Source organism: Netta rufina (genome assembly GCF_964035555.1).
Source record: "Netta rufina genome assembly, chromosome: 2".
Classification (NCBI taxonomy): domain Eukaryota; kingdom Metazoa; phylum Chordata; class Aves; order Anseriformes; family Anatidae; genus Netta; species Netta rufina.
Window position 1 is genome coordinate 122948515 of NC_140124.1, and position 144179 is coordinate 123092693.

General features: G+C 47.1%; 3 protein-coding genes across 4 annotated transcripts; 2 read left to right on the plus strand and 1 right to left on the minus strand.

Moving 5' to 3' along the window:
- Positions 1-6533: 6533 nt before the first annotated feature.
- Positions 6534-52698, plus strand: DNAJC5B (DnaJ heat shock protein family (Hsp40) member C5 beta; the record flags this gene model as incomplete). The annotated part of the gene is made up of 4 exons (XM_084281456.1): positions 6534-6640; positions 42298-42511; positions 46137-46311; positions 52604-52698. The coding sequence occupies 4 exons, from the start codon at positions 6534-6536 to the stop codon at positions 52696-52698; spliced, it is 591 nt and encodes a 196-aa protein (XP_084137582.1).
- A 19755-nt stretch (positions 52699-72453) lies between these two features.
- Positions 72454-113433, plus strand: TRIM55 (tripartite motif containing 55). Of its 2 annotated transcripts, none has more exons than XM_084282274.1 (10): positions 72454-72756; positions 73436-73608; positions 81828-81993; positions 83514-83609; positions 87537-87770; positions 88753-88775; positions 88869-88993; positions 91090-91316; positions 93415-93702; positions 111601-113433. In XM_084282274.1, the coding sequence occupies exons 1-10, from the start codon at positions 72568-72570 to the stop codon at positions 111718-111720; spliced, it is 1641 nt and encodes a 546-aa protein (XP_084138400.1). In that variant the 5' UTR covers positions 72454-72567; the 3' UTR covers positions 111721-113433. The 2 variants fall into 2 exon arrangements, with proteins under 2 accessions (XP_084138400.1, XP_084138401.1); XM_084282275.1 differs by lacking the exon at positions 111601-113433 and adding an exon at positions 95930-98596.
- A 79-nt stretch (positions 113434-113512) lies between these two features.
- Positions 113513-114582, minus strand: CRH (corticotropin releasing hormone). The gene is made up of 2 exons (XM_084282276.1): positions 114473-114582; positions 113513-114074 (listed from the first exon to the last, which is right to left on the minus strand). The coding sequence occupies exon 2, from the start codon at positions 114062-114064 to the stop codon at positions 113528-113530; it is 537 nt and encodes a 178-aa protein (XP_084138402.1). The 5' UTR covers positions 114065-114074; positions 114473-114582; the 3' UTR covers positions 113513-113527.
- Positions 114583-144179: the final 29597 nt, after the last annotated feature.

Consider the following 144179-nt stretch of genomic DNA (forward strand, 5'->3'; position numbering starts at 1 on the left):
CTTGGAGGAGTTGTAGACTTGGATGAGGGTGAAAAGGCATTGCAGAGAGATCTGGACAGATTGGAGAGCTGGGCGGTCACCAACCGCATGAAGATTAACAAGAGCAAGTGCCGGGTCCTGCACCTGGGATGGGGAAACCCTGGCTGTACATACAGACTGGGCGATGAGACGCTGGAGAGCAGCCCTGCAGAGAGGGCTTTTGGGGGTTGTGGTTGACAGCAAGTTGAATATGAGCCAGCAGTGTGCTATGGCAGCCAGGAGGGCCAACCATATCCTGAGGTGCATCAAGCACGGCATTGCTAGTTGGTCGAGGGAAGTGATTGTGCCGCTCTACTCTGCACTGGTGCGGCCTCACCTCGAGTACTGTGTGCAGTTCTGGGCACCACAGTACAAGAAGGACATTAAACTGTTGGAGAGTGTCCAGAGGAGGGCGATGAAGATGGTGAAGGGCCTAGAGGGGAAGTCGTATGAGGAGTAGCTGAGGTCACTGGACCTGTTCAGCCTGGAAAAGAGAAGGCTGAGGGGGCACCTCATTGTGGCCTACAACTTCCTCACGAGGGGGAGTGGAGAGGCAGGTGACCTATTCTCTGTAAACACCAGTGATAGGACCCATAAGAATGGTGTCAAGTGGAGGCAGGGGAGGGTCGGGTTGGACATCAGGAAGAGGTTCTTCACTGAGGGGGTGGTTGCACACTGGAACAGGCTCCCCAGGGACGTAGTCACTGCACCAAGCCTGCCTGAATTTAAGAAGCAATTGGACTGTGCACTTAGTCACATGATCTAAACTTTTGGGTAGACCGCTGTGATGCCAGGAGTTGGAATCAATGATCCTTATGGGTCCCTTCCAACTCGGTATATTCTATGATTATATGACATTCGAGACATTACCAAACAGTGACATAAAACAGGACATGGAACGTAATAAAATACAACCTGAATTCACAGAATCATTTAGGAAGGGACCTCTAGAGGCCATCTGGTCCAACTCCCTTTCTCAAGTGGCCACCCAGAGCTGGCTGCCCAGGACCGTGTCCAGGTCGCTTTTGAAGGTCTCCAGTGAGGAACACTCCCCAACCTCTCTGGGCAATTTGTGCCAGTGTTCTGTCACCCTCACAGTAAAGAAGTGCTTCCTGATGTTCAGAGGGAACCTCCTGTGTTCCAGTTTGTGCCTGTTGCTTCTTGTCCTGGCACTGGGCACAGCCTGGTAAAGAACCTGGCTCCAACCCCTTTGTACCCACCCCATCTCACCCCCCCTTCATGTATGTATAGACATTGATGATCTCCCCACTGAGCCTTCTCTCTAGGCTGAAGGCTCCCATCTCTCTCAACCTTTTCAGATAGGAGAGGTGCACCAGTCCCTTTGTAATCTTTGTGGCCCTTTGCTGGACTTTTTCCAGGAGCTCCATATGTTTCTTGTACTGGGGAGCCCAGAACTGGACACAGTACTCCAGGTGTGGCCTCACCAGTGCTGAAGTACAGGGGAAGGATCACTTCCCTTCACCTGCTGACTTTACTAAAGCAAGTCATCAAGTTAATTTATTTCACTCCCCAAATTCCTCTAAAATCAGAGATTTTCTTTCCCTGTCTCTGTTAGAAGAAAGAGTCAGAAGCTGTAGGTTCTTCATGGAGATTAGGAGTGGCCTATCTGACCACTTATATCTACTACGTGCTTTGATGTCAATATTATCAACACCAGATTCAGCAAACTGACAAAACAGTTCAGGTTTTAAAAATTGCCTTTCCTTGTCTTGGAAGCTAAAAATTCACACCATTGTTGAGCAATGGTGCCAGTCCTTTCATGCATGTATGTGTACCTACCAGTCTTTCAGCTCCAGGCTCTTAGCTTCTGAACTTGCTGTGAGCCAGGAAAAGGAGGGAGCAGTGGGTGGAAGGACTGGAGTGACTCAGAGTTCTTCAACCCCTAGCTCTGTGCAGCTGTAGGCTTCTGAAGCAACCCTGGACCTCCTGCTCAGTCTGGGCCATGTTTCAAATTTTTTATAGGCTGATATGCAGCTTTGCATTTCCAGACGTGTTATGATTTGTCTGTTTTGAAATGCATGCAGCATATAAATGAAATGAAAAATGTAAGTAAGACTTACTTAGATACAGGTCTTTTGGGACAAGGACTGTCTCAGTTTTTCATTGCCTGCCATAGTGGTGTCATGGTAGGCTATTAGATAACCAGGTGTTATGATACAAAAAGTAATAACGAATGAGAGAAGTGAATAGGTATTAAATGTTATGTTTTATTCTTCTAAATTATATAGCTGATCTGAAGAAAGAGTTACAGCAATTCATTAGAGTTTGAATTTTTTTAAAAAGGTTTAGAATGCATGTAGGATATGTACCTATGATCCACAAGGGGAAAAAAAATAGATTTGCAGATATAGTTTTCAATTCCTTCAAACAAAACAAGAATGCTTATGAGAAAAATGGCACAGGTTACAAAGCAATATTAACACACCAGAGGGAGCTGTATTCACGCAGAATAGCACATGAGAAAAGACTGCAGAATGGTGCTGGTTTCTTTTGATAATAGGATATATATAGGTACGGAGAATCTGGATAACCTCAAAGTGATTTTATTTTCTTCCTTTTATAATTTTTCCTTTCAATTTTGTCTTACCATTATAAAGTCTTTTTGTTCTGTTTTGTTTTGGAATAATGATTGTTATTTCAAAGTTTGAGATCAAGTATGATGATTGTAATCTTGTATTGTGTTCTTTCAACACAATAGGATTAGCTGTACCTACCCTGTTTTTAATGTCCTAGAAAATATATGCTATTTTTATTTCTCATAACCATGAAAAACATATTTCAGATTGAAATGTGCCTTTCTTTTTCCTTGTCCAAAGCTGAAATTTGAGGAATAGACACTCTTAGCAATTGAGAATGGGGCTTCGTGGTACAGCTAAGAACAAAAGAAACGTTAAAATCTCATGCTTCACATTAAAAATCATACTTTTTTTGATCAACTGTTTCATTGTTGCTTCTCTGTTCAAAAATAGTCTTTTCATATGTTCATAATTAATTATGCTTGTTTTTCAAAAATCTATTGATTGATAGTTTAAGTCTTCCAGTAGAATCCAAGCACAAACTCACTAACTGAATCTTGCCAAAGCAGACTTTACTGGGCTATAGGGCTCCATGAATCCACTTTCAGAATTTTAGTCTATACAAAATTGTACTGGGTGTCTGTGGAAAGGTTTTGGTAGTGGGTGGCTGCAGGGAGGCCCCTCTGGGAGCAGAACTCTGCAATGGACCTGCCACAGGACACAGCCCATTAGCCAAGATGGTAGCACATGTGGGAAAACATATTTAAGAAAGAAGAAAATGCTGCAAGGCAGGGAGGACTGAGGAAAAAAAAAATGTGAAAAACATCCCTGCAACCACCAAGTTCAGAGAAGGAGGTGGAGGTGGTACTATATACCTGCAGGTCAGGTATTGCAGGTATTGCCCTGCAGCCTATGGTGGACACCACAGTGGTATTTACAATGCCCAGGTAGGCATCCAGACGGGCCTTAAATATCTTCAGAGAAGCAGACTCCACAACCTCAACTCTGCTTTAGTATAAAATATTGCAAGAACTCAGGTGACCTGAAGGGTCTTCAGTTAATTTTGTTCTGAAAGAGACTACATAATAAACTGAATAAACTAGTTTCAGAAGTGAAATTTAGGGCAAAACTGTTGTATTGTTAAACAAATTTAATATATTTGCATCAGGAAAAAAAAAAAAAAAAAAAGACAAATTCAAGACCACATCAAGAGTAAAGAGAACAGCTAAATAAATATATGGGCATGTTATATTTTTGGTCTCAGATATATCAGCCTGTAGGTTCATGAATGTTTTATTTATTCTTTCATAGTCTTCCTGAGAGAGAACCAATTGGATACTGAGCAAACAAACAAAAAGAGTAATCAGACTCCACTGACCTGTTTAACCCTGCGTGTGAAGGATGAAAAGCAGCAGCCGTTTTAAGTGGAACAGGGCTTCTGGTGGCACTTCTTTCTCTTTGGATTGCATTGGCATAAAGATATCAAAATAGTGAATTGATAATGTTGTGATTTTCCACATGCCATACTGTTCCGTCACTTTTGGAAGCAGGTATGTTACTTGAATCACCTTGCCTTATTTTTCAGCACAAATCCAAATGAATTATGGGTGCGGTAGAAAAAAAGTCATGTTATTAGGATCCCTGCGTAAGACAGTTAGTCCTGGATGGTATAAGATTTGCATAGAAAAAGTTGAAGTTAGCTGGGCTTCCATCCTCTTAGGATGTGGAATTATCAGAATTTTAATATATCTTATTTTCATTCAAGGAAATAAACAAGGTGCTCCTGTCTGTGTTCTACTGGAACAAAAATACATAGCTTGAAAATAGGATTCTAAAATAATTTTAGTCATCAGAAATGTAGTACTAAAATTGTAACTGCTTTATCTTCCTTAATTCAGAGACCATATTTTTTTCTAGAAAAGTGTCATCTCCTTCTTCTTTTAGTATTTTATAGGACTGCTTTAAATAAGTAAGCAATAACTTTGAGTAACTAGACCTTCAAGGGGATTAATCACAAAAAGACTGAGTAGGCTAGTGAGTTTAAATTTCCGTAGCTGACTGGTTATTAAAATTACTTTATGAGAAAGTAAAAATTACATGACTTTTTTGTTCTTTGGAATAAAATTCATCATAACTTTGACTTTGTTTTATGCTTTGGGGTTGCCATGTAGCTAATCATCATTATGTAAGGGAATTTTAAAATAATCCTGTATAGCTGTGGCTTCACATGGTTACCTAGCATTATCTTGTGCATTATCAGGCTTAATGTGCCTTGTACAGTTCCAGTGTGATCAGGATAGATCTCAAGATTATGTTAAATATATTTTGGGCATGCCTTTATTAAAAATTGTACCTATAAGCTTGAGCATAATTTCATTCTCAATCATGAATTTAAAAACAAAAGTTCAGTCCATTATTTGATAGTTTGTGTATGACACTTAAAAGTAGAAAATATTTTTTTCTTCAGCTGATCTTGAGTTTCTAAATTGTGTGTTAGCTTATAAGAAAAAGAAAACATCGAAGTAAATATGAATAAATTTAAGTTGCTCAGTAAATCGCTTACTCGTTACCTGAATTACTCAGTTTATTATATGTCTGTGTGCACTTACGTGGTATTTGATTTCCTTTTCAGTACTGAACATAGCTAAAGAGCTTAAAAGTGTTACACGGCTGTTTCTGAACCAAAATGTGGCCTAGTAAATAATATATAAATAACATCAAGATAGTGTTTCTAGCTCAGCAGTGAGAAGGGTGAAAGAGCAGAGTGGGTAGTCTTACCTCATAAAGCAGGTTCTTAGAAATTATTCTTATGACTGGGGTTACAACTTATTTTTAGGCTTTTTCTGTAATCACTTGTCAACATTTAGAGAAAGGTGCAACATTCAAATAAATTAAGAGGTTGTGGTGAGAGTTTTTTTGTAGCAAGTCTGCCATCAAAGAGCTGCACCTTTCTCTTTATGAATTTTAGGTATCTATACTGGGTGTTTTAGATTACAGTGTATATGAGTTTCTTCATGTCATTACCTAGCATTATCAAGGTTTGCTTTAAAATGTTTGGGACTTCAAATTTAGAAGTATGAACTATGAACAATGAGTAGGTAGTAGAGCCATTCAGTTGTGAATAGCTTGTTTTCTTTACCTCTGAGATACATGAAGGAATGAATGATAGATCTAAGGGAACTAAATCTTTAACCTGTGTTTAGCCTTTACTTACATTATAAAGTAACGTCACAATGGTAAATATATCAGCAGCTCATGAACTGTCTGAATTATTGTACTATAAACCACACTCCAAATGCTGATGGATATAAGTATTTTCTATACATAAGATTACAATAAATAATACACCATACTCTGTAAAACAGAGGTCATTCTCCCACTTGCCTAGATCCAGATTAATTCCATCTATCTTTAGGCACATGATTTGGGATTGCAGCCATCCTAAGCACCCTGCAGGAGTAATAGGGAGAAAGTGCTTGGTAAATTGTCCTCCAAGCATGTATCTCTGTCTGTTGACTGTACAGGGAGCCTTGCTTGACTAAGCTTCAAATTTAATCACTCAAATTAGGCACCTATAATTGGTTAGACTGAATCTGACTTTAAGAAAAATAAATACAAATAAAATTAGGTGGAAATACTACATGCAGACATTAGTGCTGTGGAAAATTTAGCCACTGAATTCAGTGTGAAAAATACCAAATCTTTATTATGAGCAGTGATATATATAGTGCAAGAGCTTCTCTTCTTGTTTTTGTTGTTGTTGTTGTTGTTGTTTTTGCTTTTCCACTTTTTAACACCCCTTTAAAATCTCTTAAGGAATGGAGAGCAATTTAAAGGAGATTTTATTTTGGTTTTACTTTCATGTAAATCATGCAAGTAATTTTAACCTCTACTAAGAAATATTATCCATATATACATGTAGCCTGTACTATTTTAAATTCTGTTCTACATTAGCAGCTTTGGTAATGCACTGCTAACATGGCTGAACAAAGGCAACGTGCTTTGTCAACATCAGGGGAAGCATTATATGGAATCCTGGCCCTACAGAAGGGAGCAACACATGACGAGATTAAGAAGTCCTACAGGTATGTAAGATGTGATTTGCAATGTGTCTAAATCACAGGCAACTTTTTAAAAATCTTATCACAATAGATAGTTACAGATCCATAGTGTTGTGCAAAGACACTGTATGAATTCTCCACAGAGCTTGTGCTGTATACAGCAGCCAGCATGTATGGTTCAAGAAGCAACCCTCTGTAGAACATACAAAACTATGACACTGAAGGTGTTTGCTAACATTGCTATATTCACCACCTTGCAGTGGCAAAACATATTTATTCTTAAGATTGCTCCTTATTTCTTTTTGCTTATTTTACTCTCTTTCTGATTTTTTTCTTCACAATTCTTTAACAATTTTCTTCATAAATTCTTTCTGATTTTTCTTGTGTTTCCTTGTAGTTGGTTGGTTGGTTGGTTGGTGTTGTGGTTTTTTGTTTTTTTTTGGTTTTTGGTGTTTAATTTAGCTTCTGCCTTTGTGAGATTCAGTGCTCTGCCATCCTTCAAAATACTAAAATAGTCAGAAGTTGATATATTGATATTATGTCATCATTAAGTTGAACCTGAAGTTACCAACCAGTTAAATCAATGGTGAACAGAGGAGTTTGCATCTGAGTCATTGTCTCAAACTGCAAAACCAGAAATTATCCCCATAGAAAAAATGCTTAAAAAAAAAGTTAACATACTTACTCCTCAGTATTGTATTTTTATACAAGTGTTTACCACAGATGAGTTTAATTTAGTGAAGCAACACAAAATATTCTGACAGTAGGTACTTAATACCAGCATAACTATTTACTTTTTTTTTCCTGTTGCCACAACTCTTAGCAAAAATTGTTTATGGGCCTGGCATCCACACAATAGTAAAACCTTTTGAGTAAGGAATTTGTTATTACAATTTCTTTTTGGTCTGTGAGACTGAAAAGATTCAGATATGATTCTGATGATTGTGTGAATCCATTAATTTAATCCCACAAATAATTAATCTAAAATATTTTAATTCAGCCAAACAAGAGGTCAGAGTGTTATGATAAAGAATGCAGACCACACTTGCAAAGTGCAGTCTTAGAATACTGCATCCAGTTTCTGTGTTAACATCTTTTACTGATATTAAAAATTATAGCCTATGCACAAAGGGGATGATTCAAGGATAAGAGTGAGAGACAGGACTTCAATTAGTTTGTCTTATCATAAAATAAATAAAAACAGATTATTTGATTACAATGTGGAATGTCCTTTAAATGGAATAATGTTAGGTGCGAGAGGGGTCTTCGGTTTATGAAGAGAGGCATAACCAAAACCAGTGGATGGACTCTAAAATCAATTCAAGCTTAAAATAAGGTAGTTGGTTCTAATGGTGAGTGTAATAAACAGTTGAAACATACTGGCAAAGGAATTGGCAGATTCTCTTTTGAAAAAGAAGGTAGGAAGACTTTAAACAAGTTTTACTCAAACACAACTTATCAACATTATAACATGCAACAAGACCTAGAAGTAAGGCTAGAAGACTTTATTGGTCTTTTTGCTCTTAAATCTGTACTGCTGCTATTAAAAAGAGAAAGAACATTAAATGTCATGAGTGAAATAGGTGTTCTTGACAGCAAAACATGCCAGGCATGTATTTACAGGTTTAATAGTATAGTAAAACTTTTATTACAGCATCATTATGGACACTGTTGGTTGCCCTGTATTAGCACTTTCTCTTCAACACACCTTGCTATCAAATGTAAAAATATATTTGAACTGAAAGAAATGTTAGGAAATAAATCTATTCATATACTGTTTGGCTTGATTTTTGTTGGGACTCTGTGTTTTTGAACAAATTGCATCTCTCCCTCTTTCTGATCCCAAAAGGCATATGATCAGTGGAGGCAGTAGCAGTAATGAACGGTCAAACTATTAACACAACAGAAACAAAACTATTGATATTGCACAGTTCTGTCTTGCATAACTACAGCACTAGAGGATAAATTTACTACAGTATCACATTCACTCATGACTTGCACCTTCTGTGTCCCTGTAGTATAGCCTGGCTGCGGAAACCATCTTCTGTATCAAAACTCATGTTTTCTTGTTGCTTTTACATTTAAGTTTCTGGAAAGGAAGCTTTCTTTAGTCCCCAAAGGAGAGAGTTGTCATGGAAGAATGTAAAATGAAATTAACTTTATTTAATGCTGAACATGAATACAGATGATTTACACAACAATCTATGGTAAAACTGACAGTGGTGCTTTATCCATCTTTATTAGTAATTATAGTAAAAAAAAGACTGCTTCTAACTAAAGTGGAAATGTCAAAGGGATTCACTTTTAATGGAATAGCTGTAAATATTTGCAAGATAAAATGATGAGTCAGTCTCATAGATTTGCTTTAATTATCATTTAATTTATGCTAATCCACAAATCTGCTGCTGAACGGGTAATCTTTAGTACAAGGTATAAAACCAGCAATACCTGATTCTGAGTTCCATGCCATTATTAATTAAGTCAGTATTAATCATACTACCACAGCCCAGGGCAAAATTTACTTTTTAATAAACATGACAGAGGTACCTCTCTGTGTTTTTATTTGGAGTTTGGCACAATCAAATTTTCAAGGAGATAGAGCTAACAGGCTTTTAATCAGCAGAATTTCAAAGGAGATCTGTTTACCTTCAATTCCCTACAAAAATACTCCTTAGAACAATTTTTGCCATAATAACTTAAACTGCATATTGACTTCTGCTTTCCAGACTGACAGTGAAGTAGCATGCAGAGAGAGAGCATATTTCCTGTCTTCCTCAGGAGTTTGAAAACACACATTTTGGATAGACAAAAATTATAAGTACCTCACAAATTTTCCTTCAATGAATGGAGACAATACCTGTATGAGACTACACATTAGAAACAGAATTTTGTTAAAATGATAAAAACCTACAGAACGTAATCTTTAAGGGGGATATCTACATACTAACTTCCAAAGTAAGAAAAATTCTAAATAAAGTAAACAAACTGATCTCTTATACTGACTCTCCTCCCAAAAAAATACATCTCATTGAAACCATCATAGTACAGGGTATATAAAGAAAAATGCAAAACATCTAAAAATATTTAAATAAATATATAAAAAATGCCTTCCTGGCATATCAACCCATGAATGCTGAGGCCTGTACTACTCCTCATTAAATTACGTATAATATAGTATTATTAAACAATCACCCAAAAGACAGAAGATAACAAAAACATCTAAACTCCAGGTTCTAACTGATCAATTCATTAAGGACCACAATCCTGGTAGTAGCCTTTTACTCACCTGGCTGTATTTTCTCAACCACATACTGAACAAAGAGACCAAATTCAAGGTCACACACAAATAGATGAATAAAATTTCATTCAAGGCTACAAATTACGTTCCCTTCAGTGAAAAACCGTGCTGCCCTGCATCTACTATTCAGCGTGCAGCACTTGCTCAACGTCTTCCTCGCACACTGAGGCCTACACGAGGTCGTGCTTCTCTTGATGCCGTCGATCGCGGGCCCATTAGTGGCGCAGGAGAATCCCTTCCCTCCTGCTCCAGCCCGTGCTGCCCTTGGCCTGCAGGCTGACTGACTGGATGCCGTCCTCGTCCGTCCGCAGCAGCCCAGACGCTGCGCAGGTTCTCCAGAGCCCCCCAGTACGGACGACACGCGTCCCCACTGCCGCAGGCCTGATGAGCAGGCAAGGGGACGGAAAAGCATTGGAGAATGCGGGCATCGATCCCGCTGCCTCTCACATGCTAAGCGAGCGCTCTACCACTTGAGCTAATTCCCCAGCCCACGGCCGGCCCCTGAGCAGCCGCCTGCTCGCAGTCAGCCAGCCCGTGGCCTGGACAAGAGCCAAAAGGGCACTCCTTCGAGCCGGAGTTGAACCAGCGACCTAAGGATGGCCGTGCATGGGAGCCTACAGTCCTCCGCTCTACCAGCTGAGCTATCGAAGGAATCACAGACACCTGCCCGGCAACACGCCCTTCACACGCCCCTCACACACCTCTCCCGCCTCCACAACTAAGCAGCACCACTCTGCTACAACTCCTCCTCCATACACACTACCCTACAACACCAACACACCTCTACGCACGCCTCAGGCGCTTGCCTCACTACAGGCACGGACACAGAAACACAGAAACACACAAACCCTTTCCTTGCCCTCTCCTCACACACACACACAAACACAATGCTACCGCCTCAAAACACTCGCCGGAACCTTCTGCCCTCCTCTCACTTCACCTCCCATCAACACGCTCACAAAACAACACCCATCACCCATCTGCTCACTAACCTCCGCCACACTTCCGCAACACCCCAAACAACCCCTCACGGCTTCGCCTTGCGCACAAGGGCAACACACACTCTGTCCTCAGCATGCGCAGAGTGCAACCGCTACCTCCAACAGCTCCCACCTTCGGCCGGTAATACCGCCTGTGGCAGGGCTTTAGCACCTCCGCCTCACGACCACTCACGCAGGCGGACCGCACAGAGCCCCTGCCCACCCTCACCCGCTGTCTGACTCTCCTCAGTGCAAAAGCCACTTTCCCACATTCACGCTGGGACACCCCTCCTGCTTCAACAGGGCTTCCTTCTTCCGCGCTCTTCTGCTAATGGCCGGACAAAAAGGACGAGCCCTACTGCATCGACAACGACCCAAGAAGCGACGCCGAGAAAGGGGGCTGCTTTCCTCCCCACAAAGCCCACTCTTCTCCAGGCACTGGATAGGACCCCGTTCATCGAAGCGTCCTTGGCGAGCACGTGTTCCCAAGTCACGCAGTCCCGACGGTGGCCTTCTTCTCAGCCTGCAGCACTTGCTCAGCGTCTTCCTCGCACACTGAGGCCTACACGAGGTCGTGCTTCTCTTGATGCCGTCGATCGCGTGCCCATTAGTGGCGCAGGAGAATCCCTTCCCTCCTGCTCCAGCCCGTGCTGCCCTTGGCCTGCAGGCTGACTGACTGGATGCCGTCCTCGTCCGTCCGCAGCAGCCCAGACGCTGCGCAGGTTCTCCAGAGCCCCCCAGTACGGACGACACGCGTCCCCACTGCCGCAGGCCTGATGAGCAGGCAAGGGGACGGAAAAGCATTGGAGAATGCGGGCATCGATCCCGCTGCCTCTCACATGCTAAGCGAGCGCTCTACCACTTGAGCTAATTCCCCAGCCCACGGCCGGCCCCTGAGCAGCCGCCTGCTCGCAGTCAGCCAGCCCGTGGCCTGGACAAGAGCCAAAAGGGCACTCCTTCGAGCCGGAGTTGAACCAGCGACCTAAGGATGGCCGTGCATGGGAGCCTACAGTCCTCCGCTCTACCAGCTGAGCTATCGAAGGAATCACAGACACCTGCCCGGCAACACGCCCTTCACACGCCCCTCACACACCTCTCCCGCCTCCACAACTAAGCAGCACCACTCTGCTACAACTCCTCCTCCATACACACTACCCTACAACACCAACACACCTCTACGCACGCCTCAGGCGCTTGCCTCACTACAGGCACGGACACAGAAACACAGAAACACACAAACCCTTTCCTTGCCCTCTCCTCACACACACACACAAACACAATGCTACCGCCTCAAAACACTCGCCGGAACCTTCTGCCCTCCTCTCACTTCACCTCCCATCAACACGCTCACAAAACAACACCCATCACCCATCTGCTCACTAACCTCCGCCACACTTCCGCAACACCCCAAACAACCCCTCACGGCTTCGCCTTGCGCACAAGGGCAACACACACTCTGTCCTCAGCATGCGCAGAGTGCAACCGCTACCTCCAACAGCTCCCACCTTCGGCCGGTAATACCGCCTGTGGCAGGGCTTTAGCACCTCCGCCTCACGACCACTCACGCAGGCGGACCGCACAGAGCCCCTGCCCACCCTCACCCGCTGTCTGACTCTCCTCAGTGCAAAAGCCACTTTCCCACATTCACGCTGGGACACCCCTCCTGCTTCAACAGGGCTTCCTTCTTCCGCGCTCTTCTGCTAATGGCCGGACAAAAAGGACGAGCCCTACTGCATCGACAACGACCCAAGAAGCGACGCCGAGAAAGGGGGCTGCTTTCCTCCCCACAAAGCCCACTCTTCTCCAGGCACTGGATAGGACCCCGTTCATCGAAGCGTCCTTGGCGAGCACGTGTTCCCAAGTCACGCAGTCCCGACGGTGGCCTTCTTCTCAGCCTGCAGCACTTGCTCAGCGTCTTCCTCGCACACTGAGGCCTACACGAGGTCGTGCTTCTCTTGATGCCGTCGATCGCGTGCCCATTAGTGGCGCAGGAGAATCCCTTCCCTCCTGCTCCAGCCCGTGCTGCCCTTGGCCTGCAGGCTGACTGACTGGATGCCGTCCTCGTCCGTCCGCAGCAGCCCAGACGCTGCGCAGGTTCTCCAGAGCCCCCCAGTACGGACGACACGCGTCCCCACTGCCGCAGGCCTGATGAGCAGGCAAGGGGACGGAAAAGCATTGGAGAATGCGGGCATCGATCCCGCTGCCTCTCACATGCTAAGCGAGCGCTCTACCACTTGAGCTAATTCCCCAGCCCACGGCCGGCCCCTGAGCAGCCGCCTGCTCGCAGTCAGCCAGCCCGTGGCCTGGACAAGAGCCAAAAGGGCACTCCTTCGAGCCGGAGTTGAACCAGCGACCTAAGGATGGCCGTGCATGGGAGCCTACAGTCCTCCGCTCTACCAGCTGAGCTATCGAAGGAATCACAGACACCTGCCCGGCAACACGCCCTTCACACGCCCCTCACACACCTCTCCCGCCTCCACAACTAAGCAGCACCACTCTGCTACAACTCCTCCTCCATACACACTACCCTACAACACCAACACACCTCTACGCACGCCTCAGGCGCTTGCCTCACTACAGGCACGGACACAGAAACACAGAAACACACAAACCCTTTCCTTGCCCTCTCCTCACACACACACACAAACACAATGCTACCGCCTCAAAACACTCGCCGGAACCTTCTGCCCTCCTCTCACTTCACCTCCCATCAACACGCTCACAAAACAACACCCATCACCCATCTGCTCACTAACCTCCGCCACACTTCCGCAACACCCCAAACAACCCCTCACGGCTTCGCCTTGCGCACAAGGGCAACACACACTCTGTCCTCAGCATGCGCAGAGTGCAACCGCTACCTCCAACAGCTCCCACCTTCGGCCGGTAATACCGCCTGTGGCAGGGCTTTAGCACCTCCGCCTCACGACCACTCACGCAGGCGGACCGCACAGAGCCCCTGCCCACCCTCACCCGCTGTCTGACTCTCCTCAGTGCAAAAGCCACTTTCCCACATTCACGCTGGGACACCCCTCCTGCTTCAACAGGGCTTCCTTCTTCCGCGCTCTTCTGCTAATGGCCGGACAAAAAGGACGAGCCCTACTGCATCGACAACGACCCAAGAAGCGACGCCGAGAAAGGGGGCTGCTTTCCTCCCCACAAAGCCCACTCTTCTCCAGGCACTGGATAGGCCCCCGTTCATCGAAGCGTCCTTGGCGAGCACGTGTTCCCAAGTCACGCAGTCCCGACGGTGGCCTTCTTCTCAGCCTGCAGCACTTGCTCAACGTCTTCCTCGCACACTGAGGCCTACACGAGGTCGTGCTTCTCTTGATGCCGTCGATCGCGTGCCCATTAGTGGCGCAGGAGAATCCCTTCCCTCCTGCTCCAGCCCGTGCTGCCCTTGGCCTGCAGGCTGACTGACTGGATGCCGTCCTCGTCCGTCCGCAGCAGCCCAGACGCTGCGCAGGTTCTCCAGAGCCCCCCAGTACGGACGACACGCGTCCCCACTGCCGCAGGCCTGATGAGCAGGCAAGGGGACGGAAAAGCATTGGAGAATGCGGGCATCGATCCCGCTGCCTCTCACATGCTAAGCGAGCGCTCTACCACTTGAGCTAATTCCCCAGCCCACGGCCGGCCCCTGAGCAGCCGCCTGCTCGCAGTCAGCCAGCCCGTGGCCTGGACAAGAGCCAAAAGGGCACTCCTTCGAGCCGGAGTTGAACCAGCGACCTAAGGATGGCCGTGCATGGGAGCCTACAGTCCTCCGCTCTACCAGCTGAGCTATCGAAGGAATCACAGACACCTGCCCGGCAACACGCCCTTCACACGCCCCTCACACACCTCTCCCGCCTCCACAACTAAGCAGCACCACTCTGCTACAACTCCTCCTCCATACACACTACCCTACAACACCAACACACCTCTACGCACGCCTCAGGCGCTTGCCTCACTACAGGCACGGACACAGAAACACAGAAACACACAAACCCTTTCCTTGCCCTCTCCTCACACACACACACAAACACAATGCTACCGCCTCAAAACACTCGCCGGAACCTTCTGCCCTCCTCTCACTTCACCTCCCATCAACACGCTCACAAAACAACACCCATCACCCATCTGCTCACTAACCTCCGCCACACTTCCGCAACACCCCAAACAACCCCTCACGGCTTCGCCTTGCGCACAAGGGCAACACACACTCTGTCCTCAGCATGCGCAGAGTGCAACCGCTACCTCCAACAGCTCCCACCTTCGGCCGGTAATACCGCCTGTGGCAGGGCTTTAGCACCTCCGCCTCACGACCACTCACGCAGGCGGACCGCACAGAGCCCCTGCCCACCCTCACCCGCTGTCTGACTCTCCTCAGTGCAAAAGCCACTTTCCCACATTCACGCTGGGACACCCCTCCTGCTTCAACAGGGCTTCCTTCTTCCGCGCTCTTCTGCTAATGGCCGGACAAAAAGGACGAGCCCTACTGCATCGACAACGACCCAAGAAGCGACGCCGAGAAAGGGGGCTGCTTTCCTCCCCACAAAGCCCACTCTTCTCCAGGCACTGGATAGGCCCCCGTTCATCGAAGCGTCCTTGGCGAGCACGTGTTCCCAAGTCACGCAGTCCCGACGGTGGCCTTCTTCTCAGCCTGCAGCACTTGCTCAGCGTCTTCCTCGCACACTGAGGCCTACACGAGGTCGTGCTTCTCTTGATGCCGTCGATCGCGTGCCCATTAGTGGCGCAGGAGAATCCCTTCCCTCCTGCTCCAGCCCGTGCTGCCCTTGGCCTGCAGGCTGACTGACTGGATGCCGTCCTCGTCCGTCCGCAGCAGCCCAGACGCTGCGCAGGTTCTCCAGAGCCCCCCAGTACGGACGACACGCGTCCCCACTGCCGCAGGCCTGATGAGCAGGCAAGGGGACGGAAAAGCATTGGAGAATGCGGGCATCGATCCCGCTGCCTCTCACATGCTAAGCGAGCGCTCTACCACTTGAGCTAATTCCCCAGCCCACGGCCGGCCCCTGAGCAGCCGCCTGCTCGCAGTCAGCCAGCCCGTGGCCTGGACAAGAGCCAAAAGGGCACTCCTTCGAGCCGGAGTTGAACCAGCGACCTAAGGATGGCCGTGCATGGGAGCCTACAGTCCTCCGCTCTACCAGCTGAGCTATCGAAGGAATCACAGACACCTGCCCGGCAACACGCCCTTCACACGCCCCTCACACACCTCTCCCGCCTCCACAACTAAGCAGCACCACTCTGCTACAACTCCTCCTCCATACACACTACCCTACAACACCAACACACCTCTACGCACGCTTCAGGCGCTTGCCTCACTACAGGCACGGACACAGAAACACAGAAACACACAAACCCTTTCCTTGCCCTCTCCTCACACACACACACAAACACAATGCTACCGCCTCAAAACACTCGCCGGAACCTTCTGCCCTCCTCTCACTTCACCTCCCATCAACACGCTCACAAAACAACACCCATCACCCATCTGCTCACTAACCTCCGCCACACTTCCGCAACACCCCAAACAACCCCTCACGGCTTCGCCTTGCGCACAAGGGCAACACACACTCTGTCCTCAGCATGCGCAGAGTGCAACCGCTACCTCCAACAGCTCCCACCTTCGGCCGGTAATACCGCCTGTGGCAGGGCTTTAGCACCTCCGCCTCACGACCACTCACGCAGGCGGACCGCACAGAGCCCCTGCCCACCCTCACCCGCTGTCTGACTCTCCTCAGTGCAAAAGCCACTTTCCCACATTCACGCTGGGACACCCCTCCTGCTTCAACAGGGCTTCCTTCTTCCGCGCTCTTCTGCTAATGGCCGGACAAAAAGGACGAGCCCTACTGCATCGACAACGACCCAAGAAGCGACGCCGAGAAAGGGGGCTGCTTTCCTCCCCACAAAGCCCACTCTTCTCCAGGCACTGGATAGGCCCCCGTTCATCGAAGCGTCCTTGGCGAGCACGTGTTCCCAAGTCACGCAGTCCCGACGGTGGCCTTCTTCTCACCCTGCAGCACTTGCTCAACGTCTTCCTCGCACACTGAGGCCTACACGAGGTCGTGCTTCTCTTGATGCCGTCGATCGCGTGCCCATTAGTGGCGCAGGAGAATCCCTTCCCTCCTGCTCCAGCCCGTGCTGCCCTTGGCCTGCAGGCTGACTGACTGGATGCCGTCCTCGTCCGTCCGCAGCAGCCCAGACGCTGCGCAGGTTCTCCAGAGCCCCCCAGTACGGACGACACGCGTCCCCACTGCCGCAGGCCTGATGAGCAGGCAAGGGGACGGAAAAGCATTGGAGAATGCGGGCATCGATCCCGCTGCCTCTCACATGCTAAGCGAGCGCTCTACCACTTGAGCTAATTCCCCAGCCCACGGCCGGCCCCTGAGCAGCCGCCTGCTCGCAGTCAGCCAGCCCGTGGCCTGGACAAGAGCCAAAAGGGCACTCCTTCGAGCCGGAGTTGAACCAGCGACCTAAGGATGGCCGTGCATGGGAGCCTACAGTCCTCCGCTCTACCAGCTGAGCTATCGAAGGAATCACAGACACCTGCCCGGCAACACGCCCTTCACACGCCCCTCACACACCTCTCCCGCCTCCACAACTAAGCAGCACCACTCTGCTACAACTCCTCCTCCATACACACTACCCTACAACACCAACACACCTCTACGCACGCCTCAGGCGCTTGCCTCACTACAGGCACGGACACAGAAACACAGAAACACACAAACCCTTTCCTTGCCCTCTCCTCACACACACACACAAACACAATGCTACCGCCTCAAAACACTCGCCGGAACCTTCTGCCCTCCTCTCACTTCACCTCCCATCAACACGCTCACAAAACAACACCCATCACCCATCTGCTCACTAACCTCCGCCACACTTCCGCAACACCCCAAACAACCCCTCACGGCTTCGCCTTGCGCACAAGGGCAACACACACTCTGTCCTCAGCATGCGCAGAGTGCAACCGCTACCTCCAACAGCTCCCACCTTCGGCCGGTAATACCGCCTGTGGCAGGGCTTTAGCACCTCCGCCTCACGACCACTCACGCAGGCGGACCGCACAGAGCCCCTGCCCACCCTCACCCGCTGTCTGACTCTCCTCAGTGCAAAAGCCACTTTCCCACATTCACGCTGGGACACCCCTCCTGCTTCAACAGGGCTTCCTTCTTCCGCGCTCTTCTGCTAATGGCCGGACAAAAAGGACGAGCCCTACTGCATCGACAACGACCCAAGAAGCGACGCCGAGAAAGGGGGCTGCTTTCCTCCCCACAAAGCCCACTCTTCTCCAGGCACTGGATAGGCCCCCGTTCATCGAAGCGTCCTTGGCGAGCACGTGTTCCCAAGTCACGCAGTCCCGACGGTGGCCTTCTTCTCACCCTGCAGCACTTGCTCAACGTCTTCCTCGCACACTGAGGCCTACACGAGGTCGTGCTTCTCTTGATGCCGTCGATCGCGTGCCCATTAGTGGCGCAGGAGAATCCCTTCCCTCCTGCTCCAGCCCGTGCTGCCCTTGGCCTGCAGGCTGACTGACTGGATGCCGTCCTCGTCCGTCCGCAGCAGCCCAGACGCTGCGCAGGTTCTCCAGAGCCCCCCAGTACGGACGACACGCGTCCCCACTGCCGCAGGCCTGATGAGCAGGCAAGGGGACGGAAAAGCATTGGAGAATGCGGGCATCGATCCCGCTGCCTCTCACATGCTAAGCGAGCGCTCTACCACTTGAGCTAATTCCCCAGCCCACGGCCGGCCCCTGAGCAGCCGCCTGCTCGCAGTCAGCCAGCCCGTGGCCTGGACAAGAGCCAAAAGGGCACTCCTTCGAGCCGGAGTTGAACCAGCGACCTAAGGATGGCCGTGCATGGGAGCCTACAGTCCTCCGCTCTACCAGCTGAGCTATCGAAGGAATCACAGACACCTGCCCGGCAACACGCCCTTCACACGCCCCTCACACACCTCTCCCGCCTCCACAACTAAGCAGCACCACTCTGCTACAACTCCTCCTCCATACACACTACCCTACAACACCAACACACCTCTACGCACGCCTCAGGCGCTTGCCTCACTACAGGCATGGACACAGAAACACAGAAACACACAAACCCTTTCCTTGCCCTCTCCTCACACACACACACAAACACAATGCTACCGCCTCAAAACACTCGCCGGAACCTTCTGCCCTCCTCTCACTTCACCTCCCATCAACACGCTCACAAAACAACACCCATCACCCATCTGCTCACTAACCTCCGCCACACTTCCGCAACACCCCAAACAACCCCTCACGGCTTCGCCTTGCGCACAAGGGCAACACACACTCTGTCCTCAGCATGCGCAGAGTGCAACCGCTACCTCCAACAGCTCCCACCTTCGGCCGGTAATACCGCCTGTGGCAGGGCTTTAGCACCTCCGCCTCACGACCACTCACGCAGGCGGACCGCACAGAGCCCCTGCCCACCCTCACCCGCTGTCTGACTCTCCTCAGTGCAAAAGCCACTTTCCCACATTCACGCTGGGACACCCCTCCTGCTTCAACAGGGCTTCCTTCTTCCGCGCTCTTCTGCTAATGGCCGGACAAAAAGGACGAGCCCTACTGCATCGACAACGACCCAAGAAGCGACGCCGAGAAAGGGGGCTGCTTTCCTCCCCACAAAGCCCACTCTTCTCCAGGCACTGGATAGGCCCCCGTTCATCGAAGCGTCCTTGGCGAGCACGTGTTCCCAAGTCACGCAGTCCCGACGGTGGCCTTCTTCTCAGCCTGCAGCACTTGCTCAGCGTCTTCCTCGCACACTGAGGCCTACACGAGGTCGTGCTTCTCTTGATGCCGTCGATCGCGTGCCCATTAGTGGCGCAGGAGAATCCCTTCCCTCCTGCTCCAGCCCGTGCTGCCCTTGGCCTGCAGGCTGACTGACTGGATGCCGTCCTCGTCCGTCCGCAGCAGCCCAGACGCTGCGCAGGTTCTCCAGAGCCCCCCAGTACGGACGACACGCGTCCCCACTGCCGCAGGCCTGATGAGCAGGCAAGGGGACGGAAAAGCATTGGAGAATGCGGGCATCGATCCCGCTGCCTCTCACATGCTAAGCGAGCGCTCTACCACTTGAGCTAATTCCCCAGCCCACGGCCGGCCCCTGAGCAGCCGCCTGCTCGCAGTCAGCCAGCCCGTGGCCTGGACAAGAGCCAAAAGGGCACTCCTTCGAGCCGGAGTTGAACCAGCGACCTAAGGATGGCCGTGCATGGGAGCCTACAGTCCTCCGCTCTACCAGCTGAGCTATCGAAGGAATCACAGACACCTGCCCGGCAACACGCCCTTCACACGCCCCTCACACACCTCTCCCGCCTCCACAACTAAGCAGCACCACTCTGCTACAACTCCTCCTCCATACACACTACCCTACAACACCAACACACCTCTACGCACGCCTCAGGCGCTTGCCTCACTACAGGCACGGACACAGAAACACAGAAACACACAAACCCTTTCCTTGCCCTCTCCTCACACACACACACAAACACAATGCTACCGCCTCAAAACACTCGCCGGAACCTTCTGCCCTCCTCTCACTTCACCTCCCATCAACACGCTCACAAAACAACACCCATCACCCATCTGCTCACTAACCTCCGCCACACTTCCGCAACACCCCAAACAACCCCTCACGGCTTCGCCTTGCGCACAAGGGCAACACACACTCTGTCCTCAGCATGCGCAGAGTGCAACCGCTACCTCCAACAGCTCCCACCTTCGGCCGGTAATACCGCCTGTGGCAGGGCTTTAGCACCTCCGCCTCACGACCACTCACGCAGGCGGACCGCACAGAGCCCCTGCCCACCCTCACCCGCTGTCTGACTCTCCTCAGTGCAAAAGCCACTTTCCCACATTCACGCTGGGACACCCCTCCTGCTTCAACAGGGCTTCCTTCTTCCGCGCTCTTCTGCTAATGGCCGGACAAAAAGGACGAGCCCTACTGCATCGACAACGACCCAAGAAGCGACGCCGAGAAAGGGGGCTGCTTTCCTCCCCACAAAGCCCACTCTTCTCCAGGCACTGGATAGGCCCCCGTTCATCGAAGCGTCCTCGGCGAGCACGTGTTCCCAAGTCACGCAGTCCCGACGGTGGCCTTCTTCTCAGCCTGCAGCACTTGCTCAACGTCTTCCTCGCACACTGAGGCCTACACGAGGTCGTGCTTCTCTTGATGCCGTCGATCGCGTGCCCATTAGTGGCGCAGGAGAATCCCTTCCCTCCTGCTCCAGCCCGTGCTGCCCTTGGCCTGCAGGCTGACTGACTGGATGCCGTCCTCGTCCGTCCGCAGCAGCCCAGACGCTGCGCAGGTTCTCCAGAGCCCCCCAGTACGGACAACACGCGTCCCCACTGCCGCAGGCCTGATGAGCAGGCAAGGGGACGGAAAAGCATTGGAGAATGCGGGCATCGATCCCGCTGCCTCTCACATGCTAAGCGAGCGCTCTACCACTTGAGCTAATTCCCCAGCCCACGGCCGGCCCCTGAGCAGCCGCCTGCTCGCAGTCAGCCAGCCCGTGGCCTGGACAAGAGCCAAAAGGGCACTCCTTCGAGCCGGAGTTGAACCAGCGACCTAAGGATGGCCGTGCATGGGAGCCTACAGTCCTCCGCTCTACCAGCTGAGCTATCGAAGGAATCACAGACACCTGCCCGGCAACACGCCCTTCACACGCCCCTCACACACCTCTCCCGCCTCCACAACTAAGCAGCACCACTCTGCTACAACTCCTCCTCCATACACACTACCCTACAACACCAACACACCTCTACGCACGCCTCAGGCGCTTGCCTCACTACAGGCACGGACACAGAAACACAGAAACACACAAACCCTTTCCTTGCCCTCTCCTCACACACACACACAAACACAATGCTACCGCCTCAAAACACTCGCCGGAACCTTCTGCCCTCCTCTCACTTCACCTCCCATCAACACGCTCACAAAACAACACCCATCACCCATCTGCTCACTAACCTCCGCCACACTTCCGCAACACCCCAAACAACCCCTCACGGCTTCGCCTTGCGCACAAGGGCAACACACACTCTGTCCTCAGCATGCGCAGAGTGCAACCGCTACCTCCAACAGCTCCCACCTTCGGCCGGTAATACCGCCTGTGGCAGGGCTTTAGCACCTCCGCCTCACGACCACTCACGCAGGCGGACCGCACAGAGCCCCTGCCCACCCTCACCCGCTGTCTGACTCTCCTCAGTGCAAAAGCCACTTTCCCACATTCACGCTGGGACACCCCTCCTGCTTCAACAGGGCTTCCTTCTTCCGCGCTCTTCTGCTAATGGCCGGACAAAAAGGACGAGCCCTACTGCATCGACAACGACCCAAGAAGCGACGCCGAGAAAGGGGGCTGCTTTCCTCCCCACAAAGCCCACTCTTCTCCAGGCACTGGATAGGCCCCCGTTCATCGAAGCGTCCTCGGCGAGCACGTGTTCCCAAGTCACGCAGTCCCGACGGTGGCCTTCTTCTCAGCCTGCAGCACTTGCTCAACGTCTTCCTCGCACACTGAGGCCTACACGAGGTCGTGCTTCTCTTGATGCCGTCGATCGCGTGCCCATTAGTGGCGCAGGAGAATCCCTTCCCTCCTGCTCCAGCCCGTGCTGCCCTTGGCCTGCAGGCTGACTGACTGGATGCCGTCCTCGTCCGTCCGCAGCAGCCCAGACGCTGCGCAGGTTCTCCAGAGCCCCCCAGTACGGACGACACGCGTCCCCACTGCCGCAGGCCTGATGAGCAGGCAAGGGGACGGAAAAGCATTGGAGAATGCGGGCATCGATCCCGCTGCCTCTCACATGCTAAGCGAGCGCTCTACCACTTGAGCTAATTCCCCAGCCCACGGCCGGCCCCTGAGCAGCCGCCTGCTCGCAGTCAGCCAGCCCGTGGCCTGGACAAGAGCCAAAAGGGCACTCCTTCGAGCCGGAGTTGAACCAGCGACCTAAGGATGGCCGTGCATGGGAGCCTACAGTCCTCCGCTCTACCAGCTGAGCTATCGAAGGAATCACAGACACCTGCCCGGCAACACGCCCTTCACACGCCCCTCACACACCTCTCCCGCCTCCACAACTAAGCAGCACCACTCTGCTACAACTCCTCCTCCATACACACTACCCTACAACACCAACACACCTCTACGCACGCCTCAGGCGCTTGCCTCACTACAGGCACGGACACAGAAACACAGAAACACACAAACCCTTTCCTTGCCCTCTCCTCACACACACACACAAACACAATGCTACCGCCTCAAAACACTCGCCGGAACCTTCTGCCCTCCTCTCACTTCACCTCCCATCAACACGCTCACAAAACAACACCCATCACCCATCTGCTCACTAACCTCCGCCACACTTCCGCAACACCCCAAACAACCCCTCACGGCTTCGCCTTGCGCACAAGGGCAACACACACTCTGTCCTCAGCATGCGCAGAGTGCAACCGCTACCTCCAACAGCTCCCACCTTCGGCCGGTAATACCGCCTGTGGCAGGGCTTTAGCACCTCCGCCTCACGACCACTCACGCAGGCGGACCGCACAGAGCCCCTGCCCACCCTCACCCGCTGTCTGACTCTCCTCAGTGCAAAAGCCACTTTCCCACATTCACGCTGGGACACCCCTCCTGCTTCAACAGGGCTTCCTTCTTCCGCGCTCTTCTGCTAATGGCCGGACAAAAAGGACGAGCCCTACTGCATCGACAACGACCCAAGAAGCGACGCCGAGAAAGGGGGCTGCTTTCCTCCCCACAAAGCCCACTCTTCTCCAGGCACTGGATAGGCCCCCGTTCATCGAAGCGTCCTCGGCGAGCACGTGTTCCCAAGTCACGCAGTCCCGACGGTGGCCTTCTTCTCAGCCTGCAGCACTTGCTCAACGTCTTCCTCGCACACTGAGGCCTACACGAGGTCGTGCTTCTCTTGATGCCGTCGATCGCGTGCCCATTAGTGGCGCAGGAGAATCCCTTCCCTCCTGCTCCAGCCCGTGCTGCCCTTGGCCTGCAGGCTGACTGACTGGATGCCGTCCTCGTCCGTCCGCAGCAGCCCAGACGCTGCGCAGGTTCTCCAGAGCCCCCCAGTACGGACGACACGCGTCCCCACTGCCGCAGGCCTGATGAGCAGGCAAGGGGACGGAAAAGCATTGGAGAATGCGGGCATCGATCCCGCTGCCTCTCACATGCTAAGCGAGCGCTCTACCACTTGAGCTAATTCCCCAGCCCACGGCCGGCCCCTGAGCAGCCGCCTGCTCGCAGTCAGCCAGCCCGTGGCCTGGACAAGAGCCAAAAGGGCACTCCTTCGAGCCGGAGTTGAACCAGCGACCTAAGGATGGCCGTGCATGGGAGCCTACAGTCCTCCGCTCTACCAGCTGAGCTATCGAAGGAATCACAGACACCTGCCCGGCAACACGCCCTTCACACGCCCCTCACACACCTCTCCCGCCTCCACAACTAAGCAGCACCACTCTGCTACAACTCCTCCTCCATACACACTACCCTACAACACCAACACACCTCTACGCACGCCTCAGGCGCTTGCCTCACTACAGGCACGGACACAGAAACACAGAAACACACAAACCCTTTCCTTGCCCTCTCCTCACACACACACACAAACACAATGCTACCGCCTCAAAACACTCGCCGGAACCTTCTGCCCTCCTCTCACTTCACCTCCCATCAACACGCTCACAAAACAACACCCATCACCCATCTGCTCACTAACCTCCGCCACACTTCCGCAACACCCCAAACAACCCCTCACGGCTTCGCCTTGCGCACAAGGGCAACACACACTCTGTCCTCAGCATGCGCAGAGTGCAACCGCTACCTCCAACAGCTCCCACCTTCGGCCGGTAATACCGCCTGTGGCAGGGCTTTAGCACCTCCGCCTCACGACCACTCACGCAGGCGGACCGCACAGAGCCCCTGCCCACCCTCACCCGCTGTCTGACTCTCCTCAGTGCAAAAGCCACTTTCCCACATTCACGCTGGGACACCCCTCCTGCTTCAACAGGGCTTCCTTCTTCCGCGCTCTTCTGCTAATGGCCGGACAAAAAGGACGAGCCCTACTGCATCGACAACGACCCAAGAAGCGACGCCGAGAAAGGGGGCTGCTTTCCTCCCCACAAAGCCCACTCTTCTCCAGGCACTGGATAGGCCCCCGTTCATCGAAGCGTCCTCGGCGAGCACGTGTTCCCAAGTCACGCAGTCCCGACGGTGGCCTTCTTCTCAGCCTGCAGCACTTGCTCAACGTCTTCCTCGCACACTGAGGCCTACACGAGGTCGTGCTTCTCTTGATGCCGTCGATCGCGTGCCCATTAGTGGCGCAGGAGAATCCCTTCCCTCCTGCTCCAGCCCGTGCTGCCCTTGGCCTGCAGGCTGACTGACTGGATGCCGTCCTCGTCCGTCCGCAGCAGCCCAGACGCTGCGCAGGTTCTCCAGAGCCCCCCAGTACGGACGACACGCGTCCCCACTGCCGCAGGCCTGATGAGCAGGCAAGGGGACGGAAAAGCATTGGAGAATGCGGGCATCGATCCCGCTGCCTCTCACATGCTAAGCGAGCGCTCTACCACTTGAGCTAATTCCCCAGCCCACGGCCGGCCCCTGAGCAGCCGCCTGCTCGCAGTCAGCCAGCCCGTGGCCTGGACAAGAGCCAAAAGGGCACTCCTTCGAGCCGGAGTTGAACCAGCGACCTAAGGATGGCCGTGCATGGGAGCCTACAGTCCTCCGCTCTACCAGCTGAGCTATCGAAGGAATCACAGACACCTGCCCGGCAACACGCCCTTCACACGCCCCTCACACACCTCTCCCGCCTCCACAACTAAGCAGCACCACTCTGCTACAACTCCTCCTCCATACACACTACCCTACAACACCAACACACCTCTACGCACGCCTCAGGCGCTTGCCTCACTACAGGCACGGACACAGAAACACAGAAACACACAAACCCTTTCCTTGCCCTCTCCTCACACACACACACAAACACAATGCTACCGCCTCAAAACACTCGCCGGAACCTTCTGCCCTCCTCTCACTTCACCTCCCATCAACACGCTCACAAAACAACACCCATCACCCATCTGCTCACTAACCTCCGCCACACTTCCACAACACCCCAAACAACCCCTCACGGCTTCGCCTTGCGCACAAGGGCAACACACACTCTGTCCTCAGCATGCGCAGAGTGCAACCGCTACCTCCAACAGCTCCCACCTTCGGCCGGTAATACCGCCTGTGGCAGGGCTTTAGCACCTCCGCCTCACGACCACTCACGCAGGCGGACCGCACAGAGCCCCTGCCCACCCTCACCCGCTGTCTGACTCTCCTCAGTGCAAAAGCCACTTTCCCACATTCACGCTGGGACACCCCTCCTGCTTCAACAGGGCTTCCTTCTTCCGCGCTCTTCTGCTAATGGCCGGACAAAAAGGACGAGCCCTACTGCATCGACAACGACCCAAGAAGCGACGCCGAGAAAGGGGGCTGCTTTCCTCCCCACAAAGCCCACTCTTCTCCAGGCACTGGATAGGCCCCCGTTCATCGAAGCGTCCTCGGCGAGCACGTGTTCCCAAGTCACGCAGTCCCGACGGTGGCCTTCTTCTCAGCCTGCAGCACTTGCTCAACGTCTTCCTCGCACACTGAGGCCTACACGAGGTCGTGCTTCTCTTGATGCCGTCGATCGCGTGCCCATTAGTGGCGCAGGAGAATCCCTTCCCTCCTGCTCCAGCCCGTGCTGCCCTTGGCCTGCAGGCTGACTGACTGGATGCCGTCCTCGTCCGTCCGCAGCAGCCCAGACGCTGCGCAGGTTCTCCAGAGCCCCCCAGTACGGACGACACGCGTCCCCACTGCCGCAGGCCTGATGAGCAGGCAAGGGGACGGAAAAGCATTGGAGAATGCGGGCATCGATCCCGCTGCCTCTCACATGCTAAGCGAGCGCTCTACCACTTGAGCTAATTCCCCAGCCCACGGCCGGCCCCTGAGCAGCCGCCTGCTCGCAGTCAGCCAGCCCGTGGCCTGGACAAGAGCCAAAAGGGCACTCCTTCGAGCCGGAGTTGAACCAGCGACCTAAGGATGGCCGTGCATGGGAGCCTACAGTCCTCCGCTCTACCAGCTGAGCTATCGAAGGAATCACAGACACCTGCCCGGCAACACGCCCTTCACACGCCCCTCACACACCTCTCCCGCCTCCACAACTAAGCAGCACCACTCTGCTACAACTCCTCCTCCATACACACTACCCTACAACACCAACACACCTCTACGCACGCCTCAGGCGCTTGCCTCACTACAGGCACGGACACAGAAACACAGAAACACACAAACCCTTTCCTTGCCCTCTCCTCACACACACACACAAACACAATGCTACCGCCTCAAAACACTCGCCGGAACCTTCTGCCCTCCTCTCACTTCACCTCCCATCAACACGCTCACAAAACAACACCCATCACCCATCTGCTCACTAACCTCCGCCACACTTCCGCAACACCCCAAACAACCCCTCACGGCTTCGCCTTGCGCACAAGGGCAACACACACTCTGTCCTCAGCATGCGCAGAGTGCAACCGCTACCTCCAACAGCTCCCACCTTCGGCCGGTAATACCGCCTGTGGCAGGGCTTTAGCACCTCCGCCTCACGACCACTCACGCAGGCGGACCGCACAGAGCCCCTGCCCACCCTCACCCGCTGTCTGACTCTCCTCAGTGCAAAAGCCACTTTCCCACATTCACGCTGGGACACCCCTCCTGCTTCAACAGGGCTTCCTTCTTCCGCGCTCTTCTGCTAATGGCCGGACAAAAAGGACGAGCCCTACTGCATCGACAACGACCCAAGAAGCGACGCCGAGAAAGGGGGCTGCTTTCCTCCCCACAAAGCCCACTCTTCTCCAGGCACTGGATAGGCCCCCGTTCATCGAAGCGTCCTCGGCGAGCACGTGTTCCCAAGTCACGCAGTCCCGACGGTGGCCTTCTTCTCAGCCTGCAGCACTTGCTCAACGTCTTCCTCGCACACTGAGGCCTACACGAGGTCGTGCTTCTCTTGATGCCGTCGATCGCGTGCCCATTAGTGGCGCAGGAGAATCCCTTCCCTCCTGCTCCAGCCCGTGCTGCCCTTGGCCTGCAGGCTGACTGACTGGATGCCGTCCTCGTCCGTCCGCAGCAGCCCAGACGCTGCGCAGGTTCTCCAGAGCCCCCCAGTACGGACGACACGCGTCCCCACTGCCGCAGGCCTGATGAGCAGGCAAGGGGACGGAAAAGCATTGGAGAATGCGGGCATCGATCCCGCTGCCTCTCACATGCTAAGCGAGCGCTCTACCACTTGAGCTAATTCCCCAGCCCACGGCCGGCCCCTGAGCAGCCGCCTGCTCGCAGTCAGCCAGCCCGTGGCCTGGACAAGAGCCAAAAGGGCACTCCTTCGAGCCGGAGTTGAACCAGCGACCTAAGGATGGCCGTGCATGGGAGCCTACAGTCCTCCGCTCTACCAGCTGAGCTATCGAAGGAATCACAGACACCTGCCCGGCAACACGCCCTTCACACGCCCCTCACACACCTCTCCCGCCTCCACAACTAAGCAGCACCACTCTGCTACAACTCCTCCTCCATACACACTACCCTACAACACCAACACACCTCTACGCACGCCTCAGGCGCTTGCCTCACTACAGGCACGGACACAGAAACACAGAAACACACAAACCCTTTCCTTGCCCTCTCCTCACACACACACACAAACACAATGCTACCGCCTCAAAACACTCGCCGGAACCTTCTGCCCTCCTCTCACTTCACCTCCCATCAACACGCTCACAAAACAACACCCATCACCCATCTGCTCACTAACCTCCGCCACACTTCCGCAACACCCCAAACAACCCCTCACGGCTTCGCCTTGCGCACAAGGGCAACACACACTCTGTCCTCAGCATGCGCAGAGTGCAACCGCTACCTCCAACAGCTCCCACCTTCGGCCGGTAATACCGCCTGTGGCAGGGCTTTAGCACCTCCGCCTCACGACCACTCACGCAGGCGGACCGCACAGAGCCCCTGCCCACCCTCACCCGCTGTCTGACTCTCCTCAGTGCAAAAGCCACTTTCCCACATTCACGCTGGGACACCCCTCCTGCTTCAACAGGGCTTCCTTCTTCCGCGCTCTTCTGCTAATGGCCGGACAAAAAGGACGAGCCCTACTGCATCGACAACGACCCAAGAAGCGACGCCGAGAAAGGGGGCTGCTTTCCTCCCCACAAAGCCCACTCTTCTCCAGGCACTGGATAGGCCCCCGTTCATCGAAGCGTCCTCGGCGAGCACGTGTTCCCAAGTCACGCAGTCCCGACGGTGGCCTTCTTCTCAGCCTGCAGCACTTGCTCAACGTCTTCCTCGCACACTGAGGCCTACACGAGGTCGTGCTTCTCTTGATGCCGTCGATCGCGTGCCCATTAGTGGCGCAGGAGAATCCCTTCCCTCCTGCTCCAGCCCGTGCTGCCCTTGGCCTGCAGGCTGACTGACTGGATGCCGTCCTCGTCCGTCCGCAGCAGCCCAGACGCTGCGCAGGTTCTCCAGAGCCCCCCAGTACGGACGACACGCGTCCCCACTGCCGCAGGCCTGATGAGCAGGCAAGGGGACGGAAAAGCATTGGAGAATGCGGGCATCGATCCCGCTGCCTCTCACATGCTAAGCGAGCGCTCTACCACTTGAGCTAATTCCCCAGCCCACGGCCGGCCCCTGAGCAGCCGCCTGCTCGCAGTCAGCCAGCCCGTGGCCTGGACAAGAGCCAAAAGGGCACTCCTTCGAGCCGGAGTTGAACCAGCGACCTAAGGATGGCCGTGCATGGGAGCCTACAGTCCTCCGCTCTACCAGCTGAGCTATCGAAGGAATCACAGACACCTGCCCGGCAACACGCCCTTCACACGCCCCTCACACACCTCTCCCGCCTCCACAACTAAGCAGCACCACTCTGCTACAACTCCTCCTCCATACACACTACCCTACAACACCAACACACCTCTACGCACGCCTCAGGCGCTTGCCTCACTACAGGCACGGACACAGAAACACAGAAACACACAAACCCTTTCCTTGCCCTCTCCTCACACACACACACAAACACAATGCTACCGCCTCAAAACACTCGCCGGAACCTTCTGCCCTCCTCTCACTTCACCTCCCATCAACACGCTCACAAAACAACACCCATCACCCATCTGCTCACTAACCTCCGCCACACTTCCGCAACACCCCAAACAACCCCTCACGGCTTCGCCTTGCGCACAAGGGCAACACACACTCTGTCCTCAGCATGCGCAGAGTGCAACCGCTACCTCCAACAGCTCCCACCTTCGGCCGGTAATACCGCCTGTGGCAGGGCTTTAGCACCTCCGCCTCACGACCACTCACGCAGGCGGACCGCACAGAGCCCCTGCCCACCCTCACCCGCTGTCTGACTCTCCTCAGTGCAAAAGCCACTTTCCCACATTCACGCTGGGACACCCCTCCTGCTTCAACAGGGCTTCCTTCTTCCGCGCTCTTCTGCTAATGGCCGGACAAAAAGGACGAGCCCTACTGCATCGACAACGACCCAAGAAGCGACGCCGAGAAAGGGGGCTGCTTTCCTCCCCACAAAGCCCACTCTTCTCCAGGCACTGGATAGGCCCCCGTTCATCGAAGCGTCCTCGGCGAGCACGTGTTCCCAAGTCACGCAGTCCCGACGGTGGCCTTCTTCTCAGCCTGCAGCACTTGCTCAACGTCTTCCTCGCACACTGAGGCCTACACGAGGTCGTGCTTCTCTTGATGCCGTCGATCGCGTGCCCATTAGTGGCGCAGGAGAATCCCTTCCCTCCTGCTCCAGCCCGTGCTGCCCTTGGCCTGCAGGCTGACTGACTGGATGCCGTCCTCGTCCGTCCGCAGCAGCCCAGACGCTGCGCAGGTTCTCCAGAGCCCCCCAGTACGGACGACACGCGTCCCCACTGCCGCAGGCCTGATGAGCAGGCAAGGGGACGGAAAAGCATTGGAGAATGCGGGCATCGATCCCGCTGCCTCTCACATGCTAAGCGAGCGCTCTACCACTTGAGCTAATTCCCCAGCCCACGGCCGGCCCCTGAGCAGCCGCCTGCTCGCAGTCAGCCAGCCCGTGGCCTGGACAAGAGCCAAAAGGGCACTCCTTCGAGCCGGAGTTGAACCAGCGACCTAAGGATGGCCGTGCATGGGAGCCTACAGTCCTCCGCTCTACCAGCTGAGCTATCGAAGGAATCACAGACACCTGCCCGGCAACACGCCCTTCACACGCCCCTCACACACCTCTCCCGCCTCCACAACTAAGCAGCACCACTCTGCTACAACTCCTCCTCCATACACACTACCCTACAACACCAACACACCTCTACGCACGCCTCAGGCGCTTGCCTCACTACAGGCACGGACACAGAAACACAGAAACACACAAACCCTTTCCTTGCCCTCTCCTCACACACACACACAAACACAATGCTACCGCCTCAAAACACTCGCCGGAACCTTCTGCCCTCCTCTCACTTCACCTCCCATCAACACGCTCACAAAACAACACCCATCACCCATCTGCTCACTAACCTCCGCCACACTTCCGCAACACCCCAAACAACCCCTCACGGCTTCGCCTTGCGCACAAGGGCAACACACACTCTGTCCTCAGCATGCGCAGAGTGCAACCGCTACCTCCAACAGCTCCCACCTTCGGCCGGTAATACCGCCTGTGGCAGGGCTTTAGCACCTCCGCCTCACGACCACTCACGCAGGCGGACCGCACAGAGCCCCTGCCCACCCTCACCCGCTGTCTGACTCTCCTCAGTGCAAAAGCCACTTTCCCACATTCACGCTGGGACACCCCTCCTGCTTCAACAGGGCTTCCTTCTTCCGCGCTCTTCTGCTAATGGCCGGACAAAAAGGACGAGCCCTACTGCATCGACAACGACCCAAGAAGCGACGCCGAGAAAGGGGGCTGCTTTCCTCCCCACAAAGCCCACTCTTCTCCAGGCACTGGATAGGCCCCCGTTCATCGAAGCGTCCTCGGCGAGCACGTGTTCCCAAGTCACGCAGTCCCGACGGTGGCCTTCTTCTCAGCCTGCAGCACTTGCTCAACGTCTTCCTCGCACACTGAGGCCTACACGAGGTCGTGCTTCTCTTGATGCCGTCGATCGCGTGCCCATTAGTGGCGCAGGAGAATCCCTTCCCTCCTGCTCCAGCCCGTGCTGCCCTTGGCCTGCAGGCTGACTGACTGGATGCCGTCCTCGTCCGTCCGCAGCAGCCCAGACGCTGCGCAGGTTCTCCAGAGCCCCCCAGTACGGACGACACGCGTCCCCACTGCCGCAGGCCTGATGAGCAGGCAAGGGGACGGAAAAGCATTGGAGAATGCGGGCATCGATCCCGCTGCCTCTCACATGCTAAGCGAGCGCTCTACCACTTGAGCTAATTCCCCAGCCCACGGCCGGCCCCTGAGCAGCCGCCTGCTCGCAGTCAGCCAGCCCGTGGCCTGGACAAGAGCCAAAAGGGCACTCCTTCGAGCCGGAGTTGAACCAGCGACCTAAGGATGGCCGTGCATGGGAGCCTACAGTCCTCCGCTCTACCAGCTGAGCTATCGAAGGAATCACAGACACCTGCCCGGCAACACGCCCTTCACACGCCCCTCACACACCTCTCCCGCCTCCACAACTAAGCAGCACCACTCTGCTACAACTCCTCCTCCATACACACTACCCTACAACACCAACACACCTCTACGCACGCCTCAGGCGCTTGCCTCACTACAGGCACGGACACAGAAACACAGAAACACACAAACCCTTTCCTTGCCCTCTCCTCACACACACACACAAACACAATGCTACCGCCTCAAAACACTCGCCGGAACCTTCTGCCCTCCTCTCACTTCACCTCCCATCAACACGCTCACAAAACAACACCCATCACCCATCTGCTCACTAACCTCCGCCACACTTCCGCAACACCCCAAACAACCCCTCACGGCTTCGCCTTGCGCACAAGGGCAACACACACTCTGTCCTCAGCATGCGCAGAGTGCAACCGCTACCTCCAACAGCTCCCACCTTCGGCCGGTAATACCGCCTGTGGCAGGGCTTTAGCACCTCCGCCTCACGACCACTCACGCAGGCGGACCGCACAGAGCCCCTGCCCACCCTCACCCGCTGTCTGACTCTCCTCAGTGCAAAAGCCACTTTCCCACATTCACGCTGGGACACCCCTCCTGCTTCAACAGGGCTTCCTTCTTCCGCGCTCTTCTGCTAATGGCCGGACAAAAAGGACGAGCCCTACTGCATCGACAACGACCCAAGAAGCGACGCCGAGAAAGGGGGCTGCTTTCCTCCCCACAAAGCCCACTCTTCTCCAGGCACTGGATAGGCCCCCGTTCATCGAAGCGTCCTTGGCGAGCACGTGTTCCCAAGTCACGCAGTCCCGACGGTGGCCTTCTTCTCAGCCTGCAGCACTTGCTCAACGTCTTCCTCGCACACTGAGGCCTACACGAGGTCGTGCTTCTCTTGATGCCGTCGATCGCGTGCCCATTAGTGGCGCAGGAGAATCCCTTCCCTCCTGCTCCAGCCCGTGCTGCCCTTGGCCTGCAGGCTGACTGACTGGATGCCGTCCTCGTCCGTCCGCAGCAGCCCAGACGCTGCGCAGGTTCTCCAGAGCCCCCCAGTACGGACGACACGTGTCCCCACTGCCGCAGGCCTGATGAGCAGGCAAGGGGACGGAAAAGCATTGGAGAATGCGGGCATCGATCCCGCTGCCTCTCACATGCTAAGCGAGCGCTCTACCACTTGAGCTAATTCCCCAGCCCACGGCCGGCCCCTGAGCAGCCGCCTGCTCACAGTCAGCCAGCCCGTGGCCTGGACAAGAGCCAAAAGGGCACTCCTTCGAGCCGGAGTTGAACCAGCGACCTAAGGATGGCCGTGCATGGGAGCCTACAGTCCTCCGCTCTACCAGCTGAGCTATCGAAGGAATCACAGACACCTGCCCGGCAACACGCCCTTCACACGCCCCTCACACACCTCTCCCGCCTCCACAACTAAGCAGCACCACTCTGCTACAACTCCTCCTCCATACACACTACCCTACAACACCAACACACCTCTACGCACGCCTCAGGCACTTGCCTCACTACAGGCACGGACACAGAAACACAGAAACACACAAACCCTTTCCTTGCCCTCTCCTCACACACACACACAAACACAATGCTACCGCCTCAAAACACTCGCCGGAACCTTCTGCCCTCCTCTCACTTCACCTCCCATCAACACGCTCACAAAACAACACCCATCACCCATCTGCTCACTAACCTCCGCCACACTTCCGCAACACCCCAAACAACCCCTCACGGCTTCGCCTTGCGCACAAGGGCAACACACACTCTGTCCTCAGCATGCGCAGAGTGCAACCGCTACCTCCAACAGCTCCCACCTTCGGCCGGTAATACCGCCTGTGGCAGGGCTTTAGCACCTCCGCCTCACGACCACTCACGCAGGCGGACCGCACAGAGCCCCTGCCCACCCTCACCCGCTGTCTGACTCTCCTCAGTGCAAAAGCCACTTTCCCACATTCACGCTGGGACACCCCTCCTGCTTCAACAGGGCTTCCTTCTTCCGCGCTCTTCTGCTAATGGCCGGACAAAAAGGACGAGCCCTACTGCATCGACAACGACCCAAGAAGCGACGCCGAGAAAGGGGGCTGCTTTCCTCCCCACAAAGCCCACTCTTCTCCAGGCACTGGATAGGCCCCCGTTCATCGAAGCGTCCTCGGCGAGCACGTGTTCCCAAGTCACACAGTCCCGACGGTGGCCTTCTTCTCAGCCTGCAGCACTTGCTCAACGTCTTCCTCGCACACTGAGGCCTACACGAGGTCGTGCTTCTCTTGATGCCGTCGATCGCGTGCCCATTAGTGGCGCAGGAGAATCCCTTCCCTCCTGCTCCAGCCCGTGCTGCCCTTGGCCTGCAGGCTGACTGACTGGATGCCGTCCTCGTCCGTCCGCAGCAGCCCAGACGCTGCGCAGGTTCTCCAGAGCCCCCCAGTACGGACGACACGCGTCCCCACTGCCGCAGGCCTGATGAGCAGGCAAGGGGACGGAAAAGCATTGGAGAATGCGGGCATCGATCCCGCTGCCTCTCACATGCTAAGCGAGCGCTCTACCACTTGAGCTAATTCCCCAGCCCACGGCCGGCCCCTGAGCAGCCGCCTGCTCGCAGTCAGCCAGCCCGTGGCCTGGACAAGAGCCAAAAGGGCACTCCTTCGAGCCGGAGTTGAACCAGCGACCTAAGGATGGCCGTGCATGGGAGCCTACAGTCCTCCGCTCTACCAGCTGAGCTATCGAAGGAATCACAGACACCTGCCCGGCAACACGCCCTTCACACGCCCCTCACACACCTCTCCCGCCTCCACAACTAAGCAGCACCACTCTGCTACAACTCCTCCTCCATACACACTACCCTACAACACCAACACACCTCTACGCACGCCTCAGGCGCTTGCCTCACTACAGGCACGGACACAGAAACACAGAAACACACAAACCCTTTCCTTGCCCTCTCCTCACACACACACACAAACACAATGCTACCGCCTCAAAACACTCGCCGGAACCTTCTGCCCTCCTCTCACTTCACCTCCCATCAACACGCTCACAAAACAACACCCATCACCCATCTGCTCACTAACCTCCGCCACACTTCCGCAACACCCCAAACAACCCCTCACGGCTTCGCCTTGCGCACAAGGGCAACACACACTCTGTCCTCAGCATGCGCAGAGTGCAACCGCTACCTCCAACAGCTCCCACCTTCGGCCGGTAATACCGCCTGTGGCAGGGCTTTAGCACCTCCGCCTCACGACCACTCACGCAGGCGGACCGCACAGAGCCCCTGCCCACCCTCACCCGCTGTCTGACTCTCCTCAGTGCAAAAGCCACTTTCCCACATTCACGCTGGGACACCCCTCCTGCTTCAACAGGGCTTCCTTCTTCCGCGCTCTTCTGCTAATGGCCGGACAAAAAGGACGAGCCCTACTGCATCGACAACGACCCAAGAAGCGACGCCGAGAAAGGGGGCTGCTTTCCTCCCCACAAAGCCCACTCTTCTCCAGGCACTGGATAGGCCCCCGTTCATCGAAGCGTCCTCGGCGAGCACGTGTTCCCAAGTCACACAGTCCCGACGGTGGCCTTCTTCTCAGCCTGCAGCACTTGCTCAACGTCTTCCTCGCACACTGAGGCCTACACGAGGTCGTGCTTCTCTTGATGCCGTCGATCGCGTGCCCATTAGTGGCGCAGGAGAATCCCTTCCCTCCTGCTCCAGCCCGTGCTGCCCTTGGCCTGCAGGCTGACTGACTGGATGCCGTCCTCGTCCGTCCGCAGCAGCCCAGACGCTGCGCAGGTTCTCCAGAGCCCCCCAGTACGGACGACACGCGTCCCCACTGCCGCAGGCCTGATGAGCAGGCAAGGGGACGGAAAAGCATTGGAGAATGCGGGCATCGATCCCGCTGCCTCTCACATGCTAAGCGAGCGCTCTACCACTTGAGCTAATTCCCCAGCCCACGGCCGGCCCCTGAGCAGCCGCCTGCTCGCAGTCAGCCAGCCCGTGGCCTGGACAAGAGCCAAAAGGGCACTCCTTCGAGCCGGAGTTGAACCAGCGACCTAAGGATGGCCGTGCATGGGAGCCTACAGTCCTCCGCTCTACCAGCTGAGCTATCGAAGGAATCACAGACACCTGCCCGGCAACACGCCCTTCACACGCCCCTCACACACCTCTCCCGCCTCCACAACTAAGCAGCACCACTCTGCTACAACTCCTCCTCCATACACACTACCCTACAACACCAACACACCTCTACGCACGCCTCAGGCGCTTGCCTCACTACAGGCACGGACACAGAAACACAGAAACACACAAACCCTTTCCTTGCCCTCTCCTCACACACACACACAAACACAATGCTACCGCCTCAAAACACTCGCCGGAACCTTCTGCCCTCCTCTCACTTCACCTCCCATCAACACGCTCACAAAACAACACCCATCACCCATCTGCTCACTAACCTCCGCCACACTTCCGCAACACCCCAAACAACCCCTCACGGCTTCGCCTTGCGCACAAGGGCAACACACACTCTGTCCTCAGCATGCGCAGAGTGCAACCGCTACCTCCAACAGCTCCCACCTTCGGCCGGTAATACCGCCTGTGGCAGGGCTTTAGCACCTCCGCCTCACGACCACTCACGCAGGCGGACCGCACAGAGCCCCTGCCCACCCTCACCCGCTGTCTGACTCTCCTCAGTGCAAAAGCCACTTTCCCACATTCACGCTGGGACACCCCTCCTGCTTCAACAGGGCTTCCTTCTTCCGCGCTCTTCTGCTAATGGCCGGACAAAAAGGACGAGCCCTACTGCATCGACAACGACCCAAGAAGCGACGCCGAGAAAGGGGGCTGCTTTCCTCCCCACAAAGCCCACTCTTCTCCAGGCACTGGATAGGCCCCCGTTCATCGAAGCGTCCTTGGCGAGCACGTGTTCCCAAGTCACGCAGTCCCGACGGTGGCCTTCTTCTCAGCCTGCAGCACTTGCTCAGCGTCTTCCTCGCACACTGAGGCCTACACGAGGTCGTGCTTCTCTTGATGCCGTCGATCGCGTGCCCATTAGTGGCGCAGGAGAATCCCTTCCCTCCTGCTCCAGCCCGTGCTGCCCTTGGCCTGCAGGCTGACTGACTGGATGCCGTCCTCGTCCGTCCGCAGCAGCCCAGACGCTGCGCAGGTTCTCCAGAGCCCCCCAGTACGGACGACACGCGTCCCCACTGCCGCAGGCCTGATGAGCAGGCAAGGGGACGGAAAAGCATTGGAGAATGCGGGCATCGATCCCGCTGCCTCTCACATGCTAAGCGAGCGCTCTACCACTTGAGCTAATTCCCCAGCCCACGGCCGGCCCCTGAGCAGCCGCCTGCTCGCAGTCAGCCAGCCCGTGGCCTGGACAAGAGCCAAAAGGGCACTCCTTCGAGCCGGAGTTGAACCAGCGACCTAAGGATGGCCGTGCATGGGAGCCTACAGTCCTCCGCTCTACCAGCTGAGCTATCGAAGGAATCACAGACACTTCCTGGGAAATACACCCTTTTGATATCTCTCAAACTCTTATGCTTCTTACTGAGCAGAGTATCCGCTCTCCTCAAAAACTCCTCTACTGTACAAACTCTTTTCCAATACCAGTGATGTTGAACAAATCATCAAACACCATCCTAAGCCACTCTCCCACCCTCTTTCGTGATGGACAATCTACCTAACAAGTGTATTGTTCATACCTCGTCATTTTTTTCACTGAATTTATTTTAGCTTTCTAAGCATTTATCTGTCTGTTATCTTAGTCTACTTTGATTTTTTTTAAAGACATGCCCTTTATAGTAAGATCATTGTGCAGCTTTTCTATGTCCTGCCTTCTTCTGCAATGGATAATCTTTAAAACTCATTGTCTTGCCCTTTCTGCTTTGTGTGAGTTGTTTTGGAGCATGTTTTCTACCTTGTAATTCCATTTCCACTTGCCTCTTTGTCATGAATCTGGGCCTGGCCCTTTTTACTCAAGTAGCCTACCTCAGATATTCTGCATGCACACCACCACCGAGCTGTCTTTGTAGATCTGTGTCTGAATCTTGTCCCGTTCTCACTCTTGACCATGAGCAGCACTCTTACCTCAGTCTCCCCATTCTGACCTCACAATTGCTGTGCAGGTGTGGATGTTTGAAAGGTGGCAAAGGTGTCACGGTATCTGCGCAAGAGCCAAAAAGGTACTTCTTCACAATGGAGTTGAACAAACAAGTGAAGGATAACCATGCAAGAGTACCTATAATCTCCTCCTTTACCAGCTGTGTATTGATGGAGTGGCTGGAGTATGAGTTACACCACTCCATTTTCAATTGCACTGTTTTTACACCCACTTTCCTGCCTCCAATATGCACTCTCTCCACCCAGATATACCTCCAGCAGACTGTGTGTAGCACAATCTGAGCCTGATCTCAGCTCGCACTCTAAGCCTACCACTAACAGAAGTGCCGAGGGTGTTCTTCCAAATTCCTTTCCCTGAATGCCCCAGTCTTCTTGTGGAATAGTTGCATCTTTCCTTTTTCTCATTTTCTTTTTCTCACTTATCTCTCCCAAAAGTGTCACATTGTTTTCTGCTATCAAGGGCTGCAGTGGTCAGTGGAGAAGAAGATACCATTCATCATGAGAAAAATCTGAATTGACTTAAAGTTTTGTGTTTGGTATAAGAAGGAGGCCAGAATTCATTTTACTCTTTTGTGGTTGTTGTTGTTGTTGTTTTGTTTTGTTTTGTTTTGTTTTGGCTTTCTTCCCTTTTGTATTCAAAATGAACAACTATTACTACCTACCTAGACATTTCACTTCCAAGAGACTCATGGGGAAACTTCTGTATAGCTGACACCTTCTCTTATTTCACAGAATCATAGAATGGTTTGTGGGAGCAAAAGGGGGAGAGTCACATAACTTGACCTGCTAGATACACTTCTTTTGATGCAGCCCAGGATACAGTTGTCTTTCTGGGTTGCAAATTGGCTCACATTAAGCTTTTAATCCACTGGTACATTCGATGTCCTTCTCCTCAAGGCTGTGCTTTACCCACTCATTGCCCAGCCTGTGTTCTTCTTTGGGATTGCCCCAACCCAGTTGTTGGACCTTACACTTGGCCTTGTTGAACTGCCTGTTGATCACACAGGACCCCCTCTCATGCCTGTCAAAGTCCCTTTGGATGGCAACGCTTCCATCCAGCATGTCTGCTGCACCATTCGTCTTGGTGTCATCTGCAAACTTGCTGAGGATGCATTCAATCCCACTGTCCCTGCCACCAACAAGGATGTTAAATAGTTAAATAAGATCCCTGACAAACACCACTCATCATTGATCTCCACCTTTGAGTTCTTTAAAAGACGTTTAAATTTAGAGCTTAGTGATATGGTTTAGTGGAGGACTTGTTAGTGTTAGGTCAGAGGTTGGGCTAGGTGATCTTGGAGGTCTCTTCTAACCTAGATGATTCTGTGATTCTGTGAATATTAAGCCATTGACTGCAAGTCTTTGAGTGAAACCATCCAGCCAATTCCTTACCCACTGAGTGGTCTGTCTATCAAATCCATGTCTTTCCAACTTGGAGACAAGGATGGCATGCAGGACAATGTCATATTCTTTGCATAAGTCCAGGTATATGATGTTACTTTCTCTTATCTTATCCACCATTGCTGTAACCCTATCACAGAAGGCTGTCATGTCATGTTCTTTTCCTTATTTTTGTTCTTGTCCTTACTTTTACTGTTTCTTGGGCTGAACCTAATGGAGTCCTTTCTCTCACTCATATGAATCACACTGGCAGTATATAGATCTCTGACCCACTACTAAATCATCACCAATTAGTATACATGTATGACTTCTTGTGCAGGGAGTAGTTAGCATGATATTTTTATTGAGTTTTCCCAATACTAAGCTAAAGTAAGTATGTAACTAATATAACTAATATTTTTTCACCTCTTTGAAATGACATTGCATTCAAATTCTTATGAGATTTTTGGGAAAGTGAAGAGGGCAGAAGAGGTCTTTGGGGCTGTTAGTTGTGGGAAAAGGAAGAAGGGCCAGAGATTGATTGTCTGATGCCTCCAGCCAAGCATGAGTTTTGAAAGAAATGCCTCTCCCATTTTTCATTCTAATTGCTAGGTTTTGTTTTCAGCTAAGAAAAGGAATAGATTGTATAAGCTACTTAAATACTTGGTTGGCACATTATGTCATTAGTCATGCAAGAATTAGCTTGTTTTTCCAGTTCTTCTATTTCATCTTTTATTATATTTAAGGTACCATATGCACAATATACTAGCTATGACTGAACATGAAGCTACTGATGCTATTAGAGACATTTTTAAGGAGTCAGCTATGATCTATGAGAAGATGATTTGAGTTCAGTGTATAGAACTAAAGATATTGTTGTCAGAGGCTATTCTCAGGCTCATATCAGTCTTTATACTGGCAGAATGTCTCCAGGACTGGAACCGTCATCAAGAGCAAAGCACTTACATTTTGCTGGGAGGATAACCAGTGCTGGGACTTCAGTAGAAAGTCAATCAGTATCCCACTCAGAGGATAAATTTGTTAGAGCAAGTGTGGGCACGCTGCCTTCACACCACAATTAATTTATTTGTTTACTTACTTATTTTGGCATAATGGTCATGACTAGCTCCTGAAACACTCTGAGAGAACATTTAAAAATACAACATAGCTTGACTTAGGTGAGGATGACAGAATTGAATACTCTATTAAATCACTTTTGATGCCACTAGAGGTCAGCACTAGTCATTAAATAAATGTCCTTGGAAAATTTTATTGCCACTTCTACAAAGGGAGTGGAGATTTTCGAAAAGATACACTTACGTCTATGCTTGCTTTGCAGGTACATGTGAGCTCACACTGCTCCAACGTGGTTGGAAGCAAACCCTTTATTCCCCAAGTCTGATTCCCCAGTGCCGTCTGTGAGCCAACAGTCCCACATGGTTGTTTTCCAGCTGTATCTGTACTCTAATTCTGTAGCAAAGAGCACAGTCAGAGAAAAGAGACAGTACCAAGACCTGTCCTGGCAAAGGCTTTCCACCGGCATAAACAGCTCAAAACGGCCATCAGCTTCCACTACCTTAGGGACAGGCATTAAGTGTGGCAGTGATGAAGTAGACTCAGACAGGCATTGGAAATTGGGGCTAACTCATTATGCTTTTCCATCTTGTGCTTCAGAAATACGCTTCCTTTCTCTTGCAAGTCCTAAATTTGTTTTTCATCATCACTGTCTGAGCTTCTGCAAACACAGACACTGTTTACTATATTTTAATATAGCTACTATTGATAGACAAGCAAGGGCTGAATTTCCTTTGCAATAAAGACCATTTTGATGGGATAAACATGTTTTTAAACAACCTTTACAAAATCTTTATCTTTGCTGAAACCTGCTAAATGATGCAAATCAGCTGCCAAACATAATGCAACAAATGCTTGTGATTTATTACCAGGCTAAAATCTGTGCTTCCAGCATGTATCGCTTTCTCCCTTAATTTGATAGCTGATGAGGTATCAAGGCACAATGTTCATGCCTAGTGTAACCAGCACATATCTTTCACAAAAACTTTCATTTTCACTTACTTTGTGTCACCTTCCTTTCACTGAATGTTCTGTGTGTGTTAGAACTGGAAATAAGAAGTTCCAGGCTGAATGTACTGTTCAGAATAATTATGCCTCTGCTAGAGTATTTTGTAATGTTTTATATGTGTCCATATACACACGTTATATGCACACACTACCCATGTTTATTTTCCTTTTTTTTTTTTTTTTTTTATGTTGAAGAAAATTGGCTCTGAAATATCATCCTGACAAGAACCCTGACAATCCAGAGGCTGCAGAAAAATTTAAAGAGATAAATAATGCTCATGCAACGCTGACTGATCTGTCCAAGCGAAACATTTATGACAAGTATGGATCCTTAGGGCTCTATGTGGCAGAGCAGTTTGGTGAGGAAAATGTTAACACATACTTCATGCTCTCAAGCTGGTGGGCAAAGGTAAGCTGTCATTTTCTGTTGAAAAGCAGGCATCATAATGCACAAAGATACTTATATACACCGGGAACCCCCTGAAAAACATGGTTGTCATACAGGCTTAACAAAGAGTAGGATCAGGACGTAAAACACTACTAAAAGCTTAATTAAACAATAAAGTATCTGGGAAAATCAACAGTGGCAGATGTAGCATCAGCTCAGAAGAGGGCTAATATAGAATGTTTTCTTTTTCTTTCTAACTTGGTAAATAAAGCACATGTTTTGTAACACTTCCAGACATTAATTAGATTTGAATCTGGTGCTCCAGGTTAATTTTGACTTTCTTTTCAGTAGTGACTAAATAAAAGTGACTCATTGTTCAAAAATGAGAAGTCCCACTTATGTGACAACCAGTTAATAAGTTATTACAGTACAAATTTAGCCGTGTTCTTTGCTATATATAGCACACAGCATAAGTAAGCAATAATAATGCATAACACTGTGGGATTATGGTGTCATATACGTGCCCTGTCAGTTCTTGGTGAGGGGGTGAGGGAAGGGAAGTGGAAGAAAAGGTGAGAACTGGGGAGTGGGGGAAGAGATCAGGAAAGGAAGAGAATGATGCATCAAAAACTGGCATATTGCTCAAGGAAAAACACCTCATGGAGTGCTCTTGTGATAAAAGAGTTGTGTTCATGTGCTTGCTTATGTCACTGTTATCCTCTGATGTTTCTATATGTCAAATTCTGGTGTTTCAGCAGATATTGAAATGTTACAGAAATGTAACAAACCAACAGAACTGCAAATATGCAAAACCAATGCTCTCCCCACCTGTTTCCAACAATAAAAAGCAGGAAAGAAAGGTCTCTGCTGGAACAAGTGGGAAATGGGTTGTACGGCGTGAAACAAACCTGCTGTGACAGCTTTGATCTCAGAACGATGGAACGTGCATTCTTGCATTTGTGACAGATCAGGGCAGTGCTTTACTGCCCTCACAGCCCCCTCACTGCAGATTTGTGGGTTTAGGAAGCCACATTTTGTAGGCTGAATCAGTATGAGATGGAAGCTGCTCAAATGCCAAACTGCAAATGAAACTAATGAACAAAAAGCACCAGTGTTGAAATTACACCTGCACAGTTGGGGTGGCATCCTCAGAAGCAGCCTGGAGGCTGTCTGCCTGCGGCTGGGCTCCTGGCCACAGCTGCTTTCTGTTCCTGCTGGGTCCATCCCTGTTCTCTTTGCTGTCCTTTCACCCTCTTCTTCGGCCTCTTTGTCACGGCTCAGGTGCCTGGAAGCATTCCCTTAGAGCTGAGAGAGCAACCGTACTGGCTCCTCTAACAGTCTTGATAATTAAAGTTTTCATCACATTTAGCTTTTATTTCCTCTTCTGCTTGCTGATTGTTAATGGAGACTTTATGAAGTATAAAATCCTCTGTGGTCAGAAAATCAGGAACGGAAATAACTGCTGTGGCTTTGACTCATAAGGAGAGCAGCGGAGAGTACAGAGAGAAGCTAGTATAAGTCCCTAACACAGAAAGGAGGAACGTGTGGATTGTTTCAAGAGAGATGCATCCTGGAGGTGAGAAGAGAGGTGCTGAATGTCCCAGCAAAATTAATCACTGCTTCCTGAGTTTTAAGAATTCTGTGCACAATAGCCAGGAAAAATCCAAAATATGCAAATAGTCAGCACCTGAGGATTGTCACAGGTGGTCTCTCTCTATCTCTCCCCTAATCCCACACCTTGCCACCTCCAAAGCACAAGCAGGTCACCAATTGTTTTTTTCAAGCTGGGGTCACTAATCCTCTTTTTTTCTCACGCACAAATGCCAGGTCAGCTTCAGATTTTTATATTATCCATCATAATACTATTTAAGTCTGACTGCGGATGATCTTAGGACCCCTAATTTTCTCCACTCTGGTCTGCAGAATATAGGGACCACAGCTTTTGCTTGTTATCTTCTTCTTCAGCTACCAAAATTCCTGGTAAATCCTCTTCCCTAACACACTCATCCTCAGAAAATCTGACAATCATGAGGAGGTGTATCATTAGAAGTAAAGAAAGACAAATGAAAGCAGAAATGCAAAGTGAAAATTACTTTTTTGGAACTGCCAGACTTCTTAGCAGGCATATTAAACTTGGAACATGTTAACATGGGTAGTGGGTACTTGAACTGCATATCCACTGGCAGACATAGGAGTTGTTCATTCATCTATTATTGCAAAAAGCAATTCTCCCTCTCCCATGAAGACAGCTTAATGATCACATCAGTGTTCTTCTGATTCCTGATTTATCAACTGCAATATTTTAAATACAAGAATCGTGAATCATTAATTTATCATTAATACATTCACGTATATATTTCACTTGATAAACTTTTATACTTCTTTTCCTTCTATCCATTGTGCTGTTTTTTCCCCCATTATGGCATAAACGATAAACAGACGGATAACTTATTTTAGAGGTTCTGAGATTTCTAACAGTTTCAGATGTCAGTTGGAAGGAAAACATTTTAAAAAGAAATGTCTGAGTCCTCCTTGTCTTTTAAAAAAGCATCCTGTTCACTCTTGATATATCTGTGGGTAGAATAGATTATCATTGGCCTCGAGCCTGCGAACACATAAACGGTAAATATTACACATGTAAATATCATATTACCTTCAAAGCCCGTGCTAACATTGCCTGAGACATGCATACATAACTGAGTGTTATTTACATAGCTTCATTGTCAAATTTGACAATATCCTGGCATTTATGCTTCCTTTCTTCTTCACCAGCATGTTTACTTATGAACCTAAGAAGTAACTGCAAGAGCACATAAGTGAAACTGCATTTAGTAAAGGGCAGCCTGGATACCTGTAATACTAGAGCCTGGCTCTGCTGAAGCCTCTGCACTTGGTGTGACAGGGACAGGAGCAAGCAGGGGCAATGCTGGTGGGAGCTTCTTGATGCCTAACTCCCCAGACATAGAAACCACAGCCCAAGGAGTCTAACCTAGGAGTTGTCACCTCTCTGCTTCTGCACAGGCTAAAGAAGAGAAGGAGACACCTCCAAAGGGCAATGCAAATTCTCCTGGGGCTGATTCACCCTCTGGAAGGTCTTTTAGCTTCCCATCACCTATGTGGGGAGCCCACAGAGGAGACTGCAGGCCTAATTTAGCTACCTTAGTTCAGTGCCTGAAGTTGTGTGGATGCATCTGAGTCTTCGCTTCTTTTTCTCTTGGCTTTGTTATTGACAAGAACCTGCCAGTAAATAAGTGTTTGGGAAAAAAAAAAAAAAGTTCTCGGGCAAATGAGTCATTTTTAAGATGGAAATGAGTCATTTTAAGGTGGGTGGGGTTTTGCATACTGCCTGGAGGTTTTTTCTGAGGGCCGTCAGCTGAAGACAGGCGTTCAGGAGCTGGGCATGCGGGGGCCTGTTGGTTGGTGGCTTCTTTGTGGCTGTGGTCCCGAGCGTCAAGCAGGAGCTGGTGGGTGAGGAGGACCCTGGAAGGTCTGGTCCTGATTTAGGCACTCGTCTGGCGGTCGGACTCCTCTGCAAACCACGCATGTGGGAGCCCGAGTCCCTTTGAAGAGCCTCTTTGAAGAGGCTGCTGTGGGTTTCGGGAAGGTCACTGCTCACGAGGTTTTCCTCTTGCTCTCTTCAACCCAGGGCTTGTTTGCAGTCTGCGGCCTCCTGACGGGCTGCTACCTCTGCTGCTGCCTCTGCTGCTGTTTCAACTGCTGCTGTGGAAAGTGCAAACCTAAAGCACCTGAAGGGGAAGAGTATGAGTTCTGTGTGTCTCCAGAAGATTTGGAAGAGCAAATTAAGAACGACATGGAAAGAGGTGTGTATTATAGGGGCTCACTGGGGAGCAAAGCTGTTCAAAGCAGCCCCTGGAGCCTGTAGGCCAGATGTTGTGCTCGCGGTGCTGAGGCTGATTCCAGACGGCCATGGAGATGTGCCAATTCTCTCCAGCTAACACCGTGACCTAGTGAACTTCCCAAGTAGCATGATAATGAAAAATTGAACTTACGGAACTAATAACTAAATATCTCCTCCATCTCTTTATTAGACACAAACACCAGAAGTCTCAGGGCTCATCTGAAGAGAAGATGCTCGCCTTCTAGCCCCCATACCCCTGTTGCTTCATATCCCAGATCATGTACATGCACAGCTGGCTCCAGCTGGACTGGAGCTTGCCACAACTCACCTACCTGAAAAAGTACATTCAGTTTTTACTCGGGTAAAATTAATCACTTTTTGTAATGGGCTGGCCATGCCCATTAAAGAAAGGCTTTAAGAAAAGATGTAGAGCTTCCAGCTGTAGGGTTGCGCAGTAACCTAAGACATTCAGAGTGGGAGCTGCCCCTCTCCCTTCCACCTGCAAGCTGCTCCCTCTCTACTGCACTGGACACAGCAATTGTGCTGCCTCACCAGGAACCAAACCTTGGATAGGACTCAGATGGAAAGTTATTTCCCCAAAAGAGCAAGCAGTTCCCTGCCAGTTTAACTCCCTGGTGTGCCTCACAGCAGGACAGGGCAAGTGCTAATCCAGCTCAAGGAAGGGATCACAGGCTGGGAACAGCAGGACCCCTTCACAGCAGGTTGCCCTCTTGGCTTGGCTTATTATACTTAAACTAGCAGTGCCAAACTGCAAATGTCACATTCCTGTACCAGGAAGAGTTTTCTCCCCTCTTTACACACAAATAAACCCTTTCATAAATATGCAACAAAACACCTGTAGCAGCTGAAACAAATGCTATTCATATAACTGATATGCCAATGAGTGTTGTTTTTAAATTGTTTTTGCCTAGAAGCATATCAAGGTAAACACAGTCAGCTTAGAAATCGATCATAGTTGGTCAGTCAGTGCAAAGGTAACAAAAAAAAAAATGTTAGTGAAAGCTTTATAGCCACAGTGCATTATTTGAAATAAATGTAATATACAGTAAGACATTAAGCACCCAAAAAGTGCAAATATAAAATGGGTTTTGATGCTTATGGGTCTAATACACCAAAGTCAGAAATACAAAGGTGTAACTTGGAAAAATGTTTAATGTAGCATTTTCCTGCCTCTTTTTGTAATTTGGCAGGCATTTTGCTGTCTCTCAAAATCCAGGACAAATTTCTGAAGAGGAAGGAAAAAAAAGGTTCTCCCTCCTTCCAGCACTAGTGGTGCTTCTTGACATGAGTTCAGTAACGTTAGGCCATCTTCCCATCCCTTTACTCCCACCAAGTCTCACCTAGATAGCCTATAGATAAATAAACAAATAAATAAATTGCATGTTCAGCAAAGTACCACTATGTTTTAGGTACTCTGAAGACAATATTGAGTGATCGGGTAGGGCTTGAAGAAAACTAGCTATTTCTACCTTTCCTAGCCTTCTCTTCCATCTTGCTACAATTCCTTGCCAATCAAAACCAGCTTGCTTAAGCAGAGTAGAACTCTCTACATCTTAAAATCAAATGAAAATAATGATAATAATAATAAAATATAAAAGTAAAAACTTCATGACAGAAGATGGAGGGAGCATCTTTTCTGCAACTGAGAGGAAAATAGGCACTTCATTTAGAGAAAAGAATGGTAACCAGCTCAAACTGCAGTTACTTTCCCTCTTCTCCTCACCAGATTTTAGGGATACTGGTCAAAAAGAACCAGATGACCTAGAATAGAAAAGATTGGGCTTTTCCACCAGACATTTTCAAATGTTGGGCCAGAGAAATGAATACTCATGCCTTCCTTTGTGTAAATAATAGAAATGCTCTTGTAGGTAATTCAGAAACACACTGTAATCAGTCCTGCAGCAGACTACGTTTTGGAAGAGAAAATCATATCAGGATCCAAATTCTTTGCATGCCCTCTGCCCACAGACTGAGCATTCTAGCTGGTAATTAATTTCTTTGCTTCCTGCTGTCCCAAGTTTATATATTGTTGCTAGCCAGAACTTCTTTTACTGAGGTCAAAATGTAGATTCCCAAACTAAGGCCACACTTTTATTTACCCAAATATTTTATAATCAGCCCTTGCTTTTCTGAGGAATGCAACGGTGATAAAACATCACAGTCCCTGACGCTAAAAATCTCTGAGAGCAAGTCTCCACCAGTTCTTGCTGCGCTCCCTGGGAGCTGCTTGCAGCCAGTCATACTGTGCAGAAAAGGCAGCATGCATGTTGTGGGAGCAGGGACTTTCCTTTCTTGAAAGGGCACAACAGTAGTCATTTTTGAAATCCCTCACATTTCTCCTTAACAAAATTCAAGGTACTACATAGTTTGATTCCCCGATTTAACATACCATAAAACAAATTTATTAGTAAATAAAGATACATGAGGCCAAAAATTCTGTGATTCATTCTTTAAAATGGAAAAAGCAATGCGAGTTGTCACTTAAATCAACACAATTGTTTCAAAACCCTCAATTCTGAAAAAAAAAATCATATTCCTCTAGAAAAAAAGTTTTATTCAAATAAATATTTGACTAGTTCAAGTGCTTGGCTAGCTGAGTGTCTGCTGTGGGAGACTTGTTTTACAGCTTTTACTTGCATGGGTAGTTGTCGTGGTTCCGCTCGAGTGGGCAGCCGAGCTCCACCACAGCCGCTCTCTCACTCCCCCTCCTCAAAGAGGAATGGGGAGAAAATATGTGAAAAGGGCTCAAGGATTGAGATAAGGACGAGAAAATCACGCAGTAATTATTGTAATGGGCAAAACAGACTCGGCATAAGGAGATAGTAAGATTTATTGCCTATTACTAACAAGCGAGAGAAGTGAGAAAACGAAGGAAAAAAAACAAACCAAAAGCACCTTCCCCCCCATCCACCCTCTTCCACCTCCTCCCCCCGAGCGGCGCAGGGGAACGGGGGAATGGGGGTTATGGGCAGTCTACAGCACTTCTTCTCTGCCGCTCCTTCTCGGTCACTCTCGTCCCCTGTGCTGTGGGGTCCCACCCACGGGATGCAGTCCTTGATGAACTGATCCGGCGTGGGCTTCCCACAGGCAGCAGCTCTTCCAGAACTGCTCCAGATATGGGTCCGTACCAGGGGGTCCATCCCTCAGGAGAAAACTGCTCCAACCTGGCTCCCCTACGGGCAGCAGCTCCTGCCAGGTCACCTGCTCCTGCGTGGTCTCCTCTCCACGGGCTACAGGTCCGGCCCGGAATCTGCTCCGGCAGGGGTCTTCCACAGGCGGCAGCCTCCGTCGGTGCAGGGCCACCTGCTCCACCGTGGTCTCCTCCACGGGCTGCAGCATGGAACCCTGCTCCACCGTGGTACTCCATGGGCTGCAGGGGGACATCCTGCTTCACCATGGTCCTCACCACAGGCCACAGGGGACTTCTGCTCCGGCGCCTGGAGCACCTCTCCCCCTCCTTCTACACTGACCTTGGTGCAAGGCTGTTCTTTCACTCCACTGACTCTCCCGGCTGCTGTGTGGCGCAGCGTTTTTTCCCTGTCTTAAATATGCTCTCACAGAGGCGCAAAACAACATCGCTTATTGGCTCGGATCTGGAAAACAATGGGGCCCTTCCCAAACATGGGGCAGCTTCTAGATCTTTCTCACAGAAACCACCCCTATGGCTCCCTGCTACCAAAACCTTGCCACGTAAACCCACTACAGTAGTATCACCAACAAGAACTAAGATTAGGGATTCATAGGATCTGTTCTGTGCTTAGGTTACAGTGATTTCTTCACATGACTATTGATTTGAATCACAGGAGGACTCTGGCTGTCACACAATGCACAAAAGAAGATCAATTTCCAAAATAAATCTTGTATTCGGATGATTACATTTTAAATGTGACATTTTTTAGCATTTCAGGAAAAAAAAAAAAAAAAGTGACATTATAAATGCATAAAGTCCGGTAACCTGTCATATCACTCCATAATGCCACAGATGACCTGAGAAAATGCACTAACAGAGAGAAGCATCACACACCTCTCTGCAGCACAGTCATGCAGTCATTCATTGTTTTCACTTGCACACAGTGCAGGCTGACAGATTTTGCTTTCGTTGAGGTCTATGGGAAACCTTCCATTGACTTCTGTGGTCCCAGGTGAGATGATGTTTGAGTTTGGATTGCCCTCAATGACGCACTCAAACAGTTTGTCTGGTTTGCTCTCCTCTCCTGTTTGGTTATCCTCACAAGAACAAAGCAAAGCATTTCTAGACCAACTTTCATTTTACAGAAAATGAAATATGGGAGAAAAAGAAAGAAGAAAAAAAAAAAAGAGAGAGAAAAAAAGAATAAGAGAAAGAGAAAAAGAATAAGAGAAAACAAAAATAAACAAACCAAAAAAGTAAAAGAAAAAAGAACCAGAATAACAAAGTACTTTCCTAACTCTGAAGCAGTAAATTTTTAGCACTTCATTGTCTCCTCCACACTCCATATGATATCGATGTAGGCGAACAGAGAGCAGGAGCTATCTATAGAAAGCAGTTTAAGCTGTGAATCCTGCCGCACCTCCATGCTGCAGCTCTCCATTAACAGTCTATATTTGTACAGTTTATTATACCAGAGGTCCCTGCTTTGATAAAAAGCATCGTACACCTCGGAAGGGCGCAGGCAGCAAAGGACCTGGGGAAGGTGTCAGCTCAGCGCTGTGCACAGACCAGCCGGGAGGAAGGTGACAGATTTTCAGTGGGTCCTCTTGTTGCACATCTGGGCACCACGGCAAAATTAGCTGCTAGGCTCTGCCCTCCACAAACGAGCTTCCAAAAAATGAACAACTTGGAGGCAGCAGAGGGTGGGAGGGAATGCTGCTCAGAGATCTGGAAAACACACAGCAACTTAAAAATGGATTGAAACTGCCAAAATAATGCGAAACCACACCAAGCTGAAGGCATTAATTACTCATATACTTTTAGAAGTTATGAAACATGTCTGTCTTTGACCTTGCGTCTAAATTAGGAATTGCCCATACAGAGAAGCTGCTCAGCATTTATCATCCTTGCCTTTCACCTTGACAGAGTCGAAGCGGTTCTGCCCCCACCGAGGGGAAGCCGTATGGCACGCAGTTAGATTCCTGCTCTGGGTTAAGTTACTCCTATACGTTACATCTTCTGCCCGTGATTCATCCCATCAACTGGCATGTAAACAGGAGGAAATGTCAGCTGTGTTGTTTTTTTTTCCTAAACATTCTGTCATTTGGGAAAAAAAAAAAAAAAAATGCAATTTGTATTCAATTACTCTGAAAACTGTGTTATTTTCAAGATGGATAGTTGAAAGATTTTTGTATGAAAGCACCTTCACCGAGACTGCTGAACCTTTAAAATTCACTTTCTTGGACTTGAGTGCCCTCCTCCCCCCAAAAAAATGGTGGGTTGGAAGGAGGCCCGGGAGAAGGGCAGCCAAGCCCTGTTCATTATCAGAGCGAACACAATAGCCAGCGGGGAGCTCCGTAAGGACTCAACTTTTCTCCGCTCGACAACAAATGTATTTTTTTACAGATATATTGGGAAACCAAGTGCACAACTGAATGGAATGAGAAAGAACGAAGCAGTGAGCAGTTATATAGTGACTGTATGGGGTTTGGGCACTTCCAAGCTCGTCAAAACAATGGTCCTCAAAACTCCATTGAAAATAAATTACATAGGGCTTCGGAATGCAATTTGGCATTTTTATACAGCTTGCTGGCTTTCAGGATGTCTGTGCTTTCTTCACTGTCAGAGATTTTACCGCTCACACATTGCTTTCCTTTTAACTCTCTTCTTTCTTTCCTGCTAACTTTGCCTTCTCCAAGACTCATTTCTGGCCCACTCGAACGCTGCCAAGGTCAGTGCTTGCTGAGTCACAGCAGCGCTCGTTGTGTGCCCGTGTTTGCAGGAGCAAGCACTTGCGACTGGAGCAGGCAGGCACCGCTGCCCTGCAATCCCCACGGGGCACCAGGTAAAGCTATTGTCCAGTTCAATTACAATAGCAATAGTCACCCTGAAATCTGTCCTTACTCACGGACGAGGTGTAAGAGCATTTGTAGACTTGGCGTGAACATCGCTGCCTCTTCAGCAGGCACACAGCTGTCTCCGAAACCGAGATCAAGGCGCAAGCCAGGGCAGCAGATGACACGCGGTGGTGCCAGCGAGAAGCCTGGCTTTGGCAGCAAGGGAAGGATTCTTAAAGGTATTTTTGTCTCCCTCCCCGATTTAGATGGAGAGACTCCTATTGTGCTTCAGCCCACAAACGCAACCGAGAAGACGCAGCTCATCGGGGACAGCCACCGGAGCTACCGCACGGACTCCTAGAGCGGGCAACGAGGGTGCCTCCCGGGGGGTGTCACGGCAAGGAGGAACACGTGGAAAGCCCTGCAGCCTGTATTCGTAGCTGTCTCTAAGCTAATCAAGAGTAACCTGAGAGTAATTTCCTGTTGAGGCGGAATCTCCCTTTAGGTCACTTCAACTGGGTTCACATCTGCACTCTGCAAGGAGATGCCTACAGCCAGTACAGAGCTCTCGCTGCTTCAAGCTGCCCTGCTTGGCGTGGGCTTTCCTCTGCAATACTCTCTTTGGTGCAATTGCTCTTCTCCCCTGTCTTCAGCTGGGGTTTCACCTCCCAGACGTGGTCCTAAACACACTGGACACACCAGCTCCTTTTCTCCATGCCCCAGGGAAGATTTCCCTCAAAAAGGTCTGTGGCAAGGCAGCTGGGGCTGTCCTTCCCAAGGAGGAAAGCAGCTAGCACCTTGCTGGTGCCCAGCCCCAGAAATTGTGAATCTCAGTCATGGGAAGGTGCTCCGGGGTCATTGTGGTGGTGGCCCCCGTTCCTCCATGGACGGGTTTGCCGTCCATGCCGGGCAGCCCCGACTTTTCCATCTGCAGCCGCAGTGTGCTGGGAGTTGATCCCCAGCCAACAGCTTTCTGCCAGCTCTCTTACTCCCTGGTGCCCCTGGCCGCTGTCCCCACCACCCTGCTGGCACGGGGACAGCATCCATCACTCCCAAACAGCTTCGCGGGGCAGCAAGGACTTGGCAGGGCAGGGAGGCAGCAGAGCAGTGAGCATCCTCCCCATGGTCCTCGTCCTCAGGTGAGCCTGGGTCCTCCCCTCGGTCCCGGGCTTTAAGAGCACATTGCATGGCTTTAAATAAAGAGGTAGGGATGTGAAACATGCTGATAGTTATACCCTCAAACACACAAAATGCTCAGTTTTGAGCAAAACCACAGTGCTTATGTATTTCTGAAAAGCGAACCAGGTGTACCGCTGCACAAATCGGTGGAGTTATGTGTGGGCACAGCTAAAGCAAGCATAAAGAAATTAGGCCCCGAATTTGTAAGAGACAAAGAAGTAACTCTGGGATCTTAAACTTAGCACTTGTCTCGTTTGACAGAGTAGTTTAAGCCTTAGACAGATGAATTTCACTTTATTGATCATGTTACATCAATCACTGTCAGTTCTGTACACTTGCTATTTTTGTTCCTCTAATCACAGTGCTGCAGTCCAAAGGGGGAAGTAATGTACCACTGAATTACAGAGACCGGTGAACATATAGCTAGTCAAAAGTCTTATTCTCTTCTTTAAAATTGGATTCTGTGGTTGTGAAACATTATTGTCTTCCTTCCATTCTCACCTTTCACTTCAAATGTCATTTAGTGGCAGCTAAATATATGGGAAAAGAGTGTGTTTCATAGCACCAGCTATCACTCCAAAGTCAAGAAACACTACTTTTAACATTTCGTTAAATTTCCCACAACACATGGATATTTTAAAAGCCATTTATTCTAGTTCAGATTATCTACCTGCTCTCCAAGTGCAGGCACTGGGGACAGCTAATGCTCATGTTGTCCTCAGAAACAGTCCTGGGTTTTGCTGTAGAGAGGAGGGGAAGTCCCAGCACAACCAGGGTTGTTATCCCCTCTTAACTGTGGGCTGCAGATAAGGTCCCCATGCTGCAGATAATTGGAGGGGTCACTCATATGTGCACAAATCCAGATCACTGCCCTACCTGCCCAGACAGCAGCAGGGGGATGAGCAGATCAGGCCTGAAACTTGGGAGAGAGTTAAATCCTAGATCAGTAAAACCATTTTGGTAATTTTATTCACATGCAACACCTTCGATGTTCCTCAGGACCCCAGTGTATGAGCCAGGTTTACTGAAATCAAGGAAATGATTTCCAAAGGCTGGAGATGTACCATAAGTCATGTGGTTCTTATTCACTCTTTCTAAATGAGAGATTTTTCTTGGGAAAGATTCATGACTCGATCTTGCGGGGTGATGCAAATAAGGACAAGCTGCCACACGCTTGTAAAGCCCTTTTACTGGCATGGGGATCTCTACAGAGAAACCACCATGTATTATCTCAGTCAGCCAAAAACCCCAAAACAAACCAATGACCAAGCCTTTTAGTGGGTTCTCCAGGATTTATGGCTTAAAAATCTGTGTGTCTGAACCCACGGTTTGATTCCAAAGAGGCACCTTGGTTTTCAGGGTACCTCTCATTTGCCTCTCTCGCCATCATCAGCATCAGCTGATTTGAGAAAGGATGAATAAGGACTGCAGGACTTAGCTCTTCCATGGGATTTTACTGTTTGTTTTGCTTTTCCAAAATGTTGCTAAAGTGAACACAGCTGTGCTTATATGACCTGTTTTTATGTAAGGTTCAGTCACACACCCATTAATCTCCTCATAAGGTACAGTTGCTCAAACTTCTGTTCTATTTTGCTGCATTTGTTTAAGATGTAAATTACCACACATTCCAAGCTACCTTTACCATCAAGCACTCTGACTAATAAAGCCTGCATGTATGAATTGTAGCACTCCCTTCATTTTTCCATACCATCAACAACTTCATTGCAGTAACAACCACAAAAGCTGTCTCAACAGCTGCCCAGGATGATGGCTTTGCACCCTGACGAGCAGCAAGCAGCAGCTCAGGATTTCCCCGAAGAGGAACTCACTCCTGGATTGCGGCAGATGAGCCTGTCTATGCAAAGCAGCCAGGGGTACAGCCACACATTGCAAACGCGTCCTTTACATACAGCACGATGCTTGTCTACGTAGGAAAATTCAGCAGTGGGTTGAAGTGATGTAACACGGTAGTTTTACTGGCCTAGATATCTGTATGGAACAATTTCCCCTAGCACAGGAACAATCAGCAGACCTCACATGAGCTTCTCTTGGGCCAGGATCTCACTCAGGGATTTTGCATCTGTCCGAGAGCCGGCACAGAGTGCCAGATAATCTGGGCTGCTACAAGAGAGGGGTATTTCTCACTATGATGGTATCCAGCCTCTGTGACCTCAGCAGCCCAAGCATTCAAAAAATGGGTATGGGGCACCAGTTTTGGCTGGATGTATGTCATCTCTAAGATCTGTCCTTTTGAGTGATTGAGTATGAACACACACCCAGCTTCACTCAAAATACAGGATGGAAGAAACATCTTAGAAGATTTAGGACTACCATCGGTATGGTAGTTACTAGCTACTTAGGTGGCTGGTGCACTTTTCTGCCACAATAAGGTTATACAATAAACAGCGTAACTTACTCCAAGACACATCAAATGGAGTAATATGCTGTTTAGTTTCATTGCTTACCTTCCCTAAGAACTAATACTCAGAGTATGGGTATGATTTCAGTCAAAAAAAAAAAATAAATAAATAAAAATTTTTGCCCTTTTTTAGAACAAAACTTCCACCAATGCCACGCGTTCGTGTTTCTGGAGGAGAAGCGGTGAGTGCGGGAGTGTGGCAGCAGAGGGCTCGGACCTTTGTGCCAGGGCCAGAAGGATGCTGGTGGTTAGTGGGGAGCCCGTAAAATTGTGTCTAGGCGTTTGGGGAGAGGAGAGGTGGTTCTGGAAAAAGCCCTCAGCGTTTCAACCCCCTGATGAGCCAGGACGATGCCAGCCGGCATGCTCCTGCAGCTACTTGCTTCGTGAGGGCTTGTGTTGGCCCGGAGTGGGAGCAAGGTGTGTGTTGTGTTGCTTTCTGTCACAACATAAACGGGTCTTGGCACTTGTGCAGCAGGCTCTGTGTGCCCCGTGACAGTGTCACGGCTCCTGTTGGCCGTGGGCGAGTGGCAGGAAAGCCTTCGGGTGCTTCGGAGGCTGGGGCTGCCTCAGGGAGAAAACAAGGAAAGAAATGTGGCTGCAGATGTGTGAGGAGAAATGCTTTGGGAGGACATTTTATCGAGATGGGGAACTGTAACAGCGGTGTGAGAGCTCGCTGGGTGATTTGTGAGGCGATAGCGGCCGCGAGCACCCAGCGGCGAAAAAAATATTTGTCGTCTCCTTCGAGCCGGAATCGAACCAGCGACCTAAGGATTCCCGCGAGGTGCGCCCCTACAGTCCTCCGCTCTACCAGCTGAGCTATCGAAGGGACCTGTCTCACGGCCCGCCGACACGCCTCAAGAGCGCACCGCGCGCCGCACGGCGCATGCGCGCACCTCGCAGGGCTCCGAGGCGGGGAGCGGCCGGGCCCGGGGCTCGCTGTGGGGTGGGAGCTGAAGGGAGGGGACGGGGGCGCGGGGCGGGGGGGGCGCTGCGGGGGGCGGTGGCAGCCTCTAAGGGAGGGCGAGGGGAGGATGGTGTCGTGTGGGGCCAGTGGCGCAATGGATAACGCGTCTGACTACGGATCAGAAGATTGTAGGTTCGACTCCTGCCTGGCTCGCTCTTTTTGTTCTCGCCGCGCTCCGTCTCCTGCACGTTTTGACACATAAATATGTGGCTATACAGCTCTGTTTGTTTTATGTTTAGCTCTGTTTTCTTAAACCTGCACTCGTGATTTCGTGCTACGTGTACGCCTGGCATGTCATTGGATTCTCACGTCTCCCAAAACAACAAAAGAAACACACCTTAACACATAAAATATAAAAAACACCATCTACTCTTAAGGTTTTCAGACCACTTAAACATCCACCCAGTCAAACACATTCCCTGTGGCAACAAATAACACAATTAACACGCCAATGAAGTTGCACTGGCAGAACCACTGAAGCATATAATATCCCGAGTTGGAAGGGACCCACAAGGATCATGGAGTCCAGCTCCTGGCACCACACAGATCGACCCAAAAATTCAGACCATGTCTCTAAGCGCGCAGTCCAAACACTTCTTAAACTCCAGCAGGCTCGGTGCTGTGACTACGTCCCTGGGGAGCCTGTCCCAGTGCCCAGCCACCCTCTGGGTGCAGAACCTTTCCCTAACCCCCAGCCTGACCCTCCCCTGTCCCAGCTCCATGCTGTTCCCTCAGGTCCTGTCGCTGTCCCCAGAGAGCAGAGCTCAGCACTTACCCCTCCTTAGGCACCAGCCAAGGGACAGTGCTGGCCTGGTACAGTGTGGTTAGCATGGCAGATAGCGCTGTGACAAGGAGCAGAGGAACCGGCAACACCGCTGCGATGGGCAGTATCACCACAGTGAGTATGCATTAGTGATAGAGGCAAACCAGTAATCCCCAGTAATCAGACCTGGGAACAGCCCATGCATACACCATTGTGGATTCAACACAAGGTAAGGACGAAACTGGTTGACGTGGAGCAAGCACTGCCATTAGGAGTTAGTGGGGCTCTTGTGGGACTGCTGTCCTCCCAGCAGGACATGACACCAGGCCTGATGCCACAGATGGAGGCGGCACGCCACCATGTCGCGCGTGCTCCTTTGTCGCTGCCAAACACGGCTGGCCAGGACGTAATGTGGGACATCTGTGTTTAACAGGAAAAAGAAAATAAATTTTAAAAGTGTGTCTTTTTTTTACGCAAAAGTTCCATGCAATAAGTCTCAGCTGGGTTAGGCCGGCCGCCACCTGGCGCAGCCAAAAGAGCCATGCGAGCCAGGCAGGAGTCGAACCTACAATCTTCTGATCCGTAGTCAGACGCGTTATCCATTGCGCCACTGGCCCCGCACACGAGCAGCGCCCGGGCCGACGCCCCCTCAGCGAGCCCCTCATGGGGGGGCGGGGCCGCGCGGCGCGGCGCCGGGGGCCGCGGGGCGGGATGCGAGGGCGGCGGCGGGCCCGCTCTGCGCATGCGCCGCCCTCGCCGCCGCCGGCTGCCCGTGGAGGGCGCATGCGCAGAGCGACGCGCGGGGTGGGGCGGGACCTTGGGCGGCCGCAGCGCGGCGGCGGGTAGGTCCCTTCGATAGCTCAGCTGGTAGAGCGGAGGACTGTAGAGGCGCCGCCCGCGGGAATCCTTAGGTCGCTGGTTCGATTCCGGCTCGAAGGAGACGCCAACTTTTTTTTTTTTGTATTTTTTTTTTTCTTCTCTCCTGCAAATTGGTTTCAGCGAGCTGCCGCAGCTCGTGTCGGAGCACATCCCTGTCAAAAGTGCAGCCGGGGGAAAAAATAAAAAATAAAGCCACCACATCCAGGTGCCAGCTGTGTGGTACACACTGAGCACTGTGCTGCAGCTGCACTGGTGGCAGCATGTTGTTGTTTCCAGCAGTAATAGTGCATAAATTTAACATTGTTCTATCTGAAGCCCCAAAGTAAGTCTATTTAACTCACTTTTGTCTGATTTTATTAGGTCACCTGGTGGCATGGCGGGGCTGCGGGCCTCCTTCCCATAGTGGTCTTCAGGCCACAGTTCAGCTCCCCCCACAGGTGCCAGGTCATCCTCACTGACACAGCTCTGCTCAGGGCATCTTCCTGGTGGCAGGGCATAAAAGTGCCCCACGATCTCCTGACTGGTGGTAACAAACGCGAGGCTCGGCCCTGGCCTCCAGTCATGTTGTAATGGGAGGCACAGGATGATCTGCAACAAGGTGGAGCATTAGGAGAGGGCACGGGTATCCTTTACACAGAAAGGATTTAACACACATGGTCACAGGCTTGCTTGGCATGTGGTAAATAATCAAGCCAGCAATCGTATTCTGCTTTTTATTCCCTGTCTTATGTTCTATTATATTGCCATTTTCTTTTTCCTTCATGTCATCTTTTTCAAGTGCTATACGGTGTGCAGAAGAAACACACTTGGCGATGACTCCTGGCCTGGAAAAAGTAAACATGTCTCAAGGCAGCGAAGTCTATCAGCATTGTAGGGGGAGAAAGAAGGCTTTCTCCTTCAAAAGAACCTAGAATGAGTGTTCTCTGTGTGAGAGTGTGCTTTTCAGATATAAGTGCAAGGAAGGCCCACTATCTGTGTGAATAAGAAAGGTAAGAAAATTATCAGTCACTGGGCAAGAAGATTTATCAGGCACAGTCAAACCTACAGGCTTCTGGTGTGTAGTTACACACTTCATGCATTGAATCGCTGGCCCCAGCTAAGCTTTCTATTATTTATTACATTTTAATGTTTGCATATGTACACTTGTGCCACCTTTTCTTGTTTTTCTTCAAGCGTGATGCAGTGAAACCCTTTTAGGAAGTATGTAAGAGGAAATCCAGGGAACAGGGGCACCCTGGAAAGCAGAGAATGAGTAAAGACATCCATTTCCTTCGGTGTCCATTACCTTAAATGTTCACACACTAGCAGTCAAATCTGAATTCACAGTCCAGAAACACCCCTTTGATACTCTCTGGTGTAGAAGAGGGTACCAATTCCATCCAGGGCCAGAAGACTAATTTTTCTTAGTCAAGTTTCACCTATTTGTACATAAATGCCTTTGCTCCTACTTTTTGCAGAAGTTCATGGAAACTCGTGCATTCCTTCTTACTTATTTAATGGATCCCCTTTTTCCTCTTCCCTCTTATGGAGAAGGGACTATCTTCTTTCCTTCTCTACCTGGCAACCTGACTTCTTGGCCAGCTTGAGAAAAGACATTTTTCCTCTCTCACCCAAAAGGTGAGACGTGCCATTCTGCATAAATGCATGTTACCTGTAATGCAAAGGAAGTCAGAGGAAGAAAAAAAAAAAAAAAAAAAAAAACAGGAAAGACAAAAGCGAGAGAGAGAAAAGAGAAGAGAATGGGAAAGTAAAGTTGAAAAGAAAAAAAAATGCAGGCCATGATCTCAGGACTTACTGTGTGCTAAGCAACTACTTTGCCTCTGGAGCTATGTCCTTATTACATTACATTAATGCATCAATGTAATTGTTTGGCTCAGCTTTCCACTTGTCTAGGACGTGTTCAGGTGTATAAATATATTAAGTGCTTTGTATTGCAATAAGAGTGTATGTGGTGCTTGGATGGTAGAGTAGGTTGCTGAGTACTTCATTTAGGTGCCAACTGTCAGTGACTAGCTGTCTGCGAGTGCTTAATTATTTCTGTACCTGGACTCCAGTTAGGGCCAATAAAAAGCTGTGTGCTTGTATCCTGTTTAATCATTTGTGTCAGATTTCTCAATGACAGAAATATGCCAGAGATTAGGCATTTTCACATTGGTTCTCCAAAGTGTGAGGTGGGCTGGCAGAGGGGTGAGGTGCTGCTGAGGGACAAGAGGGGACAGCTGCTCCAACAGAAAGGGTATTCATCTCCAGTGCTGTACAAAAAGGTTTGTCTGTGTTTCAAGCAAAGGCTCTCTCTTCTGCTGGAGTAAGGGGAAATAGAACAAATCTCAGGGAAGTTAAAGAGTATGAGGTTAAAAGTCCCCAGGCTGCCTGGAGGAGTTCACAGGGGAGATGGTGAAAATGTCCCTTCATGGGGAGGTGCTGGCTGCACTTCAAGATTTGTGGCATGTGCACGGACAAAATGACCAGCTGGGAAACCCGGTGCATCACCACTGCAAGTATCTATCACCACTGGAGCGTATCCTTGCTGAACGAGTTACTGCATTAAACTTTTCTGTTATTTTTTCTTGACTTGGGTAAGTGACCTCTCCTTGGGCAGGTAAGCACAACTTTTAGTGTCCCAGGAAGTTTCCCAGCACTTCCAGCGGCTGGACAGCAGCCGAGCAGAGGGCTGCTCGGCTCTGGAGGGGAAAAAATAATAAATAACCAGCGAGCCAGGCAGGAGTCGAACCTACAATCTTCTGATCCGTAGTCAGACGCGTTATCCATTGCGCCACTGGCCCTGGGTGGTGATGGCGGCACGGCCCGTGTTGGGCGGCAGAGGGGGGGCCGGGGGGCTGCAGGCCAATGGTGCCAGCCCTCACTGCCCCCAGCTCCTGTTCCTGAGGAGAAAGCAGAGTTTTGCAGCCACAAATGGTGGCTGAGCAGTGGGACCCCCTTGTTCTCCCAGGGAACCGTGTCCCAGAGCCATGTCCAACGTTGCCATGCCATGACAAAGAGCTCTGCAGCCGTGAGCTGGGAACAAGTCCCCTCACGTCACCTGTATGCCCAAAATGAGGCAAAATGTCGTTCGGTCTGCAAATTCAGGGAGTTGTGTCATGCCTCCTCGCTCACAAACTTGGCTTCCCAGCCTGCTCTGGGCAGGGATCCCTCCTGCTGGGCAGGGGAGGTGGGATCTGGCTCCATGTCCCCAGCACTGTGGCAGCAGAGGAGCTTTGGGGTGGTCACCCCATGCTTGGTCCTGCACCACAACTGGGGACAGGACAGCCTGGGCACCTTGTCTTCTAGATAACCCCAGCTCCACCATCATACCTACACCTCTCCCGTTGCGACACGCCAGAGTCACGTCTGCACGTTAGTTCCTGCCCCAAGCTCTGAGTTGCTCTTGGTCCATACCCCAAAATGTTCTTCGGTGGTCTTGGTCACTTGGCATGCTCCACATAGGCAACAGCACGCCCAGAACTTGTTTTCCTTGTCCGTCAATCCAAAGTGTGTTTTGCTTCTCCAGAGAGGGCTGGGGAAAACCTCACAGTTTAATGATATCTGGGCTTCAGCCTCAAAACTTCTTGGCAGTGCTTGCTGCCTGTTTTTATGAGCCCTTTGCTAATCTTACCACAGCCACACGTGTTAAGCCAGTACTGATAACAACCCAGGTGTCACTGGGCTGCTGGCTTCCCTCCTGTGATAGTCTTTGGTTGTTCTTTGATTTCTGCCTTGACGGTTGTCCAATCACGCTGTCATAAACAGGTCTGTACTGAACAGAGCCCAGCTACCAAAAACAAACTGCATGATACTTAGCCGTGGCTTAATTAGACAAACAACAAAAGAATTAGCAAGCTTTGTACCTTTTGGAACATGGGAAAACAGGAATGGCTCTTCATCCCACTCCATGGGAGCAGGACGAGATTCACATCATCTGCTGCCAGAGAATATGTCAGGAGCTGCTGGAGACAGACGTTAGTCACCACAACCTCCCTTGGCAATGCTGGTTTTGCCTGACTACTGGGTATTAACAGGGCAGAGAGCCCTGAGCATTTCATTTCTGTGCTTTGCATGGTGCCACATCAAGGTTAGACAAAGCAAGGACCTGTCCCTGTACATAAGGAAAAGTTGATTTAGATTCATCCTTCACAATAAATTTGTTAATTTGTTATTGTTCTTTTCCCCAAACCAGTCTGACATGTTGATCTTCTAGGTCTTCTTTTTAAATCTTTTGTTATTACTTTGGGTAATTCCTCAACAGGCTCCAGTGCAGGGAGGTGTTTTGGGGCACTCGCTGCGTTGTCACCCTGGCAGTGGCCTGCTCTTCCTGCACAAGCAGCCATGCGGCTGCTGGCTGGCTGGTCTCAAGCCAGAGGTGTGACAGTGTCACAACAGAGGCCTATCTGCCATCAGGAATGCATCCAGCTAAACCCACCTTGTAGCTATTGCTCTGTGAGGCCAGGTCCTGTCAGTCAGACCTCTTTCCTTCACAGTTCATGCTTCCTGTGAATCTGATGAGGCCTGACAGACAAACATTGGCCACTACGAGTGAACAAAGATAAAGGCCTTCTGCACAGAACTCCTCTCCTTCTCATGGATGGACAAGCCGATGGGATGAGGGTGAGCAGCTGTAGCTCCTCTACACAGAAAGCCTGACTTGGTTGTGAGTGCTCCTTCAAGTCATGGACCATCTTGTGGGGTACCACAGGAATTATGTTCTGGATAACAAAGAGGATATTAAGAGTGAAGTTGGAAGAGGATGAGCCACTCTAGCTGCTCCTTGATTCAAAATAAGGAGATCTTGCTTCACCTCCCCTGCACTAAGTCACACAACTCAACTTGTCCCTGCTCTGGTAACCTGTGGACACTCAATTTGATAATACAGGAAAATGTTTCATTTCCTGTAGGTCAGAGAGGTGAATCAGCCCAGTCAGAGCAAACAGTGGGATAAGACCTTGCTGCCAGGGCAGTGCAGAAAGGAGAGACACAGGCTGCCCCATCCTGTTTGCTAGAGCAGCTCAGCCACTTTCAGTGCCTTGTGAAGGAGGAGAGTCATCCTGAGATGACAAAGCAGAAAACATGGAGAGGGAATAAGGCAGTGGGACAGCCTGGCAAATCAGTGGAAAAAGTGGAGAAGGAATCCAGTAGGTGAGAGGTAGAGTTGCTGTCTGCCTTCATAGACACCTCATTTCTGATCTGTTATTTCCATCCTCTTTTTGTTTCCCTTCTATCTCTCCTTATTTTTTTGCAGGTGCTAGTAAGTTGGGTGGTGAAGATGAGGCCAGATTCCTCTTGATTTGCCTCAGGCCAGTGCAGGGAGGTGAGCACTGAGGGGAGCAGCCCCTTCATAAGCAGAGACTTGCAAATAACTCCTCTTCTGCAAAGGGGTTTATTATTCTCTTCTGGATTAATCGTGAAGAACCACAAAGTGAATGAAAGAGTGTGAGCATGTCCAAATGGCTGGTGGGCATTTAATAACAGGAAAACTGTAATTGCAAACAGAAGATTGCAGGGGTTGGAGTAGTGCCTTTTCCCAGTTGGGCAGCTGGGACTGGTGTTTACTTCTCCAGTTGGCAGTCAGACATCTTCCACCGCATGCCCAGGACAGGCAGGACATCAGGGTCCCATGGATTTGGGCAGGGCCACAGCCAAAAATAATGGTTTCAGGCAAAAGCTTGGTCAAGCAGAGAACAATCCTCATGCCTGGAGGAAGCTGGACTCAGAGCTGGGAACTCAGGCTAGTGGCCTGGGAATGAAGGGAATGAAGTGCAGGCAAGAGCTAGAAATGAGAAGGGGTGCTACAAAAGGGCGTGCAGGTAGGGAAGGACACGTGCCTGACAGTATGCTGCCAAGCCTACATTTTGGTGGCTTTTCCTAATGTGCTCCGTTGGCTCACCTGGCAGCAAGGCAGACTGTAAAAACACAATTTTTATGCTTTTTAAGCTGCTGGTTCAATTCTGTCTGAAGGAGGGTTTCTCTGCTTTCTTCTTTCTCAGCCCATGAAGCAAGAACGTGTTCTTCCACCAACCCATAAAACCTCCAACAACCCTGCAGAAGCCTTTGAGATTCAGGTCTGCACCAGTTCTTCGTGCCAGACAGCCTTCCTTGTTGCTCCCGTTTCCAAAATACCCTTCTCCCCTCCTAGCCTCTCCAGAGGGGTTCTGCAGCTGACGAAGGCGCATGCAGTAATGCTTTGGGTACTGTGGAGAACAGGCTGGCAACCTAGAGAGCTTGTGAGGTGCCCCAAGCTCTACGTGGAGATTTACCACATCCTTTGGCAAGGAACGAGTCATTAGTATCCAATTACGCTGAAATCATACTTAATTCAAGACAGGTTAAGACAAAATGCAAATAAAAACACTTACTCGCAGCTGCCAAGATAGATAAACTCATAAAAGAGGTAGGTGGAGAAATGAGGGAAAACCAGGATTCAGTTAGTTGCTTTGAAGATTAGATCAGCAAGGCCATTCCCTCATATCCAGGCATTTTGCCGCGGGCTGTCCTGACACAGTGAGTAGCATGCTATCTTCCTCCACACCTTATACCTCAGGCTGTGTTGACCAAGAAGTATTTCCTCATGGGAGAACAAAGCGTCTCTCATCTCTAATTTCCTCCTTAAAAAAAAAAAATCCCATCCAGGGAAGTTCCCTGATTTAACATGGAGCTCCTCTGACTCCTTCCTTATCCAGAAGGCACACTGACCCTTCTCAGCAAAAATAAACATGATTTCATTCCTTTAGCATTACCTGGCCAGCCAACAAAACAATCCCTTGGCCCAAACGCCAAGTGAGAGTGCTGTCACGGGAAAGGCATCGGATGCCTGTCACGGGAGGGGCAAGGGATGCCTGAAAGCCACCGTTTTCTATGTTCTTTTTTTATCATTATCATTTTTCTGTAACAACATAAACATCCCTCCTTTGCCCTGCCTGCCATCACTACTCCTATGGGCATATGGCAAAGTGTGTGTGCCTCATCAGCCTTGTTCTGGAGGGGATGTCTCGATCCAAGCTAGTTCTGGGGTTGGGATTGAGGGTAGCTGTTTCTGCCTGAACAGAGACTGCTCTTTTCTTCACGGGACTTGCATTTTCAGGGGGAGGGTGAGATGGCCTGCTGTGTTCATGGAGGAGGATAAGGGGAGCTGACAGGTGCTGTGGGAAGGATGAAAAGTGGGTGGCTGAGATGCTGTGAAGTAGAAGAGGAGGTGGAGGAGTTGTGCAGGGCTTTAGGATATCAATTCAAAGGGAACAGTGCTTATTCAACATCTAGGGCATCCTGGGACTTACAGCTGTGCCCACTTGCTCTCTCCTTTCTTACCGTGACTTTCTGGCTTTTCCCCTGCACACCTTCCATTTGCCTCTGTAAGCTTTCTTCCCCCAGTTTTACAAAGTGGCCTCACAGAGACCAGGCAGAGATATCCATTACATGAGTAAAGGTTGGAGATTGTTTTGTTTGTTTGTTTGTTGTTTTCTTTAAGTATCCAACAAAATATCATCTATCCTGAATGTCATGGATAAATGATTTTATTTACATTTTTGCTTTCTCTGACCTGATCTGAGCGGGATTTCAGTGTTACTGGTTGCCCACAGGCATTGCTTGCTGAAGGTTAAGGTGACTGCTACCCTGTGGCCACCTAACGCCTGTCAGGTTCCTGGAATGTTCTCCAGAGTGTTCAAAGGACAGCGATAGCCATGCCTGCCCCATTTTGGCTGCAAGACCAAGGAGTTTGGCAGGTATCTGAAGGTCAGGAGTGGCAGAGGCATCTTCTGCTGACAGAGGTGACTGGGGATGCTCTTCAGGAGATCAGCCCCTGGGCTCAATTCCTGAGGTTCCTCAAGGTGTTGATCCAGGGAGCCAGGTAAAAAGACTAGTGATGAGCAAGGGGCCTCCTCCCACCACAAAACTCCCTCTCCTTGAAGCTGAGATTGAACCAGTGATGACGGATTGCTCTGAAAGCACCACAGCTCTTCAGAGCTGCCCCTTCCGTGACAAGGTCAGAAATCTGCAGGGTGGTGGCAGAGGGGGACCCAACACCACACGTGTGGATGCAGGCTGATGTGCCTGAGCTGGTTCCTGCAGTGATCATTCAAAACAATGTTAATCTAATATACTGCGGCCTGGTACAGTGATCACGACGTTACAATCGATCGCATCCCTGAGCAGAACTTGAATCGTGCTTGTTCAGTTCCTGACTGGTTTGAATGCACTTCTTCCAGCTGCTGTTGTCTTTGCAAACACCTCTATCCCTCTCTCATGCACTGCACTCCTCTGTGCTCGTGTGAGCCCCACGTGAGGGAGAGGGGGAAAGAACTTGGCCTGCAAACGTCCAACAGAGGAGCTTGCTCTTCTGAGCTGACTTTCAAAAGAAAAAAAGGCACAGGCACTCAGATGTGAATAGTCATGCTGGTTTTGCTATACACCTAAAGAGCATTTGCTGGACAAAGAAGACATGAAAGGAAAGCAGAGATAAACTTGAAATACACCAGAAAATAAGGCTAACAGACAGAGGCACCACCCCTGTCACTGGGCACATGCCAAACAAGGGCTTTACCAGGCCTGGTGATGCCTTGCTGTCTGAACACCTCCCTACCCCTACACCCCAAAATATAGTTTAACTGTATTAGCACAAAGCTTGATCCTTTGTCTTCCAGCCCTCAATCTTTACTCTGTCCTGAAGGAATGACCCTCAGGAAGAGGAGGGATGAAAACACAAAGCAAACCAGTCTAGGGGCCTGTGACTGCAAAGTCGTGTGCTGAGTATAACATTAAAACAGCTTCTCCTTTGAATTACAGACCTAAGCATTGTCCCGGAGAAAAAATCCCTGCACTCCTCTGCTCTGCCAGCTGAACCATGGAGGCTACTGACTGAAATAGCATCACGAGTGGCTGACGTTGAGCGGACCAGGGCTGGGGAGAAACGTGACCCCGGGCCAAGGCTGCATCTCTGCGAAGCGATGAGCTGACACCAGCTGGGACGCCTGAGCTGGATCTGTGCTGCCAAACACAAATCACTTCTCTGCTGAACATCGCTGTCGTCTCCTGATGATAGAGCTGGGGGGTTGGAGGGGAGCACTCTGGGTTGTCAAGGACAAGGCAGAAATGAGATCTGTTCCCTGGTCAAAATTTCTACTGCCACAACTCTGCTATCATTTTTTCGTTAAATTTTGGTTGGCCTGGGAGGTCCCCCTACCACTGCCGTCTGGGCTACCTGCATCCAGCCCCACATCACCAACTCATCCTTCCTTAATCCAGCACTAAGTAGCTGTGTTTTCCATGAAATACAAGAACGATTCAGGGAAAAAACAGTCATGCCTTCCCCTCTGGTAACAGGGGAGGCATTTAGTCATGAGCCACAGGCTCCCAGGGGATGCTGTGCTCTTAGCATAGCAAAGTGGAGGGGAAAGGGTCAGGGCTAGACGTGCTAAAAGAGCAAAGCATTTGGTCGCTTACTCTCTGAGAGGATGAAGGATTCCTGCTTGTATTCTTCCATTTTCTGAGTGGTTTTGTTTTATTTATAAACTTTCCCTTTGTGTCTCATTCTCAGGGCGTATTTCCGCAGCACATATTTCAGTGTGTGGAAAATCAAGCCTGTTATCTCTGAAACGCGTCCTTAGCCCTGGAGAGGACCTATTTTTAGGTGGTCAGTCATGTGGGCCAGTTTCTTCCCCATGCAGCAGTTTGGACATACTTTTATGCCTTGCATGTGAAGTGTAGATCTCCTTCTATCAGTAACGTCTCGAGAGTCCAAAGTACACAAAAGGGAATGAGGGTTTGGGAACCTTTGGGCTTGTAAAGTTGTGTGTGGCTGAGGGAGAAGCTGAATCTGTAATCTTCTGTTTGTTATTCCACTGCTTGGGCAGCCTGCCTTTTCAGGCTCACTCGTTTTGAGATTTTTGAGAATACAGATAATTACAGAGATGCTTAATGCCTTGTCTTGATCACAGTTCAGGTTTGCCCTGCCTCACTGACGAGCACAGCCTGACCACCTTTTCTAATCCTGATCTGAAAGACTTTGAGTAAACTGGGACTTTCTGCAGGAGGCATAGCTTGTGTCCCCTAAGGCCAGGTGACGTTTGGGTTCATGCTGGCCTGCTGGTGTTGCTGGGTGGCAGCAGAAAGCCGTGGGACCTTCCTTCTGGAAGCCTGCAGACATCCAGGGGCAGCAACACCACGGCTTGGCATCCTGCCGGCAGCAGAGCCACGGCACATGGAGGTGACTTCCCCTTGGAGCTCATCCACGGACTCTCCCCATTTCAGGGTCTTAATCCAAGTCTCTGAAAATTGCCTGCTGGCGTTTATGTTGGTACTACTTATGAATCTGGAATAAAAATGATGATTTATTTCACCTACCCTTTTATCCCATGTTTCTGTCTGTTTGCTGCAAACCATGGAAGCTTCTTGAGCATGGATAAACCCAGAGGAAAAGGCTTCTTTCTGGCACAATTCAGTTCAGTTGGATGTCCTAATCAAAAGAAAAGGACAGAAATCAACGCTCTGGCTACTATTTTTTTTTTTTTTTTTTAGCTTGTGCCTGAAATCCTGTGCCCCTGCACATTTCATGTGCTTCAAGTGAATCACCCGTAAAAATGCTTTGAGCTTGCCTCTGCTGCTGTGATTTCAAATATACAAAGAGAACTTTTGGAAGATGTCATTACCTCCTGTGCAGGCCCGTCTTTCCCTGGAGACCTGAAACCATCTCCCAGATTGTGTCTAGAAGGTCATATTGCATATAGGCATATTGCCTATCATTATGTATAATGTACACAAAGATGAATGTATATGCTGAATGGAAAAATGTCCATCTCAAGAGGCAGCTGTTTTTGAAAGCTCCTGTCCCTGTTGCAAAGGCTCTCTATGGCAGCATTGAGTCCTGAAAATCAAAGGGTGGGTTTAGTATTTACTGAGGGATGTTTAGTGATGACAATAAAATCGTGAAATACAAGATACTGTTTGCAGTTTGCATTTACATAGGTAGGACGGCTTCATCTTATAGCTAGTTCACCTGCTTAATACCTTGTTGCAAATATAAGTGAAATTTGAGTTTCTGCAATGTGCCTGCTGTAGGTGGGAATGCCAGTATTCACCATCCACTGCTAAGGGGTTGCTGACTGTGGGGTTAATGGGCACAGATGGAGGTGAGATGCGTGGAGAGCACCCCTCATCCTCACCAGCCTCATCCTCACCCAGGCAGGGAGCCTGGTGCTTGCAGAGTGAGCCCTGTCCCTGCTGAGCCTTATGGCAAAGTAAGGCATGTGGGAGCTACCATGCAGTGAAAACACGCTTTTCCCTTTGTTTTCTAGTCAGGCAAGAGAGCAACAGGGCAGATTTCCTGTGACTGACAGATGAGAGCTTCGCGCCGCTGGTACAAGATAAGAGGTTGCAAAGGGGAATTCTCTGAATGCAAAGCCCAGGGATGTCATTATGGTATTGAAACCTGAACCTGGACATCACTCAACCTCTTCTTCCGCCTTCAAATCCCTTTCCTAAACCCACTGCTTTGCAGCCAGCCTTCCAGGCTCTCCTGGCCCTCAGTCCACAGACCGCAAGCTGTGATGCACTGCAAAAATAGAGGAGTTAGAAGTGATGTCTAGAAAACCAAGCATATCTCTAGGAGCTATTTTTCTGGTTGTGTCAGCAAAGCCAGGTGACACTCCCAGGCAAGCTATGCTGTAAAAAAGATGCAATAAAAAAAAACACCCTTGCAACCTTTGTGATGGCTGGCAGGTATCCAGAGTTTCTGTGCAGGTGCAGAGCTAAGGCAGATCCCCTTGTCCCGTGTTGCTCCGCTGAGAGATGGGTTGGTGACTCCTTCAAGGGAGAGAGCCATCAGGGCTGGTGGGTGCAGAGGCCATCAGATGTCCTCTGCAGATGCTTCAGATGCCACTTCTAGCCGGTTAAATGAAGACTTTTGTGGGTCATCACAGGTAAGTATAGTTTTCCTAGAATTACGTCCCAGGTACACATTACGCCTTCAGAGCTGCCTTAGTTCATTGACCTAAGTGCCCCTGGGTTTTTCTGTGTTTTCAATGCCCCCTGCTACACACATTGCTGTATGCAGATGTTTCTACACAGTGGCATTTCTAACCTTCAGCTTTTCCTCACAGAGTTTCACTGTACTGCCGGGTGGAAGCATCTGCCTTGCGGTGCAAGGAAAGCCTTTCTCACCCAGCATAAAGCTCCTTATTCACGCAGGTTTTGATGTGCAAGGGGCAGCTGAGGCAGGGGCAGCATGAGGCCTTCAGATTCCTCCAGACACCAAAGTCACCTCTGACCTGGCCACAGTGGGGAGGGAGAGAAGAGAAATATCGTCTTGCTGCTGCCAGGAACGACTCCCCTCCACCCCTGCCAAAAGCCCCAGCTGTCCGCCGCTCAGCTGCCAGCGCAGCTTTCCCCGTGCAGCTCCCAAGGTCTTGTGTACATCAGGGAGCTGAACCAAAGGTGTGAGTTCAAACCAGTTTAACTAAACTGCTACAAATTTCTCATCGAAGTAAGATTTCAGAAAAAGCTACTTGTTTTTCAGTGACTGCTGGCAAATTTGTATTTTTACGTAGGTGAAATTCTGGCTTGGTGGGCTGCAAATGGGTACAGGGTTTCACCCGAATGCTTAGAAATTATGCAAGGCCTTCAAAACAAAAAATAATCAGTAGTACACTGAATTTAATGTGATTCACTGTCATTGCATGCAGAGAATACGAATCATTTTCATGTGGAAATCAATGAAAACCCTCACTTTTCTATGTTCCTGAACTGCCCAGGTTGCAGACTGGTGTGGCATACAGATAAAGGGAGTTGGGGTCTGCCCCGGGACATGTAGGAGATTCATTCAGCTGCTGTAAAGCATGTGTCATATCCAAGCACTCCAGGGTTAGAAGTCAACATAAACATGAGAGTTTTCCACAAGACACTCAGTGGAGAAAGTATTAAAGTTATTGATTAAAAGAGCAGACAATATACTGATTCCACATACAGTACAGTTGCAAAGTGATTTTATACAGTACATGTGGGGACTTTGGCTTAAACTGAGGACAAGATATTTATTACTTGTACAGTTGTGTGATAAATTATTGGCAAGTAGAAGCACAGATGGCTTTCCCTTAAGATCAGGCATCACATGCCACAGATTATCTGGGAAATTGTCATTTTAAAAATAACTCCAGAGCAAGTGCCAAGCTGAGAGGGATATCAGTGTCTAATAAACAGACACAAACACAGCAGTGCCCAAAACTAAAATGTATTTGAATTAAACTGTGCAGAGAGAGAGAGAGAAACTGTACAATTAGTACATATTCTCTAGCAGTGCAAATTAAAGCTTTTCATACTGTATTTCTTCTGACTCGTTCCCATCGGGAAGTTCAAATAATGTTTTTTGGGGCATGTTAAAGCTGCTGTGGAATTAATGTGTTGAACAGCCCTGTTAGATTCTGATGTTACAGCTCCTTAAAAAAATCATACTGGACATTAAGTGCAGATATAGGCAGGCGATTTTTTAAAGCTGTTTTTCAAGGTGGTGACAGGTTTACACCCTGAATTAACCGAGCCCGAGAGCAGCCATTGCTTTTATTGCCTTCTCAGGGGGCTTCATGTGCTCCACACTTTGGGAAGTCCAGCTCCTGGAGCCTGCCGAAACCCGAGGCCCAAACTGCAGCTTCCACATGGCCTCCTCGGTGTTCATCCTATTGCTGGACTGAGTGGCTGCGATAAGCGGGGAGCAGATGGCGCTTGCTTATCGCTTGGCCTCCTCCCGGGGGGGGTGAAGGCTGCCATGTGCGAGTGAGGAGAGCCAGGGCCTTGCAGCTGCCCCCCCGGCCCCCTGGGAGCCGTCACCTGTCCCAGCCTGTCCTCCTCTCACGCGCTTATATGGGCACGGCTGAATGGCATCTCGTGACGCCGCGCTGCTAAAAACAGCCCCGGCTCCCCTCGGCCCCCCGTTTAAACAATGTCCTCCAGTGAGCGCAGCCCAGCGAGCCTCTGATCGCGGCGGAGCCTTGGATTTATTTCAAGGGAAATTAACCCGGAAACCGAGCTGCGACGCCCTGATCCTGAGCGTATGCCCCTGGAAAAGCTAGGGATGAGCACCTCCCTGAACTACAAGTCCTTCTCCAAAGAGCAGCAGACCATGGATAACCTGGAGAAGCAGCTGATTTGCCCCATCTGTTTGGAGATGTTCACCAAGCCGGTGGTCATCCTGCCCTGCCAGCACAACCTGTGTAGGAAGTGCGCCAGCGACATTTTCCAGGTAGGTTCACTGCCGTGGAAAGCTTCTGCTTTCTGGCTTCTGCAGGAACAAGTGGCACTTGCTGAATGAATGGGAAAGCCGAGTATCACACGGCTCAGTTGGTTGATTTTAGTAGTTGGTAAGACTGGGGGGGAATGTTTTAAAGCAGAAGGTGAGCTGGGGAAATGGCCCCAGGGCTCAGCTTCCTCGGGGCTGAGGCTGAGCTTGCACCAGCCTGAATTGCTCCCTGTGAGCTGCAGGGAGGTGGCAGCACTCAAGAGCCAAGGAGCCAGCCCCACATCTTGCAGTCTTTGTGTGTTGTCCCGGGCTCCTCTGTGCAGCAGCCCTCTCCTTGGGCATACTTACAAATGGTTTGTTACACACGGGGTTTTCCCCTGGCGCTTTTGGAAGAGCTGTGCTATCTCTAGCACAGGTCGTTGCAGCACCATGGGCCTGATCTGAACAACTTCAGCTGCTTCTCCCAGTAATTTTTTAAATATTGAATGGCTTGACCCAGAGCTCCTTGGGCTAGTAGGGAAGAAGAAGGGAGAGAGGGACATGGCCTTGATTTCAATGGGCTCTGGTCCATCATGAAACAGCCTCCGTGTGCTCCAAAAACAATGAGTCATTGTCCAAACACATTTTGGCGAAGGTGTGCATGGCCTTACTCACCTCTTCTTGTGCTACTTGGCAAGAACAGGCCTCGAACCCCTACCTGCCCACCAGGGGAGGCACGACTGTGGCTTCGGGAGGCCGGTTTCGCTGCCCCTCATGCAGGCATGAAGTGGTCCTCGACCGGCACGGGGTGTACGGGCTGCAGAGGAACCTGCTGGTGGAGAACATCATCGACATATACAAGCAGGAGTCCACAAGGTAAGCAGTGAATTTGTACCCTACATAGAAGATCTGTCACAAAAGCAGACGCTGCTTAGGTGATTCTGGTGTCCTTCTGGTCTTTCTATTTGTCAGAAGTGAGGTTTATTTAGTTATTTTCTCTCTTGGAAATACAGAAGGGATTGTGCTGCTGTGCATGCCTGCCTGTTTGCTATACAGTGATGTCAGCTCTCACTTATTGAGCTCAGAAAACAGTATCCAAATAAATGCTGAGTTTCCTCACTACCACTTAGAGAAGATGAATGTGCCATACTTATTCACATGAGCAACACTTGCCTGCGCAAGCAAAGACCTTGAAGTAAAAGTGGGTATTCATATGGATAAGGGAAAAGTAGATAGGTTCATGTTGCTCATTTTATAAACTGTTCAAAAGAACATCTTTCTCTTTATCCTGTATGTTCTCATGCTAAAGAAAGGAAAGGAATTTCAAATCTTGTTAGAAAATCCTGAGGGACAGACAGAACAAACAAGGAGATAGGTCAATTGCACAGAGAGGATGCCCTGCATCATAAGATCAAATCAAAACTCAGTAAAAAATCTCCACTCCTGTCAGCTTGGAATGTGAACACTTGGGATGAAATCAAGCCTTATTCAGGATTCTGAAAAAGTGAAGGAAAAAACAAACAATATATATGAGTGCTATGTGGTTGTGTCCAAGAATCAGGATCCCAGTGCAGAGGAATGGGTTAATCCTAAAAAGTAAGATTGCTCCTCATGTTAATTGCCTGTAATGGGTGTGTAACAGATCCAGCAGTAGAACAATATTGCATTCTTCTCTCTCTCTTGCTCTGGGATGGGTCGGACATATGCTACCACCCTGGGGAACGTAGTAAGAGGGAAGCTAAGCCTGGTCCCAGGCCATCAACTAAGCAGCTCTGATCCAGAGACACAGCCTGTTGTCACCAGCATGCATCCATAAGGCCGGTTTTGTATGGCAAGGCGTTTTGTACACATGAAGGAAGGTGTAATCCTAGCCACACTCCCTGATAGTCATCCCATCCTGCTCCCACAAGAGTCTGGGCTTTGCACAGATAACAGAGACGATACTGGTGGAGCAGGTGGACACAACCACTGGAGCACAGCTCAGGACACTTCTACCCTCCTCCAGCAGAGGAGGTCAGTTACCAGCAGACAGGACATTTTGGATCCCAGCAGTGGCTTTGGCTATTCTTGGCTGTTTGAATTCCTTCAGGGACTGTTGTAGCTGGGCATAGCTTCGAGCTCCAAAACGCTGGAGAGCACGAAGTTGGCTTAAAATTGTCCTTTCTGCTGCCCTTAGCACTCCAAGCCCAGGGAAGGTCAGCTACCCTCGTGTGTGTCATTGATATCCAAATATTATTTGAGTCAAGAAAGTCTCGGAGGAAATGAATCAGCAGAGCTACGATGGTAGACTTTGCTCTCAACCAAATTAGCTGGACATGTGTGGCCTCATGTCTTTTTTTTTTTTCTTTATTTTTTTCTACTCAGAGTTGTATTTAACTTTAAAAATATGGAAATGCAGCTGCTTTTTGTCATGTAGTTCATGGGCAAATTGAACAAAATTCAGTTAAACAGAAACATAAGAGATTTAGTAGATATATATATTTTTTTTAATTCTAGTAAAGTACAATGCGACATGGAGAATAAAAAGGGAGAATAGAAATAATCTAAATATGAACATATATTTGCTTAGCTATCTATCCAAAATGTTCGTTTGTTTAATCTGTTCAGGTGTTTATTTAACCTTCATGCATGTCCTTAGATTTAAAATAATTATCAGGGTTACGTAGCAGCGGCAGTGCATAACAGCATTATCTAAACTATTTGGCACTTTGTAGGCTTCAGCTGCTTATCTCCCTCTGCCTAACGTTCCTTGGGCTCCCATGGTGTGTGAGCAAGATTTGCCACTGCCTTACCCTGTGCTGTCCTGCTGAAACAAGAAAGTCAAGGAAAATCAAGTCTCCCCTCCTTCCTTTTGTACCAGTCTCCTTCAAACAGAGGGCTGGGTTTGGCATAGGTACATAGGACGGGTGAGATGTCATCTTTGCATCCTTGAGTGTTCCCAAGACAGTCCTTCAAGACAGTAGCTCCTGTGACTTCCTGAGGGGAACCCAGGTCTTCCCGTGGGTATAATTCACCGTAAATGAATGCCAGATTGATGCCAGCCCCCAGATGCTTTTTTCATGAGCTGAGGAGAGTGAGGGAAATCCAGATAAGGAGCAAGCTTTGTTTCCTGCTTAGAAAAAAATAATTTATTTCAGAAATATGCTTTTCTAATTTGAGTTTCTATTTGAATCAAGGCATTGTTCTTTCAAAAATAAAAGCTGGGGCAGAAGCTGCCATGGGGTTGGGAAGCTCTGCCCAAGCCTTCACATGCAGCCCTTCTTATTAATAACAATCACATCATTTTTTTATCTTCTATCACATTGCTCATCAAACTCCAGCCGATGACAGCGGAGCCCGTTGCCCAATTTAGAACCTATTAGCAACACAAGGAAAAAAAATATTCAAGCAGGATGTGGCTCCTGCAAAGCTTTAAAGGAGGGCAAAGTGCCGAACTGGGTGGAAATAGAGTTGACTAAAATATTACACCGATGTTTGAAAGTCTGTGGGCCACTGATTACCCAAACTTTCTGAGGAGCATCAGGGGGCCTGCTGCTGCCAGAAAAGGGTAGCTGCAGGAAGCTGGGACTTCTCACACGCTCTGGCAGCCTCTAACGAGCTCAGCCAGCTATTCCTGATCAAAGGGTGCTTCTGGGCTTTGTTCCAGCTGAATCCTGCTCAGCGAGGGTCGAGTGCCCCTTCTCCCTTACACCTACTAGGTGAGGGCTGGCCCTGCAGCCCTGTGCGTGGATGGAGCAGCACGTGCAGCAGGGACCAGGCACCATGCTGAGAGCAGTGTGCACGGGCTCTGAGACTGTGGTGGCAGGGTGGCACTGCCACAACCTGACACCTCAGTGGTCACATCCTGAGCTCCCAAGGGAGGTTGTGGCTCTCCAGGATGGGCTGCGGGGATGCCTGGGCTCTCAGATGGCTGGACCAGGGAGACCAGAGTGGTGGGCCCTGGTAGGGGTCTGTGTCACAAACCAGTGCTGCAAGAGGAGCCCCACAGACTGCACAGCACGAGAAATGAGGAGAGGGATCACCTGGATATTCTCCAAGTCCCCATGGAGAAGGAAGTCTCCTTCTCCAAGGCCCCATGCGCCTTACCTGTGCCAAAGGTTTTCTTGGGTTGGGCATTCACAATGGTGGTATGTATGTATGGAACTGCAGGAATCCCAAAGTCCTTTTTTTTTTTTTGTCTTCTAATTTTTCAAGCCCCACTTCTGCCTTGAGTATTTATGGACTGTTTACTTCTTTTGGGGGAGTCCATCACTGTGGTTGATTTTCAAGGACAGTCTCCTTCAATCTTCATCCAGCCTCCAGTGGTCCATTGCCATGTGCAAGCACTCAAGCAATGGTGGCAGGAGACCTGCATGGATTAACAAAGAGCTCCTGATAAAACTAAAAAAATAAAAAATAATAAAAAAATAAAGACAGGTGGATGACCCAGGAATATTTTGAGATATTTTCCAAGCTTGTAGAGATGGAGTTAGGAAAGCCAAAACCCACTTGGTGCTTAATGTAGTGAGAGATGTGAAGGGTAAGAAGAGCTTCTACAAGTACATCAGCAGCAAGAGGAAGGCTGGGAAAAATGTGGGTCCAGTGCTAAATAGGACACAGGAGAGGCCAAGGTACTCAATGCCTTCTCCATCTCTGTCCTTAATGGTAAGATTGGCCTTCAGGAATCCCAGGTCCCTGAGACCAGTGGGAGAGTCTACAGCAAAGACTTACCTTCAGTTGGGGAGAATGAGGTTGGGAAACATTTTTTTACATTTGACATCCTGATGGGATGCACACATGAGTGGTGTGCAAGCTGGCCAATGTCATTGCAAAACCACTCTCGATAATCTTTGAAAAGTCATGGTAATAGTTATAGGTTCCTACAGACTGTAGGAAAGCAGATGTCACACTGTGACAACTACAGGCTGGTCAGCCTCATACCAATCCCTGGAAAAGTATTGGAGCAAGCTCTCCTAGAACTCATATCCAAACATAAAAAACAAGGTGGTGATTGGAAGTAGTCAGCGTGAAGGGGAAATGGTGCTTGACCTACCTGATGGCCTTTTACGAGATGACTAACTTGGTGAACAAAAGGAGAACAGTGGATGTTGTTTAACTAGACTGTCAGCTCTGCCTCTCATAATATCCTCATTGACAAACTGATGAAGTAATGTTGAGAGGGGATGGCAGACAGAGAGGTGGACTGAAAACTGGCTGAACTGCCAGACTCAACTGGTTATGATGAGCAGCACAAAGTCAGGTGGTGGCCAGTCATTAGTGGTGTAGGTAGAGGTTGATACTGGGGCACAATGCAGTTTACTATCTTCATTAATGACTCAGATGATGGGACAAGTGTTTTCCAGTTCAAGAGAGATACTGGAATAAGTCCAGCAAAGGGCCAAGAAGATGACTAAGGGACTGTAGCATCTCTCCTGTGAGGAAAGGCTGAGAGAGCTGGGACTGTTCAGCCTGGAGAAGAGAAGGCTCAGGGAGGATCTCATCAATGTCTATGGGTACCTGAAGGGAGGGTGCAAAGTGAACAGAGCCAGGCTCTGCTCAGTGGTGCCCAGGGAAAGGACAAGAGGCAATGGGCACAAACTGGAACACAGGAAATTCCACAGAAAACACATAAAACCCTTTTTTACTGCGAGGGTGCTCAAATACAGTTAAAGGTTTCCTCAGTAAAACCACTATCAAAGTTGGATTCAGGATTTCAATGGAGATCTTTTTGTATTTGTATAAATACTGTGTACAACATGACTTCTAATTAAACAATTCACCCCTCTGTTTTGTGTCATAGAACCCATTCCTGCAACTCTTTTACCCACGTAACCAAGGACATTAGAGGATGTAAGCAACAGGAGTGGAATTGTTAAAAATCTGTGCCATTTAGGTCAGACCTGGCACAATATGTTAATACACATAATAGTGTGGTGTATACAAGGTAGGCAGTTCCCTGTCAAGCTTAGACAAATTTACTCTTTTGTGAGAGAACAATGGGAATATGAGATCCTAAGCTTCATTTGATATAAAACTACATAAATCCACTTCTACATATCAATATATTAATATCAATTTTGCTAAGGTCCTCCTATGTCCTTAAATAAAATGTGTTCCTTCATGAACCCAGCAGCTTTGAAATTCTTCACTGAATTACAGAATCGTGGAATGATTGAGGCTGGAAGGGGCCTCTGGAGGCCATCTGGTCCAAAGCCCTGCTCAAGCAGGGCCACCCTGAGCAAGTTGCCCAGGACCATGTCCAGACGACTTTTGAAGGTCTCCAAGGACAGAGACACCACAACCTCTCTAAGAAACCTTTCCCTGTATTTGATTACCCCCACAGTAAAAAAGGGTTTTCTGTGGAATTTCCTCTGTTCTGGTTTGTGCCCACTGCCTCTTGTCCTGTCCCTGGTCACCACTGAGCAGAGCCTGGCTCCATTCTCTATGCCTTGTTCTCTCTCTCAGCCCTTCCTCACAGGAGAGATGCTGCAGTCCCTTGGTTGTCTTCATGACCCTTTGTTGGACTCTCTTGTACCGGGGATCCCAGCGCTTGGCACAGCACTCCAGATGTGGCCTCGCCAGTGCCGGGAGGCCTCCTCTCCATAAAGCATGCACAACACTCTGCACATTAAGGTCCATGTCCAATTTTAATGGAAAATAATAAGCCTGTAGCAGTCAAACGCAGGCTGAGTATCTCAAAGAGCAGAGACAAAGAACCACAGAATCACTATTAGGGTATTTCAGCTGCCTGCCCATCCTTTGGTCACAACCACATCTGTGATGAATCTTTTTTCCTAGTAAAGCCATGTTGTTGTTGTCCTACTGGCTACTTTCTAATCTTCCACTTAGGAGCAGCCACTGTTTTACATGTAGGAGCTGTGTTTCAGCCTTTGCTACCCCAATGTAAACCTAGAGGATCTCCTCTGAAGTCAGGGAATGTTCTGCAAAATATCTCTCCTTTAGCAAAGCCTAGGAAGGAGACCATAAATCTGTTTACTTCTGATCTTCTGTCACTGTCTTCAGGGCCCCGCTAGTTCAGGGAGTTCTGCCAGGTTTCCTCCAGCTCCTTGCGGCACCTTTGAAGGTTGGCTACTTCTGGCTGAACTTGCTCGACACCATCGCCTTTTTGCCCTGTGCTGTGTGTCTTTCATGCTAGTGGCACAGCTCCAGTGTCAAATAACATTCTCGTAGTTTCTGGTCTTGTAAATATTTGCAGGAAGAGCAGCTATTTCAGGCTTAATTAATCACTTTGATATTCATTGTCTGTTACTGCCCCGGCAGGTGGGCCCACCCACTGGTGCACCATAACATAGCAGGGGCTGTTAGCAGTCAGCTGCAAACAACGTAAAGCATCCTTCACAGTGGGGACACACCTCTTTTGGCTGGCCTTGAAATGGTGCTCAGTTTGACACATCGAGGGCCTTGTGTAAATGTATGCTGGAGATCTGACCCAAATAATACAGGCTTCCTCCAGAAATGTTCTTCTGGTTTTATTTTTGTAAAGCATGCTATATTGAAGATCACAGGTTTCCTTATAAACACTTTTAATTCTAGTGCCTTTAAAAATAAAAAACAAAGGCATGAAACATTTTCTTTGTTGCTCAATCTTTTTTACATGCATTTAATTGATCACATTCCATTCCTCTTTTTTAAGGTCAGAAGAGAAAACCCGTACTTTGTCATTAAAAAATTTCCACTCTGCCAAACTGTATGGAAAGTTCTACTGTAGTACAATATAGAATAATGATCTTTACAGAATGTTTTACAATTGTGATAGAATGAATGACTCATTGCCTCCTTGCTATGGAGCTCTGTAGAATGGTTTAAAAAAAAAAAAAAAGTTTCCATTTAATGCCATTAAATTCTATAGTTTGGGGAAATATTTTCTATCCAATGACGACAACATATTTCTATGTTGTTGTTGTTTCACTTGCTACAGGTAAGTCATAGTTCTCCCTCCAGAAGGTAGCATAAAGGTATAATGAATTATACCGGAAAGATTTCACACACCACAGTAGCAGTGGCAGCCTTTGGAGGCTGAAACCCCCAGGCACACTCCACTAACCCTATGCTCTAGTGCCATGTCACACACTCATGTGCTTCTCACAGATGTTCTTAGGGTGCTAAGCGTGGAGGACAGGCTCAGAAAATCATCATCCTGCCCATACAGACAGGACCAGAGCTTTCACCTACACTGGGCGTGTCAGTTAGATGGCTCATTAAAGGAATTTACAACTAAATTGATTCCTCAGATGGCAGGGGTTGACTAATGTGTGAATCATTTTGGTGAAAATAAATCAGGACTGGGCTAGTGAGGCTAATGATAGATCCTTGCTTAGCACAGGTGAGGTTACACACTTCTTGTGTAGCCATACCCTTGGTGGCTGGCACAATCAAATGAGCTGTTCTTTAAAAGCTTGACACTGTACAAGCTATAGAGTCACAGAATCATCTGGGTTGGAAAAGACCTTCAGGGTCACCAAGTCCAACCAGCTAGACATGAGCCACCCAGCTAAAATTAGTTTGTGTGAGACCTTAATTTGTTTGCTGGCATGGTGTAAAGGCCACAAGGACTTGGTCCAGTTTGATATCAACGGGCCAGACCTGGACCTTGGCACGTCAGCAGAGATCACAGAGTTAGAGGCATGAAGGCCCATTGATACCTACAACTCTTACTTCAAAGTTGCATAGAAGCTATTCTGCATCAAGGCCAATCACCCAACATTTTGCGTGATGAACCCTAAAGGAATTGCATATGTCTCCTATTTCAGGCCGATGATGGACAACATGCTAATTACAGTACACAGGTAGTCTCAGACCAATCTTGGTGAGGTTATTTACATTTTTAAACATGAGTGAGGGTTCAGTCACACTCCCAGTTGGAATCACAGAATGAAATCATGTTTCTATATTCTCATCACATCCTTTCGTGTCAGAATATTTAATGGTACTTCTGTCTATTTAGTCAGCCTGTGTGACAGGTTTAAATCTACAGTGAGTATTCAGCTCAACCTCGGACACTGCCATATGATTGTACCGTTTCATGTTGATACTCTGAGTACTGTCATCAGAAATTTATGAGACCAAGATTATTTTAAACTTATTTTCTTTTGCAGGCCTGAAAGGAAATGTGACCAGCCAATGTGTGAAGAGCATGAAGATGAGAGAATTAATATCTACTGTTTGAACTGTGAAATGCCCACATGCTCCTTGTGCAAAGTCTTTGGTGCCCACAAAGACTGTCAGGTTGCTCCTCTCACAAACGTTTACCAGAGACAGAAGGTAAATATTTTTTTGTATCTCATAGTCCTCCCAGCAACTGGAAGGACCATTAACAGGAAAGTATTCCCATGAGCTTCCTGTGAGTTTCCAAAGGGGTCTTGGAGTACATTCTCCATTCCTGTATGGGAATGAAGGGCTCACACAAATCTGTTGAAACTGTTTTGGAACACAGAGATATAAATTTATGAGAAATCACACAGAAAGATATTACAGTGTCTCAGTTTTTGTTAGGATAATAAGTAAACACTTTAGACCAAGATTTGATGTGAAGGTGAGGATCTCCCTTTTGAGGTTCCTAATCTATTTTTTCAGTGCTCTTAGATCACAAAAATAAGCAGGATTTACAGAACAGAACATGATAAAAAGAGAACAGGCCATTACAAATCAAAAAGTTATCTATCAGGCACTTTTGCCTTTAAGCATCCCATTTTTAAGAAATTTTAAGTGAAAAACCTCCTGCAAGTAAATGCAGGAATATTCAATAGTTGGCAGCACAGGATGTACCTAACATCCTCTGCCCTTGCTGTCACCAGTAAAAGACTTGTTTATTTTTAATACAGTATTAATTTAAAACCTGACTCACTGGGTTATCCTCATGAGATAAACAGCTCATTTTTCTGGAGGGCCCCGGTGGGCCTAGCAATCAGACAGGACAAGTTTGCAATCACAGCCTCCAACTTTGTCACACAGATGCTTGTGTGTGAAAACTACAAATGAGAAGTCAGTTTAGAAAAGTAGTTAGAAGCATCCTTTTTGGTCAAAAAAGGAGAGAGAATGGGGAGAAGTTTCTTGGACTAAATCCATGCCCTCAATCACTCCCTTTTCATGTAGACGTGCAAGCAGTGGTTTCCTCCCCAGCGTGCCTGTGGAAAGGGGCTTTCATGCCCAAGAATGGATGTCTAACCCATAGCCTGTGGGATGCAAGCTTCAAAGGATCCTCTACAAAGCTGTAGAGGCCACAGACACGGATGTCTCTGTGGACAGATCACTCCATCAGTATGCTAAGGGCTCCTTGCCCTCCTCTGCACCCTCACCAAGTTCCCTGTGGAGTATCTTCTCTGACTTTCCTCTTCTAAGGACATCTCCCATTCATGTCAGGGTGTTTCATTTTTCCTCCATGTAGAGGTCCCTGCCTCAACATCTCCAGCTCCTTCCTCCCTGTATGTTTTTCCCTTCTATCACACAGAAGGGCCCTCCATGTTCCCACTGGTCTGGTCCCTGAGAGAGTGTTCACCTGTTTCCAGTGTGCCAATGACTCTGTCTCCACCCTTTTCTCCCCCTTTTTAGTGTTTTGGGAGAGGAAACAAATGTCAAAATACTAGCAGGCAACTTGTGAGCAGGTAATGCTTCAATCTTCCATGGTTCTGGTGAAAAGAGCAGCTAATACCCTGGTATGGCTTATTCATCCCCCTGTTTCCCACTGTTAGATGGGCCACTCTGAGGTGGGACGGTGGGTGGCTGGCTGCCAGTGCCCCCCAAGTGTCTAACACCCTCTCACGTCCTCTCCCTTTCCTGACCAGTCCGAGCTGAGTGACGGCATCGCAGTGCTGGTGGGGAGCAATGACAGAGTGCAAGGGATAGTCACACAGCTGGAGGAGACCTGCAAGACAGTTGAGGTAAGTAGCACGCTTTCACGTGCAGTTATGTCAGAGTGGAGTTGCATCTTTTAAACTTTTGGTGGTAATGATCATTCTACACTACATCTCACCTTACCCAAATGGATTCCCACATTGTTCTGCCAAATCTGTGTGTTTTTGTAGGACTAGCTGTAGTACCTCATCCAAAGGATATGTCCTGCTCAGTACCCTGCCTCTGGCACTGACCACTGACTACTGACCACTTTGACTGATGACAAAGAGTAAAATAATCCACGTCAACACGTCTTGTTCAGCGTTCTTAGTTGCATAGGTTGTAACTGAAGATAAAAGCAGAAATGCCATCAACTCTTAGTTCATTTAACATCTCAGCTCAAGTGCTAGAGCTGTAGAAGACCAGTATTAGTCCTGACTGATTCTGAGGAGAACCTCAGTCTCAGACACAGGGTAGCCTCAGCTTAGCTCCCAAGTATGTCAATTAACTTTTTGTTTACTTTGCCTCCTGTGCAGTAGTTTTTTAATATACTCATGTTGTCCTTTAAGGAATCCTGTTGTGTTGCTCATGTGTGGATCAAGTTTGGGTTGTTACTGTGAGTTTGGGTTTTCTGGTAAAGGTCTTTCTCTGACAAAGCTGGAATTGGTTTTGTGTCATTCAGTAGCAGAAGTGGCTTTCATTTCCTCCAAGAGGTTTGCACCAACAAAGCAAATATAAATTTCAGCTCTGACCAATTTGAGCATCACAGAGTAATAGGCTGAAAGCAGCTCATATGAATTGATTTTATGATCAGAGTTTGATGAAGCATCTAGTGAAGAAGTCGCATCCCTTTCAGCCCAATTAGAATTCTATTGACCCTTCAGAGCTGGAGCAGAAAAGGGAAACTGCAGTGAAAAAGAATATAATCCAAGATGTATAGATTCTAAATGGGAGCAAAAATTGATTCCACTATCTATGTACACAATTAATGAAGGTTCCTATTTCCTCAGAGCAAGAAAGAGCAGAAAATGTCCAAGTTTGGTTCAAAGAACATAAAACCATTAGCCCAAATAAATGAGAGAGTGTTAGCAGCAGAGTCAGAACTTTGTAGTCAGGAAGCCTTCATATTGCAAGGATGAAATTGGCTGCTATCAGGACTTTGCAGACAGAAACAAGCCTTTCAAGTAGGTTAACTGCAGAAATTTAAATGATACAAAAGTAAGAGCTTATGCTCATTTAAGTTGAACTAGCTGATATAGAAACAAAACTTCAAACATCATCTGAAGTATGGAGAAAACACTGTGCTAAAAATACTTAAAAAATACAACAGCTTCTGAAACTAGCTTCCTCAGAGTCATCCACTCAGTTTAAAGCCTAACCTTTAAACTCAAAGCCCAGAGAAAGTGCAGCCATTTTACCTTCAGATGTTTTAACAGGCTTTTCACCTTTAAAGTCAGAGATTGCAGAAAATAGATCTTAGAGCTTACCTTGGCACTTCCATGTTACGTTTCAAGCAAATCACATTTCCTACCATACAACAGCTTTGTCTGAATTGACATCAGTTTGTCCTTGAAGATGAAAAGCTACATCTGGAGCTGAGAAATGTGCACACGTGGAAGTAATGCTCATAATCCAGGATTGTCTCTTCTCTCTTTACTTAATGCTTTGAGGAGAACAATAAGTGTCTGCTCCAGCAGAAAATACATGATCATTTTTCTTTTAGCTGGAGTATGCAATAGCCTACAGTTCTATATTTAGCTATAGCTCCTATCCAAGACTAAAAAAGAGAAGAAACAAACAAACAAAAACACCTGATTAATACTAATATAGCTTTTTAGCTGTTTGAAAGATTTACCAAGTCCACATATTATACTGAAAACAAACAAGATAAAGCAGAAGAACATAAAATAGTAAATATTGAAAAAGTTTAGTTCTGTAAAAACAAGAGTCAGATAATGAAGGAAAAAATACAGTGTCTTTTTCAAATGCTAATAGCATAGACAAGTAACACAGATACTTCAGAACAAGCAGTGAAACTCATGTTCTTTCTTTCTCTTGTAGTTGTGCTTAAAAAAAAAAAAAAAAAAGCTAAGATTTTTTTTTAGAATGGAAAGTCATGTATTTATTAACCTTTTTTATTACTCAGAATCTGATTAGGATAATTCTATCACACAGAGGCTTAGTAAGGGTACATTTTATACAGAAAAGATAGTACTCAGAAATATTTCAGCATTTGCAGTTAGGAACCAGCTTTGTTCTCTCCCACTTGAAGTTCACAACTCTGTAATATCTGCTGGCAGGAAATATTATGTATTAGAAGTTAGAGATTGGGAAGGACTTCTCAGGGCACCCTGATATCACTCTGTCTCTCTTCTTCCCCTAATACTTGTCCTATATCAAATGTTGCAAATAGCACACACCTGTCCTGAAATTAAGTCTGTTTAAAAAGTGATCTGAGTGACATTTCAGAGGAGGTCATTGTAGACTAAAACGGAGTGTGCAGCAAGAGGAAGTGCAGGATACAGAGGGAGAAAGTGAGGAAAGGATTGAAAGAGGAGAGGAAGGTTATCTGAGGTCTGAACAATAGAACGACACCCAGAAATCATGTCTCACTTGGTTCAAAAGTTCCTTATCCCCACCCTATAATTCACTCATGAGAGGAATTTCTGGAAAATGCCAAGGACCGCCAGGAGGACAGGTCATGACTGAACCCACAAGTTTTAAATTAGGAGTTCCTGTTTTGCCTACTCTTCCTCATTGGGAAGCAGAGGTGGATACTTGAGCCAATACAAGATCTGTATGTGCTCCTCATCGTGCAACCCAGGCTGTGATATTTGGCCATATATCCATCTTTGAAAGGCCTTCTCCTTTGAACAATACAGAGCAGACCGCCTCCAGCTCTTAGGAAAGAGCTCTGGCTGAAACTCAAGAAAAAAAGTGGTCAAATACTGTGAATAATACCAGTTCCAAAAGTACTGTGGGGTTGTTAATAACTCTGTGCTGCCAGGATCTCAGCTTTATGCCTCGAGGGATGAAGAAGAGGAATTGATTCAGCCTCAGTTCCCAAGAAAGAGATTAAAATAACCACCCCCATCCACAACCAGATATAACCACAATAAGGATATGCCCATCTACATGCCCCAGGGCACTGAGATGAGTCAAGTGCTTCTTCTTGGTAGGCCTCAGACATTACTGATAACCTGTCTCCACTTTCCTCCCCGTAAATCCTCCCTTGCAAGTGCAGTGTGTTCTTCTTAGAGAGTGTACAATGAAGCAGTCATCAAACCCACCTTCCTTACTTGGTGAAATACGCTGTGTTGTCTGGGTGGAAGGACAGTAAAAGTGTCTTGGAAAATGATGTGAAAATCAATGCTTGAAGGTAGGGTTGGGACCTGGCTCCTCCTCCTTGTCTTTGTGCTTTTGTCGCACACCATTTTCTTCGTGGTACCTCTACCTCATTCAGTGCACAGTAAATGGAATATAATGGACACCTGCTGTCAAAACAGAGTCTAAAAGGGCTTATGTAAAAATCAAGCCTAAGCAAGAAAGTTCCAGGTAGAAAAAGAAAATTCTCCAGAACTGCTTTGAGATGCTCTCTCCTTTCAAAAACGTTCTGTTCGTGCAAATGAACGCAGCTGCTACTATGGTGATGTTTTTTACTTTTTCTGCAGGCTTTGAAGTATCACTACAGACATCATAAATACCTTTTACAGTTTTTTTAGAAGGCTGACAAGTTATACAATAACCTGTTTGGGGGCTTTCAGTGGTTTGAAATCCAGAGTTTGAGAACAGTTTTAAAACTTTTGTTCCAATAGCTTGAACTTTGAAAATTATAAAAGTCTCTGGGGTCATTCAGAATCCTTTGCACTGCTCAGAAAGAGGAATTTCTTTGATGAAAATGCTTCCAAGTAACTGTAAAAATAGAAACTCTTTTAAGAACATAACATGTTTAACATAAACCAAATGATTCACAGGAATGCTGCAGACGACAGAAAGAACAGCTGTGTGAAAAATTTGATTATCTCTATTCCGTACTGGAAGAAAGAAAAAATGAGATGACACAAATAATCACTAGAACCCAAGAGGAGAAACTGGAACATGTCCGCTCCTTGATGAAGAAGTATGCGGATCATTTGGAAGCCGTGTCAAAGCTGGTGGAATCAGGAATCCAGTTCATGGAAGAACCAGAAATGGCTGTGTTTTTGCAGGTACAAAGTCTATAAGTAGAAGCAGAAGTAGAGCAGTGGGTTTGCTGAAATACAGTTTAAGCATTTTTCAATTTTAGGAGCATTCAGAATTCAGACAAACTCATTCTTTGAAAACTTGCATCAACACAGGCAAATGATTAGGTGTCTTGTGAATAATATTAAAACCAAGAACGATTTTGAGTTCCCCCAAGAGAAAGCATAAATTTTATTATTTTCCTACATATTCTTATTGTCCCACTACTAAAACATACATATATGTGTACTTCTATGATTTACAGCACTTTCATTTGCATATTGACAGTGTGATTAACTTTCCAGGATTAGATATGGATGTTCTAAGTCACATTTTTATGTCTTTACCTCAAAACTTTTTTTGTTTTCATACTATAAACTTAGAATAGCTGATCAGAAACCGTTAGCAGCCCGTTCACTAAACTTACTGGTGTAGAATTTCTGTCCTGCAATGTTACAGTTTCTCTGTATTACAGGTTGAAAAGATCTTTCTTAAACAGAAAGCAAAAACAAAAACAAAACAAAAAATTCATCAAAGAATTGCTGTTGAAGAGTTCTTTCCAGACAAATAAAATTTTGTGACTCCAGAAGTATGTTGTCATGGACAGTCATGGATATAGTTATTGTGACTAGAGGTGGTAACAGAACAATTGCTTTTCACCAAAAACACATACAAAAAGAAAAGGAGTATAAATATCTCTGTTTCATTTTTGTAGAAATTGTTGGTATTTGCTGTCATATTTAGAATTTAATTTAAAAAATCTTCAATGAACTAAGAACTTCAATGACCTCTGCTGTATACTAATCACTATTCAAATCTGATCTCAGTTGTAGATGTTGTGGTTATCATTTATGAGATCATAGTAGTGCACTTAGAAGCAGCCAGTGTAAGAACTAAATCTCAATGCATAAAGTCTCTCAGAAAATGGAACCATTTAAGAAGTCCATTATTTCCTTTTTGTTTTCACAGAATGCCAAAACATTGCTACAAAAGTAAGTATTTAAACTTATGACACTTGATCTTTATAATGAATTACAAATTGGAAATTTATTTGCAAATGCAAACAACCAATCTCTCTGTTTTAGAATTACTGAAGCATCTAAAGGATTTCAAATGGAAAAAATAGAGGATGGGTATGAAAATATGAACCAGTTCACCGTGAACCTCAGTAGAGAAGAAAAGATAATAAGAGAAATTGATTTTGACAGAGGTAAGTCATTTATTTCACCTAAATTGCTTTCTTACATAGCAATTGTGTGTAATTTACATGATGATACAGAGCAGGAAAACTTGAGTCAGATATTTCTGTCCATCCCAAGGTTAATTAGACCATTTTGTTTCAATTATAATCAAAACCAAATATCCATCAGTTAGAAATCGCATAACCTGTCAACATCCTTAATGTTACCTATTATGTTGCCTCAAGATTTTCCTAAGAGCATGATCTTTACTGCTTCCTCATGTGAAGGGACCACAACATTAAGCTTTTATTTCAGTCTATAAAGTACTTTTTTCCCCCTAAAAGATGCTATTATTGTATGGCCTGCCTGCTATAGAAAGTCATTAAAGAAATAGAAAATTTACTACTAAAAATACTCCTTTCTTTAGAAAAGACATACATGTTTGTTCTAACAGAGAAATGTAACAGAAATGTGATCAAAATTCAAAATCACAGAGTTATAGAAGTAAGCAAAAATTGTCATCATCTTTCATATATTTAACATTTTGTGATGTCACTTGTTGCGACATCATGACATGCTTAATACGTCTATGTGCTTAAGCAAAGTTGCAATCCTACATTTGACAAGGCAGCCTGAAGCCCAGGCTCATCTATGCTTTACCTTACAGGGTAAGCCACAAGAAATTAATGGACACGAGTGTTTCAAATAAGCACTCTCCTATTAAAAGAGGAGAGTTCTCATCTCTTCTACTAATGGTCATCTGGATATCTCTGATTTTCTTGCTGGCTCAGGGTTCTGCTAATACATCCACATTTACCTCTGTCAGCCCAGTTAAGTTTCATGCATATGCCTGAGACTCATTCCGCTGGCACCTATCACTTACTCCCATGCCACAACTTACACTAACTTCAGAGCATGTGGCTGGTCCCTACAAGAGACCCTATATGCCTGCTGCAGGTCTTGGTCTGTAAGATGGGACCCGTGGACTAACTCTACTCGGGACTTGGGTCCATGTAGCAGGACACCAGCCATGGCACCAGTCAGCAGCAGAGGATCAGATGCTGTCTCACAGGGCTGTGAACTTGCAGGGATTTGTGCTGTGAGGGGCAGTCCCTGCTCGCAGCCTCATGCCCGGTTTGTCCCTGTGATCAGCCACAGCTGTGTGCACTTGCCACCTGCGTGCACTTGCCAAGACCATGACCTCGTGCACCCTACCATGAGACTGGGAATGTGACACCCACCTCCTGGGGACAAGGCATTAGTAAAGCCTTGGCAATCAGGACTTCAGTCCTGCTACAGTCAGTGAGGTCCTCTGCATGCAGGGGGTGTGGAAGCAGAGATTTAACACTCTGCTTGTAGGAGAATGTTTGCCTGCAGGCATATTTCTCCATTACAAGAGTGTTATTTGATTTGCAGATCTGCATTCCTTCTATGGTCTCAGGCAGAACCACAGACAGTGCAAAAAGTGCAGTCAATTTGTAGATTAATGCATCCATCTAGGTTTATTTCTCTGAACTACCAGGATGGCTCTGAACAGTATCCGATGTTTGTCTGGATGAATACCATGAGTATGCAAAACAAAACACATTGTTATAGAGTTCCTTCTGGAAATGAGGGAGCAACCACGAATGCTGACAACAGGATGTGTTGTAGGATGTACAGCCTATGGTTTGATCAAGTCTGACAGTCTGGTTTTAGGGAGGTTGGTACCCTAGGCCTCCACAGGTAAGTATTGCAAAACACTGACCTGGTAAAATTCAGTATGGCCTCAGTGTTTAAAACAAATAAAATTGCAAGAGAGACTTTTAGTCTGGTAGATTGTGCCAGACCAGTTATCCTCTCATGAGACTGCAGGTCCATACTGCAAATCCCTGATGAGGATAACTGAGGACAACAAGCCTTTCTGCCCTCCCTCCCATGGGAAGGGCTAACTTAAGACTTTAAAGCATGTGCATTTGGTGTCCTCCCTGTTTTGATACTCCTGCTTGTGCCCCGTGCAGGCTCCTCACGTCTGCCAGGGAGGTGGATCATCAGTAGCTTTGCTGTGCAACTGTAAATGGCCTTTCCATTACACAGAGACTGTAGTAATCTTCACGTGGTGCTCCTTTTATACTTGTCCCCTTAGAGGAGGAGGTGGAAGAGGAAGAGGAGGAGACGGTGGATGGGGAAGATTTGGATGAAGTCCACACAGAGTCATCAGGAGAGGAAGAGGAGGAAGAAGAGAAGGAGGAGGAGGAAGGGGCTGAGAGAGCATCACAGCCACCTCAGCAGGATCCTGAACCACAGAGCGCAGCAGGCGAGCCCCCAGCTGAACCTGCCCCAGCACCACAGCCTGCCCCCCCAGCTGGCCAGGTAACTGCCCCCGCTGCCCCGCTGCCCTGCCAGCTCTGCTGAGCTGTCTGGCAGAGCCAGAAAACCCTCACCTGCAGCCCGTGGGCACCGTGTCTCAGGAGCAAGGCTAAGAGAGTCCAGGCACTGGAGAGCAAAGCTGCTTCTTGCCCTTTCACAGATGCACATGACTGTACCCGGTCCTGCGTAAAGATCGCTTGATGGGCAAATAATTGCCTTGCTTTATAAACCAGAATATATATGGGATACATAAGATATAAATAAAAGAGATTCAATTTGGGAGTTAAGCATATAATAATGGATGTTCTGCTTGCTGTGTCCTGTGTTTTAACTCAGACTAACTGTTATAAATGAAATGGTTGCTAAAATATTTATACTAAGAGAATTTGGCATTCCCAGTGGATTCTGTGAGCTTTCCACCAGCAGTTTTTAGATCATACCTCTAATCTTGTTTACTGGGAATGGCACTTACCTTCTTCTGCTCTGGTCATCCTAGAACTATCGTCTAAGTGGATGAAGGGATATCACACACCAAGCAGAAAAGGGAACTGCTTTTAGCCTATCAACGTTACAACCTGGCAGCAAGCAGATTCAGAGTGTGAATAATTTAGGCCAGCATTTTTTCTTAAGGAACGCGATTAGAATGAGGCAATAATTGCTGCATATTCTAAAAGACTATATAAAAAATATACTTCATGTGCTACTTTAGCTGCCCATAGATACAACTAATTTAGCAGATTCTGCTCTTATGCAATTTGCCCAGTGAAGTTGCTGAGTGGCTAGAGACAGCTCTGATGATTTTTGGAGAGGTCAGTGTAAAAACAAGAGAGGAATTGGTGAATTGTTGACTACTGCAAGTGTTCCACATAAAATGAAGGAAAATAAATACTATAGATTGAGTCTTGCTTTGATTTAAGAGCATACATGGGTTTGCACCAGTTGTGTGAAGATGCTCTTAAGTCAGGTTTTATCGATTTAACCAAAGTTTGTCTTCTGAAGATTTGCACTGATTCAACTAAACTTCTGTAGCATAACAGATGTACTTTTACAATCAAACAAGAATTAGACTTAAGAAAGCCTGACCACTAATGTCAAGTCCCTCACTTCTAAGGCTAAAATGGAAAGTGTATGGCATACTGCTGCAGCAATTGTGAAATGCCATCATGACTTGGTCAGATGTGCATTACGCCGTGGCATGTGCGTTGCAGTGTGTGGGATACCTGTATCTCAGCTTTTGCCTTCTGGTGTGAGAAAGGCAAAGCAGAAATGCAGCTGTGATAGCAGGTATAATGCGAGCGAGCCCAAGAGCTTGGTGCAAGTAGAGAGGTGCAGTTCATCCGACTGCTCCTCTTCTCAGCAAAATGTGACTGAAATTGGTCAGTGTATTGATAGCAAGGCTGGTGGGCAAACATTTCTGTCCACTGTCTTTGTATTCTCCTTATCTGACTGTTCATGTCAACAGTTTTGTTGGCAAATGCATTGCTCTCAACCCAAAACACCATTCAAAGGTATCTTACCTGTTCTTCATGGCTGGTGACAGTTCATGAGGCTCTTATGCAGGATTTCTTATAGTTTTGGGATCTGGTTGTGTCTTTATCTGTGTATGGAATGAAATACAGTAACTAATCAAACACCTGTAATTTGGCAGGCAGCTCTATCCCTTTACTGGAGTTTCACTGGACAGTATATTTGAAACACGGGGCCTCCTTCTCCTCCAATGCCCATTATTAACACCGTGTGCCTCAGGTGACTTCCAGAGAGTTATTTCTGACTTAGAAATGGGTTTAAAATGGGCCCCAAAAATACAACAATATGGACTAAGGAACAGCTTGCCCACTCCTTTCTCAGTCAGGGTCCCCTTCCCTGCTAATTCTGCCCTCCTGTTTTATTCTTCTGGTAACTTATATTCTTTGTGTTATTCAAATGTTAGTTGCTTTTGCTGTACATTTTGACTGTAATTCTTTTGGACCTCATATTAGGGCAAATACATTCCTTGCAGTGAGATATAACAAACACGGCATGCAGAGAAACGTTGGCTACGGCAGGAAGGTAACGCGGTGCACTCTGCTTCTTCTTCTTCTCTTTATCTGTCCTGATTAAGGATGAGGTTGTGACACCAAGTGGCTCTCAACAGACTGCAGAGTCTGACAGTCCAGTGCCACCCGCGGCAGAAACCGTCGACCCCTTGTTTTACCCTAGCTGGTATAAGGCTCAGCCGCGGCAAGCAAGCAGCCCGAGCTCAACCTCCGGGAGCGGGCTGGGGAAAGTAGGGGCTCCCGTTTCTCTGGAAACAAGTGAAAAGAAGGCAGAAGCCCCGGAAGCGGCAGCATTGGAGGAAAGCGCGCCGGGGAGCGGTAAGGAAAGTAATGCCACTGCAGCGACGTCCAAGGTCAGTGCCACCGCGCTCACCCCAGAGGGTTGTGGCGTGCAGCAGTTGTTGAGGAAAACCTGGCTTAATTTTCCTCTGCATGCTAAAGAATAATCTGAGAAATATGGAAGCAGGCTAAATCGTCATCTTGGCCGGTCCCCTGGGTTTACGGATGATTGGAATATGTGACAGGCTGATTGTCAGCTTCAGAAGAGCATGCCAGCAGTTGTTTGTGCTTAGCTGCCAGTGCACCTAACCTGAGTTGCTTGCACACACGCTCAGGAGCTGTCAGAAAGGCTGTGATGCCTCTGCCCATCAGAAGTTTGCATGTGTTAGCAGCAGACAGATCCCATGCATGAGATTATTCTCATCACCTGTTGAAAGCCTGTGCACATCACGTGTACACCAAGCAGCTGCAGCTTGGCTTTGCCTTTTGCAGCTTGGTGGCTGCAACTGGAGTGTACAGCTTTTTCCTGTGTACACAAAACCATGCAAATAACTGGTGCTTCCTAGTGTGCTTGGTGGCCAAGCAGTAAGCAGTGTGATTTACTGGGTTCAGATCTGTTGCAGAGGGTTTCCTCCTTGTGACTTGATTAAAGGAGAGCATCATGGTAACATATTCCAGGTCTGTGCTGGACTACCAGCAGCATGATGAGATTACAGAGATTAATGTCATAAGGTATGAGAGGCTATTTCCCTTAAAATGGCAATGTTAGAGTTGGCATAACCTGAATTTGAATATTCTTTCTTCTGCAAATGTGTGTGAACTTTGCATGGGTCAAAGACTAAAGAAGCAGAGATGAGGAGACTGTGTGTGAAGTATTTGCACATCACACCTGCTCCTGCTCTAGTGGGTGACAACCAGCCCATTAGCAGCACTCCAAATCAGACTGTCCTGATTTGCAGACATCAGGCTCAAGCTGTCTGATTTAACAAAGATATTACCTGTACATATGTGACAGGAGGAGAGTACGTGTGTGCATGTGGAAAAGCACAAGTGGGTAGTAAATATTTCAGTGCTGTTTCCTCAAAAGATAAGTTGACCATTCAGCATACATGAGCAGCTCTGCAATAATAAATCATCATGTGGTGGGCAAGAAGTTAGAAGAAGGGCTTCATACAGATGTGATAAAAGGGACACTTAACTGTTGGCTGAAGGCTTCATGCAGACACTTGAATTTGGTGGGAGGATTCTCAGTGACTTCAGTCATAACAAGAGAAAAAATTGACCCACAAATTCCAGCAGTTATTTTTCAAGGCAGGGTTTGATATGAATATGGAATATACATGCATATATACATATATATATTAAATTTATCAAATCCTCTATGACCTTGTCTTCTTAAGTATATTCCAAATGAGCTGGCAAAGGCAGGTAAATTCACAATGAAATCTTTTGCTGCTGTTTCTTTATATCAGTTCCACTAATGAATGGGCACCCAAGCCTCACCATAGGCAGGTAAAATCCTTACTGAGTTTGCCTGATTCCAGGCTGCTTCCTTGGGGGCTTAATTTACCAGCAACAAATAGAGGAGCAAAACTAATGTTTGGTGTGGCCAAACTTCTGAAATGTGGTTTCCAGTCACATCATAGCTGCTCTGTTGTACCCAGCTCTTCATGGCTGGGTACAGGGAGCGAAAACAGGCAAGTGTTGCCAGTGCCTGGGGTTGTGTGGACCTGTGGGTGCTGTGTCTTGATATTTTATAGGCTCAGGAGTGACACTGACATTTTGGGAGGAGGAGGAGGTTGAAAAGAGTAGTGCATGGTTCTGGGGATAGGGGAAGAAAGAATTGGGAATGGGATTGTCCCAGGGCTGGAGGCAAGGGGAGGAATGGGAAAGCATGGGGAGCTGAAGGGTGCAGAGTGTGCTGAAGAACAGGAAAGCTGGAGAGACCAAGGTAGGCGGGGTGGAGGAATGATGCCACATCAGAGCTATGGATCTGAGCTGAAATGAGTCTGCATCGTGAGCAAAATGGCCTTGCCGCGTGCCACTGGTCATTTTTCAGTATGTGAACTTTGTTTCCTTCCTGCATGTGACTTTGACACAACCCACTCTCCAATGGCAAACAGGCTGATTTTTCAAAAATCCTGGCTGATGTTCCTTACAACACTGTTTTTACTCCCTTGCTCCATTTAAAGAATGTCGTGGAAAAGTGTTGTGGAAACAGAGCTTTTCACCGAGCGTAGTGGTAATGACGAGTTCGTGTTATGACAATGCTGGTGAAGCATTCTTCTTATTTTCTCACAGGAGTTAGCATTCTGCATATCACTTTTGGCATTTCTAATCATACTACATCATCTTTGGAATCTGATTCAATACATTTGTTCTTTCATGGGTAGGAAATATTTCATTTTACCATTAACTAACAGTTCAAATAGTGTCTCTGGTGATGTTCCTATATGGTCTTAAAGGAAGTTTTCCCTTTTTTGTTTCCCCCCATCCAAAAACATCATGCTGGTTCACAAGTCAAGCTGCCTAAAACATTCCTTCCTCTCACCTTCAGAACGCCACCCTTCGGCTTACTCCTGCATGGTTAAACATTGCATCCCCCCGGTTCAAAATGGACAGGGAAATTTACTTCCGCAGGTCCATGGGCTTTTATTTCAGTTGCTGTTCAGTTGGCCAGCAGGATAGAGACCCTGAGGTTTGATGTGAGGTGTGACGAGCTGAGCTTGTTAAATCCAAACAATCATGGAGTAAAATCTGGAGGGTGATGGTTTTCACTAGAGGGGTAAACATCAGGAAGAAAATTCCACCAAATAACCCTGCACCGGGAGGCAACCTGTCCCCTCTGGGAAGCAGAGCCCAAGCCATCCAACGTGGCCCTGAAACACATCCCCACACTATGAGGGATGAGCCCAACTTTCTCGAAGCATCCACGGTTGTTTGGTTACAAACACTCCCTATAACTACCCCTAAAGGATGCAGCGACATAGTTATGGGCTCGAGGGCACTGCTTATGAGCGGTGCTTTCATCAGTGAATCACAACATAGCAGCTCCCTCCCCCAGAAGAAAAAAAAAAAAAACACCAAAAATGAGCTAAGTGGTGCCCACAGCAGGGCTCACTAGAAGGAAGGAGGTGCCCCAAGCCTGCGGTGACATGGGGTGGAAGATGACAGCACTGCTAAATCTCACCAGACACACTAGATGGGACTACCATCGCACAGATACCACCCAAGGCTGTGCGTGTGCTTTTAAGTATCTGCGCTTAAAAAAAAATGTCTTGAAAATGGGCTTTTCATAGCAATAAAGCTGAGCAAGCTAGGGCTGGATTTTGCACCCCCGGGTTTTTAGCGGGCATGTCATAAATTGAGGGGCTGCTTCCAAAATGTGGATCCCAGGGCAGGCTGTGAATACTCTTTTTCTTTTTTTCTTCCCTTTTTTTGTCCCCAGGTAGATCCAAACTAAGAAGGTCCATTCTATACTGAGGCACAGCAAAAAGCATGATTAGTACATGTTTTTCTGTAGGCAAAGGCTTTTTTCCTTACATCACACTAATTAGAGCTGAAATATCTACAATATCAAGGACTAGGAACTTCACTGCACAGTGAAGTTGTCCTGAAAACAACAGAACAACTGTAAGTTAGACCTTATCTGTTCCATAACTTCTATTCTGGAGTAGCTCCTTTTTTGTAGACAAGGTTCATGATTTATTTCCTCCAGGTCCAAATTCACACCCTCTGTAGGTAAGCTATATATTTATATTCAATTTCCAAAGCGATATGGCTGATCTGCAGAGAATTATGTTATCACTGGAGCATTTAATCTTGTTTACTGAAGACCAAAGACCTCTGACAGAGAGTAACAGTAGTTACCTTTGAGCATTCACTCTAATGACAGGGAAAAAAAAAACAGTTTTGGTCTATTATTCAACACAAAAATGCTTGTTTTTCCCTGCTTATTTTATGTACTGCACTCTAAGCATTGCACAACATGATATGGTGCCTCTGTGAAAAATGGTAAATTACTATTCAGCTTTTATGTGAAAAAATTCCAGCACTAGGACTGAAGTCTCTCCTTAAAAAAAATAAAATAAATAATAAAAAAAAAAAAAAAACAGAGGGAAAAAGAAGCTATCATCTGTGCTTTATCTACATAAGTTATGCAAAAGGCTGCACTGTCTGGTGGTAATTTGAATTTGAAAAGCATCGGACACTGTGAATCTCAATTAAATTTACGGAGCACCGTTTAATTTTCATTTATTTGTGTTTGGTTTTGAAAATTTGTTATGTTATTACAAGAGGACATAGAGCTTGCTTGTACTCCTGGGAAATCAGGCATGCGAATAGCATCATGCTCTTTTTTTTCCCCTCTCTTTCTTTTTTAATTCAAAATACCTTTTGAAATTAAAAATAGACCAATGCAGAAGGCTCTCATTTCAGCCATTTGAGACCTCTTTTTGTGTGGTCTCTAGTGACAGCTTTATGATTTATTTAATCATGAAATAGAAGGGAGGTGAGGAAGAAAGACATTTTGGTCGCAGACTCTATTTGCATAAAAATGATTTGCTTCCCCATGTGTGGTGAGGTGGCTGTTTAGACACTTTACGTGTCTTTATCTGTCATGTGAAATATCAGGTCACTGCCCTTTTCTCTTTCTGTTTGAAAGCCAAATAACAAAACTACTGGAAATAAAAATAATAATAATAATTTAGAATAATAATGATCATAATAATAATAATATAAATCTGTATGACTGTCATAAAAGCAGCATATGATTTATTTTCAGGCTATTTCAGTGGAATGTACTGATAGGGATTTCCTTGTGTTTGAGCAGCACAGAGTCAGTTCTCCCTCTTAATACCCCAAATTACTTTATTGAAGGGTCACTTCACTTCACTGTGAGCCATGGTATCGGCGTCATTCCCTCCAACATACAGAAGGGTCTATCAGTCAGGACAGGCAGCAGGAGGTGCAGCCCACAGGTTTACAGCCTGCTTGGTCTAAGAAGGGGCAGCTTGAGGTGATTCACACAAAGGGACCTCCACACTACAGACACATCCCACTCCAGGGAGCGAGGAATTCAGGGGCATGGTCACCGCAAGCTGCTTCTGTGGCTTGCTTCTGTGGAAGAAGAGAGGCATCTCTCTACCGGCGGCTGCTGCACTCTTGGCACCCTCTTCACATCCACCTGCTGAGTTTGAGGTGACATCGCTCTAAACCCAGGTGCCTCTGCTCAGCGTCTGAAGTTAGGGAGATGTTGTGCAGTGAATCTGAGCCTCTGCGGCTGACAGCCAGGGGTGAATGATTGGGACACCGGGAGCAGGAATAGATCCATGTGCTGCCTCGCCCCCGTGGGGAGCCATGTGTTAGCGGAGGATGGCACCGGCATTAACAAGCAGCCCATCCCAGCGCACAGGAGAAACAGATCTCGGAGTCCAAAACAACAACAAGAAAGATTAGAGGTGGTGTGTGTGACAAGTTACAGAGGGAGGTGAAGCAAACCTTTATCCAGTCTGAAATAGTCTTCGTGTGTTCGGTCTCGGAAGACAGGCTAAGTGGGATAGGAAGAAAAGTGCACCTTTTGTGTGTTAGACTTAAGAAACTCATTCAAGTGCTTGGCATTTCAGGACTCAGGCATGTGTCCTTCTGCTCATTTAACCTGAAGGATGCTTTCAGTGGCATATAGTTGTGAAGCATTAGACACGTGAAGAATAGTGTGTATGCTTTATAAATGCTCATAACATCCAACCCTTGGACTTGTGCACCCGGAGGGGACATGGACCTTCAGTCTCACATAAATCTGACTTTTAGATATACACTGAGTTACCCTTAGCAGTAAGACAGGTTTTCAGGACTGCTGAATATCTGTTCTTCTACAAATGCTCAATACTCCCAGCTGTCAAGCCCATCTTGATGCCCAGCTTCAGGAAACCAAACTTGAAAAGCCAACCCTCAGTTCTGTCCTTTAGTTCACTTGTGCAGACCTCTGATAGCTGGAGAAAGCCATGCACATCAAGAGCAGTAGGAGCACTTTCCAGGAATGTGTAATGATTAAATATACCTTCACATTTGGAACCACTCTGTCCCTCAGCTTGTAATAGAGGAACTCCAAAATCAATAGGGATGGGTATCGTATAGCAAAACCTTCTTGTGTTATCAGGGGCAGAGGGCAGATCCCCAAAGACTTTATATCTGCTCAAATTTTTTAAGTCTGATTAAATAGAAGGCAGTGGATACATAAATCAGGAAAAGTCTGTTCATTTTTTCCTACTCCAAATTTTGTAGGCAACATCTCTCACGCAGTGACACCATGTACATTTGTGAGAGTGTTGTATTCACCAAGGTCTCTGGTTATCCAGTTTATCTCACCCCAGAGAAAGTGGGCAACCCCATAGGCTGTTGCTCAGATCTCCCATCAAGAAGTGTCTGTCTGTGGTTCCGGAGGACTCAGGCGCACACACACAGTTTGGAAGGAAATGCAAGTTAATCATACACAAACAATATTCTGATCTAATTTCCCTTTGCTGCCAGTAAGTACAGTGCTTTAATTCCATGAGGATATAAAATATAATCAGGACTGAGCTGTTTGGGAGGAGAAATACTAATAGAGTGGCCTATGTTAATCTTGTTTCATTAGTTTTAAAATTTTCTATTACTTGCCTGCAACCTTATGCCATCTGCCAAAATTACCATAGGGACGGTCCTCTCTGTATTCATGTACCGTAGCTGTCTTTGCCCTGCTGCTGAACGCTTCAGTTTCAGCTGGTGATCCTTCATACTTTTTTCCACGAGACAGCTTTAAATCACATGCCAGTGGGGTCAGTATTTAGCTAAGCTTTAGCCAATTGGTTGTCATGTCAATATGCAGACAACATGGACGAAATAAGACAATTTAAAATGAAAATAAGCCTAAGATCAGGCTGTGTTCACTGCTCGTGTGCCTCTGCTCCTCCATCACTCTTTAAGAGGTGTGGATCTACATTTTAGAGCAGTGCTGCTCTGGTATGAGTGCCTGGCTGTGCAAATATCCATTTCCTTTCTTTTCTGTGAACTGGAAACTCAGTCTTGCCACTCTGCTCAGGTAAACAAGCTAAGTCACCCTCATAAATCCAACATCTCCCACAGAGAGGGGGGCTTGCTTGAGAGAACAGCCTTGCAAGGCTGGATTTTGGGGGAGTGATGCTAAGCAAGGGTCTCTCTCCCCTCTGGCCCACCCAAAACAGCTTCACAGAATCACAGAATCACAGAATTTCTAGGTTGGAAGAGACCTCAAGGTCATCGAGTCCAACCTCCAACCTAACGCTAACAGCCCTCCACTAAACCATATCCCTAAGCTCTACATCTAAACGTCTTTTGAAGACTTCCAGGGATGGTGACTCCACCACTTCCCTGGGCAGCCTGTTCCAATGTCTAACAACCCTTTCAGTGAAGAAGTTCTTCCTAACATCTAACCTAAAACTCCCCTGGCTCAACTTAAGCCCATTCCCCCTCGTCCTGTCACCAGGCACGTGGGAGAACAGGCCAACCCCCACCTCGCTACAGCCTCCCTTGAGGTACCTAAAAAGAGCGATAAGGTCACCCCTGAGCCTCCTCTTCTCCAGGCTGAACAAGCCCAGCTCCCTCAGCCGCTCCTCGTAGGACTTGTTCTCCAGGCCCCTCACCAGCTTCGTCGCCCTTCTCTGCACCCGCTCAAGCACCTCGATGTCCTTCTTGTAGCGAGGGGCCCAAAACTGAACACAGTAAACTGAACAAGCTTCCCCACAGCTTGTCCCCAGAGCAGGACAAGAAGTGAGTGTCAGCAGCAGAGGTAGCCCAGGAAGCCAGCTGCTGCTCCAAAAGCTCTCTGCTCCCTTGAACAACTGTACTTAGTGGAAGGCCTGGGAGTTCAGAGAGCAAAATGCAGCTTGGTGTTTAACATCTACCTCTGGATACACTCAGACTGTATCTTAGGTAAAAAAATGGATGAGTTCATGCTTGTACACTTTTAAAAAATCCACCCAGTTTGACTGAATGAAAAATGGGTCATCTACTGTCAGCAAAGCTGAACCTTTTGCAGAAGACCCATGAACCAGCTAGCCTACAAGCCCCCGCTGAATTCTCTTTGAAGCTTCTTCCTAAATATCTCTTAAATTTCACTGTGTGAAAAAAAAAAATAAAAAATAAAAAGGTGTTCAACCTGTAGCTAAAATATAGGGCAGACCTTGTATGCAAAACCCTCAGTTACCATTTTCAAAATTCTGCTTTTGCTTCTTCGTAAATTGGCTAACTGAGCTGGGACTCGGGTGTAATGTTCAGGTCTGAGGCCACTCAGGCTGGTATTTAGTTGGAAGCAGATTCTGCTTGTAAATTTCCATTTTGCATCTTGACTTTGTGCTTAAGGTGAGATTTTTTTTTCCCTTAATTTAGTGAACACATGCAGAGAAAATCAGGAAAGTCTTGATTGCTCCTCTTTTAACACCTCACTTTCCCTGGCTTCTGAGAATTATCTGAGTGATTCAGTGATGAGTCGTAAGGGCAATGTATTAGGGCCAGCTTTCAGACAACAGTTTCTCATAATTAATATGAGTGGCAAATATTTCACCTGAAGTTTTACCTTGAATAGTCTGGTCTGCGATTTGTCTGGTGAGTCATAGGTACCATCTGATTTATGTATATTTCATTTTTCAGTCCATTACAAGCAATAGGACTCAACAATGACAGCATGGGCAAAATTATTTCTGCTGTTTAAATTAATACAAAGCCGGGCTCACCTAGATGCTGTCTTTCAGCAACTAGATCATTTAAATACCAAATTCAACCTCCATTAAGCCTCTTCCTCAAAGCATTGCTCACTCTGTTCATTGTTAGGGCATTTTGAAAGGAAAATGGAGTGTAAACAAAAAGTATTTCTTAATCATGGATGAGCAGTTGCTGGTTTACATCATGTTGTGGTTGATTTGTGTCACAACAACACAGGCCGCCTGTTTGTAAAAGATTTGGTCGGTTGTCATCCCGCTACCTGGAGACAGCTCAGGCTTTCGGTGTAGCTGTGAGCTCAGCCACGTAAAGCAGTGCCTGCTGTCTCTGAACCCTCCCAGATGGATCAATATTTAAACACCAGCCTATCTGACTAGCTGTCGTGAAAGTCCTCCTGGCACCCACCCAACAGTGACACGGAGGGGCAGGGTGGATGGCTGGTGTGCATCCAAAAAGAAACAGAGAGAAGGAGAGGGCCATATCAAACACAGAGCCGATTTTTCTTAGATCCCTTCTCAGGTGGTTTTTATTCCTGACATCTTTAGGATAATCTTCAAGTCATTAAGTAAGAGACTAATGACTAATTCAGACAGCCTGTTATCCTGGATTTCTGTCCAATGGAGATAGATTGGTGCCATGATATCCAAACCAGGCTTTAGATGTCCCACATAGATGTCACGCCTACTTCTCCTTTCACTGAACAGAGAACGAGGATCTCACAGCGCTGGAGAATAAGTGATCCGAGTTTCCTATTGTTCTCTTTCATTTAGAGAGCACCCTATAAAATCTGCCTGAGCCTATCTCAACCACCAGAGGTGGTGATTGATAAACAGACCTGGTCTCTCAGAGCACTCCTGGCTCAGCATTTCTGCTCACAGAAGAAGTGGCTATTTTTCATGATGAAACACACTTGTTGTTTGATTTGCTCTATTACAAAATGCCTTGCTGAGGAAAGGTGGCTGTTGTTTCCTCCCTCGGTAAGGGCGAGCTTTTCAATGACCGGCAGCAGATTTACTTTTTCAAATGCATTCATCTTTATATTTATGTGCAATTTTGTAATTTCATTTTATAAAATAAACAGATTTTTTTTAATGGAATTTGTGTCCACCCAGGTGCAGGTCAGTTCCAAGCTTGGCTCTGGTGACAGCTGCCTGTGGTCTGTGCCCTGCACCAATAATAACCAGGTCAATAACTGTGACTGAATCCGAGGCCTTAAGAGCAGTATTTATCACAGCTTCTGCAGACTTCACCTGCGAACAGTGCAAGATGGGCAGAAGGAAGGTTGATTTAATATCTCGCACACAAGTTGGCCAGGCACTGTGCGAGCAGGCCAGCATTGCTAATAATGGGTGAGCACAGACTGCGATGAGATGCCACAGACATCTGCCCAGGCAGTCACCGTGCTGCTAGCTGAGCAATGCACCATGACTGGAGTACAGTTATTGGCTACCAGATACAGTTGCTGTGGTTGAATTAAGGAGATTTGGGCAACCAAACACATGGAAAAGCAAGCACACATAGGAAAAGGGGCAGATGCAACAGGCAAGGAAGGAGACGTGTTTTATCTGTGGCAAAGACTTTCTGTTTCTGCTACACAGTGACTTTATGGAATGGCCACCAGTTGCTTGAGCTGACATTGCAGCTTTTCTTCCTGCATCTCCATCAGTGTAATTTTTGTCTCCCAGAGAATGTGAGCTGTGGACAGCTCACCCCACACTCACTCACACCAACCCAACTAAGTCAGTCACTCGTGATGTGAGAATAAGCAGTGCTCCAACTTCTAAAGCATGCTATGTGTCTACACACCTCGCCGCTATGCTGGCTGTGTTATCTGATCCAGTGAATGGAGCTCTGGTGTGAGTCAGAGTCTGAACTGGCACTGCGTCTCATTCATTGGCTCTACAAAAATACCATTTTCAGAAGAAGAAAAAGCTTTAATTTACAACAATCCACATTACTCAAAGGAAAGAATATATGAAAGAGACAAATGTGACGTTAAACCATTACTAGATCTGCTCCTTTTCTCTGAAAGTTAATAGCAAAGTTTCTCTAACATGGCTTAGATGGGTTAGTACCACAGAGACATTCTTGGAAGGTCTTTACTTCATGTTTAATTTGTTGGTGTGAAGTAATATCTACTTATCTGATGAAGCAGGAGTAGGAGGAAGAGGAGAGAGCTGGTAGCCAAGAGTAGCTTTCTGGCACCGGTGGCCAGTGCTTGCCACTTACTCCTGCAGCCTCTCAAGATGATTCTTCCTTTGCTAGACAGTTGTTCAGCAGGACTGGAAACAGCAGAAATTATGTGTTTAGAATAGGTGGCTCATTGCTATGTTTAGAATAGGTGACTCATTGATCAGGAGGTCCTCAAAAACTTCTCCATCAGAACAACAAAGAATGATGTGTGGATAAATCCAGGAAAGACTGAGCCTTAACATTCACGTCTGTAAGACTCCCATCTTGGGGTTCCTTCATTTTCCTGGTCACTAGTGGGACTACTTTTTATGCAGGTCAGTTGTTAATTACTCTCAAGAAAAAGTAATTCCAGAAAGGTGCAGCAACGAGTGAAATATTGAAAATGTGTCTTATTTCTGGCTTTTTTTTTTTTTTTGAGTCATGAAAAAGATTGGTTACATGAAGAAGGGAATTCATTTTTCCCAACTGCCAGCTAGAAGAAAGCCACCCCCCTTATACTATTCTCTAAAACTGTTTTCACTACTGGTTCAAATGCCTGGACCTTGGCATCCTATGGGAGATGTGCAAATCCTACACCAAATAAGTTATTTGGCCTGTTTTCCTCTGAACTACATTTGGTGTCTTTAATGACACCAAATCACCAGGTCATTATGCAAGAGACATTGCAATAGACACATTAGCCACATCCTGTTAATTGTAATATAAGGAAAATCTACTGAAATAAAACATTTTCTCCCAATAGACTTCTAAAATTCATTGTCAACCACTGTTAAGAAAGTGACATAGCTAGTACTGTGATTGATGGAGTTTGTCTCCATCGATAATATGCAATATGTCTTTGCATATTATTTTGTCTGCCACCATATGTGTTTTTGTAGCAGGTAATCGTAGCAATTATTTAGAGAACATTCTGTTGGTTCCTACTAATAAAAAGAAAAGATCCATGCAAAATAAGCAGCCTCTTAGCCTGAAAGAGTATTGTTGTGATATATGTGACAGCTGCCAGGTGTTTTGCTGAAGGAGCTAGACTGCATTAAAAATATGAAAACAAAATGCTTGAACTAAAGTTTAAACCATTTAAAAATAACCTGTTGTGCTCCCTTTGTTTCCGCTGCCTGGAAGTGTTGAGTGCCAGAAGTATAACACTTGACATTTGAGGCAGACAAACATAGCCTACAGATTCTGTGATGGCTTTGCGACCAGCTAGCATTTTTTAATCTTGCCTGTTCTTGTCAACACTAGGGGTTGTTTCTAAACAAGATAGAAAAAAATATGGGAATTAACTTCAATTTCTTACTCCTTTTCTGAGGCTAGAGAAACCATAGAATTAAGTTTATATTTTCACTGCTTCTCCCTCCAAGACCCATATTTTCTTACAAATTCACTCTTGCAATTGTGCTGTATCAAGAGGAGGCAGTGAAGGCATTGCATAGCTCACATACCTTTAAGGGTGTAGATCCTTTATTTTTTTCTTTTTTTTTTCTTTTTTCTTTTTTCTTTTTTGGCATCAAAGGTAGTTTAGGAGTATGCGAGTTTTTTTGCCAAATGACCCTGCTTCTTATTCCTGCCTAGATGCCACCACTGGCATGGCAGTTGTGCTGATGCAGCTGCTTGTTGGGCTGTGTTGGAATCAAATCATTCAAATGGTCCAGGTTAAAAATATCACTCTTCAACTCAAAAACAACAACAACAAAAAATTGATGTCATTCCAGTGGCATTCCCATTCTTAGTGCTGCCCTGCAAACAGCTGCAGCAGTGCAAATGGCCAGTGGGACATGGAGGGAAAGCAGGAGGGGGTGGAGGGGAGCCAAAGGGCAGAACCTTCTTTGGTTTGGGAAGCTGTTGCTCCAGCAAGCTTCGATATAGCTGTACAAGAGGGCTGCTTGTAACCAACTAGTGTATCCATGTACATGGCTGTAAGAAATAAACCCCTTTTCTAGGGCATATTGATATAATAAGCCGCATGCATTCTCTCCTCATGAATTTCAGTGTAAATGTAGACCTTTCGCTTTGTGACCATCAGCACTGAGACCAGGGCTCCACAAGGTGGCAAATACAGTTTGGGAGAATTCAGCACTAAGTCAGAAATACCATACTCAGGTGGCACAAAGTCTTTGACTAGTAGTAGTCTTCAACTTCAAAATCACTATGAAGGACCATATTTGTTCAAAAAATGTGAGAACTTTTGAAAATGTGTATAATTTTTTGCTTTGCTGGCAAAGGCACAATATATTCTCCTATGACCAGCATAAAGCCAGTGACCATTTTTAGTTTTGGACTAGTTAAACAAAATTCTGATCATTTAGTCATGTTCAAGCCAGATGAAACATACTGCTGGGTGATCTACAACACCATAGGAAACAACTATTTCAGCTATCATTGCTCTCACATCTCCTTGCAAGCTGATGTGACACAACCTCTGAGAGGTCCATTATAAAATTGGTTTCTCCAGATCCTGCTTTATCAGAAATCATCAAAAATAATAATAAAAACAAAACAAAACAAAACAAAACAAAACAAAACAAAACTGAAGAAGACCACAAAGACCCTGCACCTTTTATCCTTGCCTCATAAATTAAAGAGGCACTGATCTTGTAAGAGAAATAGTGCCATCAAAGTTCATCGTTTCTATCAGTTTTGTGATATTCTGAGGTGTTTGGGTGGAACCTTTCTTGTGTAATTATTTAAAAGCCAGACCTAGTCTAACCTGGTCACCAACAGTGACTCTGGAGTCAGCAGGGAGAACCGGGTGCCTTCAGAAGGCAACCCATGCTACAGACACTTCTTGTAGGAGGGTACAAATCACCCTCTGGTGGTGCCTTTCTCTCATCACTCCCACTAGAGGGAATGAATGCAGTTTGCCTGACCAGATATCTCACTTCTGGATGACTAAAGCTTGGTAATATGGGTCCCAGTCTTTGTACCTAAAGGCTATGGAGATTAGCAGTGGCAGAACAGAAAACAGCGTGTGGACGTCATTATGTTTCAAATACCTACAAGGACTGGACTGCCTGTTATTCCTACACCATAAATAGGGTAACTGCTGGGCCCTAATCAATAAAAAGTCTGTGATAAAATCAGTCTACTCACTCTTCTCCTCCCTCCACACCCTTTGCTCAAACCCTATATGGATTTAAGTAGTGCTTGTGCCTAAGGAAGCAAATGCTGAAAGTGCTGAACACCTATAACTTTGCTACGACTCATCTGCTAAACCCCGAGATCCTTATACTGTTTATCCACGCAAATTCCAGCGTGCCAGCTGCTGAGGGGTGCTAAATGGATTTTTCAGTGGGAGTTGTGGTTGCTCAGCACCTCCACAGAGCTGGCATGTAAACTCCAGCCTGGGCTTCACTTAGGCGGAAAACAAATCCAACCATCAGTCATGCAGGGTGTGCTTCCCTCCCCGCTTCATGAGCTGGCCTGGTGAAAATTCCTGGTGCTTATTAAAAGCATCATCTGATGTCACTCGACACCACAAGGGAAAATATAAATCAAAGTGTAAGTATTCAGCACTCTCTCAGCATTGGCCTAATGTGATTAATGTAATCTGAGGTAAACACTTCAGTTATTCTTTATTGCTGTTAGGGACCCAAACAGAGGGCTGGGGCTTGTTATTCTAGGTAAAGTGAAAAACAAGCCCTACCCATGAGATCTCCAAGACTAAGATAAAGCTCAGGTAGCAGCTTAACAGCAGTTACCTAACAGCAATGGACAAACACGATGAAGTGTTGAATCTGAAACCTCTGAAAGGCATGTGGCAAGGGCTGAGCCACGCTCAGCAGAAAGCTCTTCCCTGACAGTGGAGAGGGACTGCAGGAACAGGGCAAGGGAGCTGATCCAGGACAAGATGCAAGAACTCATGGGGAGATCGGATGCCCAAACCCTGTTGATGCTGAGGGGACCTGTTTCTGCTTTCTGCCTTGCAGAATCACCTCCTAGTTAAAATAAATAAATAAATAAATAAATAAATAAATAAATAAATGATATTTACAAAGGTGAAATCTTTGTAAAAGATTTGTAAACCTTTGGGAAAAAAAAATCCAACACACTGTATTACTCTGTGTTGTGTGAGCTGCCACTGGAAGGGTAAAATGGATTTAGTAACGTGGAAAGAGTCTCTCCTGGCACCCTTTGATGGTTTCTTGCTTCACATGAGGATAGCATACCTCAGTGACTGCGTGACTCAGAGCACAAATCCTGAAGTGTCACAGGTGTGAAAACACAAGCCTAAAAGCCAAGGAATAGCCCCGTTGTCAGTTCTGCACTTGCCTCACTCCCGGCTGGGCGTGATGGTGGGTTATTGCTCTTGGAAAGGTGCATCGAGGTATTGCAGCCTGGCAGCCTGCTGAGTCCAGCGAGGTGCAGGGAGAGAATGCTTCACCCAGCCAAACCCAGTGGGAACGTGCCGGAGCTCCGGCGCTGTTTTGCTGACACAGGAAGATGCCATCTCAGCAGCATATGAAGGAGTTAACACGTTATGAAACATGGTTTTGTCAGTGATGTAGACAAAGATTGTTTTGTTTGAAATGCAGCACCAGCAATGCTGGTTAACAAGGGAATGCAGTCACCTTTCCCAACCAAGGCTTTCTTTCTTGTAACGTGCTAGGTCCAAAGTCTGTGAAAAAAGCTGCTTAAATTTAAGCCCATAGATCGTTCTTTCCTTCAGAGCTGAGCTTAGTTTAATATATATTTCTGGCTATTGGCTTATTGGAATAGCAAGTGGAGGTGGTATAGAAAGCCTGTCTTGCATAAGAAGACAAATGGCAAGCTACAATTGTGGTTCTAAGTAAAAAAGTATGAAATTGCAGGAAATGATGTTCTAAACCTCCTGCCAATCCTATTCCTTTGCAGGTCAGCCCCATGCCTGGTCACACACACTGCTGAGGGCTTGGTGTACAAAATTGCACAACCAATTTCAAAACTACTTTTAGCTACTCCAGGTGTCCTTCCAAAAATAAAGGGCAAAATTTTCAACACCACGGAGGACTAATAACCCACCTACGCTCCCACATTTACTGAGATCTGGAGAGCACACAACCCCTTATGACTCTGAAAGTCTAGCCATGTATTTACTGCTGATACCTGACTTTTGTAATCTGTGTTGGAACATTTCAGCTGAAAGGTTTGCATTCAGCACTTTCCAGGTCTGAGAGTCACATCTCTATAATCGGGGCTCAATCAGCTACGTGCTTTTCCAGCTGAGGATCTGGCCCCATGGGCCCGATTCTTTGCAATACTTTCTCATAAGCCTGGGAAACAACCCTCCTCACCAGCGCTGCTGAAAAGGGATTTTTGTGTTCGAGTAGGCAGCTGTTCCTCCCAGATCTTTCATCCCACTTGTGTGCTCATTAGGGTGCATTAAAAAGTTAGCATGGAAAGTAATGCTCTTTTGAAGGATACCTGTCCATAAAAATCCTTTCTATTTTGCAGTGAGTAGCAGAGGTGCCTTGCTTGGCAAGTATGAGTCTAAATCAAAGATAAGTGCATGTTTCCAACGTTAAAGTAGATTCTCAGATATTATTTCGCTGGAACAAATAAAGCTATTCCAGTTTAGAGCACCTGAGGATCTAGGTCTAAAGAAGGAGCTATGAAATCTAATCAGATACGAGTAAAGAAATAGGGAGGTACTTTTTCATACCCCCATTGTGTCTCGTCTGTTGGTGTCACAATGCCCAAACAGGTAGTAACTGGAATGAAGCCCAGTATATATTTATATATACTATAGATACGTATAGATATACTATATATCTATACGTAACATGCCACCACTTCGCACTAATTCCTATGGTACATTTTAACAGTGAGTACTTACAAAAATGCTAAGAAAAACCATCATCCTGTGCTTCCATTCCTCATAAGCATCCCTGCTTCCTTGTTCTTTCCTGGATATGTATGTTAGCATCACCGCTTTGGTAACTTTCTGTTTTAGGGGAGTAGTATAAAAGTCTGCAATGAGTTAAAATTCAGAGAGCACTACTCTGGCATTTTGCCTCTCCTGAGTAATATCCTGACACCAAATGGTTCTCCTGAGATCATGCTGAACTTCCCGGCGTAAGGTGAAATCCTGCATAGAGAAGGCTGGCAGCATTGGCCCGAAGCTCATACAAATAATTGAGTTTTAAGAATGTACAATAATGTATGTACATATACAGGAATATAGAGGAAAAATCCTCTATATTTCTTGTTAAATTGTGGTTACAACGATGAAGACAGAAGGCATCCCTTAGCTACCAAATCAGGTTACCCTCACCAAGCTGGTGTTCGTTCTCTGCCAAAGGAATCTGAAAACATTGGAACTAGTAAAAATATTTCAGTATGTTATATTGCCCTATTAGATGTCCATCTAGTTTTAAAATATAACAACAATTATTAGTTATTGTTATATTTTAGCTAGACAGCACATCCAGTACAGATTTCTTTTTTTTTTTACTGCAAGTGTAGGATACCTGTGCAAATAAAAGGCAGATTTTTCCCCCGGATTTTCTTTATTCTACACTGGGGAGTAGAATCAGCAGCTTATATTTCTCTCTTATTTATTTTCTGTTCTTGGTCTGAGTGAAACTGAAGTGAAATTATTATTAAAAGACTTTAAAGAAACAAAATAAAATAAAGCACATCCAAGGCAGATTTCATGACAGCAGAACAAGGATCACTTTGAGTGGCAGTGCACTGACAATAACTTTTGGCTCAGGTCCACATCAATCTGGAGACCCAGCTACACAAGCCAAGCTGGCTCGGGATCCCTTCTAAGCAGGCAGTTATCACCTTCATTGCGATAATATTCCAGAGGTCCAAACCAGGGCTCAGCCCTTTGCACGAGTGCGATGCTCACACAGTGCAATCCTTCTTCTACCACTGTCTGTGGCAAAAGTCCCTCTGCCTTCTCTGGTGTTCAAAGTCTGGCTGGCCTCCCCAAATTTCCATGCTCCCTGCCTTTCCCCCCTTTCCCACCTCACTCCGTTTTTTCTGCGTGTTGTGAAATCAGATGTATTTTAATGCAGCCCATCTTTTCATCTTCCCTTTGCCAACCTCTCCTTCCTTTACAGACCAGCTCTGAACCGTCCCCTCAAGGACAAGCGGAGGAAACTCCCGTGAGCAATGAGAGGGGTGGCGAGCCGGCTCGTCATGTCTTCTCCTTCTCCTGGTTGAACTCTCTGAATGAATGATGACTCACTCCGGCTGGCTTCTGGTGTGCTCCTCCGAGGGACGGCAAGCGCAGGCAGCCTGGCTGGAATCGACAAAGAAGCTGGCCTGGAAAGGGACATCCGAGCAGGTTTCATTCCCGGGAACTCAGTTGACCTCCACGTTGTGCCCGGCCCTTGAGACGACAGAGTCGCGACAGGGGTGGGAGCATGGGGACAAATTGCTGTACTTCAGTGTATCAGAGTGTTTTCCAGTTTCTGGTTTCCAAGGGAAAAGCAGCATCGCTACAGCTGCAGGATGAGCACTGCTACTGTTTTGTTATTCACTCACTTTTTGGCACGTCCCCGTGTAGGTGTAAGTGCTTCACTGATGTTAGCTAAAACGCTGCTGTGATATTCACCAGGAGCATCCTGTGCCTGCACAGCATTTCCCCTCAGTACCCTCCCGTGTCCAGCCTGCGGGGTGACCTTGGTGCCACTGCCACACCCTCAGCACCCCAAAGTCACATTTGGGTTACATTTGGGCACCACCTGTGGTCCTCAGGATCCATCAGCACATCCCGTGCCGCAGAGGCTGAGCGCAGGAGGGCTGAGGGAAGCCGCTGCTCCTTCCTTCTCCCCCTGCACTCACTTTTCCTGCTGAGCCACAGCGGGTGATGCTCACCTGCACAGATTTCGGGCGGGGAGGGACGAGGAGGATGTGCGTGCCAGGCACCCATGCGGGACAGCTCTGAGCATGTGGGGCTGATGTTAGGGAGCACGTCAGGTGCGGTGAGGTGGCACAGAGCCGTGCCATCAGGTTTTCACCTGAAGGCCCCACGGCACACCGTGGGAAGGGCGAACGCCGGCCTGCAGGGCAGGAGAGGAGCCGTGCAAAGCAGCTTCGCGCACGGGAGACCTGCTGAAGGTGACACCGCGCCTTTTGTCACCTCGGACGGGGCCCCAGCTCTCGGCAGCCCTTAAGGGACACCGGGTGGCTGCCAGGGGGGCCGAGTGCCTCAGGGACCTGGCGTCGGGCTCCGGACAGGGGCTGAAGGAGCCGAGCACAGCCCTGGGCATGCAGCGCCCCGCACGGAGGGAGCCGTCGGGGATGGGGCTGCACGGCCCCGGGGGTCCCTGCCTCTTTGGGACCGCAGCCCTGCTTTGTGGCCGTTTCCCCCCAAAATGCCCCGTGAGGGCCGGGGGCCGTTTGCAGCGGCTGGGGGGTGCTAATTGCAATTAATCGTAATTAGGGCTAAAGCAGAGCCCGTGCGGGACCACGCTCCGCTCTGCTCCCCTCGCACCCCGCGCGGCGGGGGCGGCTTTGGGGCTCGCCCCGGGGTGCCTAGGCAAGAAAGTCTAGCCAGCCATCGTTATTTGCAGCTTTTATTAAAAATATAAATATTAAACATTCTCTTACACAACAAAATTGACCGAGCGCTGAAAAGATGTTTTATTGTGAAAATGTTTACAGGAAAAAAAGTGGATTTAAAGTAGCTTACAGAGATTCCCCCTCCCACCTCCCTGCCCCCGCCAGGAAAGTTATCTGGCTTCTCGGCGACATTTCTTCCAATGCTCACACATCCCTACGCAGCGATGCCACTAGAAAGACTGGGAAATGGAGAAATAAATAAAGGTAGGGGAGGTTACGGACGACACTCGTGTTTCTGCACTTGGTAGGCGGCCGTGCATGCTAGTCAAGGGACAGAGGCTGTTCGGAGTACACCCTTCTAGGTTTAAAGCTATATAAAAATAAAGAGATGACATCAGAGCAGCACTATGGTACATCGGAGTGTGGAATTATTCTTGTGCTAACCGCGGAATCTCTTTGGCAAGGCGGGGAGGGGCCGCTTCACTTCCCGATGATCTCCATCAGTTTCCTGTTGCTGTGGGCTTGCTGCGCCAACTGCTCGGCTCGGGCCATCTCCAAGACCTCTCGGAGGAGGTGGAAAGTCAGATCCAGAGAAATGGGGGGCTCCTCGGACCGCTTCTCCCTCTCCACGGCCTCCCCCTCGCCTTCGCCTTCCTCGGGGCTCCCCAGCGAGCGCTCGGGCAGCTGCTGCAGCTGTTGCACCGCCGCCCGGAAAAAGTTGGTGGCGGAGGCTTGGGGCTGTGGGTGGCTGCTGCTGCTGCTGCTGGAAGAGGCGGAGAAAGAGCCGGCGGGTCTCTTGTTGAGGTTGCCCAGTCGCAGGAAATACTCTTCTCCCATGCGGAGCAGGACGGGCAGAGTTTGCTGCTGCTGCTGCTGCTGCTGCGGGAAGAAATCCGGCTGGTGCAGAGCCCCGTGGGCGGCTCCGGGGCTCTTGCTGAGCGCCCTGCACTCCTGGCAGGGCAGGAGGGCGACCAGCAGCAGCAGCAGTCCCGTGCACACCAGCACCTGGAGCTTCATGGTCGGGGACCTGCAGCGGGGACGGGATCGGGGCGAGGGGTTACGCGGCCGGCGGGGGGCGCGCAGCGCGGCCGCTGTCCCGGTGCTGATGCGCGCCCCTGCGCGCCCCCCCGACCCCTCTGATCCCCTCCAAGCCCCTCTGATCCCCCCCGAGCCCTCCCCGAGCCCCTCTGAGCCCCGCAGCCCTCCCGCACTCAGCCCCGGCCCGTCCCGGCCGCTGCCGTCGGGGCGCGGAGGATGCGCGGGGGGCTCAAAATTGCGCCCGGTTTCCCCGCGCATCCCCTCCGCTTGCCCCGGGGATGCGCGGCCGGGGCTGCGCCCGCCCCAGCCCCAGCCCCAGCCCCAGCCCCCGCGCAGCTCAGCGCAGCGCAGGCGGCTCCGCACCGCTCCGCACCGCTCCGCACCTACCCGGGGCGGCGGCGGCAGGGCAGGAGGCGGCGGGGCTCGGCGGTGCCCGGCGTCCCTCTCCTCTCGCTCTCTCTCCCTCGGAAGCCGGCTCGTGGCGAACTTGGGATCAGATTTGGTCCTAATCAGAGCCGGGGCGCGGGATTTTTATAGCTTAGACCCTCTCCTGGAATCACGCAGAACTTGCCTAATAAGCTGACGCTCTCCTGACAGCCCGATTGCGTGCCCCGATCCACTGCTGAATAAATCATGGGGGCCCGTCGGAGCGCCGATGGGCCGAGTTTCGCTATCGCAACCCCAAATCTCACGGCCAATTATATCAACAGATATTTATCGCCTCTGCGGTGACGTCAGCCGGGCCGGGGGACGGGGAGCGGGGTGCCCCCCTCCCTCTTTTCTCTTCCCCCCCCCCCTCCCCAACCCCATTGACAAAAATACTTGAATGAGATTTCCTAGCGGGCGCCTACTATGCGAGGTCACTCCGGGAAAACTTTCCACTCGCCGGCCGGCTGCGGGGAGGAACCCGACCCGATCCCACCCGCACCGGGACTGCCACCCCGGGCAGCCTCCGACGACCCCCTCCCCCTTACGACCACCACCCGCTCCCCGGTCCTTTTCATCCCGGCCGGGGGCTCCGCGGGGCTGCCGAGGAAGCCGGCGGTGCCAAGCACTCCCCTGCGCCCGCCGTGATGCTGCCGGGGGGCGGGCAGGGCAGGTGCCCCCCCCGGCCTCCTCCCCGCCTGGCTTCTGGCCCTTCTTCCCCTCCATCGTCCCCTCTTGCCGAGGTGGAGAGCGAGAAAACCCTTGGGTTTTCCCTCGCACCGATCTTCCCCACCTCATCGCCCTCCTGGTCACCGGTCTCCCTGCTTGCCCCCCTCCGTGGGTGACTGCACGCCTTGAGGTCCCTTTGCAGTGCTCCCCCGTCACCATTCGGTCTCCATTCCACCAGTATCTCCAGCCAGGTTGCTCACCGTCAGGTCCTCTCTTCAGGAGGTGGCACTGCTTGTGGCAAGAACTTCTGCCCAGCGCCCGTTCCACGCCCAACGTGCCTTCTTCAGCCTTTGCATCCCACCAGCTATGCCACTGCAGCTCGGTCCCGCTCCGCCACCGCCTCGCTTGCAACATTCGTCATGTCCTTCCCTTTACATCGGAAAATTGCACTGAAAACCCTACCGGTTTCACCCTGCACAGACTGCAAATGCCTGGGGCCATGCACATGTGCGTGCCCCACCACGGCGAGGAGATTGAACAGACCGCGGAAGGTGGTCGTGTGTTATCGACACTACATCAGTGATGAATCCGAAATCCATTTCCTTAACAAAATAACGAAGTTCAAACCACTTAATATATGAGGTTGGCCACAGCCCAGTTCTGAGCATCTCCTTAGGGACGCTATACACTTTAATTTTTGTTATACCTACCTCCAGCCTCAGACGTCGTTGCTGAAGTGCCAAAGAATCCGATCGTGTGCACCATAAACACACAAATGGAAAAACAAGTAGTAATACCAGAGATTTGTCTCTGCATTATCTCCGTTAGCTCAGGCATTCATGAGCTGAAAAGCATATTTCAACAAAAACAGAGCAGAATATATCGTGGAGATAGTCACAGCAGACGCTATTTGTATGCTTTTAAAGCGTGTCAGCACAGCTTTCCGTGAGAACAACTAGGGGTTCAAAGAAGCAGGAACTAAGTTCAATCAGTTGAATGTAAGAGGCACTTATTAAACTCAAACCCTCCAGATGTGCTCCGGGGTGGGTTTTATTGCAGTGACTCCCTTTATAGGTTTAGTACACCCTTAAAGACCAGAAAACCTCTTAAAATAATGAGATCATAAACACAAAGAAGGAAACATTCTGATCCAAACACATTTTTCTTAGTATTGTGGGTGAAATCTGAATAAGTTACAGAGCTGTGTCTCTCCAAAAGATTGATGCCAGTTAGAATTGGCTCAGATTATTTTATGTTTTTCATCGTTTTCAATATTATTTAGGTCCCTTTAGGCAGACAGTTTCATCCCTTGAAGAATTACAGTGATAGCAAATACAGCAAAGGAGTGGGCTAGGATAGCTCCTGTAATTTTCACAAGGGCTGTGTAACCTGCCAGGTTCTTCCTACCTTTCTCCCAACCCCTGGCCCTGAGCAGGCTCTGTATTTCTCATGCACACTTACTTCTAATCCAACATGGGCACATTAGCCCATGGTTTCCCCATAGACCCTGAATGACGTGTTAGAGGGCTCACAACAATTTCAGTGCAGGGAGACTATGAGATACTTGTATGTCTTAATAACAAGGAATATAGAACAAGACAGATACCTGAACTAAAAGTGCTTCCCTCAGTACTTCAAATGCAGAACTGACTTCCTGTGAACACAGAACTCATTTCTCCAACTAGGAACCAGTTTCAAGGCAAAATCTCTGCTGTTACTCCTGAAGAAGATTACAACAGAAGAAATCCTGAGTTCTCACTGGAGGGCGATTCTCACTGTGGTGATGAAGAGAAACAAGGCAGATATCAGGTAAATCTGGAGTAGAGTTTACATTTAGTGACACAGTTTGATATTGGCAGGCTCTTCATAAGAAAAGTGCTCATATTTGACTCATTCTGCAAACATCAGGTGCAAACATAATTTTTGCACAATAACAATGTCTCGAAACACAAAGTGTTAGCAAGGTCCATCTCCTCTATACTAACATGGGTTGGGTGGCATCTGCACTTTAGCATTAGCAATCTCAAACTCAGGCACCTGCTGAAAGGCAATTTATAGCCACTCTGCTGTAGCTAATGGAAAGCAAGAGCATGCCCAGTGCATGATACAACCCATCGCAAAATAATATCTTGAGGCTTCTGGAGAAGCTCACCTCGTTCCCTTGTCTATAAAGGGAGTGCAGAGAGCTACCTTAGTCTAGTCACTGAATTTTTAAATAGCTAATGTTAGGAGAGAAGAATCCCATCCTCATTGATTGACCATAGCAGAGAGCTCACGCGATTCTAAAAATAACAATATAGAAGTGATGATGTTAAACGGAGGGTATGGCTCTTACCCCAGGTATTTTTGAAGATGCCCATCTACAAACATGGAAGAACACACACCAGATGTAGATCAGCTTTCTACAATAGTGTAATATTTCATTATAATTCTAGCTTTTGTCAGAAGACAGTAAGGTGTTCTGGTCTTGCTGCATTCAGCAAATATTTCCATATCCTCTCACTTAACCACTTCGTGTGATCACCATCATTACTTGGTGCCTCTGATCAGGTCTCCAACATATGATCTTTTATTCTGTGACTATTTCAGCACATCTTGCCCACTCTGCAGTGCCAGCAGTCACACAGTGACTCCTGTATACATTACATTTTCATTTGACCCTTTGCTACTCCTGACACTAAGAAATCTAAATCCTCTGGTCATAAATATTATGGATTCCAGGGCAATCTAGAGAAAAGGAAGAAAAAATCAAGGTATCTTGAAGGTAATAAGTCATCTTAAGAACAAAATACTATTCCTGTTACGCCAATTATGCCTATTATTCCTCATCAGACTGAATTTGTTAGACCAATCATAGAGAACCACAATTAAAGTGAATTATGAAATTCAATAAAAATAAATCAACAAAATAATAATTTTTAAAACTATGTTCTAGGTCAGGATAAGAAAAAATACACTATTAAGGACTTCAGCTATTTGTCATTTCTTCTGAACCCAAAAGTCTTCAAAACTTTCTCATTCAGTTTTAATTTCTCTTTCAGACAGTTTTTAAATGATTTCACTCCAGGAAGGGGGTTATGTGCTCATGTCATGGGGATTTTCCAACCTGACCCATTCTATGATTCTGTGATTTTACGTGGTATAGCTCACCAACATAGATTCATAGGATCATAGAGCACCTTGAGTTGGAAGGGCCCTTAAATATCCCCTAGTTCTAACCCCCTGCCATGGACAGGGACACCTCCCACCAGACCAGGTTGCCCAAAGCCCCATCCAACCTGACCTTGAACACCTCCAGGGATGGGGCATCCACAGCTTCTCTGGGCAAGCTGTGCCAGTGCCTCACTGCCCTCAGAGAAGAATTTATTCCTAAAATGTGCTTAATTCCTTGTGCCCCCAGGAGAATTTATACAAGTGGTACAGGCAGGAGCTGTGCATGTACCCCCTTGGGCGCCACCAAAAAGTGATTATGGCTCTTAGCCACGCTCTCTCGTTGCAGTTGGCGAAGGGACTTGTAGAAGCAGGCTGGGAGGAGTGTGCATGCTAAGAGCTGTGCCTTTCTCCTCCTGACAGCCTTCATCTAGGGAGGCAACAGCTGACCTTTATATTTACCTCACAAGACTTGTCAGTTGCTATTCTTGCACTCAAATAACGGATGGAGAAGGCTGGGCAGCTATGCATGCGAGCTCTCTACGCTGTTAATGATAATTCTGCAGGAACTAATCTCACAATTATTGGTAGCAACAAGGAAATCCATCAAACGATCACCCTGTGAAAGCGCCGAGCAATTTGTATTCCCGGTTGCCTCAGTGTCTGGGTGCATTTCGCCGTAAGAGAAACTTTGCTGTGCACTCACCCGGCTTGTCTGCCCGTGTTTGGCAAACACAGCTGCCGGGCCCGGGGCAAGGCTGAGGGGAACCTCATGCACGCCTCCAGCAACCCACTGACTCTGGGTTCAGCCTGGTGGGCAGGGAGGCGGGCGAGGACACCCCCAGACCCTCCGGGAGCAGCGTATGGACTGGGGTGTGCAGGGGGGGCAGAGGCCAGGGCAGAGGAGGGCAGGAGCCAGGGCTGGTGTCAACCTGGAGGGCAGGCGTGGATTCTTACATTGCCTCTCCTCAGACACATCCCTGCCACAGCGAGGTTTGAGCACAGACCTGTCTTTTTACTTGACACTGGGTGAGGGGCACGGAGGGGAGCCTACACAGGTCAGACCATGTTACCAGTGGTTTCTCTCCAGGGAGTCTATGAGGAATCACATACTGAAGGCCAGGAGAAGAGGAGAGACTGTCCAGCTCAGATGGTCTAACAGAAAAGGGCACTGAGCCACTGACAGCTTCATCCATCAGCTACACCAGGGACCTTGCCTTGTTGCCGTCCCATGCAGCACCAGGTCTCCATTAGCCATGAGTGTCACCAGCAACACGCAGTTCATTCAGCCCTGAAGCCATACAAGCATGGGGAAACAAACCATGCTGCTGGGGTGATGGATCCAGGGGTCACTTTGAAAATAAAGAAACATTTGAGCACAGCTGTGCCAGTGTCACATTTTCCAGCACCCAAGCAGCAGGAATTTGAGCAAACTGCTGCGTCTCTGATTTTTCAGTGGCCAACCTGCTGCTGTCCCACCAGAGGAGAAGAGAACAGGAGAAAAGTTAGAGTTTGGATTTGCAGAAAGTGAAACCCTCACTCACTTCCACCGTGTTTATTTGTTGTGAACTGGAGTTTTCTTCATAATGTAAGCACACATGATACTTCTATATTTAAAAGCATACACTACATGAGAAGGAGACAGAGAAATGAAACTGAGTACAGAGGGAAAATAATCAGTGTGATTTGGAGAAGGTTTGTGATACTAAGAGCAACTCCTGCTCCTCAAATCCTGTTACAACCCCTCAACTGTTGCTAAAAAAAAAAAAAAAAAAAAAAAAAAAAAAAAAAAAGGAAATTTTAGCCTTCTAGCTTAAAAACACAACCCAACTACACCATCAAGGCTGAGAAACCCCAGATAAGCACAGGAAGAGCTCAAAACGTCATCTTCTTTAAAAATCTCACGATTCTGAGCACAATCTCAATATTTGGGGGAGGAAGAGATGGGAGCAGCACAGTTTTTGGAATACTTGAGGCTAGAGATGCAGCAACTGCCTTCTCACTTCCTTCAAGTGAGGAGGTATGGGAAGAAATACAAACGCTATCTGTCTTGAATGGCTGGGCAACAGACTATATATAGAATCCGCTCTGTCCTACTTAAGTTATGACTAATGCTAAACAATTAGAAATTCAGATGTCTGCATATTTGAAGGAGCAAACATCTCTAATGCACCATTTGTTGTTCATTAAAAAATGGAAGAATCAAAGTCTCTCTTAGCTCCGACTAGGCTGCACTTACCAACAGGTGTGTGTTGCTGGAAGAGGAGCCCCATGAGACTAATTGCGAAGGATAATGAACAAGATGAGGCGTTTCTTGGAAAAAAAGATTGTTATCTTTATAATGACCATGCCCATGCCAAAGACTGCAAATTCTTAAGGGAAGGGACTTTCTTTTTTGTTCCATGCCTGCCTGGTGTCTAGCACAGCGGCACCCTAGTCTGTGACTAGGAATCCTAAGTGCTACTGCAATTCAAGCAGTACATCATAGTAAATAGTAGTATTAAATTAGCTGGGAACATGAAGGTAGTTTTCATCAGCATCTCAGGATCAAACAACATTTCTCTAAGCCAGTGGTTAATGGAGTTTTATTTGACATCACGTTATTTTTATGAGGAGAAGACAATGCTAATTCCAAAACACAGTCTACTCTTGGGAATTTGGCAGGACTTTTTGTCTGGTTCTTCTAATTCAGAGCTGCAGTGTCTGAGAGCACTGGAGTGAGTTTTGATATGGACAAGATGAAAGACCGAGTGATGGAATCAAAGCACAGAACAAAACCACAAATCATGCCAGTTAATAAATGGAGGAAATGGTCGGTCTCCACAGGACAAAATCTCCAGATTCCTCAACCATTTCATTCTCACTATGGTTTACTGATACTGCAAGGTATACACTTAAGGAATGTACTTACTGGATGGCTTCTTTCATCCCTCTTCTGCTTTGTCATCTTGCAGATGTAAACAAAGAGGCCACTGATGGCACAGCCACACATGTTGCCATATACTACTATTTTAACAAATGAGGAAGGTTTTAGCCTGGAAGAAAATACTGGCTTTATTCTTAACTCCTGGTGCTGGGAGGGCAAAGGAAAGCATCAGGTGTTGTAGCTGCTTCTCTATGACTAGGAGCTTCCAGGTAATTAAGAAGCAGATATGTCTTCAGCCTGGGGTCCCTGAATGGTGGGATATCATTACAAACCCCTCTGTTTCGGGCTAGTGGATATGCACATCAAGTAAAATGGATGGTGTGTACTTCTAGCCACTACATTTCTGATTTCTCCTTCACCAGGAAGCAGCATTGTCAGTGGCCTGACATCAGGCCACTTGGAGGTCTCAAACAGATCTGCAAAAAGCAGATCTTGAATTGCTTTGCAAATATTACCTCTGAAATTAATGAGGTTAATGAGTAGCTGTAGAGAATTAATGTCCTTTACCAGAGAAGTGCATTCTGTACTGAGTGAAATACAGCAGCTTTGCAACTCCCCAGCCTAATATCAAGCCTCCTCCATTCCCCAGAAGGCTGAGGTGGTCCAACACCACCCACAATTAAGGCCCACAGACTGGGCTAGAGCTAATGCCAGGAAATATGCATGGATACAGCACCCAGGCAAGGCTGCAGGATGGGGCTGTTACATGTAGGCCTACCTCATGTAACGGGCATGGAGGTACTTGGACTACCCCCGCCTGTATTGCGTGATGCTCTGGTAATGCAGTGTTGCATCTCATATAAAAGTCTTGTTGAGAGCTCGCAGCTCCTTGTTTTTCTGTGCAAGAGCAGGCACGTGGGTTTGGAGCAGCAGCACAGCAGCATGCTCTCACTTTGCTCTGCTTTACATGCCCTTGGATCAACAATTAAACCAAACCTTGGCTGTAGACATCTAGGTAAATGCCAAGAGCTCATCAGCACCCATCTCTGACATAACCTGGCTTGTACGGAAGAAGTTTTTACTAAATGACAAGGAGAGGCTGAGAATTTAGGAGACAAGAACTAAAGCTAAAAGCCATAGGGTGGCATCACAGGCATTAGGAGCCCCGTGTTCACAGCTCGTAGGATGCTTTGAAATGGGAGAAGACAGCTGCTACTAGAGTGGCCAAAGTTGTTGTTTTTTTAAAAGAGTATATAAAAAAATAATGTCAGAAAAGTATTCTGTGCCTCTTTTTTAATAAGTCTAATCTCAAGTAATACTTGAGTTGATAGCATCTCTTTTGAGGCAGCTACATTTTTGGGCATACAAAGGTTGGGAATGTCCTGATAAAGCTTTTCCAGTTCCCTTAGTGAAGTCTGTGTGAAAAATAATTTTAGAGCAGCCAAATTTAAGGTGTTAACAGTGAGTGTCACTGACCTTTGGGTGTTGCTGTAAGACAACAGTGTGAAGTGCTGGCAAACACACTCACTGAGTTTGTCTCTCTTCGGTTTTCTCTGAGTGTCTTGGGCTCAGAGAAGATTTTAAAAATCCTTGGCTCAACAGGCAGCTCCCCAGAACATCCAAGGGATGCCATCCCAGGCAGACTGCTCAGCTAAACCTCTACTATGAGAGAATGATTCAGAGGAACCTGGAAACACACCCAGTAAAAGCTTTGACACAAAAGCACTTACAGCTTAGTCAGAATTGCTCTTGAGTTTGAAACTGAGCTTTGAAACTGTCTCTTCCTCCGCAAGTAGGAGAAAGAGGAAGGCCTCTGGGTGTAGTGTGGGAAGTACACCCCAGTCCCTCACTTATCCTATCTGTATTAATGCTCCTGAGGAGGAGAGTGTAGGGTTTTCAGCTCAGTGGGAATAAAAAAAATGTGCATCCTGAAATCTAGGGTTCTGACACTGACTGCAATTAAACTTGTTTTGGCCCCAAACTGAAACGCACGCACACTTTCCTCCTATTTTTCTTGGCACAGCTTTTGGCAGAGCTGTGTGATGGAGACTGGCTGACTGTTGCAAAACAGGAATGGAAAGGAGATGTCAGTAGCAGGCAACCGGTGAACTGCAAAAGAAGGGCAGTGGTAAGTGAATTGGCTTCCACGTGGCAACAGGTGATTGAACGGCATAATAATGTCTCTATTATGTCAGCAAGAACTATGACAACAGATAAATAAAGGTGACTCAAGATGCCGTCCAATTTCACTACTACGGGGATTGTGCCTACGAGGTGGATTTGTTCTCTGAGTCTATTTACTATTCCTGGTAAGAAATAAACCCCAAATTAAAGAGATGAGCAAGAAGCAATGTTGTACATTTCACAACCAACCAACACTTCCAGCACAGCTCTACTTAGAGCAAGGAAATGCTCGAGTAGCCCCTGCAGGGAGCAAGGGAATGAGGTATTAATCCATCCTGAGAGCAAATAAATTGCAGCACACATTTTTTGTGGTAGTAGGGAACTGTGTCTCCTGCCTCAGGCACAGGGCTATCCTCACTCCTTCATCTGCTTAGCTACATCTGAGGACAAACTTCTAATAAACTCCACACCCTAGATAACTATCTGGGGGATAAAGATCCTAGCTTGGGCCCCTCAGAACAGTTCTTCATTTCAAAAATGAGCTCCACAATGACCCCTTTATAAAATCCATAGAAGTCAACACAAAGCAGAGTCAAAATCTGCTGACAGAAGATGTTATTTGACTCTTTCTTTGCAGAGAATTAAAACAAAATCCCTGTTTTGGATCAAGGCCAGATTTCAAATCTTGAGCACTGTCCTGAAGTGTAACTGTGTCTCTCTGCATGGTTCTGCTTGAGCTGCCACATGGAGCTTGAGGCAGAGCCACCTCATGCTCCAAATAATGAATGCCGTAGCTTAAATAACTCTACATGCTACCTGTCAACACGACTGGAGCCACAAGGAATGAGTTTTCCACGTATAACTCCACCACAGCATCACAGAGGTCTTGTTCAGTTTGATTTTTGTCTTCTAAGAATCAGACATGAAACATGCCAATTGCAGAGAAGTCACAGAAAACACTGGTGAATCTCTTCATGCTCATTGACACCTACTGATAACTAAGCCCTGTTCATTACCAAAGCACAAATAGTATGCTTCTCCTTCAGCCTTCAGTTATGGCAAGGATGTAGCTTGAGACAGACTAAGTTGTTTTCAAGGACATAAAATGAAGTAAATCTTCCTCTTCAGGGGGTGACTGAATTGAGCTGTGGTGAACTCAAGGCATGTATAACTCCTGGTGCTTTTGGAGAAAGAAAACAGTTTTTTTTTTAATTTTGATAGCAAGAGTTTGGTTAGGCCACATGCAGGTTGTATATTCTAAATAACCTGGCTTTCCTCCATTTGCCAAACACAGCATCAGCATCACACCTCCACCCAGACACCAGTCCCAGGCTGCATCTCCCACCTGCGCTCATCCTGAGTTCATGTAGAAACTCGTGGGTGCCTCATTTACGAGCCATAAAACTAGCTGTGTCTTCAACTGTGCTATCCTTCTCAAGGTTGAAGAAGTAACAAAAATTATGGTGCTTACTGTACTGCATGAATATGGTGCATGTCTGTCATTCATTCGACTGAGCATCCAGTCAAACAGTGCACCCTGCCCCTGTGCTGTGTGCTGGGGCCCGACCATGCAGCTCTGTCTGCAGGGGCTCTGGTGGGAAGCGATCTGCGGCTCAGGGACATTGTGATCCAGTGACAGGATTTGTATTTGACAGAATAGAATTTTAATAGAATAATATAGAATTTTCTTTCAGGAATCTGTCTGAGCAAGGATTGATTGAGAAGTGCTTTATCTGGAATAAAAACATCTGGAATAAAAGACATCTGCAATAAAAAAATAAACAAGCCTTATAACAGATCCTAACATATAATGAGACCGTGATAAGAAAAATAGAATTTCAGTCATCCAACCCATGTGTAAAACTGACAAGATCCTTCTTTTCCCCAGAAAGATGTCTTTGCATCTGACATCACTGCCCTTATGTTGGAAAAGGAAGGAAATTATTTTCAAACTGTTGTAGAAATACAATTCTTCCACAATATAAACAAGGCAGATGATCAATTACAGCTCAGATTTCCCATGAAAATATCAGAAATCCCATCAGTGCTCTGTGAGACTGGTGTGTTGCTTGCTGTGGGCCTCTAGCCGAGAAAATAACGTCTCTCCATGAAGAGAAGCATCGAGTGATCTTTATCAAAAAAGGCGAAGATTCCTGAGTCCCCAGCATTCATTTATTTAGCTCGAATTGTCCCATACCTACAGGTGGGAGCCAAGAGGTGGTGCTAGAACTCAGCTATCTCACACCTAGCAAAGTCTGCTCCAGCTGAGTTTCAGGTGGAAAGATGCAAAAGATGGCTGCACTCACTGTGCTTTGTATATAATGTTTCCGATCCGCATCGTTTAGCCTCTCAGCTGTCTGTGCTGTTAGAAGGACTGTAACCTGGGTTTTAGTTTTGGGGATTAACTGTTCTGGAAAAGCAATCATCCTCAATTCTTACTGCTCACTTCCTAGAGTTCTTGAAACTGTTCGCTCCTGGCTACAGCCAGAAGCACTCATTATCAATATAATGAGAACAACTACCTCAGATGGAAATATTCATGAGTTAATCTTGTCTCATTGTCCCTAAATTGAGCACTAGAGCAACACACTACAAAATACGCATGAGTCAAATCATGCTTGAAACTAACACCAGGCCTTTCGTCAGCGACAAGCGCCCTGCACTGTGGATGAATTACCAGAAGCTCTTTCAGCAGCAGCGAAACACTTCAGATAGGAACTCACATCACGTTTCTGATTGACCAGGGACCTTGGGTAAGAAAGCAGGAAGAGCACCGGAGATGCTCACTGACAGCACCACTGGCAGGAGCATCTGCAGTGTCTGAGGTTTTTCTTGTCCTACTGGTGTGTGGCCAAACTGGGAAATCAGTCCCATGGCAACTGTACCCTCTGTGTGGCCTCTCAAGGAGAGCAGTGAATAACCAGTTTTCTTATCACCTAACAGCATTTATCACTTGTTACCTGCACCATCCTTTAGCAACTGATTTCAAAGTCACCTAAAAGAACTCTCCACTTACTGCTTCCAATGTGTTTTCTATATTTATTTCCTTTAAAATTTGGATGCTTAAGCCTTCTTCATTAACTTCATTTATTCTATGAAAAAAGACCACTAAAGATTTTACTTTATAATCAACAAGAGAAAGCTAATAAATTGTAGTGTTTTGACCAACGGTTAGGGAATTTCTTGAAGAGCTCCTAAACGATTAGCTGATATAGCACTTTAAGGGAAATTTCGTAAGCTGCTCAGGAATGAACCTATTTTTACTTCATCATATAAATGAGCATACTGAGATAAGAAATCCAAATGCTAGGATATTACCTATTTTAAATTCATCATTATTATATTCTTATATAATTTGTATAACATTTTATTGTTATGGACTAGACCAATTTTCCTTGGAACATGTCAATGCAATGGTCACCTTCCATTTTGGGATAGATGCAAGTATCAATTATAGTACTCCAGGGAATCAGACAATAACTGTTACTCTTCTTTGTCCCCAGAGTGCACACACGTCACCAATAAAGCCACACATCAGCATAAATAGCAGGGGAAGTTTATTGGACATTGTTTTTGGAAGGCTATACATCTGAACAAGGCTGAGAAGACTAAAGCTGCTGAGAAAGGAAAGCAGAAAAGCTCATGACATGATCAGAGCAAGCTCTGGGCACACAGCTCTGAGTACTCAGCACTGCAAATCTGACCAGGCGCCTGCCAGTATTGGATCAAAAGTACTGCAGCCACCTGGTGCAAAGAGCTGCTGGATAGGAATTCTTCAAAAGCAAGTTAATTTTGTACCAGCGGGGTTTGTGCTGCTCTGGGTATATCATCTGTTCCCCCTAGAGCTGGCACAGAAGATGGAGGCAGCAAAAATACCACAGCACGTGATCTGAGTAATTTGACAGGAATGGGAGTGTATATTCATGCTCCAGCTGGATCAGTGGGTGATCTGGTGGTGAGCTGCTCTACCAGCAATGAATGTGGCACCACCAACAAAAAAAGAGGGGACTCTCGGGCTAAGAACTGACTGAAAAAGGGAGTCCAAACTAGCAACAATTATCCTTTGTTGCTTGATTCTTTCACCAAGGTTTTGACAAAGAAACACCATTTTGTGAGCTTTTATGTTTCAGTGGCTACAGACACATGTCCAAATAGGGAACAATAGTACATTTAGACTACAACAGAATATTTTGCTTAAAATAGCCCATTTGGCAGCATATATCCAAGTTTCCTAATAAAACAGCAATAACGTAGTTATTTAGTATTTTTAATGAACTGAGAAGACCAATGCATTTCAAACAAGACACAAGCCAGCAGATAAAGTGTTTTGATCTCCCATGGTCCATCTCCCTGACAAAGAACAGGTGAATAAATAAAAGTCACAATGTCAGAGATTATTTCTTTGCCATTTTTTTCCTACATCAATTCTGTCACTGAGCCATGTCCTAGAGGCAGGTATTATTTACTTCAGTAGAATGTCTTTTTCCATTTAGTGTTTGCCCATGACTAAGTGGAGGTAACCAGCAAATGTCTTTGTCCCATAGGAAACACCTAAAGCCAGTATTTCCAGGTGTGTTATTTCATTAGTAGTTGAAGAGCGCATGCTGAAGCAGTATTACAAGAATTCACACCACCAGAAAGAGAGAGCACTTGGGGCAATCTATAGACAGGGTTGTTGTTCCTGATCTTTCCAGAATTGTGTACTCATCATCTTTTCTGAGAAGTTTTATTTCTCACCTGGCTGTGGACAGCCAATTCCACCCTTGCATGAGAGATAGAGTTAGGCTAAGACGTGGACAACCAATGCTCGGTTCCTTTCTCTGCTTCTGTCATCCTAGGTGGTTTTGAATAAGTCCCATACTGTTTTAGTGCCTGACTTCCTTACCCCTGAAATAGTCTTTCTGGAGATTGTTACAGCAGAGAATATAGGCTATACAGACATTACAGTCCCGAAAGCCCTATCACCCTACAGGAGATACGCATGGCCCAACAGCTTCCTAGGTCATCTCAAGCAAACCAGCCCCTCTGTGCTGCAATCTCTCCTCTGCTCCCACCAGGTTTATTTCAGAGCTCACAGATGGATGTCTCAGTAGAATGCCTCTAATCAGGCACAATATTTTGCATGTAGTTAATCATTCATATGGGACTCTACATTTCAAACAGTTCAGATTTTCCTAATTAATGTTTTGCATCATGATCGTATTTACAGTAATTGGGACTGATATTTGAAGTACAGTAAAAGCTGTCATCTCATTCCCTTCTAAAGAACCCAATTACCTTCATTTGTTAGCAAATTCATGCTAACATTTGGGTTTATTACACTTGACAACATAAAGCCAGCTCCTTCAGTGATGCGGTTCAGCAGGGTGCCATCCGAGCCCAGGCCTAGAAGATGCTGCAGACCTAACCTTGGAGGCCTTGGTGTGCCTTCCTGACCTATATCCCACTGGTGAAATCAATCACAGTGTCTCAAGGACAAGAATTTCTTTTGTGCCTGAGATAGGCCTCAGCTCGTGACTACTGAGGATGATGACAGCTTTTGTAATCTGCCACTTCTCTGATGTTCACATGAGACAGAAGGAAGCTTCTGCCTGGGTTCTCTCAGCCCTACTTTCACCTGGTTCTTTATACCTAGTGTTTTCAATCAGTGCTTCTGAAGGCCAGAAGCTAGCCACGAGGAAATATTAGACACAGAAACTGGGGTAAAAATCAGACCACGTGAATCAAGGCATTAGTCTTTTGGGGCTCTCCCATCCCTATATTATAGTCCCAAAGGATGGCTGCAGTGTGGCATATAGTGCTCATGTCACTAAAAGCGACAGCTGTCGTGGCATCCAAAAGTTAATTTCATGATCAGGTGTTAAAACGCACCTGTGTATATGACCACATGAGGTATGCACCTCAGAGGGGTGTTTACAAGCATGCCATGCATGTACCTCAGAGCCAGTCAGTCATTCCTCAGATGGGAAGGAGGATGGAAGAGTGCCAGACTTCTTTCTTATTCTGGGAAGTCCGATTTCAGCTACTGATTATTACCTAATAACCTAATCAGCAGTAATAGCAATATTTGGCACTTAAAAACACTTTATATTCAAAGAGCTTCACAAGCAGCTTAGGTAGAAAATTAATCCCTAAATAATTAGCAAAGGAAGCAAGAAAAACAAAATTTTAACATGAGAAAATGGAGCTACAGAAGCAAGGTCAGATAGTTAGAGCACAGTCATTCATTTGTTGTGGCTTTCTGCAGGCAAACAGGTGTTTTTTAATAAGTAAATAAGGTAAACTATGATTTTAACAGATGTTAGTGGGACCAGATCAAGCCCAGTGGGAAGCTTTGAGTTGCCTAACTAATAAACATGTAAACAAGATAAAAAAAGTGTTTCAATTACACTGACCTCACCTACAGCAGAGCTTTAAAATGGGCTTGTTAAAGGGTATTAATGAGCACCAAAGGCACCACCCCCCCCCCACCTGGCGTAAGCAAGATGTGAAAGAGAAACAGAAATTGAGAGTCCCACCCTTCCCACCTGCCTACTGAGAAAGCCAAATTTGTCTCTGCACGAAATCTCAGCAAAAAGTTTTTCAACTGAAATCAGTTCCATGATTCAACAGTTCAATAAGCAGATACCTCTCTCTCTTGGCAGTTTTCCCAAGAGCTTCCTCCAACTATTTTAGCTCTTAATTTCTCTCTCTCTCTCTCTCTTTCTTTTTTTTGCTACAAGCAACTTCTTCCCCAAGCACCTATCTACAATTGAATCCTACTCTAAATTCATGTCAAGATCAGCTTATGTATTCATTGCTGAATGAATTTCAAATATGTGCTCCTTGTGTTCCTTTCCCAACAGGATAGAGAGGCCTCTTGAGTTGCTTTAAATGTCTCATTACAAATGCTTCATTAGAAACTACGTCACAGATTGTGTCAATCTGGTCCACACTTTCATGCCAAAAAGTAAAGACTTTCAAGCTGTGCCTTTCTTACCATTAAGTTTCCAATCTGTTTTTAGAATCTCAATCAGTTCTTTAAGGAATGCAAATGTTACTTCTCCCTTCAGTGCTGAAACTAGCCATTGGGAAATGCACATGCATAATGCTTTCCTGCTCCTGCATGTATTGAAACAATAATCGATGCTGGAAGGGCAGACTACATTCTATATATTTTCTGAAGGACGCACAGACCTTCCATGCTCTTAGGGACAGTCCGCCTCCTTCACATTGTGTGAATAGAAATAATTTAGTAGAAATCAATATTACATGTGACAAGAGTTTAATCAAAATCAGTGTGGGAAGCTTGTCTGTTGAGGATGAAGCTGATCTTATGATAATGTAACATGAGTCAAGTTTCTTTGAGCCTGTTTTTCCTCTCAGCTAGACCTGGTTTGCACCACCACAACTGTACTTACTTTAAGGGATTACTCTTAGCTTCTACTTTCTACATAGTGCAACTCAGTTCCATTATCGTTTCCTACATACTCAGGACCCCTACCTGCTTTGCAGACATTGTGAAACTTGGTTTTGACACTAATTCTTACTATGTGCCCTAATAGTGCTTCTGCGGCTGCTGAAACATGTAGAGAAATATGGATTATTTTGTTTCCTACTGAGTAACTCATTTGGTGTGAAGCCAGAAGGAACTAGTACAGAAAAGCATTCTCTTCCAGATGATCAGTAGTTAAAATAGAGACAACCAGTGAAAGTGTAAGATGGAAAACCCAGCACCTTGGATATGGGAAGCTCAACACAAGTAAAAATAGGAGGTAGCGTATATGAAATACACCACAAATTATTTCTGGTTGGCTGTGACAGAGCCGAAGGCAGATAGGACACATATGCTGCTGGCAGCTGTGCATCCAGACAACCTCACTCGTCTGATGGTCCTGTCTGAGATGTACCAAACCATTGTCTTGCTTTGAGGTAGGATCACAGAGACTCCACATCCTCTCCTATCAATCTTTCCTAACCATTAGCAAGTTTTCCTAACATCTAACCTCAATATCCGCATTGACCATGAGTTCTCATCCTAGGAAACCCAACATTGTTTGAAGACAGCAACTGCCTCACTCAATCTTCTCTGTACTAACCCTTCCCAATTGCTTTCCTCAACCCACACACACTTTGTTTCCTAGGACTGCAGCACCCACACCTACATGTAGTCTCCTCTGGACTAAACACACTTCTTGCAGGATAATGCCGGAAGGTGGACACAGTGTTAAAGTAAAGCCTCATCAGTAATGAGTAAATTAGTGTTCCTCTTCACACACCTTAGTGCATTGTTTCATCCAAACAATGTGACATGGTTGATGTAAGTTCAGGCTGTGAACTGCTATAATCCCTAGAAACTTTTCAGAAAATATGTCTAGTGAAACCCCCCATTTTAAGTTTGTGCATTTTCCTTCCTAAGAATAGAATTTTGCTTGTTGAGCTGCAGCTTCTTACTTCTTAGCACAGCCAGATGTTTTGTTGTGTTTTTTTTTTTTTCCAGTTTGTCAAGAACATTCCTTTTCCTTTTCCATTCATGCTGCCCCTCCCAGCTGAGTGTTATGTGCCTGTCTAACAGGTATAGTCTCTACTCTATCATCCAAACCATTAATCAAATGCTGAATATTAAATCCACATTATAACTCCTTGGACACATCTTCTCAGCTGGAAAGAAAATCATAACTACCCTCTGAACAATTACTTTAAATCAGATTTACAATAGTTCTGCTGTATTTTCATCTAGAACATTCTTCTTCAACAAGAACCACTCAAATCCTTTAAAAAAAAAAAAAAAAAGAAAGAAAAAAAAAAGAGAGAGAGAGAGAAAAAAAATCCACAGACCACCTTTTGCAATGTTACTGTATGAGAATTAGGTGTGGTGAAAAGTAGATGAAAGTTTAATTCCCCTCCCTCCTTGTTTTGCCTTCCCAACTTGTAAAGAAGTGTGCATGCATTTCTATTTAACTGTTGTTAGCAACTACTTTGAAACTCACCTCTTGTATCTTATGATAAACTAGAGGGAAGTCCACAGACTACCAGAAAGAAACTTGATCTAGACTGAGTTCCCCTAGACTGCTTAAGACGAATACGCTCGAGATAGTGTCAGAATTGTACTGAGTCAAGTTTCATCTGTTTCTTCTTGATTAACTTCCCTTCCCAGGTTCTGGAGAAAAGAGAGAGTTCATACATTTTATGTCACAGCATCACAGTACTTCGGCTAAGAGGCAGTGGGATCATGACATCTGTATGCTTTCTTATGTTTGTATGATTTCAGGAGTTGTTAGGAAAAAACAAAATAGCTCAAGGAGTGGTGTTAAAAAATGTTAAATGCTGGAAACTGTAGGGCGTTGTTCCCAAAGATGGGAACACTGTCTTATATCACTCTGAAGAGTAATGTCCTGTAGCATTTAAAGCTCAGGCATGCTCTGCATTACAATAGTACTGGCTGTATGAGTCCACCTCACTTTCAGAGATTAAGTTTATCACAAATGCTCAGAGCCTCAGACCTTTAACATATATGTCTGCAGCCTGATCACCTTCTTTGGCTGGAAGTGAATCCTGATGTTGTGACCACAGATTACATATTATGTTATGCATCATGCTGTCACAGATGTTACAGCACTTTTGTGTGCCTGACATGAGTAGGAGGATCCTCAAGGGAAGTTGTAACCAGAAATATATTACATTTAATCTTGGAGGAGAGGCCATGCAATGTCTAATTAAATTTTCTTCATTTCTTCCTCACATTTGGCCAGTTGGGATCATGAAGTTTCATAACATCTTAACTGAAAGCAAGGACTGTTTTTGGTTGGTGTTGTTTTCTTCCTAGCTGACTAAATGTCAATTAGGTAGTGGAAGAAATTTAATTGAGTTGTGCTGAGTTCTTCAGTGACTAACAAGTCTGCTCCTGAGCTGTGGAAGAAAACATTATATCACCTGTGACATGTGTCATCCCAAGGATGAGGCAGTGGAGCTGAAGGCTCAGTGGAACATGTGCAGCTGGATTTCTTCTCTTCCAGATGAAGCCTGGTCAGCACAGTCCATGTATAAACCAACTTAAAGAGAACAAGGTAGTAAAGGCCTCTAGACTGACACATCCAGATCTCAGCACAGAAACTACGGACTGCTAATATTTACAAGTCCTAAAGTACAAGCACTGGGTCTTGGACATACTGACTCAAATGCTTTGCTGAAGGTATGTAGACCCCTGAGTTAGTGTTTACTGAGCTCATTTAGGAACCAGTAGCAATCTGGCTGCATGGGTTATGCATCACAACTTCTAACCTTGCTGAGAAATGGGACTTTGTGGCTCCTATAGGGGACCCAGGATAGCACCTCCTCATAGGACTGTCCTGTACATGGTTGAGGTTACTACACAATTGTTTCAGGAAACTTGATTCATGAATTTCTGCATTTTGTTCCTTTGCATAGCGTAGATGTAGCCTCCAAAAATTTCAGTTTGCACCTTAATATGGTCTCCTTTTGCTGCTTCGGCAATAAAATAATCCCTTCAATTGAATGTAAAATAAAACTATTATATATTGTAAGGCACCTCCACCTTGCCACAGCAGCACTGAAGAACCTTTTTGTTGCTGAAGAGAAGTGGTTTGACTGTACAACCCAGGCTTAGCCACGTTTTACACTTGTCATTAAGCTGTGGCTGAATCCTGCTCTTAGTTGCAGGGCAGAGGGTGGGGGAGCAGTCAGTAGTCAGTAGAAGTCCATGGACAGGGTGGAGAGCACACTATTCTCCCTGAGGTACTGGATGCTAAAAAGCTGAATCACCTTTGCACAACTTCGGTTTTACAGCTGTGGAGGATAATTAATACGGGCTTCCAGGAACAGAAGAGCAAGCTTAGGCTACAGTGCAGCCCTTGCACGCAAGGCAGTACTCTCGGTGCTCCAGAGAGGCTGAGGAATTGCAAAGCTCCCTTCCTGGATCATTCGCATCGCTGACATTGTAATTAAGACATCTGACTGACTGAAAAGTGGCTGACTGCTGCTCTGCTCCATTGAGCTCTCTGCTCTGGTGGGGAAAGGCATAAGAAGATGTGAGTGCTGGAGGGAAATGTGCCGCACAGATCCAAAACAGAGAAAAGACAGACCATTTTTATCATGAAACTGGACAAAGGTCTGCCTAGTCTGCATAGGCTCTCCAGTTCTCAGTGTTTTCAGAACAGGACCAGGTACTTTTCTGGGAGATCTTTCATTAAACATAGAATCATAGAAGCACAGGATATCCTGAGTTGGAAGGGACCCACAAAGATAATTGAGTCCAAGTCCTGGCTCCACACAGGACCACACAAAAACCAGACCATATGCCTGAGAGCATTGTCCAAATGTTTTTTGAACTCTGGCAGCTCGGTGCTGTGACCACTGCCCTGGGGAGCCTGTCCCAGTGCCCTACCACCCTCTGGGTGCAGAACCTTTCCCTAACCCCCAGCCTGGCCCTCCCCTGTCCCAGCTCCATGCCGTTCCCTCAGGTCCTGTCGCTGTCCCCAGAGAGCAGAGTTCAGCACCTGCCCTGATGTTACTGAATTCAGCTTAGAGGTGATGCTGAACTGCATATATGTGATGCAGAAAGGATTTAAGGTTAGATGCTCTCTGGCCTGAAATACCATCCATCTTCATATCTACTTTGTCCTTGATAATGTAGAACCAGAAGCGGAGACCAACCTTGCAAAATACATCTACTACTACTCTTCTTTCTAGAAACAGTTTTTTTTTTTCTTTTTTTTTTTTTTTTAAATGATACACTCTTTAGCTTAAATGTTTTCTCATGAAGGCTCATAACTAAGTATGTGCCCATTCACATCCTTTTCAAACCTGCAACCATTGTTAATTCAGATTTTGTTTGTGTTTAAAAAATAATGTATTGATGCACTGAATTTTTGAGTGACTCATCTAATTCTCCGAGTAGGTGGATTGTATGCCTTCACACAGTGAAAGTATACTTTAATCTTAACCATTGAATTCTTTTAATCTTCAAAGGCAAAACGATGCAATCCAGTAATGCAGTTGACTGCTGCTTGAATTTCCAGGGAAGATCTCTGGTCCTGGACCTAAGTTATAAAACAGACTGCCAGTTACATTGGAGCTTACCTGAATGGCTTCAGTGGGCTTCGGGATCCAAAGGACTGACTGACACCATGGCATATTTCAGGCCAGTCTTGAAGCTGCTCTGAGTTCTTCAGGGCTCAATGTCCCTCCAGGGCTGCAGAAGCTGATGAGGCCAGTGGCTGTGGCATCATCTATCCATGCTCCTCTTCTCCCTGGGTTAGACTGCATGCTTCCCAGCATCAACAGCTATGGCTCTGGCTCCATTTCATGGCACCAACTCAACACCTCAGAAAAAGAACTTGAGGTGCATGTGCACGTGAAGTTGTGTATGGCCTTTGGACCATAAAGTTGGAGGCTGCCAAGTGGCAAATGTCTATGGACAGTCAAGGGATTTAAAATAAGCCAAATGCAAAGTTTCCTGCTTCCTAGGTATAGCAAGCAGACAGTGAAGACCAACAGGCAAAGAAGAACTCAATTAGGTCTCACTTGTCCTTTTAAGAAGGGCAGAATATGAAGATGGATATTTCCTCCCTACCCCCAGTTTGTGCACAGTGGTAGTCTCTGCTGCAGATCGCTCAGAGCTTTCTGTTATCTACTACAATTCAATAAAACCCAGCCTCAGAGCAGGGACATGAAACAATCTGTGTATTTAAGTTTTATTTGAGCTGCCTCAGACAGCTAACCAAGCTGCTCTCTGTGCCAACATACCTGCCTGATTAAAAAAAATAATAATAATAATCTTCCATTAAATTTGCAAACAAAACAGAGTAGGTGGAAAGCTCCCCTTGCCCAGCCTATGCGTAGTTACCAGCCCTTTGGCTGAATGTCAGGTTTTTAAGTACATTTCTTAAAGAGGAGTGAAGGTATTGTCTGTATCAGAAGTGCTGGAGTGGGTATCTAATAATTGCCCTCAATCTGGGATAAATTACACACAATCAGCAGCCCCCGCTTCAGAAAATAAATCAAAAGGAGTAAGAAAGTGATATTAAATCAGTTAAATCAATGCAGCACAGGTAAATACAAGTCCTACATGTAGCTTTTGACCGATTTACAATTACTTGATTCCCTGAAATAAAAGAAAAATAAACTGCCTGATTGATTTCATAATCTAGGGGCCACAAACTGCTCTTGCTAATAGAAGACCTGCTGGTTTGGATAATAGATGGAATTGCTAATTTACTTGCTATTCACTATGCTATAATTTTTTCCTCTAAACTGAATTGTTAAAAATAAACAATTTATTTTCCTTCCCAAATAAGAAAAAGAGAGAGAGAGAATTTGTTACCAATAGTGTTTTGTGGCTTTAGGAGGAAAGTTAAATTTAGAACTTAGACTAGTTACACAAAGAGGATTATGAATATTTTAAGGAAAAAGCTTCCATTTTTTTCTGAATATAGATAAGAGAAGGGAATAAACTGAAACAAGGGCTTGGTGAATAAACTGAAACAAGGGTTTGGGTGTTATTCTTGGAGGCTGATGTGCCCCTGAAGATGAGTGAATGCATTGTGCTTGGTATTTAACTGTTCTTGACTCAATATATTGCCTCTGTAAAATCGTAAAGCCTGTGGTAGCCAGGCTGGTCAGCCAGGAATTTCTTCTTGACTCAGTCTGTAGCCCAGGAGCTCCCTGCTTCCTGCCCAGATGTGTCTGCACTGCAAACTGGGGTACAGCCTGCCCGGCTTTGGTCCCAGCAGAGGGGTGCCACCAGCACCAGCCCTGTGAGCAACACTTTCCTGGTACAGTAACGAGTCAAGATCACACACACACAATCACAGAATTTCTAGGTTGGAAGAGACCTCAAGATCATTGAGTCCAACCTCTGACCTAACGCTAACAATCCCCACTAAACCATATCCCTAAGCTCTAGATGGTTCATTTCACCCTCACGTGGCTGGACCAAAGCTGGGTGGCATTGCAGTGACACAGAGCTAGGATGCCTCCTTCTTACCTGAGCAAGCAGGAGGCAACTTGAGGTGACGGAAAGCCCATCTCACTTCCCCTGGGAAATGTTTCTGCCTATGTTCATCCCTGGGGACACCAGACACAGGCTCAGGCTGGGGTGGCTGTTATGCAGACAGGTTCTCCCATGAACTAGTCCTTCAAGTGGCTCTATTTAAGGAGGTATTGAGGACTCTGGGACACAGTCCTGTAACTCCTTAGCACTGAACTCTCTTTGAACTGATGCAACAGAATGGAAGCAAAGACACGTGCATGGATTGTGTGCGGTAAAAACCAAAAGCCTGGCCAGACCAGAGGTTTGGATCCGAGCCTGGATCTTGGATCTGGGCACACTTTGCAGTGTATATACAGTATGAGTGAAGAGTGACATTTTAGAAGAGTTTAGGAGAAGAAGAAATGATGACTTGCATCTCCCCAAACGTAACTCCAATGGCAGTACTAGAAAAGAGCAATCAGCCCTTTTTAACTGCATTTGTTCTCACAGAAGAGTCAGGAAATTAAAGATTTTTTTTAGGCAAAGACATCAAATGAATTTTGGTCCTGTACTTCAAAAAAACTGGCATTTTTACCAAATAATGAAGTTTTTCAATAGGAAAGGACAATTAACTACCCCAAAGAGGTTGCTAAATGTATAGAAAAAGTACAAAACTTAGAGATAATCATTTTCATCTGGCAGCTATTCCCATTAACAGTGTCATGTTCAGGAATATTTAGAAATCTTGACTGAAACTTTTAAATATAAAGACCGTAGTCCAATATAGATCTATTATGTGACAGACTTATGGCATGGACACAGTACACAATTTTCTTTGCTTTAGTGCAAGTAAAGAGGAAAAAAAATGCACCAATGCAACAAAACTGAGAGAAAAAATGAGATGCAATGTTGCTGTTTTTTCAGAAATTATAGGGCGTTCATTACTACTTACAGAAAAAAATCTGCATCATGCAGTAGGGAAGGCCTGGACTCAAGCAAAAACAAACGTTCAAACTTTTGAGCAAATCTGGTCTAAGATTTATCAAAATGTGATGTAAAATGGATTTCTCTTTTTTGCATGAGAATCTGGGACTAAATATTAAACATAAATTCTCAGTGATATGATAACTGTGTCCACTTTCATAAAATGTATTACAAAAAATGAAGTGTCACTGTTCAGAAGAATAAAACTAATTTTTTATTAATTCATAAAATGCACATATACACATGTTCATGCCTTCCCATTTAAAATTGTTTAAATATTGTAATTGACAGGTTATTTTAACCAAAATCTATTACTTATCATTGGTGCTATGCTGTACAAAATCAACTTGAAAGCAGATAAACACATTACTCAAAGCAGTTGGCTCTCTGATCATGGTACTTAATTGGCCCAACCATTGCATCAGGCTGGTGGTCATCAACAGGAGTCTAAATCTAAAAAAAAGTGCACTTATTTATGGACTCAGGGTACATTTGTAGCTCTGGGTCAATGTACTGCTGATGATTCTGTAGGCGGTAGCTTTCTTTTCACGTTATTACTGAAGCAACAGTCTATGAGTGACAGTACCACGTCAAGTGAAATCAAAATTGTAAACCTAAGGGCCTCAGTACCCCTTGAGATGTTATGTTTTAACACAAATCCAGGTGGGTCCATGTCAGATGTGGGGGGGAGGAACAGAGGGAGGGAGGGAGAGAAGAAGGAAGGAAGGAGGGAAGGAGGGAAGGAGGGAAGGAAGGAGGGAAGGAGGGAAGGAGGGAAGGAGGGAAGGAGGGAAGGAGGGAAGGAGGGAAGGAGGGAAGGAGGGAAGGAAGGAAGGAAGGAAGGAAGGAAGGAAGGAAGGAAGGAAGGAAGGAAGGAAGGAAGGAAGGAAGGAAGGAAGGAAGGAAGGAAGGAAGGAAGGAAGGAAGGAAGGAAGGAAGGAAGGAAGGAAGGAAGGAAGGAAGACATCCTTTTAAGCCTTACTTGAAATAGAAGATGGTCACAAGATGGTCACATTTTAGGATTAAAGGTGCTATAGAAAAGCATAAGAGTTAATACTATTAACATCATGAGACAGCTTTATCTAGCACTTTGCTATTTGTCCCTAGATTTTAAGTGAATCTGTGAACAGCTTCTGTCACATTTCAGGCATGACCTCTCATGTGCTCTGACACATCACATTGGGCCGCATACGTGACATCATGTTTTCCTTAAAGAAAGAAGTTTGATGTGACCTATACAACTGCACTCCATGAGTCACAGCATGATGCACTGGACAGAAAATTTTAAAAGACGCTTTTGCAAAATCCATCATTAAAAATGTTAGTTTTTCAGGGAAACAAAAATGTTTAAAAAAAATTAAAATGCTTCCAACAATGCCAAATTATACTCCATACAACGTTTTAATCTGGATTCGTGGTTGTAATATATAATTAACTTCTAAAGACTTGAATTAGAGGACAGATAGGAAGGAAGGTAGATAGACAGACACGAAAATGTTCTTTTCAAGTTGTTTTTCCTCTTGATAACAGACAACCTTGGTATGTTTTTATTCTTTAGATAGATGAGATAAAGGTGAAATGAGAAAATGATGCAACATGCAATGAGACAATGAGCGCTTCTTGTCCTCAAATTGCAATGAGAGCAATTTTGTGCTGGGTCTGCCAAGCTGTATTGTTTTTATTTTCATAGAGTCATAGAATCGTAGAATGGTTTGGGTTGAAAGAGACCTTAAAGACCATCTGGTTTCAACCCCCTGACATAGGCAGGGACACCTCCCACTAGACCAGGTTGCCCAAAGCCCCTTCCAAACAGCAAATTCAGCTTTAGCTTGTTTCCACTGAGGTGGGTTTGGGAGCACTCAGACATGTAGTTGAGTGAGCAGATCAGATCAGCACCACTCTTTAAGAGTGGGCAGCAAAGAAAAGTTGAGGCAAGACATCTTCTACTGGCACAGCCACATCTGCAAGAGATTGCCTGCGTATAGCCTGTTTTACCCCAAGTGCTGCACTGCTGTCCCTAGGCTTTTTCTGGAACTAGTACTAGTTTATTGAAGTTTTGAAGTTTCTCCAGGTTACAGTGCACCCTGTGCAGAGAAGACAACCCCACAAATGAAACCCTTGTTCTTATCCAGGAAGGTCACAGCTGCATTATCCCCTGAATAGATTTTGTCTTTGTCTTCCCAGCAATGTGAGGTGGTTTGATGCAAGGAAAGAACAGCTAAGGCCAGTCTGTGATGCTCATATGTTGTGAGCAACCCTGCATGCTGATGGAGCAAGGTGGCATGACCAAGAGCCACAGATGTTATTGGAAAAAATGGTATAAATCAGGATGTAGCAGATTCTACCCATTGCCAGTTCAGTCCAGTAAAAATATTTAGGCAGTGAGCCTGCTGTGGATAATCTTAGCCAGTTAAGCTGGACATATAAAATTAAATGCTGCAGATACTCTCACACCCTCCTCTGTGTTTGAACCTTCAGATTCTTACTGGGATGATGGAATATTTTTTGTATATACGTTTCCCTAGCTTGCTTCCTCCCTTGCTATGGACAGTGATAAACAGGAGAGAAACTCTCATCTCTGCCTTCCTAAGAGCTCAATGGTGGCTAAAACTGTCATCCAGGTAGAGACTCTCCTCTGATTCTCCAGGGATCTGAAGTGCTCCTCCACTTCAGCAGTGTTCACTTGTTCCTTGCTGCTGCAATAGTCCCCTCAGATCTGCCTGCTCCAGAAGGAATGTGTTCAAATTAACTGAAGATCAGTAACAATTAAACTTGCCATCTTCTCCAAGTAAACAGCCCTGCTTGTTAATTTTTTTGTTTGTTTAGCTCAGGCAGCACCTATAGTTAATTTTCCATGAAGATTTTTGACTTAGCAGTGAGCCAGAGCCATGCAAATAATTCACTCACTTGAACACATTCAAATTTGAGTTATAAAAACAACCACTGCTGGGTGGGCAGCTGGATTTAATTATACATGCTTGTGAATAAAGAAACCTAAACATGTATCTGTAATAATTTCTCATCAGCTTTGCAATTTAGTTTTACACTGGAAGTGATTTTCTGAAAAGGAATAAAATAAATCTGCCCAGTAATTAATTTTCAGTGGAAGAAAGCTTGTAGACGTACTGTTAAAATAAACTGGTCTGCTCACAGTTCTGTACATTTTGCCTAAAGTTAAAAGTACAAAATTATCTTCTGCTGTGCACTTATGCATCTGCACAGAGAATAGTTTTGTCCCTCATTCAACCACCTCCTTCAATTAGATGAATGTTAGTCATTTCTTGTCATAAATTGTACCTCTCCGTAAGGAATCCATACAGAAAATACTAATAGAATGACATTCCCATTTGTATTTACCTACTGTAAGTTTGCATTAAGCAAGTATTTCCTTGAATGATAATTTAGAAATCAATTGGAAATTATGTTTGAAAATTTCATTGCATGATATAGCCGACTGGAATCACTAATTTGTGCATAACGTTAATGTAAAATTTATTCAGAGTCTTCTGCTTGAGGGGAAGGGGAAATGTGGTTTGTTTTCAGCAATAATGATGCAAGATATTCTCAAGATATTTGTAGGATGTGTAATATAATTAGAAGAACGGAATCTGAGTTTCTCCAAAAGCAAACACAATGGAATAGAAAATTAAATACAGAACATTTTTCTTCTGAGACAGCAGTGGACAAAGGAGCCACCTCACATACCTCTGGTTTCAGGGCTAGAGATGTGCTTTCTGTAATGACAGCAGGGAACAGCTCAGTGATTTATATCTGAAGCTTTCTAGAAAGGCTGAGCCAAACTTTGAAGACAAATGGAGTAACTCAGCTTTACGCTGTTGCAACTTTACGCAAAATTTGCTTGTCAGTAGTAGAGGAAATAAAGGGCTTATAACTATGTCACAAAAGTCCTTTGTAAGGTAGATGATTGGATTTTTTTCAATAGGTATAATGTAAGTACTTAGCAGAGTGTCTTTCTCTGGCCCCTTGACATTTAAACAGGAATCTATTAGTCAACTGATGTCATTAGCCAAAGTACATTCTTTCTAAGGATGACACTGATGATCTAATCGATCATCATTATTAAGCTAACATCAATCAACTGCAGGTAGACTACAGCAGCTGTCGGATAGATAAAGTTCCTGTACCAAAGTTGGAAACAATGGGCTTCTTTTCAATTCCTTGCTGTTATAAAACTCACAAAATGTTGATGGGCCAAAATCCACCACTAATTTCAAAGGTGGTGTTATTCTAGATCTATGCTGGTGTAATAAAATAAAAACCTGTGTTCCTTGTTTCAGCAATGGGAAGACCACAAGTGTCATGGCTGTGGCACAACAGTTCAGAAAAACAAGTTGAGATAGTTGCCTGTTAGGTACCAAAGGCAAATTTTATCACAAAGTCTCATCTTTTGAACAGTTTAGATCAGTTTAATATTGTAAAATAAATGATTAGGAATTCATGGTCCTTTTCACAGCAAGATTTGGAAAAAAAAAGGAACTTCCTAGATAGACATATGCCAACCTAGACATTCATTCACCCACTATTCTCCCTTGGTCTGCTGGAGCTATTTTATAGACAATCTTATATACATGGCACATAAAGTTAGGAACTATTATAATCATATAAATTGTGATGAGGGAACAGAATGGCAACAGCTTTTGAGCTGGTTCTTTTCCCTATTTGCTGATGGGAAGGGAGTGAATCACCACAGACTGGGTGTGGATGGAGGATGACCAAGGTGATGACTTCCAGCAGTAAACAAGTGTGAGGAAAGAGGTGAGGTTTACCAGGAAAAGGGCAGGTAGACGTTACCCTCTTCAAGGAAGAAAAAAGAAGCAGAAGATAAAACACTTATTTAGTCATTATGTAGTTATTCATCTTCTCCTGTAACAGTGTAGGACTGACTATAGGGCTAACCAGCTCAAAGACTGCATGCTCCTCACAGAAAAGACGTGGCAGCCATCTTCGTCCACAGGGATCACTGCATTCTGGGGCTGCTAAATGTATGTGGCAGCAGCAATCCTTACTACCAAGGCCACATGCAGGAAGGATCCCACATTGCTGTGTTTTTAAAGGGTACCCAGAGAGAAAAGAAATCCCTGAGCATGAGCAAACAGAACGTGCATGTGCCCTGACTGAAAGGGGTTTCTGTTCTCTGAGGAATTACATACCCACCTCAAAGGCCCATGTCCCTGGCTATCATCAGGGCAGAAGGGAGGATGTGAAGCCACCCCATAAAGTCACATTTCCCTTTAGTAGCACTGAGACTGGGGCACCATGGGGATGAGATGTCTGCCAGCCTTTTACAAGACAGGAATGAAAGGGAGGGGAAAAGCAAGCCAAGATGGGGGTGCCTGTCAGGTCTGCTTTATCCCTGTCAGATGTCAGCTGCCTCCACTGCTTCTAACTATAAATGTGACAGATAGGTGTCTCATGCCAGTGAGTGATTATAATCATGCATGATGAAAGGATCTCAGATTATGGTTGCTGTCAGTGGATTTTGTGTCAAACTGGAAATATATATTTAGTATTTACTTCACTTGAAGTCACTTAAGTTATTAACACAGTTCTCGGCCAATTTTGCACCCCACTCTCTCCACCCTTACATCTGACTGAGAAGTTATGGAAATGCTATTCAAAAGAGCAGAGCCTTTGGGAGGCAGATGTCCAATTTCTAAAGAAAGGTAGGATTTAGTTATCTCAAAGCTTCTTCAGAATCTGTGCTCATTGTGTTCCAACTAAGTGCAAAATGCTTTGCCTTACCTCAATCCCTCACCATAGTTTTAAATGATTACAGAAAGTGCAAGGTGCCAAATATTTGGGCAGATTAAAGACGTCAGCATCAAACTGTGGGATACCCATTAAGTGATGTGGATCAACGTGAACCCATTAGCTTCTGTGGAGCC

Excerpts from the sequence above, each read along its gene's own strand:
- CRH (XM_084282276.1), bottom strand. The coding sequence starts at position 114,064 with ATGAAGCTCCAGGTGCTGGTGTGCACGGGACTGCTGCTGCTGCTGGTC.
- TRIM55 (XM_084282275.1), top strand. The coding sequence starts at position 72,568 with ATGCCCCTGGAAAAGCTAGGGATGAGCACCTCCCTGAACTACAAGTCC. Across the intron at positions 73,609-81,827 it reads TACAAGCAGGAGTCCACAAG|GCCTGAAAGGAAATGTGACC; the intron begins GTAAGCAGTGAA and ends TTTCTTTTGCAG. Across the intron at positions 91,317-93,414 it reads CTGCCCCCCCAGCTGGCCAG|GATGAGGTTGTGACACCAAG; the intron begins GTAACTGCCCCC and ends GTCCTGATTAAG.